At 39.4% G+C, this 144,179-nt stretch overlaps 1 protein-coding gene across 1 annotated transcript; it reads left to right on the top strand.

The window, feature by feature from the left end:
• Positions 1-34,011: 34,011 nt before the first annotated feature.
• Positions 34,012-90,460, top strand: AKAIN1 (A-kinase anchor inhibitor 1). The gene is made up of 2 exons (XM_033178243.1): positions 34,012-34,233; positions 88,383-90,460. Exons 1-2 carry the CDS (start codon positions 34,218-34,220, stop codon positions 88,574-88,576), a joined length of 210 nt encoding a protein of 69 aa, XP_033034134.1. The 5' UTR covers positions 34,012-34,217; the 3' UTR covers positions 88,577-90,460.
• Positions 90,461-144,179: the final 53,719 nt, after the last annotated feature.

The raw sequence follows: 144,179 nt of genomic DNA, 5'->3' as shown, positions 1-144,179 counted from the left end.
AGTTATGTCTTTTATTTCTAGAAGCTTATGTGTTTATTTTTAAAGTAAGTCTATCTGTCTTGTTAATCCTATGTCTCTTGCTCGTTTATTTTTTTCATTTTATTAAACTTTTCACAGGTAGTTATTTTATATTCTGTATCTGATCATTCTGAATCCTTGAGAATCGAAATCTACTGTTTCTGATGGCTCTCATAATGGCATGTTTCCTTGTGTGTATCATGAGTTTATATATATGAACAATTGTCTACTAAGTCTTTCACTAATATGGTATACACAAGTTATAATAATCAGCCATCCTCAGTTGCCTGGTCCATGTCACAGTTATTAAGTGGTAGAGCTCAGAATTAAATTCAGGTCTATCTGACTTCAAAAACAATTTTTACTCTCTCAGCCTTAGCACCATCTTCTTGAAAACCTCTGCACCATGAGAGCCAAGTGGAGAAAAAAGTGAATGCACAGGCTGAAACACAGAAGAAGAAAGGTGAGGCAGAGGTCCAAGTAAACTGCTAGCTTGTGTACCCGTGGAGGCCACAGCAGCAGAAACATGGAATGCCAGAGGCTGGGGATGCTGGCACAAGTTGTTGGACTGCATGCTACTGTCTAGAGCTTGTCTCAATGGATCTAGAACTTTCATTGCCATCCGATTGCTGAGACCACCTCTGAGACCCACCTTGCTCATAATCAAAACTGTCCATCTTGGTCCTTTGCCCTGAACTATGACATTCTGTACTACTTCTGTATTCACTTGTGGCTGAGTGTAACAACCATACAATAAATCACCTCTTCTGCTGTGTTAGCTGAAGAATTAGGAAAAAAAAAAGAATACTTAACCAGGTGTCCCAAGGGCAAGTTTGCAACCTCCTTATAGGGCCAAGCTGATGTACTCTTGAAAGCACTACCTCCTGGCTGGAGGCCAACCAACACAAAACCAGTGCACTAAACAAAATCACAACCAAAGACCCTCATGGAGTCCACTTCACTCCCGTCTTACCTCCACCAGAGCAGGTGCTGGCATCCACAGCTGCAGGACCTGAAATTGGATCATATCACAGGCCTCTGCAGACATTCCCCAGTACCAGCCTGGAGCCTGGTAGCTCTAATGGGTGGCTAGACCCAGAAGAGAAAAAAAACAATCACTACAGTTCAGCTCTCAGGAAGTCCATTTCTAGGGGAAGCAGGAGAATACCACATCGAGGGAGCTCTTCATGGGACAAAAGAATCTGAATCAGCCCTGAATCCCAGATCTTCCCTCTAACATAGTCTACCCAAATGAGAAGGAACCAGAAAAATAATTATGGTAATATGACAAAACAAGGTTTTTTTGTTTGTTTGTTTGTTTTTTTACCACCCCCAAAACATCATACCAACTCAACAGCAGTGGATCCAAACCAAGACTAAACCTCTTAATTGCCAGAAAAATAATTCAGAAGGTCGATTATTAAGCTAATTAAGGAGGGACCAGAGGGTGAAGTCCAACTTAAGGTAATCAAAAACATGATACAGGATACGAAAGGAAAATTCTTCAGTGAAACAGTGAAACAAAATTCTTCAGTGAAACAGTGAAATATAAATAAAAAACAATCACAACTTCTGGAAATCAAGGACACACTTAGGGAAATGCAAAATGCAATGGAAAGTCTCAGCAATCAAATTGGAGAAGCAGAAGAAAACTTCAGAACTCGAAGACAAAGCTTTTGAATTAACCCAATCCAAGACAAAGAGGAAAGAATTTATAAAAAGGAACAAAGCTGCCAAGAAGTTTGAGACTATGTTAAACATCCAAACCTAAGAATAATTGGTGTTCCCAAGGAAGAAGAGAAATCTCAAAGTTTGGAAAACATATTTGAGGGAATAATTGAGGAAAACCTCTCCAGCTTTGTTGAAGATCTACACATCCAAATACAAAAAGCTCAAAGAACACCTGGAAAATTCATCACAAAAAGATCATTGCCTAGGCAAATAGTCATCAGGTTATCTAAAGTCAAGACAAAAGAAAGAATCTTAAGAGCTGTGAGGCAAAAACATCAAGTAACCTATAAAGGAAAACCTGTCAGATTAAGAGCAGATTCCTCAGCAGAAAACCTACAAGCTAGAGGGGATTGGGTACATATTTTTAGACTCCTTAAACAAATCAGCGAAGAATTTTCTCTCCAGTGAAACTAAGCTTCATAAATGAAGGAAAGATACAGTATTTTCCAGACAAAGAAATGCTGAGAGAATTTACCACTACTGAGCCAGCACTACAAGAACTGCTAAAAGGAGATCTAAATCTTGAAACAAATCTTTGGAATACACCAAAATATAAACTCCTTAAAGTAGAAATCTCAAGGATCTATATAAAAAAACATGATGAAAAAACCCCAAGGTATTTGGGCAACAAGTAGCATGATGAATAGAATAGTACTTCACCTCTCAATATTAACATTGAATGTAAATGGACTAAATGCTCCACTTAAAAGATACGGAATGACAGAACAGACAAGAATTAACCAATCAAGTTTCTGCTGTCTTCAGGAGACTTCCCTAACACATAAGGACTCAGGTAAACTTCAGATAAAGGGCTGGAAAAACATATCCCATGCAAATGAACACCAAAAGCAGTAAGCAGGAGTAGTTATTCTTCTATCAGACAAAACAAACTTTAAAGCTACAACAGTTGAAATAGACAAAGAGGGACATTATATAATGGTAAAAGGGGGCCGGGCGCGGTGGCTTACGCCTCTAATCCCAACACTTTGGGAGGCTGAGGCGGGCGGATCACAAGGTCAGGAGATCGAGACCATCCTGGCGAACATGGCGAAACCCTGTCTCTACTAAAAATACAAAAAAATTAGCCGGACATGGTGGTGGGCACCTGTAGTCCCAGCTTCTTGGGAGACTGTGGCAGGAGAATGGTGTGAACCTGGAAGGCAGCGCTTGCAGTGAGCGGAGATTGCACCACTGCACTCCAACCTGGGCGACAGAGTGAGACTCTGTCTCAAAAAAAAAAAAAAAAAAATGGTAAAAGGACTAGTCCAACAGAAAAATATCACAATTCTAAATATATATGCACCTAACACTGGAGCTCCCAAATTTATAAAACAATTAGTACTAGACCTAAAAATGAGATAGACAGCAACACAATAATAGTGGGTGACATTAATACTCCACTGACAGCACTAGACAGGTGTTCAAGACAGAAAGTCAACAAAGAAACAATGCACCTAAACTATACCCTACAACAAATGCACTTAACAGATATTTAGAGAACATTCTACCCAACAACTGCAGACTATAGTCTATTCATCAGCACATGGAACATTCTCCAAGGTAGACAATATGATAGGCCACAAAACAAGTCTCAGTAAATATAAGAAAATTGAAATTATATCAAGTACTCGCTTAGATCACAGTAGGATAAAATTGGAAATCAACTCCAAAAGGAACCCTCAAAACCATGCAAATACATGGAAATTAAGTAACCTGCTCCTGAATGATCATTAGGTCAACAATGAAATCAAGATGGAAATTTAAAAATTCTTTGCAGTGAATGGTAATGGTGACACAACCTATTAAAACCTCTGGGATACAGCAAAAGTGGTGTTAAGAGAAAAGCTCATAGCAGTAAATGCCGACATCAAAAAGACTAGAGAGCACAACTAGACAATCTAAGGTCATGCCTCACAAAACTGGAGAAACAAGAACAATCCATACCCAAACCCAGAAGCAGAAGAGAAATAACAAAGATGAGAGGAGAACTAAATGAAATTGAAACAAAAAAATTACAAAAGATAAATGAAATGAAAAGGTGGTTCTTTGAAAAGATAAATAGAATTGGTAGACCACTAGTGAGATTAACCAAGAAAATAAGAGAGAAGATCCAAATAAGCTCAATTAGAAATGAAACAGAAGATATTATTACTGATCCCACAAAAATACAAAAGATTATTCAAGGCTACTATGAACACCTTTATGCACACATAAACTAGAAAACCTAAAGGAGATGGACAAATTCCTGAAAATATACAACCCTCCTAGATTAAGTCAGGAAGATGTAGAGCCTCTGAACAGACCAATAACAAGCAGCAAGATTGAAATGGTATTAAAAAAATTGCCAACAACAAAAAAGTTCAGGATCAGATGGATTCACAACTGAATTCTATCAGACATTCAAAGAAGAATTGGTACCAATTCTTTTTTTTTTTTTTTTTTTTTGAGACGGAGTCTCGCAGTCGCCCAGGCTGGAGTGCAGTGGCCAGATCTCAGCTCACTGCAAGCTCCGCCTCCCGGGTTTACGCCATTCTCCTGCCTCAGCCTCCCGAGTAGCTGGGACTACAGGCGCCCGCCAACTCGCCCGGCTAGTTTTTTCTATTTTTTAGTAGAGACGGGGTTTCGCCGTGTTAGCCAGGATGGTCTCGATCTCCTGACCTCGCGATCCACCCGTCTCGGCCTCCCAAAGTGCTGGGATTACAGGCTTGAGCCACCGCGCCCGGCCCTATTGACAATATTCCAAAAGATAGAGAAAAAGGAAATCCCCCCTAAATCATTCTATGAAACCAATATCATCCTCATACCAAAAACCATTCTATGAAGCCAGTATCACCCTAATACCAAAAGAAAGAAAACTACAGACCAATATCTCTGATGAACATAGGTGCAAAAATCCTCAACAAAATACTAGTGAACCAAATTCAACAGCATATCAAAAGATAATCCACCATGATCAAGTGGGATTCATACCAGAGATGCAGGTATGCTTAATATGTAAGTCAATAAATGTGATACATCACATAAACAGAATTAAAAACAAAAATCACATGGTCATCTCAATAGACACAGAAAAAGCACTTGACAAAATCCAGCATTGCTTTATGATTAAAACCCTCAGCAAAATTGGCATAGAGAGGATATATCTTAAAGTAATAAAAGCCACCTATGACAAACCCACAGCCAACATTATACTGAATGGGGAAAAGTTGAAAGCATTCTTCCTGAGAACTGGAACAAGTCAAGGATGCCCACTTTCACCACTTCTATTCAACATAGTATTGGAAGTCCTAGCCAGAGCAACCAGACAGGAGAAAGAAATTAGGAGCAAATTGCTAAAAAGGAAGTCAAACTGTCACTGTTTGCTGATTATATGATCGTATACCTAGAAAACCCTAAAGACCCATCCAAAAAGCTCATAGAGCTGGTGAATGAATTCAGCAAAGTTTCAGGATAAAAATTGAATGTACACAAATCAGTAGCTCTGCTATACACCAACAGTGATGAAGCTGAGAATCAAATCAAGAACTCAATCCCTTTCACAATAGCTGCAAAACAAAACAAAACAAAACTTAGGAATATGCCTAACCAAGGATGTGAAAGCCCTCTACAAGGAAAACTACAAAACAATGCTGAAAGAAATCATAGACAACACAACCAAATGGAAACACCTCCCATGCTCATGGATGGGTATAATCAATATTGTGAAAATGACCATACTCCCAAAAGCAATCTACAAATTCAATGTTACTCCTATGAAAATACCACCATAATTCTTCACAGAACTAGAAAAAACAATCCTAATGTTCGTACAGATCCAAATAAAATAAAATAAAATAAAAAAGCGCGCATAGCCAAAGGGAGACTAAACAAAAAGAACAAATCTGGAGGCATCACATTACTCAACTTCAAACAATACTATAAGACCATAGTCACCAAAACAGCATAGTACTGGTATAAAAATAGACAAATAGAGCAATGGAACAGAATAGCGAACCCAGAAATAAAGCCAAATACTTACAGCCAACTGATCTCTGACAAAGCAAGCAAAAACATAAAGTGGGGAAAGGACACCCTATTCAACAAATGGTGCTGGGATGATTGGCTAACCACATGTAGAAGAATGAAACTGGATCCTTATCTCTCACCTTATACAAAACTCAACTCAAGATGATCAAAGACCTGAAACCATAAAAATTCTAGAAGATAACATTGGAGAAACCCTTCTACACATTTGGCTTAGGCAAAGACTTCATGACCAAGTACCCAAAAGCAAATGCGACAAAACCAAAGAAAATAGATGGGACTTAGTTAAACTAAAAAGCTTCTGCACAGCAAAAGCATTAATCAGCAGAGTTAACAGACAACCCACAGAGTGGAAGAAAATCTTCACATTCTATATCTCCAAGAGAGGACTAATATCCAGAATCTACAAGGAACTCAAACAAATCAGCAAGAAAAAACAAACAATCCCATCAAAAGTGGGCTAAGGGCATGAATAGACAATTTTCAAAAGAAGATATACAAATGGCCAAGAAGCATATGGAAAAATACTCAACATCACTAATTATCAGGGAAATGCAAATCAATGTGGTACCACCTTACTCCTGCAAGAATGGCCATAAAAAAAAAAAAAAAGATGTTGGCATGGATGCAGTGAAAAGGGATCACTTCTACACTGTTGGTAGGAATGTAAACTAGTACAACCACTATGGAAAACAGTGTGGCAATTCCTTAAAGAACTAAAGGTAGATCTACCGTTTGATCCAGTAATCCTATTACTTGGTATCTTCCCGGAGGAAAAAAAAGTCATTATACAAAAAAGATACTTGCACAGGCATGTTATAGCAGCACAATTCACAACTGCAAAAATATGGAACCAGCTCAAATGCCCAGTGCTATCAAATCAATGAGTGGGTAAAGAAAATGTGGTATACATATACCATGGAATACTACTCAGCCATAAAAAAAGAATGAAATAATGGCGTTCACAGCAACCTGGGTGGAATTGGAGACCATTATTTTAAATGAAGTAACTCAGAAATGGAAAACCAAACATCCTATGTTCTCATCCATATGTGGGAGCTAAGCTGTGAGGACACAAAAGCATAAGAATGATACATTAGACTTTAGGGACTTGGGGGTAAAGGGTCAGGGGTGGTCGGGGATAAAAGACGACAAATTGGGTACAGGGTACCCTGCTCGGGTGATGGGTACACCAAAATTCTCAGAAATTACTGCTAAATAACTAAACACCACCTGTTCCCCAGAAACCTATTGAAAAAAACAAAAACAATTGTTTTAATCTTTATTTCCCAGTGTTTTCCATGTTTTAGTTATACGAATAGCACCTTTGTAGTTTTTGACATATCAGTATTGCATTAACAATGGATGAAATAAGTGAGTGTATGCAAAATAAGTATATTGATTAAATGAGTATATACAATAATATATAGCAAATGTGTTTGATAAATGCAAACTATTGTTATCTTTATTATTTTTCTTTAAATAAACCTTATATACCTACTGTATTGTTATCCTAAATAATGCTATCTGTGACATTACAGTTTTGATGTCTAACATATTTGTTTTAATACAATTTAAGGCACATACCTAACAATGACTAATGTTTATATCCTCATATGCTTCAAAAAATCTTTTGTCTCATTAGTGTTAACTGTACCACACTGATAAACACAACAGGCACTCAATAAACTCTTTTTGATTAAATGTGTCTTTAATTCTGTTGCTAAACTAAAGCATAGTTAGCAGCTAAGCTCATTTGAGGTCCATTTAGCTCCTATTTGACTTTGAACAATTTAGTCTCTTCTCGTCATCTTGCCAGGATTTTGTTTGTTTTGTTTTGAGACAGAGCCTCAAAAGCTGGAGCAGAGAGAAGATATGCAGGTCCTCATTGATTTCAGGCTGGTGGGATGCCCTGCTTTTCTACACCAGGTTGGGAGGGGGTTGGACCCGACAAACATTAAAAAAATAATAAAAGCAATCTATTACATGTTAGATTTTATAATAGCTACAGATGAGAAAAAGGGATCTTTTGCTTTTTAATTATTATGTTTAAGCATTAGCACTCCAATAGAGATCTTAATTTTTGACAAAACAAAGTGAAGATTAGTGTGCATTTTCTATGTCAGCTATAGCCCATGTATAACTCAAACCACGTGTCATCATTCAGAAAACCAGAAGACCTGCCCTTGACTAAGAAATGGCCATAATCAAGTGCTATCATCCTCTAATTAGAGGATATGGATGCTTTTCTTTTCTTTTCTTTCCTTTTAGACAGGGTCGTGCTCTGTCACCCAGGATGGAGTGTAGTGGTGCCATCTCAGCTCACTGCAACCTCTGCCTCCCTGGCTCAAGTGATTCTCCTGCCTCAGCCTCCCGATTAGCTGGGACTACAGGTACCCACCACCTCTCCAGGCTAAGTTTTTTTGTATATTTAGTAGAGACAGGGTTTTGCCATGTTGGCCAGGCTAGTCTCAAACTCCTGACCTCAAGTGATTCACCTGCCTTGGCCTCCCAAAGTCCTGAGATTACCGTGCCTGGCCCATACCTCAGTTTTTGAAGGTAATGATGGATATTATTAAGGAAATAATGTACGTAAAAGTTTTAATATAATTTCTGATATATAAGAAGGGCTCAAGAATATTAAATAGCATTATTACCTTAGTTTAAAATCTTCCAGGGGGGAAATTCTAACATTTTAGAAATGTAGCATTTAAATAATCCTCCTGGAAGCTAACAATCTATATAGGAGTATCATTTTAAGGATCTTTTGTATGTAATTTTAAGTATTTCAGGTGAAATTTACATAAAATAAGATTAACCATCTTAAAGCGAACAGTTAGTAGCATTTAGTACATTAGCAATATAGCGCATTTTCATCATCCCGAAAGGAAACCCTGTATTGACACTGTTTGCACCCAATTATTTTCCCTGCCCCGGTAACCACTAATTTATGTTATGTCTGTATGGATTTTCCTATTTTGGATATTTCTTAAAAATGGAATTATATCACAGGAAAGCTTTAGTATCTGCCTTCTTTCATTTAGCATGTTTTTAAGGTTCAAATATTGTAGTATGTATCAGTACATCTTTCCTTTTTATAGCTGATATTCCATTGTAAATATATATCAAAATTTGTTAATCCATTCTTCTATTGGTGGAAATTTAGGCTGTTTCCACCTTTTGGTTATTGTCAATAGTGTTGGTAGGAACATGTGTGTACTTATACTTGCTTGAGTACCTGTTTTCAGGTCTAGTAGTAAAATTGCTATGTTGTATGGTAAATCTATGTTTAACTTTTTGAAGAACCACCAAACTGTTTTTTGCAGTGGCTGAACCATTTTACACTTCCACCAGCAATGTACAAGGTTATCAATTTCTCCACATCCTCCCCAACACTTGTTATTTTCCATTAAAAAAAAAACTAGCCCTCCTGTTGGGTGTTGAGTAGTACATCATTGTGGTTTTGATTTGCATTTCCCTAATGACTAATGATGTTAAGCATCTTCTCATGTATGTGGTTGTTGGCAATTTATGTATCTTCTTTGGAAACATATCTACTTAGATCCTTTGACCATTTTAAAAATTGGGTTTTTTTTGTTGTTGTTGAGTTGTAAGTGTTCTTCATATATTCTGATTTCTAGATCTTTGTTAGATAAATGGTTTGCAAATATTTGCTGGCATTCTGCAGGTTGTGTTTTCACTTTCTTGATAATGCCTTTTGCACAGAAGTTTTTATTTTGGTGATGACCAATTTGTCTATTTTCTTTTGCTGGTCATGCTTTTGGTGTCATATCTAAGAATCAATTGCCAAATCCAGCATCATGAAAATTTGCTCCTGTTTTCTTCTAAGTTTTAGAAGAAACTTCTAAAAGAAGTTTAAAGAAGAAACTTTAGTTGTTCACCACCAAATATGATGATAGCTGTTTTAGCTCTTGTACGTAGGTTGTTGATTCATTTGAGTTGATTTTTGAATATGGAATGAAGAAAGAGTTCAACGTCATTCTTTCGCATGTGGATATGCAGTTGCCTTAGCATCACTGGTGAAGAGATTATCCTTTCTCCCATTGGATAGTCTTAGCACACTTGTCAAAAACCAATTGGCCATAGGTTATTTCTGGACTCTCAATTCTTTTCTATTTGTCTGTATGTCTGTTAGGCCAGTATCACACTGTTTTGATTACTGTAATTTTGTAGTAACTTTTCAGGTGAGAAAGTGTGAGTCCTCTGATTTTTTTTTTTTTTTAAACATTGTTTTGGGCTGGGCATGGTGGCTCATGCCTGTAATCCTAGCACTTTGGGAGGCCGAGGTAGGTAGATCACCTGAGGTTAGGAGTTTGAGACTAGCCTGGCCATAATGGTGAAACCCTGTCTCTATTAAAATACAAAAATTAGCTGGGCATGGTGGCACATGCCTGTAATCCCAGCTACTCAGGAGGCTGAGGCAGGAGAATCACTTGCACCCAAGAGGTGGAGGTTGCAGTGAGCTTGAGATTGCACCACTGCACTCCAGCCTGGGTGACAGAGTGAGACTCTGTCTCTAAATAAATAAATAAATAAATTAATTAATAACATTGTTTTGGCTATTTGGGTTCCTTCATAATTCCACATGAATTTGGGGATTGGGTTTTCCATTTATGCATAAAAGACCGTTGGAATTTTGATAGGGATTCAATTAAATATGTAGATCAATTTGGGACATCATTTGAACAATATTAAGGTTTCCAATTCAGAACATGGTATGGCTTTCCATTTATTTAGATAGTCTTTATTTTTACAGCAATGTTTTATAGTTTTCAGTGTACCATATCCTTGATTATATTTATTCCTAGGTTTTTTATTGTTTTGGTCGCCATGGTAAATGTAATTTCCCCCTTATTTTGTTTGGATTGGCTTTTCAAATTGTGCACTGCTGGTGTATAAGATACAACTGATTTTTGCATGTTGATCTTGTACTCTGCAACTTTGCTAAATCGATTAACTGTAGTGGCTTTTTTGGGGGAAGGGGGATTTTTGAACCATCTGCAAATACAGATAGTTTTACATCTTTCTTTTCAGTTTGTTTTCTTTTATTTATTTTTCTTGCCTCATTGTTCTGGCTGGAACTTCTAGTACAATGTTGAGTAGAAATGGTAAAAGCAGCATCTTTATCTTGTTCTTGATACTTGGATGGAAACTTTAGTTGTTCACCACCAAATATGATGATAGCTATGGATTTTTTCATATATACCTTTTGTCAGCTTGAGGAAGTTTCTATTCCTTGTTTATTGTGTGGTTGTTTAAAAATCACAAAAGTGGTTGATCTTGTCAAATGCTTTTCCTGCATCAATTAAGATGATCATGTGATACTGTTCCTTCATTCCATTAAGATGGTATATTACATTCATTTTCATATGTTGAACCACCCTTGCATTCTTGGGATAAATGCCACTTTGACATGATGTATAATCTTTTTAATATGCTGCTGGATTCAGTTAGGATTTTGTTGAGAATTTTTATATCTGTATTTAGAAAGGACATTGATCTGTAGTTTTCTTCTTTTGGTGTCTTTGTCAGATTTTAATATTAGGGTGATACTGGCCTCATAGAATGAGTTAGGGAGTGTTCCCTCCTGTTCTATTTTTTAGAAGAATTTGAGAATAATTCGTATTAATTCTTTAAATATTTAGTAGAATTCACCAGTGCAGCCATCTGGTCCTGGACTTTTTGAGAAGTTGTATTTTGCTTATTTTGTTTCTTAAATCACCAATTCCGTTTCTTTACCTGCTATAGGTCTGCCCAGATTTTATATTCCTTCTTGAGTCAGTTGTGATAATTTGTATGTTTCTAGTAATTTATTCATTTCATCCAGGTTATCTAATTTGTTGATGAATAATTATTCATAATATTCTTTTCTAATCCTTTCTATTTTTGTAAGGTTGGTAGTAATAGCTCCATTTTCATTTCTGACTTTAGTTATTTGCATCTTCTTTCTTTCTTTCTCAGTGTAGCTAATGTTTGTCAATCTTGTTGATTTTTTCTGGGAACAAACATTTGGTTTCATTTATTCTCTGTTGTTTTATATTATGTCTTTAATTTATCTCTACTGTAATCTTTATATTTATCTCTGCTATCTTTGGGTTTAATTTGGTCTCCTTTTAAAAAATATTTAAGTATGTATTATGAATGAAATTGTGCTCCCCCATTCATATGTTGAAGTGCTAATACCTATAGTGACTGCATTTGAGGATAAGTTCATTAGGGAGACAGTCAAGGTTAAATGAGGTAATAAGGGTGGGGCCCTCATATGATACAGTTGGCATCCTTATAAGAAGGAGAGACATCAGAGCACTCTCTTGCTCTGTGTGCACACATGCACAAAGGAAAGGCCATGTGAGAGCACAGTGAGAAGACAGCTGTCTGCAAGCCAGGAAGAAAAGCCTTATCAGAAACCGACTCTGATGGCACCTTGATGTTGAACCTCTGGCCTCCAGAACTGTGAGAAAATTAATTTCTGTTATTTAAGATACCCAGTCTGTGGTATTTTGTTATGATAGCATTAGCAGATGAATACAAGGTGTGAAGTTAAGTTACTGATTTGAGATCTTTCTTCTTTTGTAACATAGCATTTACTGCTATAAATTTTCCTCTGAGCATTGCTTTTGCTATATCCTATAGGTTTTGTAACATACATCTCTTTTAATAAATTTGACTTGCTTTACTACAACCTTGTTATTGCCCAAGGCAATAGTGTACTAGCATTCAAATTTTTTTGGTCATAAGCCTTTAAAAACATCTCTTGAAAAGGTAGTAGAACAACACATATATGCACAAAAATTATGGTCCCAGTTCTCAATAGTTGTAAGATTTTTTTTTTTTTTTGCAGGGTAGGAACTACTTGAAAGATATCTTCCTATAGATATATATCCATGAAATATACTCTCGATTGAAGAAAATTTAGAAATGAATATGAAAGGAATGTGTTAGGGTTCTCCAGAGACACTGAACCAATAGGACACACACCCACACGGGGAGAAAGAGAGAGAAAGAGAGAGAGACAGAGAGAGAGAGAGAGAGAGAGAGAGAGAGAGGAAGGGTAAGGGATGAGATATTTTTGTGATCATAGGGACTGGGAAATCCAAAAGCTGTTGGGCAAGCTGGGAGGCTGGAGATTCCAGTAACAGTTGAAGTCACAGACCTGAGTTTGAAGGCTGAAAATTCAGGCAGAATTTCCATGTTTCAGTCTAGGACAAGAATTTTTTCTTTGGAGAGCTTGTCTTACTCATTGCTTTTAACTGATTGGATGAGACCCTCCCATATTATGGAGGGTAATTTGCTTTACTTAAAGTGATTATAAATGTTAATCACATTTAAAGGAAACCTTTGTAGCGACATATTGAATAGTGTTTGACCATACAACTGGTCATTAGTCTCACCAAGTTGACACATAAAATTAATCATGTAAAAATAAAATGAATAATATTTGAAGATATTAGAAAGAGAGAAGGCATAAACAAAGGTGGAAATTTATGAGAATCCATCTGAATGTTGGTTTTTAACTCATGATTATTTTAGAAAATAATTTAGATCAGGAAGATTTTAAAATAGTTACTTTCTTTAGGCATATAAATTCATAATATACCCCATCAGTGTGGAGTTAGTTATTCAAAATATATTTGAAACTTGCTAAAAGTGATTGTGACAAAAGATGGTACAACTGTCAAATAGTTGTTTTTGTTCAGAATGCATCTTTTATCACTTGCTCACTCTGTTTGGGGGATTATTTGTAGTGACTCGAATTGTGAGTCAGGACGTAACATGTTCCTTGATGTCACATTAAAAAGACTTGTGAGACTTACAAACTACAGAGACTTAATGAATGGATAACCTCTGGGATTGAAGGAGCATTTTAAAGTGAGTATCTCTTCCTTGCAGATATCTTTGGGAGACAGTTCTCCTGCTCATGGAATTTGCTTTATTTTGATATGGGCCCAACACTAATGTATTAGCCCTTTTTGATAGTTTGTCAGTATGTCTCAAGCCCCTACTATGTTCACCAACCTTGTGGATTTCCTAGGGGCATTAAATGAATAATGCACATGAAAACTATTTTGGAAGGAATAAAAAAGTAGGTTGATGATACAGGTAAGACCATGTCTTTACCAAAGAAATCATAAAATGTCAGAGAATTTATCAGGAACCACTGGTAGGTTTTAAAATTTCATACAATATCTAGATGAATTTTGGCATTTTAGGTGGTAAGGATGATTGTATTGAATTTTAGAGCTTTCATTGTGGGAAGCATTAATGAGTTTATTGAATTCAAAGTTTTAAGAAGCAGAGGGAGGCAGTAATATGGCCTATGTGACTGTCAGTTTAACAAAGGTGAGTGGTCATTAGACAGAATTCTGAGACCAATACTATGGTTTATTATATAGAATACTAACCATGAAAGTTTTTGAGAAAGACTTCTTTTACCATCTGACCTGTCTTTTTTTTTCCCCTGCCTTTCTTTAAGTGTTGCTATTCCCCATCCCAGGGCTTTATCTCTTCTTCCTCTACACCCTCTCCCTATATTATTTTAATCAGGACCAGGGCTTCAGTCATTTATATTTCAATAACTTCCAAATCTTTGCTTGTACTGTGTACTACTATTTGTAACTATATGGGTGTGTTCAAAGAATCTTAAACTAAATATGGCCTAAGTTGAACTCTTTATCTTTACCTCCACATCAGCTTCTCCTCTGAATGTCAATCTTAGCTAATCTTACCACATTGTACTAGTTAAGTTAACCCTAGCTTCTGGGTAAATCCCCAAGACTTAGTGGCTTAACATAGTAGATGTTTGTTTCTTACAAATGTGAAGTCCAGTCAGTGAGACGGGGATATGGGCTCTGCTTTCAGGGATCCAGGGTAACAGAAGCTCTTCTTTCATCACTGTGTGCACTGACAGCTAGCTGACAGGGGGAGAGAATGGAAGATAGAGTGGGGGAGATTTTTACTGATGAAGACTGGAAGTGGCGCTCATCATTTTTGCTCACATTCCCTTGACTGTAATTCAGTCACATTGCCACACCTAACTGTAAGGGATGCTGGGATATGTAATCTTATCTGTGTGCACAGAAGTCAGAAGGAATGGGTTTGTTGGGAACACAGCAATATCTTCCATAACTCGTCTTATCTTTCACATTAAAAACATTCTCATCGAACACATGGACACATAGAGGCGAACAACACACACTGGGGCCTATTGGAGAGTGGAGGGTGGGAGGAGGGAGAGGATCAGGAAAAATGACTAATGGGTACTAGGTTTAATAGCTGGGTGATGAAATAATCTGTACAACAAACCCCCATGACACAAGTTTACCGATGTAACCAACCTGCACGAGGATCCCTAAACTGAAAATGAAAGTTTGTATTAAAAAAACTTCTCATCTTTGAGTTTTCCTTTTTTTAAGCCATTAAATTTAATAAGTTAACCTATTTCTCACTTTATAACCTTATTGCTGCTATTCTGTTCTGGACTTTGATCATTTCTTCCTCAGACTCTGGAATATTTTCAAAATGACACTCTTGATTGTTTTGCCAACACTGTCTTTCATAATACCTAACTAATGTTATCACTCTAATGCTTAAACATGCTTCAGTAGCCTCAGAATAAAACTCTGTGGTAAGGCATCAAAGGTACTCAAATTGTGGTCCCAGAGTCCTACATGATGAGCCTCTACTTGTTGCTTGTATCCTGTCTTTCTCAATGGTCCCTATTCCCTGGAAGAAAAATTAATTGCTTATTTCTTACTGTCATTTCATGCCTTCAGAATAAATGTGTAGCACATTTTCACCAGGTTAGAAACTCCACAAAGGGCAATTCACTGCTATATTTCTAGGGCCTAGAAATCTAGGCACTTAATAAGCCCTCAGTAAGTGTCCAGCAAGCACTGAATGAACAGATTATAGTTTTTTTTGTGTGAACATATCTGTTTGCCATATTAGATTATATAAAAATTAAAGATGAAGATTATGCCTATTAATTTCTGAATCCCCTATATCTGGAATGTGGCACATACTGAATAAATTATTACCAAATTGAGTAAAATAGGTCTTAGAATACAAGAGATACAGTTACTGAGAGTGGTTGGCTTAAGATGTAGCAAGATGCTTCTGAAGAAAGAAAACATTGGAAAAACACATGTAAATGACACCATCACTTACTTATGAAAAAATACTTATCATTTCTAATTATATGCCAAGATTGTCCTAGGCACTAGAAATGTAGTGAAAAATAAAAAAAAAAGATATAGTTGGTGCTACATGGGAGCTCATGATCCAGATACTGCATACTAAAAGAAAATTAAAATTAAGATAGCATATGACGAGGAATCACACTTCTCTGTAGTGTCAGATAAATGGTCCTGAGAAAAAGACACTTAAGTTGAGATTTGAAGGATGTGAAGGCACTAGCCAGGTGGAAGGGTGAAGATGGGTGATTTTCACAAAGGCAACAGGCAAAACCTCTGTTGATCAGAAGGATGGCCACTTGAAAAACTTTGCCCTTTTGGTTCCCTCTGCTCATGTGTCCATTTTGATTTCTTCTCCACCATTTTCAGGTCTTTTTTCAAATTTTGCCTTCTCAGTGAAGGCTTATCTCAATATTACTTTAAAATCTCAGACTTCCTTCCAATACACTCTATTCCCTTCCTCCACTTTTTCTCCATACCATTCATCATGGTGAAAAATATATTTTTATGTATTTATGTTTTTGTTGATCTCTCCCCAACTTGACTGTAAACTCTATGTGGGCAGGAGCCTTTTATGTTTTGTTTACTTTGTATCATCAGCCCTTAGAACAGTACTTGACCCATAATAAATATTCAGTATTTGCTAAATGAATGAATTAATGAATCCATGTGTGCATAGTGAGTAGGCAATTAGATTTGTAAGTTTGTTGCTCACAGAAGAGTTCGTCAGTGGAAACATAAATTAGAAACTTGCTGGCGTGTAGATAGGTTGACAATGTATCCGTGTTGGCCCTGAACAATCTGGGCATAGTTGCCAATGATACCCCTCTTTTACTCTTAAAAATGCTCTCTGGCTTGGAAGATTCCTTTAAAAATACATGGTAGTTGAAACCGCAGGAGTGGATGGAATTGCCTAGAGAAAATATAGAGAGTGAAAACAGGAAAGGATCTAGGAAGAGCCCTTAGGTTCTCTAACTTAAACACTCATAAAGGAGAAGGACTGTGAAGAAGCTATCAGAGGAGAAGGAGGAAAACCAGAAGAATGTTGAAAAAAAAAATAAAAGTAACAGAAAAAACCACAGAGAAAAGAGCAGTTCAAAAAAAGGGGACGGGCCAGGTGCAGTGGCTCAAACCTAGAATCTCCGCACTTTGGGAGGTCAAGGTGAGAGGATCATTTGAGCCCAGGAGTTCAAGATCAGCTCAAGCAACATGATGAGAGCTCATCTCTACAGAAAATCAAAAAATTAGCTGGGTGTGGTGGCTTGTGTCTGTGGTCCCAGCTACTTGGGAGGCTGAGGATTGCCTGAGCCCAGGAGATTGAGGCTGCAGTGAGCCATGGTGGCACCATGACACTCTGGCCTGGGGAACAGAGCAAGACACCATCTCAAAAAACAAAACAAACAAACAAACAAAAACAGGTGGCCAATGGAATCAGTCAATTGAGAGATCAAGTAAGATAAGGATTGAAATAGCTGTTAGATGTCTTAGAAGTCAGTGATAGCTCTTTTGGTGGAATAATTAGGGTAGAAGTCAGATTGATAAAATAAAAGGAAGAGAAATGAGGAACTGAAGGCAGCAAGTTATAGAAAATTCAAGTGAATGGGGAGAGAATATGAGAGCTGTGCCTACAAAAGGGAAAGGGAAGTTCTGGATCTCCCATTTAGCAGATTGAGTATGTGCTTAAGGCATTAGCAAAGCAGGAACACCAAAACAACAACAACAACAAAATTTGGAAATAATTTAGTATTTAACAATTTTAAAATGAGGAACTAAAGGAATCTTCCTCAAAAACCTCATACTTTTATAGAGGTTTTTCTCAGTTATTTTAATGTTTGAATTACACATGGAAAAGATCATCTCAATGCTTAGGTTCTCTGAAGACTCTAATCTGGTCCTGAATATGGTTATAGGTAGGATGAGTGTGGCATTGAGAACAGTGGTTTTCTGTTTTTGTTTGGAAGATATTTGAGCTTGTTAAACATTGATGGAAAGAATCCAGATGTGGGAGGTCAGCTGAATACACACGGGAGGGAAGAGATAATTGACAGTAGCATGTTATCTGAGAAGGTGGGAAAGGATTGATCTGAGGACAAGTGGAGGACCAATCTGAGGATTGGTTTCTGGTAAGAGGAAGGATGCCTCTTCTGTTGTAACCGAAAGAATGAAGGAGAAGCTGGTACATCTACAGCTGAGTGTAGGGTTGGATATGGGAGGAAAAGTGCTTTTTTTTTTTTTTTTTTTTTTTGAGACAGGGTGTTGTTCTGTCACCCAGGCTAGAGTGCAGTGGCGTGATCGTGGCTCATTGCAACCTGGACTTCCCAGGCTTGAGTGGTCCTTCCACCTCAGTCTCCTTATATGCTGGGACAACATGTGTGAGCCACCATGGCTGGCTAATTTTTAAAATTTTTTTGTACATCTCACTCTGTTGTCCAGGCTGGGAAGGGACATTTCTTTCTGAAGTCTTCAGTTTCTTTGAGAAGAAGGCAAGACCATCCGAGAGTGAGGAAGGCTTCTAGAACTCAAAGCAGTTAGAAGAACATGAAAGTCACTGACTAAAGAAACAATGGTGAGGGTTCTTTTGAGGTTAGCTATTATCAATCATCAGTAGACATTTCTTCAGTTACCCAGGTAATTACAGGAAGTAATAGGCTTTTTCTTTGATCAAGTAAAAATCACTGAGCAAAAGGTATTTAAGAGTGGCATTACTCAAGTGACTAAATATTCAATTCTCTCTCTTTTTTCTTTTTTCTTTTTTTCTTTTTTGCTATGTAATGGGTCAACAGATGCATGTGAAGAAAACAGAGGGGATAATTTGGAGACAAACACTCTGGAAGACAGCTTAATGCTTTGTTTTGTTTCTTTTTCAGGAATGGATGAGACTGAATACCTTCTTCTCATAAAGTCCTTCTTGGACTGCATGGGAATCAAGAGATCTCAGTCATAGTTCTGGTTCTGCCACTTGTTAGGTTTCTTTCTCTGGGTCTTAGTTTCCTCTTCCCAAAGCTGTGGACAGATGATCTTATTCTTCTTCCACTTTTAACGTCTCTGAGTCGATGGCATTTTGTCTCTTTTTTGGCTTCTGAGTGACAGGCAGGAATGTAAATCATGGACTTCTTTTTAAAGTTAAAAGTATTATTGCAGACCACAGGTATCTGAATTCATGCTCTAATATACTGGGTTTTGAGGCAGCCTAATTGTTGTCCTTCTTGCTGGCCAGAATTTTGAGCCAGTCAGGAGATAAGGCAAAGGAGTCAGGCAGACAGGTTAAAACACTGTCTTTATTACTGGTAAATCTGATATTGACGAGTGTTTCTTAGCGCTGCAGACAAATGGGCTTTATAATACTGAATTCCAGAATGAGGCAGACTTACCCAGCAGAGTCACAGGCAGCACAGAAAATCAGAGGATTTGTTGCACTGTCTCTGGTAACTTTCACATAGGGAAGCAGAGCAGAACACAGGCTTTCCGTAGGCAGCCAGCTCCCTAAAGGCAAGGAGAGAAGAAGGAGTGGGGCAATCCATGATCAGGTTTTCCTCAAAACTTATCAGTGAATTAAGTTACTCCTTCTCAGGGCAGAAATAAGAAAGAAGCAGAGAGACAGAGAAATAAAAAAGAGACAGTAGTATTAAGCTACTTCATTGACTGCTTCTCCTGTCTCCTTTATTGGTTTCTCCTCATCTTCCTAATTTTCAAACACTGGAATATTTCAGATTCAGTCCTTAAAACTCTTATTTGTCTCATTCTCTTCCCATTTGCTCTCCTGCAGTCTCATGGCCTTGTCTGTGATGATCCCCAAACTTATATCTGCAGACTGAAATACTCCTTTGAACTCCAGAACTTCATATTCTTTTAGGTCTTTGCTCAAATGTCCTTTTCTCAGCTTTCCCTAACTATCTTATATAAAATATCTGGAACCCTCTACCCAGCACAGTGTATCTCTTTACTCTATTTTCCCCCAGAGTACTCTTCACCCCCTGCCATAATATACGCCTACTACTTATTTATCCTCCATAGACAATGTCTGTATAATGAAAGTTTCATGAAGACAGGGTATAGAATGTGCCTGGCATATGGTAGTCATTCAATTAATATTGGTTGGTTGACTAAATTAGTAAATGAAAGCTATGGTGCTTCTCCAACCATGAAGGAAACATTAAGATTAGGGAAGATGCATCCTCCGTCCCAACATCATACCAACAGGAGCCTAGGCTGCAAGGCAGTGACTGGAGTCCAGTTTGAATTGGGCATTGGGGTAGGGAAGAGACTTGTCCCAGGGGGAAAACAGCTGAGCACCAAGTGTTCAGAGGTGAGACTGAAGTTGAAAATCAGGTAATGGAAGGGGACTTCCACTCAGGCTGGATCCAGTTACAAGGAAATAAAACACAGAGGTGCCTCTAGACACCATGCTCAAAGACCACCAGCTAAGACATTTTGGAGAGTTTTCCTTTTTCCTCCTTTTTTGCTTAAAGAGAAAAAAAAAGAAAAAGAAAGAGTGGGACTATCCATGCTCAGGTCCTCGCCTAAATGTACGACTCAACAAGTAAGTCGTCCCTTCTCACTGTGATGGCTCTGCCTTTGGGCATAGAAAATTATTTCACCACTTTATTGTGCTTATTATGCTGACATCATTATTCCCTTAAAGTCACTCTCGTCCACCACAGGGTGAACTTGAGCGCAGAGCCTGCCTTATTTGCATTATTAATTCCAGGGTTTAGCACAGAGATATTCACAAATATTTAAATGAATGAATTTTGGGGATTGTATGCTGGAGGGGAAAAGGAAATTAAAGGGCAGGAATAGCTCAATCTTGGGCTCAAAGCCTCTATGTGGAAATTCCCAAGAACACAGTAGACCTTTGATTTCCCTAACAGCTTGGCTTGCAGTTTAAGACTTAGTTAAATTGAAGCATGGGGCTGTTTACACAGACAGAGGGCCTGCAGAAGAGATGAGGTGCGAAGTCCTATTTTAAAGACAGAATCTCATTGGTCTTTGAAAAGAATTATTATTAATATTGTTCCTTATTATTTTACCTCAATACAGATTGATTATCCCTTGTTCAAAATGCTTGGAACCATAACTGTTTCAAATTTTGGATTTTTTTCAGATTTTGGGATATTTTCATGTACGTAATACGATATCTTTTCATGTACATAATGAGATATCATTGGGGATATAAGACCGAATGTAAACACAAAATTCATTTATATTTTATATATATCTTATATATATACACCATTAAGGTAATTTTATGCAATGTTTTAAATAATTTCATGCATGAATCAAAGTTTGTGTTAATTCTACTTATGTGGAATTTTCTACTTGTGATGTCATGTGATATGGTTTGCCTGTGTCCACACCAAATCTCAACTTGAATGGTGTCTCCCAGAATTCCCACATGTTGTGGGTGGGAGCCAGGGGGAGGTACTTGAATCATGGGGGCCGGTCTTTCCTGTGCTATTTTCTTGATAGTGAATAAGTCTCATGAGATCTTATGGGTTTATCAGGGGTTTCTGCTTTTGCGTATTCCTCATTTTATCTTACTGCCACCATGTAAGAAGACCCTTTCACCCCCTACCCCACCATGATTCTGAGGCCTCCCCAGCCATATGGATCTGTAAGTCCCATTTAACATCTTTTTCTTCTCAGTCTCAAGTATGTCTTTATCAGCAGCATGAAAGTGGACTAACACCTCATGTCAGTGGTCCGAAAGTTTCCTATTTTGGAGCATTTTAGATTTTGAATTTTTGGATTAGGGATCATCAATCAGTAGTACTTTCTTGTCCTCACTGTGAACCGAGACCCCTTAAGCAACACATAGGGGAAAAGCAGATGAAACTAAGTGGCTGATGACTAAGGTAGGGCCAAGAAGTGGCAGGTCGTATTGAGAGATGAGGATACAATGTTCAGGACAGGAGTAACCCCTAAGTTGGGGATGAAGACTTTCAAAAGCAGGTGGTAAAAGGGTAATAGCATGGATAATCCATTCTCTTCACGCTATTCAAGGTAGACACTGTAGTGTTGCTAATAGGAAACTCGAACCTGAATTAACTGTTTTTCACATACTTCTGAATCCTATGTGTGTAATTATCAGTCAGCTCACAGAAAACTTGTCCTCAGTAATGAATATGCCAACCAAACTTCTGAAGTTAAAGGCAAGTTACAGGTGAAATCATACACTACCTTAGCTTTAAGCATACACTTCAATCTCTTTGTGCACTTCTGTCTTCGTTTGTACTACGTTAGAGCATTGCATTAAGCAGCGAACAGTTTCATGCTGAACAGCAAAGGTGCCAGATGCTTTGTGTCAGGGAAATGTGCATAGTCAGGATTTCCTGTACAAATCTGAGAAACAAAGACACTCCAAATGTAAAAGCGTCAGAAGGTTTAGGAACTGACCAGTCTCGAACCATCCCCTATCTCTGCACATTACATGTGTGAATTGCCGACCAATCTGACATTTTTGGTTATTTTAGAGATAAAGAAGCAAGCATTAGAGGGTTGCACATGCTGGCTACCCAAGAGTCCCAGAGGCAGCTCTTGAGGCCCAACCTTGTCTTCAAAGGGCCAGAATCCTATGACTGGTCTGCCAGCTCCTTGCACTATACACATTGTTCCCTGCATCAAGGGACCAGCCAGAGCTTTGAGCTTTTCTGGAGAGAAAACTCTCCCTAGGACGCAGGACAAAAAGGGAAGAGCTTGTACAATTTTCTCTTTGACCACTGTATCCCTGGACATACACTTCTGTTTCAAAAGCCTGGGTACTCGAAGTGTTTAATTTAACCAGGTATGTCTAAATTAGGTAAGAAATGAGATCCCAGTGATTGTTGAGAAAGCTAAGATTTTATCTGCCTACTGGGCTTAGCCTGAGCCCATTCCAAGTGGAGAGAAGAATTCATTCTACCTCTGCTGCTAGAGATGGCACTGATAGGAAGCGTTCTGTCGAGGTTATCTATAGGGTTTTTTTTCCAGTGTAATCCATCCATGTCAAAAACTAAGAAACAGAGAAATGGTTGATGTATTAAGAAAAAATAACAACTCAATCTAGAAACCTGCTCAGTGAAACTGTTTTTCAAAAACTGGTGGAATAAAGACACTTTAGATAAATACAATCTAAGGATTTATTATGAAATATCATACTGAAGGAATTGTAAAAGTGAGATAGCTATTTGTATATAGGTTAATAAGCAAATATTTATTCTATAAAAACTAGAATAATAACATCTAATTTTGGGGGAGAATGGCTAGAACTAAAATATTGGATACTAATATGTAAATGTTGAGAAGCGTGTGATCAGAGTTAAAGCATTTTGAGGACATGTTGTTGAGAAGAATAAAGACGCTAATTTTGATTACCTTTAGATACAGTTAAGAATAATTTTTAGAGGCATGATAGTAGTGTGATTATATTTAAATATTTAAATCCTTAATTTTTAGAGATATGTACTGAAATAGTTTCAAGTGAAGTGGTGTAATATCAGAGGTGCACTTCAAAATATCTGGGGGGTGGCAAGATTGGGTGTGGGTATGGGTATGGATGAAACAAGATTTGCCATAAAGTAGTAAATATCACCATTGTATGAGTAGTAAATGGGGAGGGAGTTCATTATAATATATTTTTTACTTTTGCTTATATTTGAAAATTTCCATAATAAAATTGTTTCAAATATACAATTTCTAAAAATACATTGAAATATCACACATGCATGCACACATTATATATATAGATAACAAAACATGTGTTTCACAGAGACAATGCTATGTATTCACCAAGTCCTGTTTCATTTATATAAACTATCTTAAAAATAACCATATTTAAATGGATTCATTAGAACAGTCATGTATTCAATAAACATTTATTTTTAAAACATTTATAATTTTTATATGTGCTATAAAAAGTCCTGGGCATTGGATTGAAAAGATAAGACATAACAAACCTTTCCTTGAGGAACTCATAGTTTAATCAGGAAGGCAGCAGTTCATTATAGTCCAGTGCAATATTCACATAGACATGAACACAGGGATTCTTGCAAAACAGGGGAGGGACAGTTAACCCTGCATGGACCATGGAAAGCTTCCAGAAGGAGGCCTAGATCTTGCCTGGAGGAATAAGTAGGAATTAGCCAAGTGAAGAGGAAATGTGAGTAGGGAATTCCAGGCAGGAGGAAGATCATGGTTGAAGATACCAGACCAGGAACATCAGGTGCTGTGGAAACAGTCAGTGTTAGAGGAATATGACATGCAAACAGGGAGTGGTGAGATATAAAGTTAGACACGAGGCAGGGGCCGGATCACATCTGTAGGGCATGTTTATGAGTCTGGATCTCTCATAGACAAGGATAGATATGACACTATAAATTTAGCAGGTGGTTTGGGCTTCCAAAAAAGGAGACTGTGGCTACATCCCAAACTTGGTCAGTTGCAGGAGAGGTGGGACCTTAAGGGGAAAATGACCAGAGCCCCAGATGAATTTGGAGAAATCCCAAGACCTTCATCTCCTTTCCAAGGATATATACAGCTCAGAAAGGCCTCTAGCTTTTTGAAAAATGTCAAGTTGATGCTAGAGAGATGAAATATCAATAACAGAGTAAGATGTCTGGGCAGATGAACTGGAGGCCACCTTCTGGGTCCTTCTTAACTCCAGAGCACAGCAAGAAGAGAATGCTCATAAACCTGGCAGGGCCTGGACTTGTAGCCAGTAGGGGTCTTGAGATCAGAATAGGAAGGGCTCTGAGGGATCCAGGACCAGGGTGAGATATGGACATCTAGATGACAGAACAGGAACCAAGTTCCACAAGCAAAGAACAGGCAAAGTCACAGCCATATCGCAGTGAATGCCAGAGGAGAAAAGTGTCTCCAGATTGGCTGCTTCACCCCCTTGAGTTTAAATATAACCTCTGGGGAAAGGCATAAAGTGAAAAAAAAAAAAAAAAAGAAAAAAAAATAACTCTTGCCCTGAAGTACAGAAAGAGTTTTCCAGCAAAATAAAACAGCAACAAAACATTTCCTTCCTTTATGGTAGAAAAACTGGCAAGGCTTTTGTGACTTTTATTCCTTCACCTCTGCTTCTTTTTGACACTTTATATTTTGAGCTCTTGAGGTTAGGAATTAAAAAAACCTACCCACTCCTCCTATGGTCACACCACCCCCACCCTGACTATTATGAAAAGCTTGCTGTCCAAGACTTTAGTCTCTGCTCCCGACTTCAAGCTCCTATTTTAAAATTCAGAAGCCAAAAATTTGAGTGTTTATTTTCTAAATCGAGCTCAGTCTCTTCCTGAAACAATGCATTTCAGCCTAGAAGTCTACTTGTCTACTATTGCTATGAAAACCGGTATAAAAAGGAACTACTGGCGATGAAAACCATCAATTTCAATTTCCAAACTTTATTGTGCTACATAAACATTGTTAGCTTATTCAAAACCCCTTTAACTCTTTTTATCCTTACATTTATCTGGCAGAAACTTAATATTTATAGCTATCCTCCCCCACCTCCATTCATAGAAAAGGATGCTGTGTGTTTCACCATTCTCGCCTCCACCTCTGTGCCCACCCATTATTCGAGGTGACTCGACAGCTCCAACACTTCACTCTCATGAATCTTTTACTTCCAAGGCCACTCTCAAGACCTTATCGTCATCCAGAAGTGCTATGAATCGGAAACTTTAAACTCAGAAATCCTGCATGAAGTCCTGCCAGCCTTACTTCTTTGTTTTCATCAAGCTTAACTTTTGACATCACAACCTGTAGTCCAGAATGACCTTTTATTTTCTTCATTTTTTAGAGTGTTCTTCTTGGCTGAATTTCCTTCTCTCCCCAGTTTGGATCTCTGTTACACTTTTCTTGCATTGTTATAAAGAAATACCTGAGCACTTTGGGAGGCCGAGACGGGTGGATCACGAGGTCAGGAGATCGAGACCATCCTGGCTAACACGGTGAAACCCCATCTCTACTAAAAAATACAAAAAACTAGCCGGGCGGGGTGGCGGGCGCCTGTAGTCCCAGCTACTCCGGAGGCTGAGGCAGGAGAATGGGGGTAAACCCGGGAGGCGGAGCTTGCAGTGAGCTGAGATTTGGCCACAGCACTCCAGCCTGGGCGACAGAGCGAGACTCCATCTCAAAAAAAAAAAAAAAAAAAAAAAAAAAAAAAAAAAAAAAAAGAAATACCTGAGACTGGGAAATTATAAAGAAAAGAGGTTTAATTGGCTCACAGTTCTGCAGACTGTACAAGTATGGTGCCAGCATCTGCTAAGCTTCTGGGGAGGCCTCAGAGAGATTTTACTCATGGCAGAAGGTGACACAGAAGCACCTCACATGGCAAAAGCAGGAGCAGGAGAGTTGGGGAGGTGCCGAACACGTTTAAATAACCAGATTTCCTGAAAACTCACTCACCACCGTGAGGACAATATCATGCCCTGAGGGATCCATCCGCCCCGTTGAACCAAATGCCTCCCTGCAGGCCCCACCTCCAACACTGGGGATGACAACTCAACATGAGATTTGGAGGGGACACAGATCCAAACTATATCAGGATCCCACAGGTTTAGTGGCATTCTCATCCGTACCCTGATTTCATGTGACCATGCCACCTGACACCCCCACAGATAAATATTTGCCAGCCTCAGCTGGGTCTCAGTGTTCTTCCCTCCCTGCTCTTCTCTCCTACACTTTTTCTCCTGCTTTTTCCACTGGACTCTAACCTACTTGAAAGTACATCTGTGTCTTATTCCCCCAAATCTTCAGTATCTAATATTCTTTGTAGTATATAGTAGGGATCAATAAATGCTTGCTGAATAAATTAATGAAGAAAATGGTAATCATTAAGTTGCAATATATTATATCTATTTACTCATTTTTCAGTCATTCATATTGGCCAAATACAATAATTCAAAATGTTGAACAGAAAATGTGAAATTATTTTAGATCAAAAAAAATTTTTTTTAATTAGGAAAAATCGAGTTAGCATACCTTTAGAATTAAGGTTAGCTCTCAAAATATTACATGTTTTGGATATTTTCACCCATATTTTTATTTCCAAAATATTATACTGTTATAAACTTATTTTTAGATCAAATTCTATAGCAGTGTATTATATAAAGTAAAATGCTTCCATTATAAGTGTACAGTTCTATGAATTTTGATATATTTTACTCCCATATAAGCACTAGTACAGTGAAGATATAGTACATTGCCATTATTCCAAAATGCTCCTTTATGTCTCTTTCTAATCAGTTCCAATATACCTTTCCAAATTTCCGAGCCCCAGATAATCAATGATTTGCTTTCTGTCAACAATAAGTTAGTTTTTCCTTTTGTAGAATGTCACATAAATTGAATTGTAGAACATGTGCTGTACTCTGTTGTGTCTGGCTTCTTTTGCTCAGCATGCTTTCAATATTTATCTGTGTTGTTGCAGGTATATGCCACAATGTGAGTATCCATACATAGGTTTATGGACTTCCAAGTTGTTTTCACTTTTTGGCTCTGATGAATAGAGCTCCTGTTACCCATTCATATGTAAGTCTTTGTGTGGACATAGGTTTTCATTTCTCTTGGGTAACCACCTAGGAGTGGAACAAATGAGTCTTATGGGAAGTGTATATATAATGTTACAAGAAACTATAAAACTGTTTTCCAAAGTGCATATAAACATTTCACATTCCTACCAGCAATGTAATAGACTTCTAGTTGCTCCATATCTCATCAACGCAACATTGTTGGTCTTTTTAACTCTTGCCATTCTACTGGGTAGATAATTGATACTTTACTGTGGCTTTAATTTATATTTCTCTGATGGTTTATGATGTTGAGAAGTCTTCATGTGCTTATAGGCCATTCGTATTGTATTCCTCTTGTGAAGTGTTTGTTCAAATATTTTGGCACGTTTTAATTTGGGTTGTCATCTTATTGAGTTGCAAGAGTTATAAATATGTATGTCAGATATATGTATTGTGAACATTTTCTCCTAGTCTGTAGCTTGCCTTTTCACTTTCTTAGCAGCATTTTTCAAATAGCAGAAAATTTTAATTTTGAGGAGGTTCAGTTTATCTATTATTTTCTTTTATGACCCATGCTATTTGTGTCTTATCTAGGAAATCTTTGCCTACCCCAAGGTTGCAAAGACTTTCAATGTTATCAGTTGATTTTTAATAGAAGCTTAAAAGTAACCAGTCACTATTGCAATGATCTTAGCTATCATATTCTAAAGAACAATTCTTCTCCGACACTGAAATCCTTGTGTAGAGTACCATGACTCTCATCAATCCTGAATGGAGCCCTTGAATAAAGATGAAGAGTTTTCAACAATTGCTTTAAAATTAGTGTTTCCAAAGGCAGTGATTAAATATACTCTCAAACATACAGTCTAAGTGAGCAAGATATAAGAAGAGCATTCAGTTTCTCAATTTGGACTGTATTTAGGCTCTCTTCTTTGTGATATTTTTTTAAAAATCTGTTTTTCCTTTCTTCTATTTTTTAAAAATCTCTTCTGAGTGTCTCAGTATGCATCTTTTCTGTCTTTTGTATATTTCTCCCTTATGTATGCTCTTCCTTATTTTTCTGTTTCCTGCCTCTTTTCATTCTCCTTTCCTTATTCCTTTTCCATCTTTTAATTTCTCTCTTCACTTCTTTTCTTTCCACTTTTCCCTTTCAATTTTTCCCATTGTTTCTTCTTAAGTTGACTTAGTGTGGAAGCTATAAATAAACAGATAGATTTATACATTCAGAATTTATTGGATAAAGTTTTATAATGTGTATTCACAATTTTGAATGTGAGTTGAAAGCTAAGTTAGTTGAATGCTTTATGCTTCTCCTTATAAACTAACCAAACAGGTTTTATTTTGAATGTTGTTTTCAACTAATCTTCCATCTCCTGTCATCTAATAGAATAAATAATATCATTTGGTGATTTGGGAAAATCTTTTCTACAGAAATGAACATGGATACATAGTTCTTTGGTAGTGGAAAAGGTCTTCGAAGGCATTTTTTTTTCCAAGAAAATATTCATTTTGCATAAACATAATGCAAAATATTAACTATTCTAATGAAATTTTTTTAATAAGAAAGTTTTGCTGATGTTTTATTTTCAGAAAATATAGCTGTTTTATATTCTCTTTTAAAGCATCCAGCAGGACTCATAAACTGCTTCATAAAATGCAAACCTACAGAGACATTGTCCTATACTCTTCAAGCCTGCAATATGCTTTCATATTTTCTATTTTTTAATGTAGTAAGTTATTATTTTTATTCCCCATACCTCTATATTCTACCTTCTATCTCTATTTTTATTTTCTGTTCATGCCGTTTCCCTCTCTCTATATATTTTTACCTTACTTTCTTTAAGTCTTTATAGATTGAATAGCACAAAGATTAGTTTTTCAATGTCTTCTTCTTGATTCAGTTTTTCTATTTCCATCTCTCTGTATACCACATTCTCTCATTCTTTTTTTTTTTTTTTTTTTTTTTTTTGAGACGGAGTCTCGCTCTGTCGCCCAGGCTGGAGTGCAGTGGCCGGATCTCAGCTCACTGCAAGCTCCGCCTCCCGGGTTCACGCCGTTCTCCTGCCTCAGCCTCCCGAGTAGCTGGGACTACAGGCGCCGCCACCTCGCCCGGCTAGTTTTTTGTATTTTTTAGTAGAGACGGGGTTTCACCGTGTTAGCCAGGATGGTCTCGATCTCCTGACCTCGTGATCCGCCCGTCTCGGCCTCCCAAAGTGCTGGGATTACAGGCTTGAGCCACCGCGCCCGGCCCCATTCTTTTTTTATATTTCTGTTTTACTTCACTTCTGTGTCCTCCTTAGGCCCAATTCAAAAACTTTCAGGAGCTTTTAGAAAAAGAAAATAGTTATTTTCGATCATTTTATTTCTGTAATCATTGAAACCTATAAGCCAAGACGTTTTGGAAACAATTATAGTTTAATGCTTTGTAATGAAAATGCCTCTTTTAAACCGATTTCAACTTCCTGAGGGATGCTAACATTATTTTTAAATTTAGTAGACTGAATGATCTATTTAAAATAAGCATTAAGTGGAAAGAATCAGGGAATGGTTGGAATCAAGGTATGCTAAAAATAACTAGGGCAATTGGAATGTTTCGGGATGTGTTTTCAACATTTTTTATTTGCTTAAGCTCTAAAGCGAGAGTATAATAAACGAATGTTAGAGTGAATGGATACAGACTTGGGGAAATCTGAGAGTTATAGCTCTAATCTGCCGATGGTGATTTCTTTAGGGTCTCCAATTTAATGTTTATATATTATATGAATTTTTTTTCTATTTTATAAATGTATCCATGCTCACTTTTTAATTAAAAATTTTCCCAAATTTCCAAGTAAAATCATTGGTTCTACAGGAAACTTTTTCCTCCTGTGCCTTCTCATTCATGCAGTACCCTGTTAAGCATCTAGTGGATGCCCCAACTTTTTGTTTACTATCTTGCTTCCTATCACTATTCCCATAATTGACCAGATATGACAGTGCTAAAAGTCAGAATGGGGTACATGGTGATGATAGCTGACTCTCTGACAAATGGCTGTCTTCAAATGCAATCGACTGTTTGAGTACAGAGTGAGTCATTCTGAGTGGAGGTGTTTAACCAGAGAACAAAATATTATTGAGAACCTCATTGCGGGGTAAAACTGGATAAATCATCCATCAAAGAGAATCTGGTTCTTATACTAGCAGAATAAAAGGAGGCTTTCATTTTTCTATCAGGCATTCTATTGTTAAATTGATCATTTATATTAAGATGTAAAGACATAAGAAAAAAATCTAAGGCCTGGGGCAGTGGCTCACACTTGTAATCCCAGCACTTTGGGAGGCTAAGGCAGGTGGATGGCTTGAGCTCAGAAGTTCAAGACCATCCTGGGCAACATGGCAAAAGCCCGTCTCTAAAAAATGCAAAAATTAGCTGGGCATGGTGGTGTGCACTTGTAATCTCAGCTACTTGGGAGGCTGAGGTGGGAGGATCTCTTGAGCCTAGGAGGTGGAGGTTGCAGTGAGCCAAGATGGCACCACTGCACTCCAGCCTGGGCAACAGAATAAGAGCTTGTCTCAAAAAAAAAAGTCTACTAGTATTATTGGGGTGTTTCAATAAAGCTAACAGAATAATGAGCCAAATAGTAGTAAACATCGGAGATAGTATTGTTGACTGTAAAATTTACTGGTGAAATAAATGTCAGTGTAAAATAGAAAAATCATCGAAGTACCTTGGTTTTATTGGAAATAAAACAAAGGTTCTGACTAAAATATATGCACACAAAAACTGGATTGGGAATATATCGTCCTCTGGCTAGTGGTGTTGGGTAGAAAAAAATGAAGGGATGATGGGAAGAAGGGCAGAAAAGAGCTGAGGATGGGACTGAGAAGAGTTGTTTTTTTTTTTTTCTCTGTTCTTGACCTCTTGAGCTGGAATCTTACTACCTCCTATTGCTGCTGAAGGCTAATCACATAGCCCGAGGAGCCCCAGGACCATTTTCAGGCATTCTTTCTTTCTACTGCCATCTTGGCTACTGTTTATCTTGGTAGTCTGTGGGAATCCATCTGAGTTCCTTCTTTGTTTAAAACTCAAAAAGATAAGCTCTGAGGTTGGAAAAATACAAGTAATTTCCTTCTTTTTAAAAGGCTGATGCGTCTGATACCTTGCTATCCAGGTTTACTCCATAGACCAGCAGCATGGACATTACCACGGAACTTGTTGGAAATTTAGAAACTCAGGACCTAACTGTTTGTATTAGTTTGTTTTCACTCTGCTGACAAAGACATACCTGAAACTGGGAACAAAATAAAGTTTAATTGGACTTACAGTTCCATATGGCTGAGGAGGCCTCAGAATCATGGCTGGAGGCGAAAGGTTCTTCTTGCATGGCAGCAGCAAGGGAAAATGAGAGAGAAGCAAACGCGGAAACCTCTGATACTGATAAACCATCGTATCGCATGAGACTTATTTACTATCATGAGATTAGCACAGGAAGGACCAGCCCCCATGATTCAATTACTTCATCCTGGATTCCTCCCACAACACGTGGGAATTCTGGGAGATACAATTCAAGTTGAGATTTCGTGAGGACACAGCCAAACCATATCACTGCTGAATCATAATCTTTTATTTTAAAAAGATCTCCATAGGATTCTTATGCACATTAATGTTTGAGAAACACTGATCTAACACATTTTGTTTGCTTTCCCATGGGGTGTACTCTACTCCCAGGGTGCCAGTGATTTCCTGGAATGAGTTTAATTGAGACTGTGCTCTCTCTTAATTAATCCATTAATCCATCTTACAGCTAATCCTTACAACAAACCTTCAAGATACCTTAATCCTTATATTGCAGATGAGTTAGGACTGGCGAAGTAACTGATTTAACGTCATGCATCTAGTAAATGGTGAAGATGTGGTACCTGGGTCTCAGTCTGACTGATTCTCAAGTCTTTTGTTGTTGTTCCTATACTATATTGCTTTTCCTTGAACTTAATCATGGGTAACTGTTTATGTATTGGGAGATGAAAGCCCATTTAAACAAAAGGGCTAAAAGAGAGCACTTCTGAGTGTGTTAAAAGAAAAACAACTTTCATCCAAAAATTATTTAAATACTGTTTTACACTTACCATGGGATGAAGAAGACAGAGTGAAGTATCACTGGAGAAACTTGGCAAAATGGAGAACTCCATCCTGTCGTGCACACACTTCATCCTGCCCATCAGCTGACTTGCATCTTGTTGCTGCTGGGGTAGGACCCATATGTCCAAGCCTGTGTTGAGCCAGGTGCTAAGAGCAATACTGATTGTATTATGATGAGGCTGCCCATATGCCTCCTTGCAAACTGTAGTTCAAAAGCTGTAAAACTATTGGCATTTTTAATCTATCAGATGGCTTTGAACAAAACCAGTGCCAATAAGGTTATTTGGATGCTTTACATTTGTCAAAAGACTCTAGAACTTATAGCCATCAACCGATTATTAAGAAATACTTAATTTTCAGAATAGTTACATTTTCCAGGGATAGTTGCAAGTGAAGAAACCCCATAAAACACTGGGGATGATCTTGATTACCTTTGTTCTTGGAAAACCTTATTTAACTGGAAAAATGGGGGAGAGGCTGGAGGATTCTGGGTGGCTTTAGCTTTGGGTTTGTAACCCACATGGACCTGTTTCAAGCTGGGTGACATCTAGTGTGGGCTGTTCACACTGCACAAACATTATTGGGGAATAGGTACCTAAAATGAGCACTGATTAGGAGCATGAAGTGAGCATAAGGCAGTCCCAGTACCTTTAAGGTAGAACTGGGTGTATGAGGAGGGGGATGCAGACACAGTTTTCAGCTGGGTGAAGATAGGAGAAGAACTGATGTTTCTTGATTGATCTCAGGGCTGCTCTCACACTTGCAGGGGGCTCTGTTGGCTCATCCTTGTAGAGGGTGTATGAGTTCTCTTTCCAGTGCCCTGGCAGGCCTTGCTTTTTCTAAAGCGATGACCTTGAGGACCTTCAAGCTTAGGAATTTTCAGAGCCTGATTTGCCACCTGGGAGCGGAACCTGACAGTGGCGCCCTCCTCCAGCGCTCCATAGTCACTCTGTCCTTCCCTCCTGCTCTCTTCCTGACGTTAGCAGAGGGCTGGGACTCGCGAGAGGGGACTCACGGACCTCTAGGACCTGTTAACTTGACAGACCCGCCCCTCTGTTCAAGCCCAACTCGGAGAACGGAGCGTCATCCTCGAGAGTAAAGAAAGCTCTTAGAGGTGTTGCTTTTTTTTCTTTTTCTTTTTCTTTTTTTGACAAACCTGTCTTAAATGTCAGTCCAATATCCACGGGGGCGAGCCACAGCAGGTAATTAAAAGCAATTAGCTGTCCCCCTGCCGGGAAGTTTACCTTTCTCTCTCTTCCTCTTCCGTCCTTCCTCGTCGCGTGAAAGCGGTGGAAGTGCTTTGCTCTCCAAGCACAGTGTGCGCCGCCGAGCTGGCACAGGAATGAGGGATGGACTGAGCGGGGATTCACTCTCCTCCTCCCGCCGCCGCGGTGGCCGCGGGCGCAGGGGTGCATTGTGGAGGGAGAACGCGCCGCGGCGATTGGAGCTTCGGCCCCAGGAGCTAACGACGGGAGCTGTCCGGGGTGCTGACCGTCCCGCCCGCCGTCCGCCCAGGGCGCTCTCCTGCACCGGACCCCGCCAAGTCCGGCCTTCTTCCCGTCCTCCGTCTGCCTGTCTTTCTCTCTTAACCTAGGGGCGTAGCGGCTGGAGGAAATCATGGTGTTCGCTCCAGGTACACCGCACCTTGCTTTTTCACCAGGTATCTAGTAGGGAAGCGGGGTAGAGGACGGAGAGGAGAGGGAGAAAAGGCCTCTTTACCTTACGGCCCATCTGCGCGTTTTGGAGTTAACTGTCTGTGCTCAGGGGCCAGGGGAGTGCCTCGGCGGGTCGCCTTCGTCCCTCTCGCCAGTCCCGCCCCATCTGTCCTCTAACAAATCTCCAGCCCTTCCTCGCCCTCGTCCCGCCGCTCCTCTTCCCACCTAGCTCCTCCACACCCACCCGAGCTCAGGCGCCTTAAGAACTGGGACTTTCGCCAGCAGCACCGGCACCTACACGGGCGAGAGAGTGGAGAGGTGGGACGGAGAGTAATGGGCTTCCGGCTACTTGCGTGGGAATCTCCTTCACTGCTACTTCCCCCTTCGCAGAATTGGCAAAGTGACCCAGGTCCTCCTGGCCTCCGGAGGAGAAGGAGGCGAAGTGGGTGAAGCCAAGGGGAGTAGGACGAAGGGCAGAGGAGCGATACTCCTTTAGAAATTAGACCTGAAACTCCGACCGGAGGCTGCAGCACAGAGGCAGCTACTGCGGCGCTGCTGGAGGTTGCAGGGTCTTTTTGGAGCAGGCGGTGAAGGACCTTGGTCCCTTTGCTGCTCTCCGTGGCTAATAGTTGGCGAAGAGTCAGATTTGTCTGCGGTTGACCGGCTTGCCGGCGTGGGCGTGCGTGTGCATTTGAGTCCGCCCCACTGGAGCAAGTGAGGCCAGGCTAAGCGAGGAAGCGGGGAAAAGCGTGGTCATTGTGAACGTCCGACGCTATCTCTAGGGGTAGATCCAAAGTATTTCTCTCTCACACATTTTAGGGTCTGATTTCTTTAAAGACGGCCGTGGAAAACAGGGAGTGGGGAAGCCTGGAGGGGCCTAAAACTCTCTAGCTTTGTACCGGGGGTCTTTAACTTGAAAGACTGGTATGCATTTGCTGTGGTCATGGGCTTCCGATGGCTGGGGAGAAAAGGCATAATGCATTTTTTTAAGGGAAGAATTGAGTCTTTTCTTCAGAAAATTCAATTAGCAAAACTTGAGAAGAGGAAGTCAGTCCCCTCCCCTTCCCCCTCAGAGTGCTAGCTGGGAAGGGAGGGATGAGGTTCTGGCTTTACCACAGGCAGTGGTTCTTAGAGGAACGCCTTAAAGGAATGCCCAGGAGCTCTTCCCATGCCCATCCTAAATAACTCAAGGGAGGAAATTGTTCCATATAGTGAAGGACATTCAATCAACACTGGAACAAGGAAGCTGGAAAACAGCTCTTTGCTGTATTTATACAGCACTTAACACTTTACAAAGCAGTTTCATGGTGCTATCTCATTTGATCTCCTAATTACCCTGAGAGGTAAGGAATACTACTCTACCTACTCTACCATCCCCAGGGAGGCTGGTTCCAGATAATCTTGCTAGTCTCAAACGGAGTTTTCTGACCTCACAATCTGTCTTTTTCTCCCACAATCTTTCTTCCCGACAAAATATCTCACTGGCTCCACGGGTAGATGATTTTTGGTCCAAGGTCAGCTGTAGCCAGAGACTCAGCATATCCTTTCCAAGGAGGGGAAGGACATGGTGTTGTCCAAGAGTTAGGGTTGTTGGATGATGTTAACTAGGCATTTTTCTAAAAGCAAGATCGTGAGTGATGGCTAGTGTAATGAACAGTGGGGAATTTCTGGAGTGGACTGGCTTGGTTTAAAGAGCCCACCATTTGGACAGAACTTTATTTTGCCAGTTTGCTTTCAAGTTTTGTATTAATGTTTTGTTCTGTGTGGAAAGTAGAAGTTATTCGTAACTGTCAGAGATGGCATAAATTGAGCTGGATAGGATAGACACAAAAACCTCTGGGGAAACATTGTTTGTTTGTTTGTTTTGTATCACTTCTTCAATTTTGGGGTTCTCTTGAAAAATCATAAGCATTTGGGACAATAAGAACAGGGTGCTAAAAATATCAACTTACCTTCTCATTTATGGATCATTTGTTTTCTAATTCATTTAGTGATGTGTATTATTCTGAAAGAAAAGCAGAACAATGAATTGCTTTTGAACTCCGCCAGATTTTCAGCACTGCAACCTCATTTCTTGCCTATTGCTTTTCTAAATCTCTATAATAATCTGGGAATCCAGATATTTTGTACTAAAGAAAATACACTCCCACCCCTTTTTTCCAAGCTAACCTAACACTCAGAAAGGGAAGAAACAGGGTCATATGCTAAGATCACTCCAAAATTATTAAAAGCGTGTTATGTAAGCCAAGATGAATGTAACAATAAATTAACAAGGAGCTATTCATAAAATTGGGTCAGTGGGTACTGTGCCCTTCAAAGCACATTGTAGCTTTTTTGGATTTTAGCACAGGAGGGCAAGAACCCTGAGGTATAGTTCTGAACTTGCCTCAGCTGACTTGTCTGCCTTTGAATGATTCTCCTGGCTCTTTACCTTGAAGGCAAAGGTGAAAAGTGACAGATATTTGTAGAACAAGTTCTAGTCCAGAAGTACAATGGAATGAGGGAGAACTAGAATGAGACTTTATTAACCCTATTTAGGATTCAGTTTTATATGCCATAAAATATTGTTATATTTTCTTGTTTCAGTTAGTCTATAGATTGTAAAGAGTACAGCTTAAGTTGAACAGGGTATTTGGGTTGTTTTTCAGTTTGCATGGGGCAGACAGTTCAATTCTATTTTATCCTCTTTCTCTTATTATTAATAGACTATAATTTAGGAGGGTTTTAATTTTGTGCATGCCAGTTTTCAAACCCCTTAAAGGTAAGGGACATGACTACTAATTTTTTAAGGATTTAATTACTTGAAGCCCATCACTTATTTATGCTTCCCTCTAAAGGAAATATACAAAATTATTAACAGTTAAATGAGGTATAAAGTATACATATACATTTCTCTGTAAGTACCATATATACCTAAATAGAAGTTGAGCTAGGCTACATGACTTAGGCTAAAGACCAAAATGAGGCCTCTTGCTTCCTTTTCCTAAATTGCTTTATTGCTCCTCTCCCATCCCCATAAACTGAAGGTAGAAAATTTCAAGAGCAATATGAGAAAGCTAAGAAGCATACTACCAAGGCCAAAGGAAAGGGGATGACAAAACCAATATGGAGAAATATATTTGTCCCATAATACTAAACTGATCCAGGTTATTTAGGCTGTGGCTATAGCAATATTTTACATTCGGGAGGAAAAACATTTATGGGAGAAGTTCTGTACTTCTAATACAGTGTTCTTCGTTTTGTGGGGAAATATCAAGGAATTATTACTAATTTGTAGACAAAGTCAAAGAGGAACAAGAAACAAAGACCACTGACCATTGGTATTAAATGCGACGAAGTACACAAGGGAATGTTAGGATATTTCTTGGCCTAATTCCAGGAAGAGAAAGAGGGTATGTTCACAAATTCAAATGCCTTTTCAGTGCCATGGTTTCACCCAAAGAATTCCAGACTCTGAAAAATCAGGTTTCTTATCCTAAATTCCTTCTTCCTTGAGGAACAGCTAATAAGAAACAGAGGGTGAGGCAGAAAGTGAGGGCAGAAGTTACCTTATCCCCGGGCCATTCCCCACTTTCTTTCATGATTAGTATATAATTCAGGGATTAGTCTACCTTTCTTGTGAATAAGCCTAATATATACTTGAATTGCTTTGATTGCCTTCAAGTCATGTGAATTGCCAACATAAAAATATTTATTTTATTGCATAAAAAGTAGGCAAGGTTTGATAACAAGGATTTCATGGAGGAGTAAAAATGGTATAATTGTAAGCAAAAAGACAGCCAGTCTCTTGCCATCTAAGCTCCATCTGAAAAATATTTGGCACCAATATTTCTAGAAAGAACTTCCAAAGACATGTAAGAAAATATTTATTGCAAGGTATTTATAACTTTTATTAATTTATATAAACCTCTTAACAAATTCCTGACACATTGATAAATAAATAAATTATATATCTGACTGTCTTAACTGTGAGGCTTACAATCTGCCAACACAATAAATTCTTTTCTGTTAGCATAGTCTTTCAACTTCTATTTATGTATTATTTTAAAAATTTACATACAGTAAAATTGGCTTTTTTGGCATAGAGTTATATGAGTTTCAATATATGTATAGATTCATGTAATGACCACATAACAGTTTCATTGCACCTAGTTTTTTCTTGTGCTACCCCTTTGTAGTCAAATCATTCCCCCTTCCCCCTCACCTGGCCTACCTCTGGTGACCACTGATCTCTTTTCTCTCCCCATGGATTTGCCTTCTCAGACTCTTGTATAAATGAAATCATACCAAGTTTTAGACCACTGGGACTGCTTCAACAAAATACCGTAGACAGAATGGCTTATAAATGGCAGAAATTTATTTCTCACAGTTTCAGAGGCTGGAAGTCCAAGTCCAAGATGCTGGCAGATTCGGTGTGTGGAGAAGGCCCACTTTCTCATAGACAGCGCCTTCTGTAACCCCAGTACTTTGGGAGGCAAGGCAGGAGAATTGTTTGAGGCCAGAGGTTGAGACCAGCCTAGAAAATTTAGAACATAGTGAGACCTTGTCTCTACCAAAAAAAAGAAAGAAAGAAAGAGAAGAAAAATTGGCTGTATGTGGTTGTACATGCCTGTAGTTCCAGCTACTAGGGAGAATGAAGTGGAGGAACCTTTTTGAGCTACGATTGAGCCACTGCACTCCAGACTGGAAGATAGAACAAGATCCTGTTTCTAAAAACAAACAAAAACAAAATCTAATTGACTATATTTATGAGCATCCATTTTAAAACCCTTTAGTCTGTTGAACTCATCCATATGTATATCCTTTCATTAAGACCACACTGTCTTTGTCACTATAGTTTTACACATTTGGAGCATGCCTAATCCAAAAATCTGAAATCCCAAATACTCCAAATCTGAAACTTTTTGAGCACTGACATAATGCCACAGATAGAAAACTCCACACATACTTAACATAGATTTTGTTTCATGTACAAAATTATTTAAAATATCATTTAAAGTTACTTTGTATGTGTATAAGATGTATATGAAATATATGTGTATAAGAAATATATGTGTATAGGCTATAGGCATAAGATAGATATGTATGAAATGTGAATGAATTTTGTATTTAGACATGAGTCCCATTCACAAGATAGCTCATTATGTATGTGGAAAGATTCCAAAATCTGAAAAAAATCCAAAATCTAAAACACTTCTTGCTCTGAGCATTTGGATAAGCAATACTCAACCTGCAGTAAGTCTTAAAACCAAATAGTGTCAATCCTCCAACTTTTCTTTTTTTTCAACATTGTTTTGGCTACTGTAGTTCCTTTACCTTTTCATCTAAATTTTAGAGTCAAGTTGCCTATATCTACATAAAATCCTGCCTAAATTTAGATGGAATTTCCTGAAATCTATGGATCAGTGTATGGAGAATGAAATTCTTGATTACGTTGAGCCCCAATTCATAAACAGATATGTCTCTTAATTTATTTAGCTCTTCTTTATTTCATCAGAATTTTGTAGCTTTCAGCATATAGATCTTGCATATTTTGCTATATTATACCTAAGTGTATCTTTTGGGGGGTGCTATTGTACATGTAATTTAAAAACAATTTGATTTCCGTACATTCATTGCTAGTATAAAGGTATGGTTCAGTTGCTCATGTTGACCTTTTCTGTGTTCTTGCTTTGCTGTCTTATTAGTTGTAAGAGATAAGTTGTAGATTCCTTAGGATTTTTAAATGTAGGCAGGTACTTTGAAAAAAGTTTTATTTCTTCTTTTCTAATTTTATGCCTTTTTGTACAGACTAGTGCTTCTACTACACTATTAAATAGGAGTAATAAGAAGACATTCTTGCCTTGTTTACAGTCTTAGGGGAAAGCAAATTGACTATATTTGTCTTTCACCATTAAGCATTATATTAGCTATAGTTTTGTTTGTTGTAGACACTTTTTATTAGGTTAGAGAAGTTTCCTTCTATTCCTAGTTTGCCGAGAGATTTTGTCATCAGTAGATGTTGAATATTTTCAAATGTTCCCTCATCACCAATTTACATATTGAAATCCTTACCTCCAATGTGATGGTAATTTCAATAGGGCCTTTGGAAGATAATTAGGGGTAAATGAGGTCATGGGGGTGGAACTCTCACAAATGGGACTAGTAACTCTATAGGAAGAGACATGAGAGATATTATCTCTTTCTCCACTGTGTGGGAATACAGGAAGAAGGCATTCATATGCAAATTAGGAAGCAAGCCACACACCAGGAACTGAATTGGCTGGCACCTTGATCTTGGACTTCCTAGTTTCTAGAACTATGTAAAATAAATATCTAAAGTTTAAGCTATCCAGTCTATGGCATTTTTGTTATAGTAGCACAGACTGGGCTACTATTCGAAAATGATGTGAATTTTTCAATTTTTTCTGCTCATATAAGACAGATTGTATAATTTCTTCTTTAAATGTTTCCTTCACCAGTAAAACCATCTGGTTATAGAGTTTTGTTCATAGGGAGGTCATTAACCACAAATTCAATTTCTTTAATAGATATAGGACTATTTTGTTTATCTTGAGTGAACTTCAGTAGCTTTTTAGTAAATTGGCCTGTTTCATTTAATTTGTTGAATTTTCATGAATACAGTTGTTTGTAATGTTTTCTTATTTTCTACTTAATGTACGTGGGTTCTATAGTAATAGCCCCTGCTATGATTTGAATGTCTCCTCCAAAACTCATGTTGAAATTTAGTTGCCATTATAACAATATTAAGAAGTGGACCTTTAAGAAGTGATTAGGTCATGAGGATTCTCCGCTCGAGTGGAGTAATTCGTTATTGCAGAAGTGAGCTGCTGACAAAGGGATGATTGCAGCCCCATTACTCCCTCTGTCTCACATGCTTACTTTTGCCTTCCACCATGGGGTAACCCTTGCCAAATGTAAGCACCATACTCATGGGACTTCCTGGCATCCAGAATTGTGAGCCTAATAAACTTCTTTTCTGTATAAATCACTAAGTCTGTTGGATTTTGTTATGGCAACACAAGATGAACTAAGACAGAAAATTGATACTGAGAAGTCGGACTGTTGCTATAATAAATACCTGAAAATTTGGAAGCAACCTTGGAACTGAGTAATGAGTAGGAGCTTGGAGAATTTGGAGGAGCAGACTAGAAAAGTCTGTATTGCTGTGAACAGAGCATTAAAGGTGATTCTTGTGGGGGCTCAGAAAAAAAAAGAGAGAGTTGTAGGAAAAGTCTGAAATTTCTGAGAAATTATTTAAGTGGTTGTGACCAGAATGTTGGTAGAAATATGGATGATGAAGGATAAGGCTTCAGATGAAAATGAAGAACAAGGGGTTGAAAATTGGAGTAAAGGCTATCCTTGTTACAAAGTAGCAAGGACATTGACTGAATTGTGTCCATGCCTGAGGGCTTTACAGAATGCAGAGTTTAAGAGTGATGAATTAGGATATCTGGCATGGTTACTTTTAATGGCATGCAGTTAGATGTAAGAGGAAAGGAATGACTTAAAGACAGAATTTATAATTAAAAGGGAAGCAGAGCAGAAAAATTTGAAAAATTAAGACCCTGGCTATATAAAGAGTGAAAAAGTGTGTTTGTTAGAGAATGCTGAGGGCAGAATGCTGTGGCCAAGTCATCATTTGCTAAGGAGATTACAATGGATAGAAGGAAGCCAGGTGCTGTTCATAAAGACAATGGGAGAAAGATTATGAAGGCATTTCAAAGATCTTCCAGGTTGCCCCTCTTATCCCTGGCTCAGAGCTTTAAGACAGCAGAATGGTTTTGGGGGATGGCGATGAGGTGCCCTCCAAAGGCTTGCTACCCAGAGTTGTCTTGGGTCTCTGCTCCCTGCATTTCAGCATAGCTCTCCTTGGCTGCTCCAGCCATGGCCCAAATGGGCTCAGGTGTAGCTCTACCTGCTGCTCTAAAAGGTACAAGTTGTAAGCCTTGGTGGCATCTACACGATGCTTATTCTGCGAGTGCTGGAATACAAAAGCTGTGAAGGCATGCCTTTTTCCACCTAGATTTCAAACAAAGTCATAATTGTAAGGTCAGCCGAGAGAGAAAGGACAAGAGAGAGAGAAGACCCAAGTTCAGGCAAGCCTTTATTAACCTGCTGGCTGCCCTCTTAATAGTCAGAGGAGCAGTTCTGAGCTTACAAAATGAGGGGTTGATATTGGGGAGGGGAGTTTGGGGGAGTTCTTGGGTATGGCCACATCCCAGGGTTGTTTGCTGGTTAATTTTGTCATGCATCAACTTGCCACGTTTATGGTAGAATTTACAGGAGGCTGTGGGTGAAGTTTGTTTATGCTTCCCATGACATCCCCCTGTGCAGTGCTGATGGCTTGTAATTAGGGTTTGCTTATTGCAGCAAGGCCTGATAGGTAGAGTCTGCTGGCTTCGCTGTGGCACCTAGATAAGAGCTTAGAAATGTAAAAGGGCTCAGTGGGGAGAGTAGGTGGCACAGAGAAGAGGTGCAGAGCATAATGGGGAGGGGTGGGCAGCACGGAGAGGTTTGGGGGAAGTGTCAGCAGTACCAAGAAGCTTTGTTGGGGTGGTTCGTCCCTAACAATAATCAGCCTTGGTGCCCAGGAAGAAACTTGCCTATGGGTGGAGCTACCACAGAATTCTTCAGTAGGGCAATGCCAAGTGGATCCATAGAAGTGAGGCCACCCCTGAGGCCACAGAACTGCAGAGTTACCAGCATAAAATGCCAGCCTGGGAAAGATGCAAGCAAAATACTTCGGCCCAAGAGAGCTGAAGCATGAACTGAGCCCACCAAAGCCACGAAGGAAAGGTTGTCCAAAGCCTTGAGGTCCAACTCTTGTCCCAGGGTACCTAGGATTCAGGACATTGAGTCAAAGAATATCATTCTTCAGCTTTAACATTCAATGTTGTGTTCTGTTGGGTTTTGGACTTACATGGGGGTCAGTTACCCCTTTTTTTCTGGCCTATTTCTCCCTTTTGGAATGGGAGTGCCTATCCTATGCATGTCCCACCATTGTATTTTAGGAGTAGGTAACTTATTTTGATTTCAGTTTCACAGCTAAAGGGAATTTGCCTCAGGGTAAATCACACCATGCATCTCAGCTATCTTTGATTTAGTTGAGACTCTGGACTTTGAACTTTTGAATTGATGCTGGAATAAGTTAAAACTTTCGGGACTATTGGGATAAAATGAATGTACTTTGCATTGTGAGAAGAACATGAGTTTTGAGGGGCTAGGGGTGGGATCCGGTAGTTTGGATGTCCCTCCAAAACTCATGTTTAAATTTAATTGCCATTGTAACAACTACATTAAGAGGCAGGACCTTTAACAGGTAATTAAGTTGTGAGGTTTCTGTCCTCATCAATAGGTTAATGCCATTATTGTAGGAGTGGGTTAGTTATTGCAGGAGTGGGCTCCTGACAAAAGAATAAGCTTGGCTCCATCTCTCTCTGTCTCATATGCTTGCTTCTGCCTTCCGCCTTCCCACCATAGGATGATCCTCACCAGATGCCAGTACCATGCTTTTGGAGTTCCCAGCATCCGGAACCATAAACCAAATAATCTTATGTTTTTTCTAAATTACCAAGTCTGTAGATATTATGTTATAGCAGCAGAAAATGGACAAAGACATTTCCCTTTCATTCTGGATATTAGTAATTTGTGTCTTTTATTTGGTTTTGCTTGTCTGCTTGGCTACAGTTTTATTAGTTTTTAAAATCATTTCAAAGATACATCCTCTGGTTTCATTGATTTCTTTGTTTTTCCTGTTTTCAATTTTGTTGATTCCTGCTCTTTATTATTTCCTTTTTAATTCTTGCTTTGACTTTGTTTTGCTCTTGTTTTTCTTGACTTAAGATAAAACTTATATTGTTTATATTAGATCATTCTGTTTTCTAAAATAAACATTTAATGCTATAAATTTCCAGCTAAGCATTGCTTTAGAGTATTCTAAAAATTTTGATGTTGTATTTTCATTTTCATTCATTTCAAAATATTTTCTAATTTCCTTTGAAACCTCCTTATTGTCCTGTGGATTATTTAGAAGTGTATTTGTTTAGCCTACAATAATTTGGAAATTCTCTGGGCATATTTTTGTTATTGATTTCTAGTTTCATTCTATTATGATCGAATAATAGACTTGCAATTGTTTCAGTTGTTTTAAATTTGGTAAGGTATGTTTATAAGCCAGAATGCGGTCTGTCTTGGTGAATGTTTTACATGCCCTTTAAAACAATGTATATTTTACTCTTTCAGGTGGAATGCTCTATAAATGCCATTTTCATACAGTTAATTGAAGGTGTTGTTTACTTCTTTTATATCCTTACTGATGTTCAGCCTACTTGGCCTATTAATTACTAGGAGAGGAGCACTAATGCCTATAGAAAAAATTGAGGATTTTTCCATTCCTCATTTTTGTTTACCACTTTTAGCTTTATATATTTTGAAGCTCTCTCATTAGATGCATGTCCACTTGAGATTGTTATGTCTTCTTGGTGAATTGGCCATTTTATTGTTACCGAGTGTCCCTCTTTATTCCTAGTAACCTTATTCTGAAGGTTGTTTAGACTGATAATAAATCCAGTGCTTTTTTTCAACTTTTATTTTACGTTCAGGAGTACATGTTCAGGTTTGTTACACAGGTCAACTGCATTTCATGAGGCTTTGGTGTACAGATTATTTTGTCATCCGGGTAATAATCATAGTACTTGATAAGCAGTTTTTTATACTCTCCTCCTCCCACTCTCTACCCTCAAGTAGGCCCTGATGCATGTTGTTCCCTTCTTTGTGTCCATGTGGACTCAATGTTTAGCTCCCACTTATAACTGAGAACATGCAGTATTTGGTTTTCTGTTTCCGTGTTAGTTTGCTTATGATAGTGGTCTCCAGCTCCATCCATGCATCTATGGAGTTCCAGCTCCTACAGCTCCAGCTGCATCCATATTGCTGCACAGGACATGATGACATTCTTTTTTATGGCTGTGTAGTATTCCATGGTGTATATATACCATATTTTGTTTATCTAGTCTACTGTTGATGGACATTTAGGTTGATTCCATGTCTTAGCTACTGTGAATAGTGCTGTAATAAACATACACCTGCATGATTTATGGTAGAATGATTTATATTTCTTTGGGTATATAGCCATCAATAAGATTGCTGGGTCGAACGGTAATTCTGTTTTAAGTTCTTTAAGAAATCACCAAACTACTTTCCACAATGACTGAACTAATTTACACTCCTACCAGGAGTGTATGAGCATTCCCTTTTCTCTGAAACTTCACCAACAACTGCTATTTTTGTCTTTTTAAGAATAGTCACTCTGATTGTTGTGACATGGTATCTCATTGCTGTTTTAATTTTCATTTCTCTAGTGATTAGTGATGTTGAGCATTTTTTAATATGTTTATTGGCTACATGATGTCTTCTTCTGAAAATTGTCTGTTCATGTCCTTTGCCCACTTTTTAATGGGGTTGTTTATATTTTGCTTGTGAATTTGTTTCAGTTCGTTGTAGATTCTGGATATTCGACCTTTATTGGATCCATAGTTCGTAAGTATTTTTCTCCCATTCTGTAGTTGTCTGTTTACTACGTTGATAGATTCTTTTGCTTGTGTAGAAGCTCTTTAGTTTAATTAGGTCCTACTTGTCAGTTTTTGTTTTTTTTTTGCAATTGCTTTTGGCATCTTTTTCATGAAATCTTTGCCAGGGCCTATGTCCTGAATGGTATTTTCTAGGTTATTTTCCAGGATTTTTATAGTTTTAAGTTTTACATGTAAGTCTTTCATCCATTTTGAGTTGATTTTTTATATAACACAAGGAAAGAGTCTAGTTTCAGTCTTCCACATATGACTAGCCAACTATCACAGCATCATTTATTGAATAGGAAGTACTTTCTCACTGCTTGTTCTTGTCAACTTTGTTGAAGATCAGGTGGTGGTGCTGGGTGTGCAGTGATATTTCCGGGCTCTCTCTTCTATTCCATTGGTCTATGTGTCTGTTTTGGTATCAGTATCATGCTGCTTTGATTACGGCAGCCTTGTATAGTTTGAAGTTGAGTAATGTGATGCCTCCTGCTTTGTTCTGTTTGCTGAGGATTACCTTGGCTATTCAGGACCATTTTTTGGTTCCATATGAGTTTTAAAATAGTTTTTTCTAATTCTGTGAAGAATGTCGTTGGTAGTTTGATAGGAGTAGCATTGAATCTATAAATTGCTTTGGGCAATATGGCCATTTTAACAATATTGGTTCTTCCTATTCTTGAGCATGGAATGTTTTTCCATTTGTTTGTATCACCTTTGATTTCTTTGAGCAGTGTTTATGATTCTTTATTGTAGAGATGTTTTACCTCCCTGGCTAGGTGTATTCCAAGGTATCTTATTCTTTTTTTGTGTCTATTGTGAATGAGATTGCATTCTCAATTTGGCTCTCAACTTCGAGGTTATTACTGTATAGAGATGCTGCTGGTTTTCATACATGGATTTTATATCCTGAACTTTGCTGAAGTTGTTTATCAGAACTAGAAGCGTTTGGGCAGAGACTATGGAATTTTATAGGGATAGAATCATATTGTCCGCAAACAGAGAGAGTATGACTTACTTTCCTCCTATTTGATGTCTTTTATTTCTTTCTCTTGCCTGACTATTCTGGCTAGGACTTCTAGTACTATGTTGACTAGGAGCAGCTTTCTTTTGTTTAGTGTTTGAATGATATTGTGGATCCTCATTATTTGTGAATATCATATTTGCAAATTCGCCTACCCCCTAAAATTTATTTGTAACCCCCAAATCAGTGCAGCACTTTTGCTGTTATTGTGGGACATGGGCAGAGTGGCAAAAAAATTGAGCCACCTAACAGATTCCCAGCTAAGGTTGAACACTCTCTCTTCGTTCCAGCTCTGATACTATGAACAAATGTTCTTATATGTTCTATTAGTGCCATGTGTTTCATATTTTTGTGCTTTTTGTTAGCGGTTTCACTGTTTAAAATGACTCTTGAATGTGGTGCTGAAGTGCTCTATAGTGTTTCCAAGCACAAGAAGGTTGTGATGTGTCTTATGGAGAAAATACGTGTGTTGGGTCAGCTTGATTCAGTCGTGAGTTATAGTACTATTGGTTGTGAAATCAATGTTAATGAATCAACAGCATATGTTAAGTAAGGTATCTTTAAACAGAAACACACATTAAACAAGGTTGTGTATTTACTGCTCAATTGCAAAAAATGTGATAGAGGCTCACAGGAAACTAACCCTGTATTTTTCCTAAGAACAATGGTTTCATATGATCTAATTAAGTGTTTGCAGTAACTTTATAGGAAATAACTACTGTGAATAACAGGAATCAACATTGTAGCATTTTCCTTTGTTTTTACTTTTAAACTACCTTTTGCATTATATTCGACACCGGGTTTTTTTTTTTTTTTAATCTTGCTTTTTAAATCAACTGCATAGAGTTTTAAAGGTGATTTAAGTTGGCTACTGACTGCCTACATGTCTTTCTTCTCTAATTACTATATTCTTTGATTTCCCATTACCATTTAAAATTGAATTATATTTCATCATTTGAAAATTTTTGTTGTTACAGTTTCAGAAATTTTAGAAAGCATAACTAACCAAATTAAAAGACAAAAATCACTCACAGTATCATTCAACTAATCATTATTGATATGTTGAATATAATTTCCTATCCTTTGTCTGTATGAATATATCTTTCTCTTTTTGTAACAAAAATCTTATCCTGACGTGCATATTATTTTTTGATGTGACTATTTACCCAGTGGACTCTTATCATTTTTTCATGTCACTTAGTTGTCTTTCATATATCATTTTTTAAAAAGACATAGAGCAAAAGGTGCCATTATTTATATTTTTCCTTTCAGATGATAAAAATGAAGCTCTAAATGCCTGACCTATTTTAGGTTGCAGAACCAGGATTTGAAAGTTGGGCCACTTTTTTTATTCTGTATACAACACAGTTATTAAATAGGAGGCAACAAACAATTTGCATAATAGAGTTAGGGACAAAAAAAATATGTGCACTAGATAAAACTGGTCTCTTTAGGAAGAGTCTTCTGTATGTCCAGCACCTTTTCTTCAATGTTAGAGGATATAAGATGCTCTTCTCTCCTGCAGAGAAATGGACTCTGTCCTTGCACAGTTTCTAGGTTCTTCACGTACTCCTGGATGCTGCTGTCAGGGATGGAGAGTGAAAGAATAGACAGCCAGGACTGCCAAAACTTGTCTGGAAGATTAAGAAGACCTAATAAATTCACACCATGCCTTGCAGTTTTCAAAGCATTTATATTAACTAAGTGCCACATGCATGAGCTTTCTTAAGGTGAAAATCAGTGAAATTTGGCTAATTATAGTCTCTCCTTCTCCATAAAACTGATCAGAATATTTCAGTTATTCCATAGCAATTCAAATATGAAGCAAAGTTGGTTGTTGCAGAAGCTTGGGTTTGGGGACAGATAGGTCAAGGTTCAAACAACTAATTTCTGTCACTTTCACATTTAGTGGCATTGGGTAAATTATCCAAGCTTGCTGATATGCCTATTTGAAAAATGAAGATGATAATATCTGTTTTACAGAGTGGTAGTGAAAATAAAGATGAAATACCTAGCCCACAGTAGGCTCAATGGAAGCTATTACTGATGTTATTGTTGTTTTAAAGAGGAATGACTAATAATGTACATTTTACATACATTTGCATGTGGACGATCTCAACATTGGACCATCAGCTGGGAGCTAAACAGTTGATTCTTTCTGTGGAAAGAGACTGATTTACTGGATCACAATGTTACCTGTGCAGGCATTAAAACTTTAAAGCAAAATGCTACAGAAGCTAGGCTGATGATAAAGCAGATGTCTGAGTGCATCCTGAGATGAATAAGTTATGAATCATGGAAAGTTGCTGTTTAAAGGCTAGCAGCTGCATGCTTGAAAGCAGATGGCCATCTTGCTGATCTGAATAATTTTGATCTCGTCTATATTTAAGAGCTGAATACGTTTAGGTATGAGGATGAACATGTAAGTACACTTGGTGGCTCTGAATGATGATTTTCTGGTGAGGGTATAGTGCATTTTTTTTTAAATACTTAACTACTTAGGTAGGGTCAATTTGTATTGTGAGGTATTAAGACCTACATTACTATCCTGTGGTCTTATGTCAGAGCCAGACACATATATTCTTGGATACTATTCTTTGACCATTATCTTTGGTCTTGAATGTTCTTAGGAAGAAACCACAAACCTTGTTGGTGAAACAACTGTGCAGTCACGAGCTAGGCATTAGGAGAGGGTTGGAGTTTTCTTCAAAAGCACTGACTTGCCACGTGACTTTGAGTAAGTTAGTATAACTGCTGTGCTCTTTTAAAATCTTGTTCCACATCGTCATCCTCAGCATCCTTGGAGGTTTAGCATCTTACGCTCACGAATGACCTTTGCTGGGCAAATGAGATGAATGTAAGAAAAGGCAAGGGGGCTAACATTTGTAGAAGACCTACTCTGTGCCACGTGTATCACATGCACTTTTCAGCAAGGAACATCTTTATACAAGTAAATGCCAAACTAGAACTGTCTTTCTTTAACCTGTGACTAAAATGCTGTTCCATATTCCAAATAGTCACAGCTGATGGATTTGCTGCAATGAGCAGACCAAAGTAAAATCACTTCTCTCAATTCCTTTAAAAAACTTTATTTCTTTTATTTTCTTTTTAAGATGAGGTCTTACTTTGTCACCCAGGCTGGAGTGCAGTGGTGCAATCACAGCTTACTGTAGCCTCAACCTCCTAGTCTCAATCAGTCCTCTTACTTCAGTCTCCTGAGTAGGAGGGACTACAGCTACGTGCCACCATGGCTAGCTAAATTTTACTTTTTTTTTTTTTTTTTTTAAGAAATGGGGTTTCACTCAGTGACCAGACTGGTCTTGACATCCTGGGCTCAAGGGATCCTCCCACCTCACCTTCCCAAATTGTTGCTATTATAGGCATGAGACACCGTACCTGGCTGTGTTTTTTTTTTTTTTCTTTTTTTCAAACTTAGAGGAGTGTTGCTGTGGCAATCAAGAAATACAATGAAATTATGACTGTAATATCTCTATTATGGACAAGTATGATGAGTTTGTTTGGCATTTAGACAGGAGGGCTCTATGGAAACCACATCTTGTGTTGCCTGAAAGTTGTTGTTAATTTTTATCTCCATGCAATTTATTTCTAACATTCTTGTGCACTTATTCCTGCCTTCCCATTTTATTTTTGCATTTTGGGGGGAATAAAAAATGAAATTATGTGTTTATTGCCATACCATAGATGAGATTTTAATCACTCTCCAACCAGGGAATTTTGAATAAAGTTCCCTACAGCCTTAATTGCAATCTGACTCATGCTTCAGAGTAGATTATTTCACCACCTACCCGATCAGGTCATGCTATACAAGTTAATAATTAATAGTTATTTTACTCTAAAAATAACTTACATCAAGAAGGACAACATGTAAATCTTCTCTTATCTTGCCATTCTTTGTTGTGCCTATAGGACAGTGCTAGTTGAGTGGAGCTATTGGCCATCAGTAGAAAGAACCGGTATGACCACCCCTCCATGTACCTGCCTTAGACAGGGGCAGGTCTCTCCCCATGAATCTCTCAGTCACATGCACCTGGCCTGGGAAAAGAGAAAACAGCAGCCTTGGTGGGAATGGAGCTAAAGGTATCAGTTAAGGCCATAAATAGGTGGGCAGTATGGAGGATAAACACTTCTTATAATTTGATTCATTTATTTCACAAGCATTCGCTGCCTATCTTCTGTGAACTGTGTACTCTGCTAGGTAGTGGGCAGGACTTTAATATAAGTAAGGACACTAAAGTGTCAGAGTGCTGTGACTGAAGGGCAGAGAGCACAGCCGGTTGGAGAGGGAGATGGGTCAATTCTTTTGGGAAGAAAGTGATTGTCTTGCTCTGGGTCTGAGTCCTCCTAGGAAACCTGCACTGGGGGTGGCTAAAGCTGTGCTCCAGTAAAGAAACCCTCTTCAACCGATAGTCCCTTAGCACCACTGGGCCAAGCATGGGGCTCCATTTTTGAGTGCTGGAGTGTGGGATGGGGACAGAGAAGCTACTGAGGGTGAAAGAGAGTCCTTTTGTCATGTACCTTATAAAGAAATGGTCTTTAGTGCCTTTAAACAAGAAAGATGTCCTCGAGAGGAAGGAGCCTATTAAAGAAATGAAAAGAGACTTTCTAAGGGGAGCAGATGTATTTGATCTGGGTCCTAACTTGAGCCCATGAAGTTTATCTTCTACTTGACGTTATCTTCTTTTAATGACCACTGCCACCACCAGAACAGGATGAAGGTGTGCCAGGCTCCTGATTTCTCAAAGAACTAAAACTAGAACTACCATTAGTTCTAGCAATCCCACTACTGGGTATCTACCTAAAGGAAAATAAATCATTATAACAAAAAGATACCTGCATTCATATGTTTATTGCAGCACTATTCACAATAGCAAATATATGGAATCAACCTAAGTATCCATCAACAGATGATTGCATAAAGAAAATATGGTATACACATATATATATACACATATGTATACTCAACCATAAACATGAATGAAATCATGTCTTTTGCGGCAACATGAATGGAACTAGAGGCCATTATCAAGTTAAACAACTCAGAAACAGAAAGTCAAATACCACATGTTCTCACTTACAGATCAGAGCTAAATAATGTGTATGCATGGACACAAGGAGTGACGTAATAGATATTGGAGACTCACAAGGGTGGGAAGGCAGGAAGTGGGTGCAGGATAAGAAATTACTTAACGGGTACAATGTACTATTCAGGTGATGGCTACACTCGAAGCCCAAACGTCACCACTAATCAATATATTCATGTAACAAAATTGCACTCTTATCCCCTTAGTCTATTAAAAAGATGGTGCTTTGAGCATGGTTAGACATGTTTTTTCCTTAGTGTCTCTAAGTATAGCTGAGGTTGACTTTTATTAAACACGAAGGGAAAACCCAAAGAAAATTGGCATACCAATACCTTTAAAGGGTTAGGATTTTTATCTGATCGCAAATATATTTTACTTCTTAGTTCCTGTTCCAGCTCACCCCATTGCCATCTGTGCTTTGGCTCAGGGATTATCAGTGCTGGGTGCACCTGGGAAGCTCTGGGACGCACCCAGGCTGGTCAAATAAAAATCTCTAGGAGAGTGTTCTAAGCATAAGGATTTTTAAAAGCTCTCCAGGCAGTTGATTGTGTGGTTGGGTTGAGAAGTTCGGATCTAACTTCTTAAGGACAGGCACAACAGGCAGGTGACTTACCTGATTATTCTCCATCTCCTTGTGCATCTCCTCTTGGCACATACAAGTGCTCTGTACATGTGGTATAAATGAATGAGCAAACGATCATCTTTCTTTTTATCTCATAGTTTTCCCATTAAGTATAAACCAAGAGAAGATTCTAACTCTGCTGCTCACACAGGGGTCTTTCCCCTCAAGCCTAGCCCTGGTTTGAAGAACACACCTTTCTGGTCATTGGCAGCTCTGCAGGATTGTCACTCTTTAGATACTGAGAGTGATCTTGTCCCACTTCCTTTTTTTTTTTTTTTTTTTTGAGGTGGGGTCTTGCTATGTTGCCCAAGCTGATATTGAACTCCTGGGCTCAAGGAATCCTCCTGCTTCAGCCTCCAGAATATTACAGGCTCCAGCCACCATCCATGCCCGGGTTGACCCACTTCTTCATGGTGAAATCTCAATAATTCACTTACCATAGCATGCATATCAATAAGCAGGAGGGTCTGTCTGTCCTTAGGCAGATAAGTCCTACCATGGTTAGGCTAGGGGATGATGTACAGTTCTCCAAAACACAGGACAGAAAGCAGGAGCATGCAACCACCCAGAGCAACACCAACCTGGATGTGCACTGAGGACTTTAGGAACAGTCTTTCTTGCCTGGCTGTTTGCTTGCAGACGTGACTCTTAGATGGATAAAGAGTCACAGTTCAGGAAGGAATAAGACAGGGCCCATAACATTTGTGCTCAGGAATTCCTCAGGCAGTGTTGACACTATGTCTTCTCCAAGGAAGTTCTAAGCAGCTTTTGCTGTTCCTTCAGACAATCATCCAGGTCAAATGGAGAAATAGGGGCAGTGTTCTTAGTGCCACATTTCAGAAAGGCATGCTACTGCAAATTTCAAACAGAGGAAATTATTGAGGTAAGTATATTATCAAATTAGGTTCAAGGCTTCTATTTTTGTTATATGACAACTTAGAAGCAATTTATAAATGGAAAATAAAAACAGCATTTTTATTATTTATAGAGTATTTATATAGTGCATGAGTCTGAAAATAAATATTTAATGTTATTTAATGTGTTAAGTATCTTACTTTGTTTAGAGGGTTCTGGGACTGAATTGCCTAAATGTCAAACTTCTATAAAAGGTAATTATAGATATAGGTATACATGTGTGTATATATATGGAAAAGAGAAAACACATAGGTAAAATGTCTTCATCTCTTAAAAAATAAGGTCAGTATACAGGAATCATGGCATAGGAAAACATTGCTTGACTTAAAATCAGAAACTTGGTTTTAATACAAGGTTTTTCTACTTACCTGCTATTTGATTTAAGGACAGTTACTTAGTCTTTCTGAATCTCAGTTTACTTAATTATAGAATAGTAATAATAATTTCTTCCTTATCATATAGGGTTATAATAATGATTTAAAGAGAAACATTATAAAATCTGCTTAGTAGACTATACATCACACATAAATTTGAGTTAAAATTTGCATTTAAGATTTTTAACTTTAATTGAAGGCTCACCTTGCATAAATCTATAAGAGAATTCATGATATCCTTAGGTGTTTTAACGAGCATTCTTACCGAGCCCACTGCTACCACTGAGCTGGCCGAGGTTGTGATTCCACTGGTTACTGGCCTTTGGGAACTGCTGTATTTCATTGCATCCCGAGACCTACACACCCTGAAGCCACAGTGGGTGTCTGAGTTCAACTATATGTACCCTTGGAAGTACATGAAGACTTTCCAAGCCGTATATAGGTGCAGGTAGAATTTTAAGGGAATTAGTTTTTCTTAGAATTAGAATTTCTTAGAATTAGAATTAGTTATTATCGTGTTTTTTCTTAAAGTTGCTTGAGAAACACATACAGTTTTTACTATCTGGCCATTATTTTTCATAACTGCTCTTTTCTCTTTTTATGAAAGAAAGAGATGTGTCTCATCTTTTTCTAATCTTACATTGTCTTGACAGAAAGACACCAAACACTGGGAGGCACCAAACATTCAGGAAATGATCTTAAATTTTGGCATCTTATCATAGAACTTGAATCCTACGGTGTCCACAGGATTTTAAACACTTGGCTTCCATAACACTTTTTCATTTGAAGTTCTGTCGGTCTTTATTTACAAGTCTTTTCTTTTCTTTTCTTTTCTTTTTTTGAGACAGGGTCCCACTCTGTCACTCAGACTGGAGTGTAGTGTCCCGATCTCAGCTCACTGCAATCTCCACCTCCCAGGCTCAAGCGATTCTCCTGCCTCAGCCTCCTGATTAGCTAGAATTACAGGCATGTACCACTACCGCCCGGCTAGTTTTTGCACTTTTAGTAGAGATGGGGTTTCACCATGTTGGCCAGGTTGGTCTTGAACTCCTGACCTCAAATGATCCACCTGCCTCGGCCTCCCAAAGTTCTGGGATTATATGCATGAGCCACCGTGCCCAACCTATTTACCAGTCTTTATTTGTCAGTTTGGTAAAGACTGTTTAGGGCAGTGGTTCTCAACCAGAGGTGATTTTGTTCCTCTCTTGCTTCCCCAGGGGACATTTGGCAATGTCTGGAGACATTTTCCCTTGTCATGACTAAGGAGTACTACTGGCAGGGCCAACTACATAATTTGCAGGGTCCATTGCAAAATGGAAATGTGGGGCCATTGTTCAAAAAGCAGGACAAAATGTCATTAAATGCACTAAAATGTAAAGTTTTTCTTACTTCTGTTAATCTCTCTGCATCCTCTTATCACGGTGTTTTGAATTTGCTGTTTCGTGTTTAACTAATTTTTTAAAAAACTCTATAATTTAAAGCTATGAGCTTGAATTTTATCATTCATTTTAATACTGTGCAATGCTAGTTTCAAATATAAATTAAACTCATATGCTGAATCAATAAAATTATACAAGTTGACTTTTATAGCTTGTACATGATTATGTATTTCTTACCAGAACAGTGGAAATGCTGCATAAACGTACTGAACTGTTTTTATTTTACTTCCTAATATGCACATGTTCTACCAACATGCTCTACCTTTGGCTTATTAATGAGTTAGGAAGGGCTGAAAGGAAAAGGAACTAAGCGCTTCTCTGTCTTTCCCTTGCCTTCTATGTCACTGTTTTCAGTGTAAATTGTTGGCCAATATAGGGAAGTGACAAGAGCAAGAAAGAACACGATAGGGTCCCTTGGTTGTTTATGTTTCCTAGGATGCCATGATCTCTTTATGTGTTCTAAGCAAGATATAGTTCTAATAGAAAGCATGGCCTTCCACTTACCCACAACTCAGTTGTCGATGCCCTGTGCTTACCTTCTACTAACTTTGAGGCTTTAAGTCTCACTGAACTCACGTGCGTCATGAGCCACCGTAATTCTGTGCTTGTGGGGCATTGCTAAGGCATTATGGGTATACAAACGGGGAGGCAAGGAATGACAAATTGTACACATCTCTCTACAGGTGGGGTTCCATTGTTCCATTGAATTTCACTTACAAAATGCAGGGCTTATGAAGATAAGATCATTAAGAATTTTAAGACAGCAATGGCAGAGCATTAAACCAAGCACAGAGTGTGAGGTCCTGTGTGGCTACACTGGCTGCCTACCCATGAAGCTGGCCCTGGGTATTGGTATCTAGTCAAAGGAGGCTAGGGATGCTGCTAAACCTCTTACAGCACACAGGACAGTCCCTCAAATCAATGACCACCCTGGAAAGGTTAGTATTCTGTCTCTGCAGGGCATCTGAGGACTGCACATGAGGCCAGTTTCCTCTTCTTCAGTAGAGTTGTTCCTGTGGTGGAGTCTGCTCTGTTCTACAAATGTGACGGTCACTCCATCTGAGACAGTTGCTTTCTGTCTTTTTTTTTTTTTTTGACAGAATCTCCCTCTGTTGCTCAGGCTGGAGTGGAGTAGCGTAGTCTCAGCTTACTGCAAACTTCACCTCCAGGATTTAAGTGATTCTCGCGCCTCAGCCTCCCAGGTAGCTGGGACGATAGGGGCATACCGCCACGCTAGGCTAATTTTTGTATTTTTAGTAGACATAGAGTTTTGCCATGTTGGCCAGGTTGGTCTCGAACTCCTGGCCTCAAGTTATCCACCTACGGCAGCCTCCCAAAGTTCTGGGATTACAGGGCTTTCTGCTCTTTGAGAGGCTGTTTACTTTGCAAAGTCAGGCCCATTCGGTGCTTTACATAAGTGGGCAATTTTGCTTATCACTCTTTGCCATCAATTTGTTGATAAGACCAGACAAGGTGGCCTAGCTTTCTAAGGTGGCCCTTGACTGCTCCTAGCTGAGGTAAGTGGTCCTCACAGTCCCTTAGGCACTATTCCCTTGAAAGGGAATTCTGTGAGCACTGCCTCTTCCACAGCACAGGACTTAGGGAGATGCAGCCCTCAAGAGCTTGGACCTCCCTAGGCAATGGTCGTCAGGATTGTTATCACCAGCCTGGATCATATCCAACATCAAGTCCACAGCATGATTGCAACTTCCCTGCAAGTTTGAAAGTCTTATAAAAGAATGTTCATGGAAGAAAAGCTAGCATAGGAGAAAAGCTGGCATAGGAAACCCAGGGCAGGGAGCAAAGAGCAGGTATGGAATGAATCCAAGGGGAGAGCTCTGGGGCAAGGGCTCAGAGCATCTTACTTAGATTTTTGTTGTCACAAGCCAGAAAGAGTGCTGGAGCGGGTGAGCAAAGATCCCAGCCAGCCCGGAGTTAATTTTCGACCCGCTTTTGGGGCTTCAAATTCCATTTCTCGGTCTCTAATCGCGCACAGCAGATGGCCGAGGGAGGATCATGCCAAAGATGGCTCAGAGACAAGCACTTCCATAGCACTTAATGCTACAGGTGCTATCAATGCAATAGAGTGTTTACAGATCACCAGCCCCACTGCACTTCTGCACTCCTAGAGGTCAAGATGATTCCTTGAACATCATCTCCAAATTCTCAGCACTGAAACAGCTTGGTTCATATTAATTATTCATTAGGTAACCATTATGTGCCGCACCTAGGCTAGTGCTAAACAGAGCGGACCCCTGCCCTTTGAGGCGCTGAATGTATTTAGGCACAGAACCAAGAAAAGCAACACCCCACCAGTTGTCTTGACTGTATTTTTTCCTCCAAAGGAAAGCACATTATTTTATTCCAACTAGAATATAACAAAACTCAACCCCTGATTTCTGTTTTGGCTCCCGATAGAGCTGCCAGCTGTCTTTGTTGGGCTTTCAAGTCACTGATGGCTGTTCTTCTTTTTGGACATGGGGAAAGTGTCAGTTTCTTGAATCAATGATTTGGAAAAAAATTACAGGAATTTGGACGGTTATAAGATGTAACACACACACAAAAACACCAATAGTGGCCCATGATTTGGTGTTTTTAAAGTTTTGTTTAATTCTACAAAAAGCTTTCAGCAATTGTGTTCAGTTAGTCCTGAGGAAATCTGCATATATTATGTAGCTGTGCGATGGTCAGTAAAAGCAAGTTATCTCCTGAGAAAGGATCTGAGCATTTTCATGGCCATTAGTAATTAGTACCATTTATTAAGTCCTTTATTTTGCACATTACAATATCAGCTTGTGGGATTGCAATGATTCAATAATTTTTAACCAACTGTGAAACGAAATATTTCCCATGTATTGTAACTGAAACAATGTTTAAATAGGACTTTTAACCAAATCATTTATCTTGCTTCAAAGTATCTAATTATGCTGCAGACTTTAAGACAAAAGCTATGTGATTTGGATTCCACACCTATTTTCTTCCATAATAATTCTTTTCTTCACTGGCAGAATGGTAATATTAAGTCTTAAGATGTTCCTTAGAGGGGGTTTTATAAATATGGTATAAATTAATTGAGTTAGGCTCCTTAGAAATTGCTTCCCCCAGCAGTAAAATTTCAAATTTTTTTATATTTTTAATAAATATAAATAGAAGAGACCAAGAAACAAGTCATTTTCTGATACAGAACTTTATTCCTCCCTAAAATATGTTGTTAGCAATCATTTAGCCTTTGGTAACGTAATTTCTTAGAGACAAACACACATAGCTACGTAAAAATTATGTAAAAATATATTTTAAGTCATTTGATAAGATGCACATTGCAATGTCACAAGAAATCAATATGACTAATTATCAAAGATGAATCATTCTTTAAAAATTTTTTTAAAATTTTTAATTTTTGTGAGTACATAGCAGATGCATTTATTTATGGGGTACATGAGATATTTTGATACCAGCACACAATGGGTAATAATCACATCATGGGAAATAGGGTATCCATCCCTTAAGTATTTATCCTTTGTATTAAAAAAATTCTAAGTATACTCTTATTTTAAAATGTACAGATAAATTATTACTGACTAAAGTCATCCTGTTTTAATTTTGTACCCATTAACCATCCCCACTTTCTCCCCACTCCCCACTTTCTTCCCAGCCTCTGGTAATGATCATTCTACTCTCTGTCTCCAAGAGTTCAACTGTTTTAATTTTTAGCTCTCCCAAATAAGTGAAAATATGTGAAGCTTGTCTTTCTGCATCTGGCTTATTTCACTTAACACAATGTCCTCCAGTTCCATCCATGTTGTTGTAAATGACAGGATCTCATTCTTTTTTGTGACTGAATAGTACTCCATTGTGTATGTGCACCACATTTTCTTTATCCATTCTTCTGTTGATGGACACTTAGATTGCTTCCAAATCTTGGCTTTTGTGAATCATGCTGTAATAAACATGCGAGTGCAGATATCTCTTTGATATACTGGTTTTCTTTCTTTTGGGTATATAACCAGCAGTGGGATGGCTAAATCGTGTGATACCTCTGTTTTTAGTTTTTTGAGGAACCTCCAAACTATTCTCCATAGTGGTTGTACTAACTTACATTCCCTCCAAATATGAGAGAAAAGGTTCCCTTTCTCCACATCCGTCTAGCATTTGTTACTGCCTGTCTTTTGGATATAAACCATTTTAGCTTGGGTGAGATGATATTTCATTGTAGTTTTGATTTGCATTTCTCTGATGATCAATGATATTGAGTACCTTTTCTTATGCCTGTTTGCAATTTGTATGTCTTCTTTTGAGAATTGTCTATTCAGATCTGTTGTCCATTTTTTATTGGATTATTAGATTTTTTTCCAGTACTGTTAGTTGAGCTCCTTATATATTAGGTATTAATCCATTGTCAGATGGGAAGTTTGCAAACATTTTCTTCCATTCTGTGGGTTGTCTCTTCACTTTGTTGATTGTTTCCTTTGCTGTGCAGAAAAAACTTGATGTAATTCCATTTGTCCATTTTTGTTTTGGTTGTCTGTGATTGTTGGGTATTACTCAAGAAATCCTTGCCCAGAATGTCTAGTCACTCTTTTGATCATTACTTATTAAATGGAAGTATAGCATATCGTTTAAGAGTTCAGCCTGTGGACTTTCTTTGTCTCAGTTTCCTCATGTGTAAAATGAAGAGAAAATACTACCAGCCTTGTTCTGTTACTGTATAGCAACCCACCACAAAACGTTGTGGCTTAACAACATGACCTCATTCTTTTGGGGTCATGAATCTTCAATTTGGAGGGCAGGGCTGGACAGGGATAGCTTGGTTCTGCTTCACTTGGTATCAGCTGGGATGACATGAATGCTGTGGTCTGGAGTCATCTGGAGGCTCGTTCACTCCTGTGACTGGTGGTTGATGCTGTTCATTAACCAGGATCTTAGCTGGGTTCTCTTGATGGGCATACTTGCATGTGACATCCCCGTGTGGCCTAGGTCTCCTTGCATCTGTTGTCTGACTTCTAAGGTAAGCCTCCCAAGGGAGAAAAAGCCAGGTATTTCTTCTTTTGATGGATCCTTGTCATTTTTCTTCTACCATATTCTATTGATTGAGGTAGTCACAAGTGCCCACACAGTTCAAGGCGAGGTGAAAGACACTTTGTTTCTTGATGAAGAATGGCAAGATTCTGAAGAAGATGGAGAAGCAGACATATTTCTTTGGTCGTTTTGAAAAACAATCTGCATACTATTGTTTTCATGAGAATTAAATGAGTCAACACACACATAAAATATAAGCATCCTATTGTTATCAAGGCGGATGTACAATGTGCTAGGGGACTGTACAATGTCTTTGCTTAGCAGAGACTCAAAATTCTAGGGTTGCTTCTTTATTTAAACATAAGGAAATTGGAATCCAGTGTTTAACTTGCTCGGTTATCTAATGAAAGAACTGGGGCCATGATATCAAAGTTATGAATGCTTATTACAGGTCACATTATGGAATATGGAAGCATAGAGTTAGCAATCACATAAATAGACCCCTAAATAGTTAATTAAGACATGGAATGAATGCCCTGTCTATGGAGATCCTTGGAACCTGATTCAAAGATAGATGTGAGTATAAAAGGATGAGTCTTTCCTCTTACTTGGAGTATATTTGTATTCTGTTGCAAAGTTGGTTTTTTGCCTTTATTTTGTGATTGATAGGATCAAATGAATTTCTGCCAAAATTTCCAGTGCCACATATTTTGCCACATCACAGATGATAGGCAGTATTTTTGTTAAAAATCAGAATATTTTTGAATATGCCAAATGTGTGAATTAGTAATACAGAAGGCATGCCCGTCTTACTGACAAGTATTATTGTACCCAGGGTAAAGTTTCAAATGGTTATGTTTATTAAAACTTTAGGCCATCACAGGCCTGGAAGACTGCAGGTGAAGAGTAACTGCAACATGCCAGGCATTAGCTATAATGTTAGGTGTTTTATATAAATAGGTTTTAATAAGATTAGCATCAATTTGTTCCTAGACAATTATGTATGTAGATTATTATGAAGTTTTATGTTTTTGCTCAGAAATATGTTAATTGGGACAAAATGCTTTACTTGCTTTTAGTTTGTCTAGATTTTCTAAAATCTACGTAAACCAGAAAACAGTAGTATTTTTTAAAATCCAGATAAACTAAGAGAGACTTCAGAGGAGACTGAGGCTGCCACATTAGTTGCTGGCCTCGTCAAACATGATCTGTGGTAATGGTTCTGGACTACATGGTCCAGACTATGGACAACTGGTAGATTTCAACTCCTCTTCCAATTGTGCTTAGATTTTTGGAGCTGAGCTGTGTAGAACTCACTGGAGAAGAGGGTCTTAGCTGATGAATGATGCCTGTTATGGTCTCAGGCAGAGAGGGTGGATACATGTGCATGTGGTGTATTTGCTGTCCTTGCTGTGAATTTCACCTAACCTTCCTGTGATTGTGAATTTTGTGTCAACTTGGCTAGGCTCTAGTATCCAGCTGATTGGCCAGACACCTGTCTAGATGTTGCGGTAGGATATTTTTAAAGATATAATTAACATTAAAATTATTAGTAAAGTAAAAGAGTAAGTAAAATTATTTACTCATATGCTTGAGTAAAGCATATGACTCTCCATAATGTGGGTGGTCTTATCCAACCAGTTGTAGGGTTTAAGAGCAAAGACCGAGGTTTCCCAATAAAGAAGATTCTTTTAAGACTGCAACATAGACTGTCTGCCTGATTTCCCAACATGCTTCCCCGAGGAATTCAGACTCAAGACTGCAACATTAACTCTTCCCTGGGTATCCAGATTGCCAGCCGGCCCTGCATGTTTTAGACTTGCCATCCTTCACAAACACATGAACCACTTCCATAAAACAAATATTTATCTCTCTATGCATTGATTCTGCTTTCCTGGTGAATCCTGACTAACACACCTCCTTTAGGTCCCTTATGTAGCTCCCCCATCCCTTTTTGTTGTTGTTTTTGTTTGTTTGCTTGTTAGTTTTAAGGAAATGCCTCGTATGAGGAGACAAGCACCTGTTTATTATGCATGTCATCCAAATGCCCCGTTTATTATTATATTATGAACACTGTTGGGTAATGGTTTATGGGAGTCTGCCCTATAAAACATCACCTCTGTTATAAACTTAAATGTTTTAAGCTCTTGAAGGGATGATATTACCTGGTATATCTGCAAAGTTAACATTTGTGAGTCAAGATTTGGTGGCAGGATCCTTAAAGAAGGGTTCACACTGAGACAAAGTTACAAAAAATTTGTAGTAGGTTTGAAGGTAAAGCAACACTTTAAAACAGTATAAGGTATGGAAATATAAAGACATTGTGGTGCTGAGGAGGAAGGGGCATGAGTTTTGGATCTGAACTGTAATATGCAACTTAACTGGGTATGTGGCCTTTGGAAAGGTGTTTAGCTTTTCTGGGCTCCAGCTTTCCCCTTCTACAAAACAGTGGAAATAACATCCAACTTCTTTACAGGTAGTAGACAGTGTAGGTGCTCAAGCAATGGTAATGACTTTGGCTGTCCTTGTTATTAAGAAAGGTTACATTCAAGCCACGGCAAAATAATGAAGTAGTTACGTTTTTCTTTATTGCTTCCCTCTGCTGTGCTATAACTAGGTTTCCTTCAAGTTAACCTCCTCTCTTTACTTTACCCAATGCTGCTTGGAGACTATTCATTCACATCAAGATTTTGTGATAAATAAAGTGTTCAGATGGGTTTGGGTGCAGGGAAAGGAAATGGTGGTTTCTTCCATAGCCAGCCCATGCACGTGTCTCATTCTACCACCTGCATGTAGGGGAAACAGCATGATTTCATAAGGCAATTTAGAGAAATAGATGAGATAATTCATGAAAGAGTGTTAATCTGTGTCAGGAGCATAGGAAGTGTTCAATAAAGGTTACTTAGAAAGATTAGCTCTTACAGCAGCAGCAAGGGCAGCACTAATTTTACTGCAAAGATTGGCATAGAGCACTGGAGGTGGGGTGAAAGTATGAAAAAGGGCTAGAGGAAAAAGTAAACATGGTGTCTATACTGGCACCAACTAGACTAGACTAGTGAAAAATAAAATATTTAAGATAGGGCCAGGATAATATCATAAAACTCAAAGCACTGTTACATAGCTATTATTACCACTGTTTGGTAATGGCTCATGAGAATCTGCCCTATTAAACATCACCTCTGTTATAAACTCAATTGTGTTAAGCTCTTGAGGGGATGATGTTACCCGGTATTTCTGCAAAGTTACCTGCATTGATGTGGCATACACTAATGCTTGCTTAAACAACAGTAACTCCTCCTTCATTCATGTAGAAGAGTCCTGATTTTGTTATCATAGCTACCTTTTGCCCATGTGACTCAGGCAGATGCTCACGAGTCTAGGTTATAATGATGGTTACATTTCCATTGCCAGTGATTGGTTCAAGGGTGGCCATACGACAGAAGAGATACGAAAGGAAGCCTACCAGCTGGGATGTGTATGTATAGGGGTCATTTCACATTTCACCATTCCCTGCTCCCTATCTACAGTTAGAGATTTAACAATTTTTTAAAAATCTGACTCTTTTATATTTCTCTGCTCACTTGAACTGCCATATTTACCATATATCAAGTATCAGGCTTTTAAACCTGTTCCATTTATCCATCTGTGTCTGTTTTGGTGCTATCATCACACTGCTTTAATTATCATGTCATTTTTAACACATTTTAGTATGAGGAGTGAAAAATCAGGAGTAATGTCCTTCATGTATCATTTACTACTCTAAGAGAAGGGAGACCATTCTTTAATAATGTGTATTAGCCTAGCGGATTGCTAGTCACTGTCACCTAAGTCAACTATATGCAATATTTTGCAGATGGCGAAAAATGTTACGGAAGATGTGATTTTGGGAGCAGAAACATGTTTGAAAAAGTGTCTACAACTGATTTAAAAGGAAACAGATGCTCACATGTTTTTGTGAACTCTCGTTTGGAGTTACTCAAGATACTTACTGTGATTAACATTCTTGCAACCTTAAATCATGCTCTGCCGACTTCTAAGGAAACAGTTTCAAATGCCTTATTGAGTAATGGTGGAATAACAAGAACTAAATCAGGTTCTGACCTTCTTTTCCTGCATGTTGAGCAGACTGTCATTTCTGAAATGGATTTTTATCAAACTTTGTTTGTTTTCTTCTGCATATTTATCATGAGATGTTCTTTAAAGATGGTTCTTATTTCATGAAGTATATAGAAGTATGGTGGCTCTGAGAATTGGATTTTCTGCTTTTGGACACAAAATGGGGCCTTGTTCTTTGAAAGAGCACTGGATGGTGGTCCATGTGCCTAAAAAGGGAGAGAGAGCACAGCAAAGACATTTTCTATGCCCCCAAGGCAAAATGAGAGGGGAAAAGTTGGTAACTCACTAGTGCCTGAAGAGTCAAATTTATTAATTCAGAAAATAAAAATCCAAACGTTTTGTTGTGACGAAACAGAAAAAAATGCATTGCTCTAAGACTTGAACCTCTTAATTCCTGCCAATAATTAGTAATATAATAATGAATTAAAAGAAGACTTATACATAGATGATAATATGATATTTTAGGTAATTCTGTATGTAATTTGGAGGACTTTCACACTAATAGATACTTATATTATTTCTGGATACATTGTAATTAATTTGGCAGACATCAGGTAGATACACCTAAGGTAAATGATGAGTTAATGGGTGCAGCACACCAACATGGCACATGTATACATGTGTAACAAACCTGCACGTTGTGCACATGTACCCTAGAACTTAAAGTATAATTAAAAAAAGAAGAAAGTCATGAAAATAATAGCTTTTCACAATCATACATAGCACATTTTAGAACTTTGAATATTAGAGGAATTTTTGCTTCCCAGAAAAGCTTGAACCCAGATATGACAAGTGAATTACTGAAGTCACTTAGTAGGTTAGTGTTGAGGCTGGCTGCAAGTCTATAACTTTATTCTCAGCCCAGTGTGGGTTCCACCATACTAGGAACTGTAAAATGCTTTTCACTGCGATCAGTGGGCAAAGGCCATTTAGAGAACTGTGTGAAGGATCCTGAGCCAAGTTCACTTTTAACAAGAAACAGGATGGATTAATAGTGCTTGCCTTAGAAAGAGGAGTGGTGATACACGAGGCCCACACCTGCTATCCTGATATCATGCCTTCCTTTTATTTTGAGACACCAGTTTGTACCTATTCTTAGCTTGTCTGTTAAGGATTCTTTTAGGCCATATTTGACATTTGAGTCAAGCTCTCTATTATCTGATTTTAGGACCAGACATGAAGGTTGAACAAGTGGTCATATTAGAATCCTGAGCATTTGGTTTGAAAACTCCCATCTGTACTCTGAAAACCGAGTGTGGTACAAGAGTGTCATTTTCTTACTGAGTTTGTGGGTTTGAGTTCATATTATAATTACAAGGAGGACACGAGTGTGGCGAGGAGATGCTGCTGTTGCTGTTCTTTCTTATACCTTACTCGTTGCCTCCTATCCCCTTTGGAGTTTTGACAGGCAGACCTTGCCACTCTCCAATTACAAGTTAAGCATGGGATAGAGTCAGTAGCTGAGGGACCATTTTATTTGCTTTTATTAGCTATTAATTAAAGTCTTGAGTGATATCTCCCTTTGATAAGTAGAAGATACAGGTTGAAACATTCCAATAGAAGAATGTTTGTCTGGGTTCATCTGTCTCTTTTAATGTGGGCCCTTGTACCAACCCATATTTCCTCAATTAGTTTTTATGTTCTATTACCTACTTGCCTGGCAGATTGGCATAAACATAAGAGAGACACCAATTGTACACAGCAGGGAATAAAATAGAATGGAAAATTATTTAATTAATGGCCTAGGAAGGTAGCAGTAAATTCAAATCATAGAGGAAAACGTTATTTATACATTCAGTTACCTTTCGACATAATTGAATACACATTAGTGGCTTGTACTCCCAACTCTTTAATATTGATTTTGGAAGACCAGTGATGTGACAATTTTCCTTACCCATCATCACCAGAAATGCATTGTCTGTACCAATTTATTTTTACATTATGTGGGGGTGATATAAATGTTATGAGCTGCCTTTGCATAGAGAATGACACTAGTGTAGTATGCATTACCTGTAAGGCAAGTACTGTAAATATTTTCAAATGTCACGATAAAATTTTGTTAAGCTACTCAATCAACTTCAACCACCCCTTCTCCCATGACCATAGGGGGATACACTGAGGACAGCTTGTGTGACAGAGATGTTATCTGTCTTCCTGGGAGGGACTCAGATTTCTGGCTCATTCTAGATTGTAGAAATCACCTTGACATTCTTAGCCCTATAAAAAACAGATGAGTTCATTGGTTAGAGATAATAAAGTAGAAATTACAACACATTTTTTACTTGCTTTTCTAGAGGTAAATTTAGTTTTCAGTGAATGAAACATTCTATTGGTAAAATAAATACAAAATTGTGATATATCTTCAATCCACCTGTGGTGCTAAGTTGTGTTAACCTTACCACAAGTCACAAGAAATTAATTGCTTACTCTTCTACTTTGCTGAATTCTGGCCTGTTAAGGCAAAAGAACTTTGTCATAAGTGAAGGGACTAATCTGTTTGTTTTTCCTCCTTTTCCATCTTTGTATCAAATTTATCTATTCCCCTGGGGTAACATAATTTTATACAAAATCATTTCTACATGCATTTTAAATTCAAATATCATGTGGGTTTTTTCACCGTACTTTTTTCATCTTGCTCTAAATTTTTTGCACATGGTTAGAGAATATTTTCCACATACAGGTGTAATATCTACCTATGACATATATTCAAAAGAGTAATGGTCATTTCTATTCATCTGGTAGTTAGAATTACACCCTTCCCCCAGTTTTCTACAAAGACATAATAGTTGTATTATTCAATTTTTAAAATAAACTGCCCAGTACATGATGTGATTCACATAAGTATACCAGATGGATTCAAAAGATACTGAGTCATATTGTTCAGCCTTCTGAACACATATATTGATAATATTATTTGCCAGCATTTCCTTTTTGTCATTTGCAAATGTTCTACATTGATTCACCTGTTAATGCTTCATAAGGGTTGGAAGTGTATCTTCTGATTTTCTTACTTCTTGGAAGTCATTTCAATTCAGTCCTATTAACTCCAATTAAGTATTGAAATATATTGCTTGAAGGCTGCCAAGAAGACAACATGACTTTAACATACACAGAATTTAAAGCATATATGGGAGGAAATGTTTCCATAGATAAGAGTTTGTAATTTGACAGTGTTTCTGACCAGTAATTTTTTGGCTTCATGATAAAGTAGAATTTGAACATTTTCTACTTGGTTTATTTCTATCTCTCAACAAGCCAAAAATTATCAGAATAGCAGTTCCATTTCCCTTTAACAAAAAGTTATTTCTTATATTGCACACGAACCTGGGTGCTTTGTTACATTTAATATAATTAAAGAGGAAAACCCTGGAAATGATACTAATCTTCATAATCCTGGTTTGAGCCTGGAGAGGGGATAGATACGTAATACCCAGAATTTTCAAACCAATGTTTAAAACCTTTTTGAAGACTAGTGCTTGACTCTCGTTTCTCCAAATGCAGTGCAGATTTGGCAGTTAGCTGGTTAAGTACATGGAAAAGGCAGAACTTGCACTTCGGGACTTGAATCATCTGCTAGGTTGTGTCCGTTAATTAAATAGGCTGTAAAACAGTCACTTAGCTACCAAATTTCCTCACAGTCTGAGGGTATAGGCTGAAGTTAGCATTGAAGAACAGGGTGGCTGCCTGAAACCTACACCCGAATTACCTGAAGTCATGGCTAAATATGTACATTCCTGAGCTGGATCCCAAACCTACTGAATTGGAATCTCTGTGGGTGGAGGCTGAGAATATTCATTGTAACTATCAGTCCTCGGTGGTTCTTATGGAAACTAGATTTTGAGAGTCACAAACCAACAAGAAGCTCCATGACCTGCCTAAGGCTGTCACTTAGACCTGACCTTTCCTGTAACTGGTCACCCTCTTTATCACTTTTCTCTTTGTTCTCTGCTTTCCAATGCCTACCCCAGGGCTGGGTGAGCCCTTTCCTCTTCACACTTCTGGCATTGCTTATTTATTTATTTATTTATTATTTATTATAAAGCGAAATATGCAAAATGAGCATTTGTAACTCAGGGTAGATTTGAAATCAGCCCAGCAGCTCCACACACACCCCCCCACACACACGCACACACACACATCACATTGAACTCTTCATAAAGTTTGAATATGTACTACATATTTTAATCCTTATATTCATCCTAGGCATTTCTATTGTGATTGAAAGATGAGTTAAACTAGGCTGGGGAATTGAGACTTGCTCATAGTTCCCAGATATTCTGTGCCTTTGGTGAACATTTTGAGGACAAGGAAATGTGGATTTTCTCCATATCCCTAATGCCTAACACTTTGCCTGGTCTGTAGTAGACGCTGAATAGAAGTTGAAATGACTCCAGGTATTATTTACCACCTCTGGCAGATCCAACCCTCCAGGACATGGGCCAAGAAAGCAGTCAGAGCAGCAGGATGCCTAGCTTGCTCAGAATCCTTACCTAGGGGACCAGAAGATCCACCTTTCCCAACTCTGGCTTCCTGATTTCTGGAGTTTTCTTTCTAAAAGAAGATTCTAGTAAATAGGCCAGGTGAGAAAATGTGGCCATGCAACTGTATCATTTGTTATTTTCACTGATTTTGACCTAAGTCCTTATAATCTCTTTAACAGTATACAGATTCAAGTTAGCCCTTTTATACATAAATCCTTCTCTTACCAGTATCCATTACAGTATCAGTTGTTTTTGGTCTGTGGTACGTTCCCCTCCCAGATTTCCCAAAAACCTTGAAGAGCTCTACCTTTTATTACTGTTTCCTTCATTTTCAAGTGGCTATTAGCAAATAAATCCAGCAATCTATGAAAAGAGTAATACATCACACCTGAGTGAATTGATCCAAAGAATTAAAGATTGGTTAGCATTAGAAAATTGGCCAGTGTGCTTTGCAATATTAATACATTCAGTGAGATTAAATAATACATTTATCTTAGTGGATGTGAGAAAATATTTGACAAAATTTGATAGGCATTTCTAATTAAAAAATAATTCTTAGGCAGCAAGAAATAAAAGGAAAATTCTTACACTGATGGAACCTACCAGAAGCTCCAGAAAATATCACACTTAATATTGGGATAGCAAAATCTTTTCCTTTGAGATTAAGAACAATATAGGAATTACCATGTTTTTTCAGTCTTTTACTAGAGGCTCCAACCAGCATAGAAAGGTGAATAAGTAAGTAAATACATAAATAGAGGGTAGAGAAATTAAAAGGAAGACAGCAAGGTGTCATCATTGGGAGATGCCATCATTGTATAAGGAAGTTTCAACAGATTATTAGAATTAAGAGAAATTGGCCGGGCGCGGTGGCTCATGTCTGTAATCCCAGCAGTTTTGGAGGTGGAGGCGGGCAGATCACGAGGTCAGGAGATAAAGACCATCCTGGCTAACACGGTGAAACCCCGTCTCTACTAAAAATACGAAAAATTAGCCGGGCGTGGTGGCGGGCGCCTGTAGTCCCAGCTACTTGGGAGACTGAGGCAGGAGAATGGCGTGAACCCAGGAGGAGGAGCTTGCGGTGAGCCGAGATGGCGCCGCTGCACTTCAGCCTCGGCGACAGAGCCAGACTCAGTCTCAAAAAAAAAAAAAAAAAAATTGTGTGTGTGTATATATATATATATGTATATATAAAAGAATTAAGAGAAGTTGATGAGTTTTCTGAATTTAAAATCAATAATTAACATAAAATATTTCATTTCTATACATTAACAACAAACACTTAGAAAATATAATTTAAAGAAAAATATAATTTACTATGATATGAAGTACCTTGGAATAAATTTAACAAAAGATGTACAATACCTTTGTAAACATGATTTTTTTAAATTAAAGGAGACCTAAATATATAGAGAGGTAGACACTATGGACATGGAGCAGAAATACAAACTATGGAAAGATCTAATTTTCCCAAGTGAAGCCAGTGAAACTCCATGCAACTATGGAGTCCCAGCCAAAATCCCAACAGACTTTTAAAGTTTTTGAACCTAATATTTTGATTGCCAAATTTACATAGGAATTCAAAGGACCAAGATTAGCTAAGATATTATTCAATAAAAATAATAAGATGGAGAGACTTGTTGTTCCAGATATTAAGGCTTATGAAGTAGTAGTATTTAAGACAGAGAAATGGGTGCAAGTCAAGTAGTTCAATGGAAAAGAATAAATAATTTAAAAACAGCCCCCAACATATATGGATACTTGGTTGATAATGAAGGAGCCATGGCAGGTCAGTAGGGAAAGGCCAAACATCTGAAAACATTATTCTGTGGCAATTCACTATCCATACGAAAACACAGGAAATCAGGTCCTTACTTCACACCATGCACAAAAATCAATTCCAACTAGATTAAAGTCCCAAATGTACAATCAAAATTGCAAAGTTTTCAAAAGACGATAGAAGAGAACAACTTCAAGGGCTCAGGATAGAGAGTTCAAGACCACAACAAATTGTTAACCAGAAACGAATTAAAAAAAAAAGATTTGATTACATTAAAATAAACTTTTGTTCATTAAGGGAAACACAGAGGTTCTTTTTGTAAGCCACAAGGAGAGCCATAGAAGTTTCTGCTGCACATAATTGGCAAGAAATATATATAAAAAAGTAAGAAAAAGGAAAACAACTCAGTAGAAAAATGGGTAAATAACTTAAATGTGTACTTCCTAAAAAGAGGAATCGTCATCATAAATCAATCTCTGAATAGATGTTCAACCTCATTAGTTATCTGGGAAATGCAAATAAAATCCATGAAATATGGTTGCGTACTTACCAGGCTGAAACTTTTAAAATGATGACACACACTAGGTATTGGTTAGAATTTTGAACGAAGAGAGGGTTCCTTGCTGATGAGAATGCAAATTTGCAGACCTCCTTTGGATAACAGGTTGGCAATACTTAGCGACTTTGAGCATGCTTGTTATTCTCTACAATGCAGAAGACTACTCCTACTTCTAGATTCCGGAAGTTCCTGCTCACGTGTAGGCAAGGACAAGAATGTTAGAATTATTAATAATAACTAAATTACTGGAGTCAAACCAAATTCTATTACTGGTAGAATGGAAACATTTTGGTCTATTCATTAAATGGGACACCACATAGAAGTAAAAATGATCAAACCACAGATACAGACACCAATATAAATTTGTGACAGAATATTAAAGAAAAACACGGAAATGATTGTGAGAAAATTCTGGAGATGATTTATCTTTTGCAGGATTAAGTGGACAAGATTGGAGAGCAGCACTAAGGTGGCGTCTAGGATCTGGCCAATGCCTAGTTCTTAGATTGAGTGGTGGCTAAACAGACAAACCAACCAACAAATTATGTTAGAAGAGTTTGTGGCTGAAGAACTTAATGTTTCATGAAAAAATAAGATGAATTGAAAAAACGCAGATGTTTTCACTAAATAAGGCAAAAATGACAGCACAATGACAGTGTTGTCATTGTAAGTTCTTGTATCTTAAACTAGTCAGTTATTATGTCTTCTATAATTAATTTCTATTTACCATAGCTTGCTTGCTAGAAACTTTTAAGCCACTATCTACAATTTCAATTAGATAAAATGTAATTTAATTTTATTTGAGGGTAGCTAATTTGCATCCTCAAAGGTACTGTTTCACTTTTCCTCCCTTCCTCTAACTCTTCTTCCCTCCCTTTCTTCTTGTCTCCATTGCTGGTTCTCAGACCAAAAGCTCAATACATTTGACTTGGAGTTTTTGAATGTGGCAGCCAAGACTCCCTGAGACACAGGGTGAAACACGTGACATTAATTTCCTGTCACACAGTTCTAACAAAAACTTCTGAAGTCTGGGTTTAATTTTCTTCAGCTTATTTTTTTCTTCTGAAATATCACTGAAAAAAAAAAAAAGACGTAAAACATCTGATCTTGTTCTTCACTTCCTTTTCTATTTCCAGCACCTGTTCTCTCTTTCTAATTAACTTCAACACAGTAAAAAGAGCCAAGATTTTCATTCTCATGGTTATAGAAAAAAAGGTATAATAAAAGAAAAGCCGCATACACTAGGATAAGGGAAACTGATGGCTGGAGGAAGATTTTTGGATGTCTTTATCCTATTTGTAGGTGAAGCAATGGTGACTCATATTCTCATTTATCTGCTTCAAAAATTAATCAGAAGTTTTCACCTGTATTTTGAAGTTTAGGTGTGAGAAAACCAAGGCTTGTTCAGGTGAACTCAAAAAGACGCTGAAATGGGATTCAAACCCAGTGCCTCTAAGACAAGGGCTTTCTCAGCACAGGCTCATGACTCCAGCGCCTTAGAGTGTTGGCAGGACTTGGTTCATTACATACCAATGTGTGCAGGGTTCAGGAAGTTTATAAGCTTGAGGAGAATGTTGTCATGGCAAGTGGTTGACCAACAGGAACAAAATCATCTGGGAACATCACTGGACCCAACTGAAAAGAGCTTATTTTGACACTTCCTTGTTCTGTAGTGTTTGAAACCAAATGGAGGGAGCGGAGAACGGACCCCCTTAGACGTTTATAGGCATGCAAAGGGAAGAGGAGGGAGAAAACAAGAAGCTGAGAGATGGCAGGATGAACTGGGTAGAAGCTTTCGAAACTGCTCATTGGCCTAGCCGTATGTGGCCTGGAAATTGGAGCAGCCTTTCTAATATTCACGCTCTAGTGTGTTTTCTGCAGCGTCTCTCATGCAGAGGGGCTGAGCTGGCACCAAAGGAGTGTCTCCTCAGCTGCTTCCTCCTGTGCCTTAACTCTCACTGCAGCGAATCAGCAAAACATAGCAAACCAGGCCAAGAGCAGAAAACTAATGGAAGCAGAGAAAGGGGGGAAGAAAGAACAGACTGGAAAACTGACTTTCACAGCCACTCATTGAACCATACTTACTGATTGTGCACTGGGCACACGGGGACAATGTTGAGTGAGAACAAAGGGGGTCCTCCCCTTGAGAGCAGATGCTCTAGGGGACGCAGGCTGCAACAACCTTGTGAGGGCGTGCCATTATTGTGCCCATTTTAGAGGTGAGGAAGCTGACTTGTTGAAGGTCCCACAGTAAGTTGTAACAGCTGGGCGTCGTGTCGCACACCTGTAATCCCAGTGCTTTGGGAAGTGGAAGGAGGAGGATCACTTGAGGCCAGGAGTTTGACAGCAGCCTTGGCAACATAGTGAGACCCCACCTTTTCAAAATGATTAAAAATTTAAAAAATTAGCTGGTGGTAGTAGCTTGCACCTGTAGTCTCAGCTACTCAGGAGTCTGAGGTGGCAGTTCAAGGCTGCAGTGAGCCGTTATCATGCCACTGCACTCCAGCCTGCGTGACAGAGTGAGGCACCATCTTTGAAACAAATTTAATAATTAAAAGAAAAGTTTCTAAGTCAAAACGTTTTTAAGCAAATAAAGTAAGTGGTAATGAGACATGCATACATGCATGACTAGATTTTATCTTTGATGAACTGAGTACAGAGTCATAGGAAAGTCCATGTCCGCTAAGTGAGAGGAGGGGTGAGGGCATGAGGCTGCACAAGAGACAGGGACTGGTCAAACAGGGCCCTGAGGCCCATGGTGAGAGGTTGAGCTTTCTTTCCAAATGCAATGGAAGGCCAAGGAAGAGTTTGTGCAGGTGCATGACAGATTGGATTTGCACTTTTTAAAAGTTACTCCAGCTGCTGTTTGAGACAGTGGAGCAAATGGAAGCACACACAGAAGTGAGGGGATGCATTTATCTATTTTCCATTTTGTGCAGAGAAGGAAATAATCTTTGGGCTCTGTGTCTGGACACCAGCTCCTTGCTTTCCTTCCTTATCCTGAAGACGGAAGCTGCAGCAGGAAGGTGTCATGGAAGGGACTCTGGCCCAGGGTGTGGAGCACACAGATCTAATCCTGTGTGTGTGACTCCAAAGAATATCCTGAGCCTCCGGTTTTCCACTTAAAAAATAGAATTGATACTTCATTTTGGTAAATCATTTCACATCTTAAAATATTTCATGATACTTAAAAATTGTAAAAAATCTTAGTTATCACATTGTTCCTGAAGGTGAAAACTCAGCCTGCCTTATGGAAACCTAGTGATGTTGGACATTTAATTAATGTTTATGAGTGACTATTTAGGAGAGGTCAGACATTGAGGAGACCTGGAGGAAGGCTTCTAGTTTCACACCATGCCCTGTCCCCTACCCCCATTACAGCCTTGAAAATTCATCATTAGGAATTAGTTTATAACATCTGCCTGCTTTTTATTGTTCCTTCTAATGCCTCCAGCCTGGTGTGAGAGCAAGAAAGCCACTGAGGCCATGGAGCTGCTTTAAAGCACAGCTATGCTTTATTTGCCTCTCAAAGTTTCTGCAGTCGGAATACACTGTCTCACAGAACTCCTGCAATTTTTCAAATGTACTGAATATGGAGGCTGTTGTAATTAATAGTATTAATCATCTAAAAGTATTACTGAATTCATAGCCTCTTCTTGTCATTGTGTCATGAAGGGATATGGGAAATATTTTGACATTACAAGGAAATCATCTTCAAAAGGTTGGGAGCTGTTCTTTCAAGGAGAGTAGAAAGGATTTTACTTTACGGCAGAGGATAATCTTCCTTTGGTTAGCCCCCTGAGATTCCTGCTATATACTCACTTCCTCCAGGGACTAAACATTACTTTTGAGGGATTATTTAGTTACATTCTAGACTTGCACTTTCTGATGACTTGTCACATCTGGGAATTTGATTCTTTCTTTGGCAGAGAAATGGTGACTGTGACGATTGCGTTGTTTATTTCAGGGAGGACACTGGCGTAGGGTGGGGGTGTTTTTTTGTTTTTGAAGATTCCTTTAAAATCACTCATAGTGCTCATATTGCTTCCCTCCCTCCTTCCTTCCCAGGAAGGGAGAGCATGTCCTCACCATGCCTGGGAACTGAGAATCTTTTTTTAAATATTTAAGAGATCTGGTAATATGGTCCAGTAATTCTTATCTGAATGGGGACAAGAAACCTCTGGACTCCATTTCCAGCTGCTTCAGAACTCTCCGGAGGACGAATCTATAAATGGCCCAGTAAGAGTTTTGGTTGTCCGAAAGTGCTGTGGATGTACTAGTTACTCTAAGTATGTTTGATAAAATAAAACCAGCCCTTGTCTCATGAGTCAAGGATCTTCCCTATCTTCTTACCTCCAATGTCCTGGTCCCCCAGGAGGCCACCACTAGGACAAGGCAGAGGCTATGGAAGGTCCTGCAGTGGGGAAGAAAGTATGCGAGCCTCTGGCTTCCAAAATTTGCCTCCTGTTCTATTAGGACCTCGGTGCTGTGGCTTCCTTTAGCACATGAGATCACAGTGTCTACTTTTGCTGCCCCTATACATAGCAGGCTCCTACATCTGGAAGTCCTGAGTTCGGGCCAGCTTGGTGGTTTGGTGGTTCTGGATTGCTTTTCCTGAACTTTCTGTTTGTCAGCTGAAGAATGACGTGGTTCATACATTTGGAAAGGAAAGCTTGTTTCTCATAGAGGGCTGCAGCCTGCAGGGCGGCCATTCTGACCGGCTGGGCAGTGCAGCCGCGGATCACAGGCCAAAAACAGACACTTCCGGGGAGGGCCACAGGGAACAAGAATTCTGGCTGAGCAGACCAGATATCCATATTGAATAAGCTACAGGAGGAGTCATGAATAGTTATGAAAAGAGAAACCTACTCATGCGCAATTGAGGTTCATACTTCCCCCTGGGTCCCGAGTTCAAAATACTACCGAGTTAGCATGAGCCCAGGATGGAGTTTTCAGCCCCCTAACATCAAAAGATGAAGCAGAGGATGCAAAACCTTCACTGCACAGCCTGCATAGACTCATGGGAGCCACTCCATGGTTGATGGTCTCTTATCCCAAAGGAAGGCTACTGGCCCCTGCAGTGACTCGCTCCTGTAATCTCAATACTTTGGGAGGCTGAGGTGGGCGGATTGCTTGAGCCCAGGAGTTCGAGACTAGCCTGAGCAATGATGGGATGGAAGGTGGGAGAGACCTTGTTATAGCTCCTCCTTCACCAACCCCGTTAGGCTTTCTTCCCTAAGGGTTAAACAGAAACCAGCCCTGTGGTGTGATAAGACACCATCTCTACAAAAAATACAAAAAATTAGCTGGGCGTGGTGTCGGGTGGCTGTAGTCCTAGCTAGTTGGGAGGCTGAGGCAGGAGAATCGCTTGAGCCCAGGAGGTTGAGGCTGCAGTGAGCAGAGCTAGTGCCACTGAACTCCAGCCTGGATGACAGGAGGAATGCTGGTTGGTGGTTTTATTGAAAAGTAAAAGGGAGAGGCAGCATCAGGTGATTGACTGACATCAGCATGGTGTCTCTTGATAAGGATAGTTTCTGTTTAACCCTTACGGAAGAAAGCCGAAAGGGGTTGGCGAGGGAGGAGAGAGAACAAGGTGTGTCCAACTCCCCATCCCGTCAGGGCTCAGAACTGTTTCCCAGGTTACTCTGGGGTCCCCTTGGCCAAGAAGGGGTCTGTCAATATCCCTGATGAACATCAATACAAAAATCCTCAATAAAATACTGGCAAACCAAATCCAGCAGCACATCAAAAAGCTTATCCACCATGATCAAGTGGGCTTCATCCCTGGGATGCAAGGCTGGTTCAACATATGCAAATCAATAAACATAATCCAGCATATAAACAGAACCAGAGACAAAAACCACATGATTATCTCAATAGATGCAGAAAAGGCCTTTGACAAAATTCAACAGCCCTTCATGCTAAAAAATCTCAATAAACTAGGTATTGATGGAACTTATCTCAAAATAATAAGAGCTATTTATGACAAACCCACAGCCAATATCATACTGAATGGGCAAAAACTGGAAGCATTCCCTTTGAAAACTGGCACAAGACAGGGATGTCCTCTCTCACCACTCCCATTTAACATAGTGTTGGAAGTTCTGGCTAGGGCAATCAGGCAAGAGAAAGAAGTAAAGGGTATTCAATTAGGAAAAGAAGAAGTCAAATTGTCCCTGTTTGCAGATGACATGATTGTATATTTAGAAAACCCCATTGTCTCAGCCCAAAATCTCCTGAAGCTGATAAGCAACTTCAGCAAGTCTCAGGATACAAAATTAATGCGCAAAAATCACAAGCATTCTTATACACCAGTAACAGACAAACAGAGAGCCAAATCATGAATGAACTTCCATTTACAATTGCTTCAAAGAGAATAAAATACCTAGGAATCCAACTTACAAGGGATGTAAAGGACCTCTTCAAGGAGAACTACAAACCACTGCTCAGTGAAATAAAAGAGGACACAAACAAATGGAAGAACATACCATGCTCATGGATAGGAAGAATCAATATTGTGAAAATGGCCATACTGCCCAAGGTAATTTATAGATTCAATGCCATCCCCATCAAGCTACCAATGATTGTGAAGACACAGAATTGGAAAAAACTGCTTTAAAGTTCATATGGAACCAAAAAAGAGCCCGCATTGCCAAGACAATCCTAAGTCAGAAGAGCAAAGCTGGAGGCATCACGCTACCTGACTTCAAACTATACTACAAGGTTACATAACCAAAATAGCATGGTACTGGTACCAAAACAGAAATATAGACCAATGGAACAGAACAGAGTCCTCAGAAATAATACCACACATCTACAGCCATCTGATCTTTGACAAACCTGACAAAAACAAGAAATGGGGAAAGGATTCCCTATTTAATAAATGGTGCTGGGAAAATTGGCTAGCCATAAGTAGAAAGCTGAAAATGGATCCTTTCCTTACTCCTTATGCAAAAATTAATTCAAGATGGATTAGAGACTTAAATGTTAGACCTAATACCATAAAAACCCTAGAAGAAAACCTAGGTAATACTATTCAGGACATAGGCATGGACAAAGACTTCATGTCTAAAGCACCAAAAGCAACAGCAACAAAAGCTAAAATTGACAAATGGAATCTAATTAAACTAAAGAGCTTCTGCACAGCAAAAGAAACTACCATCAGAGTGAACAGGCAACCTACAGAATGGGAGAAAATTTTTGCAATGTACTCATCTGACAAAGGGCTAATATCCAGAACCTACAAAGAACTCAAACAAATTTACAAGAAAAAAAAACAAACAACCCCATCAAAAAGTGGGCAAAGGATATGAACAGACATTTCTCAAAAGAAGACATTTATGCAGCCAACAGACACATGAAAAAATGCTCATCATCACTGGCCATCAGAGAAATGCAAATCAAAACCACAATGAGATACCATCTCACACTAGTTAGAATGGCAATCATTAAAAAGTCAGGAAACAACAGGTGCTGGAGAGGGTGTGGAGAAATAGGAACACTTTTACACTGTTGGTGGGATTGTAAACTAGTTCAACCATTATGGAAAACAGTATGGTGATTCCTCAAGGATCTAGAACTACAAGTACCATATGACCCAATCATCCCATTACTGGGTATATACCCAAAGGATTATAAATCATGCTGCTATAAAGACACATGCACACATATGTTCATTGCAGCACTATTCACAATAGCAAAGACTTGGAATCAACCCAAATGTCCATCAGTGACAGACTGGATTAAGAAAATGTGGCATATATACACCATGGAATACTATGCAGCCATAAAAAAGGATGAGTTTGTGTCCTTTGTAGGGACATGGATGCAGCTGGAAACCATCATTCTCAGCAAACTATCACAAGAACAGAAAACCAAACACTGCATGTTCTCACTCATAGGTGGGAACTGAACAATGAGATCACTTGGACTCGGGAAGGGGAACATCACACACCGGGGCCTATTATGGGGAGGGGGAGGGGAGAGGGATTGCATTGGGAGTTATACCTGATGTAAATGACGAGTTGATGGGTGCTGACGGGTTAATGGGTGCAGCACACCAACATGGCACATGTATACATATATAACAAACCTGCACGTTGTGCACATGTACCCTAGAATTTAAAGTATAATAATAATAATAAAAAAAGAAGAGGTCTGTTCATTTGGGTGGAGGGCTTAGGATTTCATTCTTATTTCTCATTTCATAAATTTTCTAGAGTTCCTAGTGACTCCAAGAAAGGAGAAACCCTTGGGAGGAGTTTGACTTCTGAGTCTCTTGGGGGTGAAGGGAGGAAAACTCACATTTCTGCTGAATTTTGCAGACGTTTATGTGCTGGTCAGAACAGCCTTTTAAGTCTCTCTGAACTCATAACACAATCTTGGTTGTTATCTAAGTGCTCAGACAAAGGAAATATTTAAAGGATTTCCAAGACGGTATTTTCATAAGTGTTCTCTGTGCCTCTACCTCCAGTGGAGAGTCTTTTTCCAAGTGTGTATTTCCCTGGTCAAAACCACTTATTTTAACGTAGCCCAATTTGTCCAAGTTTTTCTTTATGGTTGTTACTTTTTGTGTCCTGTTTAAAAAATCTTTGTCCACTCCCAGGTCGCAAAGATATTCTTCTAAAAGCTTGATTACTTTACTTTTTATAAATTTATTTTTTTAATTTTTCATAGAGCTGGGGGTCTCACCATGTTACTTAGGCTGGTCTCAAACTCCCAGACTCAAGCGATCTTCCCGTCCCAGCTTCCCAAAGTGCTAGGCTTGCAGGTGTGAAGCAGTTTTAAGTTCATAGCAAAACTAAGCCAAAGGTACAGAGATTTCTTTTACGCCCCCTTCCCCCACACACGCACAGCCTCCCCCTTTCTGCATCCCCCACAGAGTGGTTCATTTGTTACAGTTAAACCTACACTGACATATCATAATTACCCAAACTCCACAGTTCATGTTAGGGTTTACTCTTGGTGTCGTACATTCTATGGGTTTGGACAACTGTGCGATGACCTGTCCGTTGTTACAGTGTCTATCATACAGAGTTGTTTCACTGTCCTAAAAATCCTTTGTGCTCCAAATTATTTTACTTTTCAGATCTAGATATGAAATCCATTTGGAAACTTTTTGTGTATAGTATGAAGTAGTCACTTTCATTATTTTTCTGTATGAATAACTACTTGGCCCAGCCCTAAAGACTGAAAATACTGTCCTTTTCCTACCACACAGCAGTGTCGTGTTTTCCATAAATCAGATGTTCCATGTACCTGTGCGGTTGTTTCTGGACTCTTTAATGTACTGGTCGTTTTTTGTATCCCTGTACTATTATTACACTTTCTTAATTGGCATAGCTTTGTAACTGGTATTAATAGCTGGTAAATTAGGTCCTTCTTATTCCTTGTTTTGTTATTTTTCTTTCCTTCAAAATTGACTTTGCTTTTTCTTGGCCAAAATAACTCAATGAGCATCTTGATTCCTAGAGTAAAATTGTCTTTTCCTTTTCAAGTTTTATTGGCACCATTTTTATGGCTTTCCTGATGAATTACAATCCAGTAATATTGTATCATTTAAATTATGTTCTAAAATAATTCAGCAGCTCTGCATGTAAAAGCTTTCCATGACCCTGTCAGCCAGCCACTTGTCTGCCCTGCCCTTTAAGGCTAGGGAAAGAATTTGCTTCCTTTTCCCCTTGGCCTTTCCAAAGTCCATCTGTGTTTCAAGGCCTTCTCCAAATCTTGCATATTTTTGCCTTAATTATGTAACTCTCCTCAGACTTCTGAAGCTATGCTGGGTGGCACAGATATGAGGATACATGGCTGCTTTACTCTCAACAAAAGGGCCTGATACCTCCCCAGGACCCCAGGCCCAGGCTGGCCTCCTTTCTTCAACATCATCGTCTGCCTCCCTCCCTGGTGGGCAGCAGCCGCTCGGGCTGCCTTCAGTTCCTCTCCAGCCTTGCTCTTGTTATAAACATCAGGGACTTGCCACTCAGGGGTGGATCTTTTTGCCTGGAGTGTTCTTCCCTTCCTGCTCCCAGCACCTTCCTTTTATCAGTTAATGTTCATTAATCCTTAAGTCCCCCCTCTGGACATCTTTCCCTGACCCCTAAACTAGATTAGTTCCCTTTGTGGTATTGCAATCATAACAGGTTCATTGTCTGATGCACACAGCAAGTCAATACGTGGAGACACTGGGTTGCAACAGAGAAACAGGTTTAATCATACAGTAGCTGATGAGGAGATGGGAGGAAACCTCAAATCCATCTACCCAAGGAGATTGGGGCTACGGATCTTAAGGGTTTGGAGTGGGCTGAAGTGTGTGGAGATAGTTGATTGGTCGAAGAGTGCAGGGTGAAGTCCTGGGACAGGAGGATGAAGATGTTGCATTCTCATACTGATCCTGTTCTTCTGTGGGGTTTGGCATCCGCTGTTTTATTAGAATTTGGGTTCTGAAAAACTTCTTAAGTGATCCTTAAACAAAAACCTCATGATTGTAATGTCAGCTCTCCTGTCTATAGGAACAATGAGATGCACTGGCAGTATCTAGTGTTGAGTGACTTTCAGCAACAAGTAAGCGGGCCAGAGCGCAGCCTGACTGATGCTTAATTATAACTATATTTCTTCTGTCCGGAGTGTGGCATTCAATTCCTATCAACCTTGTGGGGATGGTTTCAGTATGCTCCCCATGCTCCCTTCATAGCACACGTCATAGCTCCCAATTATAAACCCATTTGATTAGCTGGTGAACATCTGACTCTTCTAGATTGTAAGCTCACATAGGGCAGGGGCTATGACTGTTCTGCTCAATATTTTAGTCTCCAATACCTAGTCTACTGTTTGTCATGTAGTAAGGGCTTTGCCATTCTTTTATGAATGAATGTATGTATGAATGAAACATTTTGGCCTAGTGGCCTATGTTATTCTCCATAGTACCATGCAGGTAGGTCCTCCATAAATATCTTTCTGATTCATGTCATCTTGTTGTCTAGGACATTTTAATAAAGAACTCCATATTATTTATGGAGTTATATAACAGTATATAACTCCATATTATTTATGGAGTTATATAACAGTATATAACTCCATATTATTTATGGAGTTATATAAGAGTATATATAAGAGTATATAACTCCATAAATATATAAGTTATATGAGAGTAGCTGGCTACAATCTGAAATAATGTGACTGGCCATTGTGGGTAGAGTCAGGGGTAATTCTTAATTCCCTGTATCTGATTTCATAAGGGTGGTGGTGGTAAGAGGCAGTATCACTCAAATATGACTTAGGAATGTCCTCTGGCTGCTGATAGCTGTCTTGCTTTCTGCATCTCAAATCTACCTAAAATGCTTCTGATTTGGTTACGGTGCATAGGGGAATAGCATGCTTAGTTGGGCTAGCAGCAAGTTGGAAACTCAGGGGCTGTGGCTTTTCATTGCTGGGAACTCATGTAACTTTAGCTTGTTTGGTAGCAAAGCAGGGCTCCTGGGTTTGCTTTATTTGCAGTTAGTGTAGATGAGTGAGATTTAACATCTGGTCCTTCATGGAAAATTCCTGTAGTTCCAGAGATGGAAGAAAAAAAGCTATCATTCTATTATTAAAGGGCCCAGAATTAGCTCTTGTTCTCTGTGTTCCATATGCTTGTCATTGATAAATGACCACACTGTCTTTGCAATCTCAAGCAATCAGAAGGGGAGATAAAATATCTGCTCCCTGGTTACCAGCAGCAGCCCTGTGTATTAGAGTGTGTGCAGGGAGTGGTGCTGGAGTCCTGTCTTGCTCTGGTAGGGACTTCTGTAATTTGCATATTTAGTGAGTCAGTGGGGAGAGATGAGAGATAGAGATGCCATTTGTGATACAACCTCTGGTGCCCTATCTGTGCAATCTAGAAAAAAATCACTAACCAGATTCTGTCTCAAAATGGAACACTGACCTTTTCCAAAGCCCGCCTCACTGGAATATAACAGGGCTAATGTAATAGAAGTAAATGACACTTAGCTTCCAGGGGGAAAATTGATGTAAGGTTTTATCAGGAGGGTCATCCAATGGTTGTTAGAAGCACAATTTTAATGGCTATACATGAGAAATTAAGATCAATTATTAACCATATTGCAACTGAGTTCCTTAGACACCTTCCACTGGGGAGGCATGAATAGGATATGGGGCAGAAAGTTCTGAGGGGCGTGGTGGGGAGCTGTAGAGCTCACAGTGGTCTGTGGAAGGCTGAACCCCCCCATGGGGGAGCACTCGATGCTCACAGATAAGCAGGACCATGTGGATGCCTGGGGTTGGGGACAGGCGAGTAACAGTAAGAGGAGGAAAGACACTGAAGACAAATTCAGTTACACCACATTCTTGATCTTGGTTTATTTATATTGGGCATTTAAGAGTTTATAGCCAATTAAATCAATTCCTCAATTATTTTGTGAAACACAAAAATGTTGTTGTAAATGCTAATTAGGCTAGAGGATGTTTGCATCATTTAAAACTAGGCAACAGTCTGCCTACGACGCTAAGTGATTCATTACACTGAAGTGAATTCAGTGCATATAAGTCATTGGTGAGACTCGAAGGATTTGGGTGGCTGGCCCTGCCTTCTGTTGATTGTAATGTATTTCCTCACATGGTACTTGTATTATTATAAGAGTCTCCATCAGGAGTTTCCCAAATACCTTGCCCTTACAAGTGAATGCCATAGGAATGCCAGGACGTATGAGTGTGATGCTGCACAAAGACTATAACCTGTGAACACCTGCTCTCCAGGATGCTTTGCCAAGGCAATGGGGTTAAGTGGTTCCTTCCTTCTAAGTAGCTCTGTTCCCACCTCTTGATCCGAATTTTTGGGCACAGCAGATTGGGCCAGAATAAACCTTGTTATTCAACCTATGGCTGGCTTAAGAAGTGGCCTGGAGCCTGGTATGGTGGAGTGTGCCTGTAGTCCCAGGTCTGGGAGTCTGAGGCTGAAGGATTGCTTGAGCCCAGAAGTTTGAGACCAGGCTGGTCAACATAGTGAGACCCCATCAGAAAAGAAAACAAAACAAAACAAAAAACACTGCCTGATATAAAAGTGCTGCTTTATAAGGATAATGGTGATATGGAGAGTCTGTTAGGCTCTCTCTCTCACAGGAATTTCAACTGAAGATATGGCAAAGGTCAGTCAGTTGCAAGAACATTAGCCAGGACTTTAGCTGGAATGCCCTCAGAGGGAAGGAGATATGTACAGTCATGAAGCACTGCACGTCGTGAAAATGCAGAAATAAGAGTGAGAGAATGCATAAAGTCAGAGAGACTCCAGAAGAAGCAGAGAGGTGCTTGGCTGGTCGCAGCAGATGGAGAGGTTAGGCTCACTCATGGCAGAGGATAACCTATGTGGTGCAGTAACTGGAGCTATACTGGATTTTTCCAGTTTCCGAGTTGTAATGTGAAGCTCAGCTGAACAGTTCCTGGACACTTGGCTGTGACATTTGTATCTCTATTTTCATGGTCCGCTCCCCTCTACCATAGCTTAAGGCAATGGAAGAGAATATTATTCCTTGCATACCAAAGAGTCTAACCCACAAGTAGTATGTGTGCTTTCTGCACCTTTTTATTTTGCATGTATTGTCTGTTAAGTGCTCTGGGTGGCTCTTCTCCCCACCTTAATCCTTCTCTTTCTCTGCTCCAGCCTTCGCCACTCTCTTTGTCCCACAACCTCCCCTGCAGGTAGATATGTATGACCCGAAATGAAGTGGTAATGAGGGCAGTGAGAGTTAACACACATCTAGTTTGACTAAGATACTCTTTCTAGGAGCAAGTCTAAATCTTTTGAAATTGTTTTTGTTTGTCCTCACACTTGTGCACTGTATAGTGGTAGTAGACAGAGCAACCTGGGTTTCACATTTGTCCTGCTGCCAGTATATACTGTGTTCTCTCTTTTCAATGTAGCCTTGGCTTTGCTTGGAATTAATTTTTTTAAATCCTTAATGGCTTCTTTGTTTTAGCGTTAGAACCTTCTTGAGTTTTATTTGTATTTTATTTTACTTTTTTTTTTTTGGAGAGAGAATCTTACTGTGTCACCAGGCTGGAGTGCAGTGTCATGATCTCAGCTCACTGCAACCTCTGCCTCCCAGGTTCAAGCAACTGGGACTACAGGTGCTCACCACCATGCCAGACTAATTTTTTTGTATTTTAGTAGAGACAGGGTTTTGTCATGTTGGCCAGGCTGGTCTCAAACTTCTGAGCTCAAATGATTCACCCACGTCGGCCTCCCAAAGTGCTGGGATTACAGCTGTGAGTCACTGCGCCTGGCCCCTCCTTGAATGTCAGAAAGAGATATGACTGCCTGGCCTATGAATATATTCCCTAGCCTCCCACATAGCTAGGTGTGGCCATGTAATTAAGTGTCCCTGGATAGAATGTCAGTAGGGTGATGTTTGCAACCTTTATGACAATTCTTTAAAAGCAAATTGCTAGCCCTCCATTTTCGTTTTTGCTTTCTTTTGGTCCCACATGGGATATTGGTTAACCAGCTTCACTCAGGTAAATGAGGGCAATATTGTTAGAAAGGTTAAAGCAGTAAGATGTAAGGAAGTTAGAGTCCTCAGATAACCCATGCAGCAGAGCCACTTACACACTGGAGTACTTCTGAGGTGTTACACGAGAGAGCAATGAATAGCTCTTGTGTGAGTTGTCCTCTTTTTGAGTTTCTCGGTTACAACAGCCTAGTCTATTCCCTGATTAACACAATGGTGGACACTTACAAGTGCTTACTATGTGTTAGGGACCACACTGAGTGCTGAATACGCTTTGTGTTGGTTAACTCTCCAACAACCACCCTAAATTAATGCCACTTGCCCATTTTACAGATGTGCAAACAGGCTTACAGAGGTGAAGTGTCTTGGCCAAGACTGCATGAATGCAAGTGGCAAAAAGGACCTGAAATCTCTGAAGTGATTCAAAACACGTATTCTTGATAGCTATACCCTCATGACTCTTCATACAGAAAAATTTCTATTCTTCTTGGCCACTTCACAGCTTCAGTCTATTGCAATTCATGTGTCCAGGCTCCTCTGCTCAGTTTGGTATACATTGATGGTTTTATCCTGTTTTTAAAAATATTGTTCTTTGCTCTGAATAGATTTATCTCGCTTTGTTCACTACATTGTAAATCCCTCAATGGATGGATAAAAATGCCCCATAAATGATGATTATATGACTTAATGAATAAGAACTGTCTGGTCTTCCAGAATTACTCAATATTATCTTTTGTGATGTTTCCTCATAGGTGTATAAATTCTGTTGTTAATTAATCAACCCCAGTGAACGTCATCCCTCCAATTTTAAATACATCTTCTTGGTAGTGAGCATATTTGTGTAGAGGAAATATCCAAAAAGATGATTTTAAAAAAGAAATTATGTCCATTCTGTTTACCACTATAAATACAAATAGGTGGGATTTAGAGTTTTCCAGATTGCACTTCAACCAAATGGTAGATTTATGATCAGTCTACCATGTATGAATCAGTATTACGTCTGCTGCGCAATAGAAACAAACACAGAATAGCAGTTGCCTTAAACAAGGTATATTATTTTTTTCTAACCTAAATAGAGGCCTGGAGGTGGGGATCTGAGAACTGATACGGTGGCTTCTTGGTCATTATATCCCAAGATCCTTCTTTTTCTTCTGAAATCCCTGAAAACAGTTTCTATTCTAATGGTTCTAATGGCTCTGCCCCTTGTAATAACTATCAGGCTAGAGTTGCAGGCAATAGGATGGGTAGAGGATAAAAGGCCTTTATCTGACTTTACTCTTCTACATCCCTTTTCCAGGATTTTTATTAAATGAACTTCCACTTCCACCAAGAATTTAGCTATACCTAGTTACATAACTACTTGAATAAAATTAAAATTGTGTTTTTATCTAAGAAAGAAAGTAGAGAATCAGTGCTGGGTAGACTGCCTAGCCTTCTAATTAGGAAGTTCCCACCATTCCAGATTAGGGGTTGACAAACTGGTCCACAGGCCAAATCTGGCCTGTGGCCTGTTTTTTTGTAAATGAAGTTTTATTGAATGAAAGCCCTGTGCACTCATCGATAGCTGATTTCATGCTACAACAGCAGAGTTGAGTAGTTGTTCCAGAAATTGTATGACCTATGAACTTAAACTATCACCTAACTGGTTCTTTAAAGGAAAAGTTTGCCCATCCCTGCTCCAGATCCCAGGGGGCGGGAGCAGGGGGCAGGTTCTGATGAAAAAGTTTGCCAATGCCTGCTCTACATCACAGCGGGCAGCTTCTGATAGTTTCACTGGTTGTGATCCTATTATAGGAGCAAAGTTGACCTTGATATGGATTCAGTCATCATCTATTCTCCAGCCCCAGTGAGGTTATATACGCTATGCGTGTGTTTGGGTGCAAGTAACATGAAACCTGAATAATATTCGATTAAACAGAAAGGAATTATTTTCATCACATACATGAATGCCCAGAAGGACATGGCCCAGGGCTGGTACAGATGCTCAGTGCTGCCTTCAAAATTAGGCTGCTTCTTTCTCCCCAGCCATGCCCAGAATGTTGACTTTCATCTTCATGCTTACTGGAAGATTAATGCAACACCTGAAGGCTTCTGTCTGCATTTCCCGAAGGAAGTGGGGAAGGTGCAAAAGGGCAAGGGTCTGTTCTTTTCTAGAAACTTTCCCAGAGGCCCTCATTGGCCAAAACTGTCTCTCTAGCAGCTGAGGATCCTAGGATTCAAACAACCATGGAAGAAAAATATTGGAAAAAAAAACCCAGTAAAAGAAATAACAGTACAGCAGTGAAAACTAATACAATTTTTAAAATATAGTATAACAACTATTTACATTACATTTATATTATATTAGGTATTATAAGTAACTACAGATGACTTAAAGTGTATGGGAGGATGTGTGTAGATTATATGCAAACACTAGGTCATTTTATATCAAGGACTTTGGTATCCACAGCGTGTCCTGAGACCAATCCCCCAATTGTATGTGCTCTGGTGGGCTTCTCATAGTTAACTGGTCCACTCCAGTGTGTTCTTATAGTCTCACTCTTCCCTCCTCTCTTTCTCCCCTACCCTTTCCTCTCACATTCCTGAAATTAATTTCTCTCCTTCTTCCCTCCTTTTCATGTTTTTGGCTAGGTGAGAAACCTGGAAATGAGCCTGAAGAGGTGAAGCTGCAGAATGCCAGCAAACAGATTGTGCAGAATGCAATCCTGCAAGCTGTGCAGCAAGTCTCCCAGGAGAGTCAGCGCAGGGAAGAGAGAATCAGTGACAACCAGGGCCACATCCAACTGGGCGTTGGGGAGTTAACCAAGAAGCACGAAAAGAAGTAACATGGTGGATTTTGCTCTTGACATGTGCTTGGTTTCTAGCCTTCCTCTTAGTATAGGACGCGTCACCAAAATGTTGCCAATAAAGCAAACCGAAGTGTCCCCAGCACCTAGCTGTAGAATGAATTCGCACTAGCCCCTGGCTGAGAAACACTGTTGTGAAAAAGTGCATTAGACCATTCTGTTCATATTTATGCAGTGCCTCTGAGACACAGTGGGGCCAAATATGACACTATAATTGCAAAGTCATTTTGCAGGCCAATTTACTTTGAAAGTTCTTTGATTTGAAAAGAAGAAGTCTATGTCTCGTTTATTTACTTCTGCCTTTTATGCATTCCTTCTGTGAATTTAACAAGCAGTCTTTTTGCTGAAATACTGAGTACAGTCCTGAGTTCTTTATCATATATTAAAAAGACATGCTAGAAAGGTGAGGGAATGGAGTTTTAGTTACCTTCAAATGTGAAATTGAGGCTTTTATAAGGTGGGTTCAGGTCTAAGATCAAATTATGCAAAGGGAAAGTCTAAGGCTGAGTCCCTCAGGATCATACCAAGGCATTTATTAATATTTATGTTATTTTAAGAAAGGGAGGAGTTTAAGCTTCTCAAGAACTCAGTCTTTTAGTCCCAATTCTCTGAATATTTCATAATTGGTGTTTATGCTCTGCATAGAAATATTTTGGGAATATTATGGATTTCTTGTCTCATCTCACGATTAAATAAAATAAGACAAGTGAGTCTACACATGTGAGTTGCCAATGACTCAATTCCTTAGCAGCCTCATGGAGAATGGCTAGAATTGTCGATTTCTTCAACAGCTGCCTGTCATTAAGAGACTTACACGTGGGGCTGACTATGGGGTGTAACATCCTTGAAAGGGATTCTGGGGTCCTTACAAATGCTGTTTTGCCACCAGGCTATGCATTTGCGTTAGGACCTTACTACCTTTTCCCAACCACACGTTAAAATTATTTTTTTGAGATTATGAAAATCACACAGTTCAGGAATACATGAGAATACGATAGGGACAGTAAAGTGACAGTGTTTTGAATGCAGTGACAGAGATATGTGTGTACATGTGTAACAAAAGTGTCTGTGCAGCAACAGGCTTGATCCCTGCTCCACTTCTGTGAGAATAATCCACGTATTTCTGGAGTATCTAGAGTCCCATTTCCTGGGCTTCACAAAAGTTATTGAATTGGTGCTATTGGGGACAGAGGAATAATTTGACCTTGGTTAAAAACCTTCTGGTTTCAGAGTATCAATATCTACGTTTGATTTTTTTTAAAGCAAAGTATTATGGTATAAAGTGTGACTGATATTAAGATATACTTCTGAAATTCCAATATGCTACGGTTTCTAGAATAAATCTTTGGATAAAAAATAATGAATGAAAAAATGTCAGTTTTGTTATGCTAGTGCCCACAGTGCACAGGTGGAATAAATTCACGGGAAACATGGCTGGAGAAGGAAGCAGAAGGGCTTACAATTTAAAGCTTGTTTACTCACAGGTGTTTCTTTTAGCAGAATTCATGCTAAGTGAAGAGTGAGTTTCAGTTGACCAAAATTCATATAACTGATGTGATATAATTGCATAGCATACATAATGGGAATGAAGGTATCCAGGGAAATTATTCAGGAGTGCCACAAATAAAATAAATAAATAAATCTAATGCTTGTAGTTTGTAAGTGATCGGTACTGTGTCTACTCAGATATTTGGATATGACCAGCCTTTGTTTTTGCTTTCAAGTGACAGAAACATATAAACATACTATTTTTCCTCTCTGATATGTGTGTACTAAAAAATTGGGAATTTTTGGAACATCTTATTGACCTCTGTATTAAATGTTATTTATAAATAAAACATACACAGCTTTGAAATATTTTAAGCAAAGTTTTCTAGACTCTGCTGTTTGGCTCATTTTGTACGTGGATCTTACCATTATTTGGCACCACGAGGCTTCCAAGGCTATTTTCAAACCCCTAGATATCACGACCAGGGGAGGTGCTTCTTTAATGGGCCCTTCACTATGACTGTGTGAGGACAGCCATGGGGTGCTGGGTCCTGAGGCTTGAAGAGAAAAGGATGTATGCTAAGAAGTGGGCTTTTGATCTCAAGAATTCAAGGTAAGTGGGTCTGGAAGGTAGGGTGTCTGCCATAATCTTGGAGATGGAAAATCAACAGCAAGGAACAGAGATATGACTAAGTTGTAGGGAGGACAAAAGGAAGTTCGGCAACCCCTGTGCTCAATAGGTAGGTGCCATACTGGCAAAATTCTAAGAAAGCTCAGTCATAAAAATAAATGAGTGAAAGACCTATAAACTCTTACAGACCTTTCAGTCTGAAGAAAAAGTTACTAGATTTGACAAGGGGCCTATAGAACTTCATTTGACATAGGATTAAGGTGGATTTCCACTTGATTATTATCGTAAACCAGATCACGGCTTTTAGTTTCAGAAATGAGTAGGAACATTTACTTAGTGTCCTTTATCTTTCTGATTTACTACATACACAGGCTTCCCATCTCTGTGTGTTCAGCTGTTCGTCTTTTCCGTTGCCTGCCCCTAGGGTGGAACTAAAGAAAGAAATCCTTTCATCTTACTTTGCTCTGCTGTAATCATCTGTTCAGTGCAAACAGTATTGTAAATTGATGCAAAATGACTAACAGGTTCCCTTCACTTCTGATTTATTTTTTAGCTGTTTAGGTTTCCTTTATGGTGGAATTTCAGGTTACGAAGAAATGAATCTGTCATTTAAAAATAATCATTGAATTTATGCCATTCAGAGATGAGTAACTGGCTGTTTTCAAGGCTGTTTTGAGATTTCTATGATAAAACAATACAAAAGAGAAGAACCTTTAATTTATCCACTGTAATACCTTACTCTAGTAAAATACAGTAAAAAAATATATATATATAAAAAATCTGAAACTAGTTTAGCCCCTATAATACCAAAACAGATGTAGAGACAGGAAAGTGGAAATTACAGTAATAATATCTTTCTTGAGTGTGTGAAAGGTTTTGAAAGATATTAGTACACATTACCTCATTTATTTCATTGCCACAACCTCAAAATAAGGTGTAACCTGAGAAAAATCTTAATTTGGTTTGGCTGTGTCTCCACCCAAAATTTCACCTTGAATTGTAATCCCCACTATCCCCACGTGTCAAGGGTGGGACAAGGTGGAGGTAATCGTATCGTGGGGGCGGTTTCTCCATGCCGTTCTCATCAAAGTGAATGAGTCTCGTGAGATCTGATGGTTTTATAAGCGTCTGGCATTTCCCCTGGTTGCACTCACTCCGTCTTGCTGCTCTGTGGCAAAGGTGACTGCTTCTCCTTTGCCTTCGGTCGTGATTGTGAGTTTCCTGAGCCCTCCCCAGCAATGTGGAACTGTGAGTCAATTAAGCCTCTTTCCTTTATAAATTACCCAGGCTCTGACAGTTTTTTACAGCAGTGCAAGAATGGACTAATACAGGTCTTATTCTCCTTTAGCAGATAAAGCCACACTGAGGCTCGGGGAAGATAAATGTAACCTAGATGGAGAAAGTGAGCACTACTGCGCACAAAAATACATGAAATGAGTAATCTCAAACTCTGTGAGCATCAGAAAACAAAATTTAAGAGTATAAATTCTAGGGATTTTAAGAATATGAATTCTAGATATATCAATGTTAATATGTAAGAATGCAACTGCTTTAGATAAAACATTTCTGCATAAGAAATTTAACAAAAATAGTAAAGTGTCAGTGAAAATATTCAATAGAAAAACTCAATGCCATTCAATTAAAACGTGGTAGCTAAGGAAAGAAACAAGAGACTTCAGAGGGAACAAAATAGAAGACCACAGTATGGTATGAGAAGACTACTAATCTTTCCTCCATTACTCAGAAACCGTATTAGTAAGTGCACAAAATCCTTATCCAGGTGTGAGAAAAACAAAGTGAGTGACTTTGTCCCTTGTCTTCTGGTTACAGTGTAGTGGAAATGGCTGTTGGGAAGAAATAGGTGAGATAGGAGACAGGACTCCTCTCAGATGAAAGTGGTAACTTTGGCTAGGTGCGGTGGCTCATGCCTGTAATGCCAGCACTTTGGGAGGTGGAGGCGGGTGGATGACCTGAGGCTGGGAATTCAAGACCAGCCTGACCAACATGGAGAAACCCCGTCTCTACTAAAAATACAAAATCAGCGGGGCATGGTGGCACATGCCTGTAACCTCAGCTACTCAGGAGGCTGAGGCAGGAGAATCCCTTGAACCTGTGAGGTGGAGGTTGCAGTGAGCTGAGATCACACCATGGCCCTCCAGTCTGGGCAACAAGAGCAAAACTCCATCTCAAAAACAAAAAAGTGGAAAACTTTCCCTTACCGAAATTAAGAAAAAGGAAGAAAATGGAAGGAAGGAAGGGAGGAAAGAAGATAAATCCCCACAGCATATTCTAGGAAAATAGATATAAAATGCTCAACAACAATACTACCAGAATAAAAGAAAAGTTTTTAAGTTCTGGGCTGTGAGCAAGTCATTTACGATGGTAAATTTTCATGCTGGCATCAGATTACTTCATAGCAACATTGAATACTCTAATACAAGGGAGAAATTGCTATAAAGGAGCACTGAAGAAAGGAAAGTATGAGGGAAGGATATTATTCCCAACCAAGATGTCAATTAAGAATAAAGGCAAAAATTAAAACAAAACAAAACTTAAGCATTACTAGTACTCAAGATTTCTTTGTGAAAAATCTGCTTGACTGTGAATTTCAGCCAACTAAAAAATGAATAAAAATAAAGACTTTAGGAATGGAGAGGCTGCAACAAAAGGACTAGTGAAGAGCAGTATCTTCACCTAAATATAAAGTGAAAAATACATAATTGTGAAAATGGTGGCTGAAAAGAAGTGTGTAAATTGTTATATCTTGATAGCATGAAATATGACCAAAAAAATCAGGAGGTAGGCAGGGAAAATGACATCAACCTAATGACTTTATCTGTCAGAGAGGAAAGATAATTTATATGATATCAAGTTGAATGCTTTAGTTAATGAACTCCAAGGATGCCAATCCCTTATTAGATTTTATAATTCCTCTTTTTAACCTTTGAGGAATATTTTAGAAACTAGTATGACACAGAGTTATTTAAAGTTTAGCATTTTCTTAAGTTTCCACTTAGTATTTTTTTCTTTCATTAAATTAAAAAGAAATTAGGTATTCTACTGGTATCCTTTTTTTATTTTTATTTTTTTGAGACAGCGTTGCCCAGGCTGGAGTGCAGTGGCTTGATCTTGGCTCACTGCAACCTCCCCGTCCCAGGTTCAAGCAATGCTCCTGCCTCAGCCTCCTAAATAGCTGGGATTACAGGCACCCACCACCATACCCGGCTGACTTTTGTGTATTTGTAGAGACAGGGTTTACCAAGTTGGCCAGGCTGGTCCCGACCTCCTGACCTCAAGCGATACCCCCACCTTGGCCTCCCGAAGTGCTGGGATTACAGGCATGAGCCACCACGGCTGGCCTTTTATCCGTATATTTTTACTGTGTCCTTTTCCCCTGGAATAATCCCTTGACACCATATGTGCCCCACTGTTAGCTTTTATTCTTCCACTGAAGCTGACCAGGAGGACTCCTGCTGCATGTGAAGACCTAGAGTGACCTTCTTACTTAGAAAAGTAATTCCTTTGATCATTCAACTTAGGTCACAGGTTGTACATAGTCTAAGGAATAAGAGGACAAAAGAATAGCTTTATTCCTATGGTGTTTTTCCATTTTTGAAGCAAGTTACTATTCTTTTCTTAGGTGATTTCTACTTAATCCATTAACCAGTGCTTTCACCACATGCCTGACACTTGTGCCTAAGAATTGATGCTCTTGCATGAATGCTCCACTAGTTGAGTTATATGTGCAGCCAATGTTGTTGCCGCCCATCTGTATGCCCTCAGCATGCGTCATTTCCCTATTCACAGATGGCTTCTGGCTACAAATAGCTGTCACTTTTTGCCTGTGGGCCTTTTCTAGGTATACCTATGTGCTCAGCCTACACAAGGGGCTGGCCAGAAGTACCAGGTAGCTAAGGGTCCAGGACAGCCTTCCAACAATAATGGATAGGAGATGGCATGTAAATACTTCGGCCTTCTCACCGCCCAGGTGGGCCAACGCTGAGGTGTGTCCCATGGTCTCCCATTGGTTGAAACCTGATGAAGTCCCCGGTGTGCAGCCCCTTCTCTCTCATTTCTCCACTTTCCTATTGGTGCTTCCTATGAGCTACTTTCACGCAAATTCTTGTCTCAGGATCTATTTCTAAAGGGACCAAAGTTAAGACAATGGTGTTACAGTGCTTCCTATCAAAGAAAACTGAGGTTACTAATTATTTGTATCTTGTTGCAGAAAAATTGGACCAGGCTTTCTGAAGAGACAATCTGCCTCAACCAGGTAAGTCTTTCAAAACAAATGCCAAAGTAATTGACTGTGAGTTGGTTAAGAAATCAGATGTGTTGTGTATTTTAATTTTATTATGGCTATCTTAGCTGGCTTGCGATTTAATCTCAGTTCTGTTTTCTAAACTGGCTAATTTATAACCATTGAATCCACAGAAATATCACATGAACAGGTACTAGAGGCTGCTGTACTAAGGAAAAGTGGTACAGAGACTATAGCCAGGCCGCACAACTTATAAACCTAAAGAACTGAGATTTCAAACATAGGAGACAAATATCAAGTCCAGTAATTTTATCAGTACCTTCCCTCCTGAAACTAGATATTTTTGGCAAGTTTTGGCAAAGAGTCATCCCTTTAAATTTACTGCTTTGCTTATGCTTTACAATTAAGGATTCACCTTTGAAATCAGCAGAAATAAATATATGTAGATCTAGAATTTGTTTCTAGTTTTGTAAAATTCAAAGTTTAATAAGAGCTATTTATGACAAACCCACAGCCAATATCATACTGAATGGGCAAAAACTGGAAGCATTCCCTTTGAAAACTGACACAAGACAGGGATGCCCTCTCTCACCACTCCTATTCAATGTAGTGTTGGAAATTCTGGCTAGGGCAATCAGGCAAGAGAAAGAAATCAAGGGTATTCAGTTAGGAAAAGAAGAAGTCAAATTGTCCCTGTTTGCAGATGACATGATTGTATATTTAGAAAACCCCATCGTCTCAGCCCAAAATCTCCTGAAGCTGATAAGCAAGTTCAGCAAAGTCTCAGGATACAAAATTAATGTAAAAAATCACAAGCATTCATATACATTATTTGACAAACAGAGAGCCAAATCATGAATGAACTTCCATTCACAATTGCTTCAAAGAGAATAAAATACGTAGGAATCCAACTTACAAGGGATGTGAAGGACCTCTTCAAGGAGAACAACAAACCACTGCTCAGTGAAATAAAAGAGGGTATTTCTGTGGGGTCGGTGGTGATATTCCCTTTATCATTTTTTATTGCGTCTCTTTGATTCTTCTCTCTTTTCTTCATTAGTCTTGCTAGCAGTCTATCAATTTTGTTGATCTTTTCAAAAAACCAACTCCTGGATTCATTGATATTTTGGAGGGTTTTTTTGTGTCTCTATCTCCTTCAGTCCTGCTCTGATCTTAGCTATTTCTTGCCTTCTGCTAGCTTTTGAATATGCTTGCTCTTGATTTTCTAGTTCTTTTAATTGTGATGCTAGAGTGTCAATTTTAGATCTTTTCTGCTTTGTCTTGTGGACATTAGGTGCTATAAATTTCCCTCTACACACTGCTTTAAATGTGTTCCAGAGATTCTGGTATGTTGTATCTTTGTTCTGATTGGTTTCAAAGAACATCTTTATTTCTGCCTTCATTTCGTTATGTACCCAGTAGTCATTCAGAAGCAGGTTGTTCAGTTTCCATGTAGTTGACCGGTTTTGATTGTTTCATAGTCCTGAGTTCTAGTTTGATTGCCCTGTGGTCTGAGAGACAGTTTGTTATAAATTCTGTTCTTTTACATTTGCTGAGGAGTGCTTTACTTCCAACTATGTGGTCAATTTTGGAATAAGTGCGATGTGGTGCTGAGAAGAATGTATATTCTGTTGACTTGGGGTGGAGAGTTCTGTAGATGTCTATTAGATCTGCTTGGTGCAGAGTTGAGTTCAATTCCTGGATATCCTTGTTAACTTTCTGTCTCGTTGATCTGTCTAATGTTGACAGTGGGATGTTAAAGTCTCCCGTTATTATTGTATGGGAGTCTAAGTCTCTTTGTAAGTCTCTAAGGACTTACTTTATGAATCTGGGTGCTCCTGTATTGGGTGCATATATATTTATGATAGTTTGCTCTTCCTGATGAAATGATCCCTTTACCATTGGCCTTGTTTGTCTCTTTTGATCTTTGATGGTTCAAAGTCTGTTTTATCAGAGACTAGGATTGTAATCCCTGCTTTTTTTTTTGCTTTCCATTTGCTTGGTAGATCTTCCTCCATCCCTTTATTTTGAGCCTATGTGTGTCTCTGCATGTGAGATAGGTCTCCTGAATACGGCAAACTGATGGGTCTTGACTCTTTATCCAATTTGCCAGTCTGTGTCTTTTAATTGAACCATTTAGTCCATTTACATTTAAGGTTAATATTGTTATGTGTGAACTTGATCCTGTCATTGTGATATTAGTTGGTTATTTTGCTTGTTAGTTCATGCAGTTTCTTCCTAGCATTGATGGTCTTTACATTTTGGCATGTTTTTTCCATGGCTGGTACCTGTTGTTCCTTTCCATGTTTAGTGCTTCCTTCAGGATCTCTTGTAGGGGAGGCCTGGTGGTGACAAAATCTCTAAGCATTTGCTTGTCTGTAAAGGATTTTATTTTTCTTTCACTTATGAAACTTAGTTTGGCTGGATATGAAATTCTGAGTTGAAAATTCTTTTCTTTAAGATTGTTGAATATTGGCCCCCACTCTCTTCTGGCTTGTAGAGTTTCTGCCGAGAGATCTGCTGTTAGTCTGATGGGCTTCCCTTTGTGGGTAAACTGACCTTTCCCTCTGGCTGCTCTTAATATTTTTTCCCTCATTTCAACTTTGGTGAATCTGACAATTATGTGTCTTGGAGTTGCTCTTCTTGAGGAGTATCTTTGTGGCATTCTCTGTATTTCCTGAATTTGAATGTTGGCCTGCCTTTCTAGGTTGAGGAAGTTCTCCTGGATGACATCCTGCAGAGTATTTTCCAACTTGGTTCCATTTTCCCTGTCACTTTCAGGCACACCAATCAGAGGTAGATTTGGTCTTTTCACATAATCCCATATTTCCTGGAGGCTTTGTTCATTTCTTTTTACTCTTTTTTCTGTACACTTCTCTTCTCACTTCATTTCATTCATTTGATCTTCAATCACAGATACTCTTTCTTCCAGTTGATCGAGTCGGTTACTGAAGCTTGTGCATTTGTCACATAGTTCTTGTGTCATGGTTTTCATCTCGATCAGTCCTTTTATGGTCTTCTCTGCATTGATTATTCTCTTTATCCATTCATCCACTCTTTTTTCAAGGTTTTTAGTTTCTTTGCACTGGTTATGTAGTTCCTCCTTTAGCTCTGAGAAGTTTGATTGACTGAAGCCTTCTTCTCTCAGCTCGTCAAAGTCATTCTCCATCCAGCTTTGTTCCATTGCTGGCGCTGAGCTGCGTTCCTTTGGAGGGGGAGATAAGCTCTGATTTTTTGAATTTCCAGCTTTTCTGCACTGCTTCTTCCCCATCTTTGTGGTTTTATCTACCTTTGGTCTTTGGTAATGGTGATGTACTGATGGGGTTTTGGTGTGGATGTCCTTTCTGTTTGTTAGTTTTCCTTCTAATAGTCAGGACCCTCAGCTGCAGGTCTGTTGGAGTTTGCTTGAGGTCCACTCCAGACCCTGTTTGCCTGGGTATCAGCAGCAGAGGCTGCAGAAGATAGAATATTGCTGAACAGCGAGTGTTGCTGTCCGATTCTTGCTCTGGGAGCTTCGTCTCAGAGGTGTACCCAGCCGTGTGAGGTGTGAGGTGTTGGTCTGCACCTAGTGGGGGATGTCTCCCAGTTAGGCTACTCAGGGGTCAGGGACCCACTTGAGCAGGCAGTCTGTCTGTTCTCAGATCTCAACCTCCATACTGGGAGAACCACTGCTCTCTTCAAAGCTGTCAGACAGGGACACTTAGATCTGCAGAGGTTTCTGCTGCTTTTTGTTTAGCTATGCCCTGTCCCCAGAGGTGGAGTCCACAGAGGCAGGCAGGTCTCCTTGAGCTGTGGTGGGCTTCACCCAGTTTGAGCTTCCAGGAGGCTTTGTTTACCTTCTTAAGTCTCAGCAATGATGGGCACCCCTCCCCCAGCCTTGCTGCTGCCTTGTAGTTAGATCTCAGACTGCTGTGCTAGCAATGAGGGAGGCTCTCTGGGCATGGGACCCTCCAGTCGAGGTGTGGGATATAATCTCCTGATGTGCTGTTTGCTAAGACCCTTGGTAAAGTGCAGTATTAGGGTGGGAGTTACCCGATTTTCCAGGTGTTGTGTATTTCAGTTTACCTTGACTAGGAAAAGGAATTCCCTTCCCCCTTGTGCTTCCCAGGTGAGGCAATACCCCGCCCTGCTTCAGTTCTCACTGGTCGGGCTGCACCTGCTGACCAGCACCGGCTGTCTGACACACCCCAGTGAGATGAACCCTCAGTTGAAAATGCAGAAATCACCCATCTTCTGTGTCACTCACGCTGGGAGGTGGAGGCTGGAGCTGTTCCTATTCAGCCATCTTGGGTGCTCCCAGTGAAAGGGGAAATCTTATACACTGTTGGAGGAAATGTAAATTGGTACAACTACTGTTAATTGGAGTATGGAGGTTCCTCAGAAAACTAAAAACAGAACTACCATATGATCCAGCAATCTAGCTGCTTGATATATATCCAAAAGAATGGAAATCAGCCTATTTGAAGCAATATCTACACTCTCATGTTTATTGCAGCACTATTCACAATAGCCAAGACATGCAATCAACGTAAGTGTCCACCAGTGGATAAATGAATAAAGAAAATGTGGTGTATGTATGCAGTGAAATGTTATTCAGTGATAAAAATAATAAAATTTTGCTATTTAGAGCAAGATTGATGGAACTGGAAGGTATTACGTTAAATGAAATTAGTCAGGCACAGAAAAACACATATTACATGTTTTTACTCATGTGGGAGCTTTTGTAGCTCCCACATAAGAGTAAAAAAAGGTGAAAAGTTGAAAAAAAAGTTGATCTTATAGAGGTAGAGAGTAGAATGATGGTTACCAGTGACTGGGAAGGTTAGGAGTGCAGGGGTGAAGAAAAGTTGGTTAATGGGTATAAAAACATAGTTAGTTAGAAGTAATTTCTAGTGTTCAATAGCATAGTAGAGTGAGTATAGTTAACAATAATTTTATGTATATTTCAAAGTAGCTAGAAGAGAAGAGTTGGAATATTCCCAAGACAAAGTAATTTCAATGTTTGAGGTAATGGATACCACAATTATTCTGATTTGATAATTATTTTATCCATGTATCAAAATGTCACATGAAATCCAGAAATAATATGTACAATCATTATGTATTAATAAAAACGTGTATTTATTGGATGAGTAAATATATTAACTAATATAATCTTTCATTTATTTATTCACATTAAATTAATCCCCAAAACCCATGGTTAGATGCACTAACCAGTTTAATTCTTATTTCTTTATAAAGCATGTACCACAGTGTGCGTATTTTGCAGTTTTGAAAATTGAGATGTACAGAAGTTAAGTAACTTGCCCAAAGTCATCCCTCTAACAAACAGTGATATCAGAATATAAGGAAAGTGTTCTGCAGCTTGCAGTCTGTGACCACAGCTTTATTGTGGTGCTGTGGGGGTGGGGGATTCTAGGCAGGGGAGTAGGAGGCACCAGGAGGGTGGCTAGAAAGCCAAGTCCTAATTATTCCCTTCACAGGACTTCTGACCTTTCCCTGCCTTAGAGTCCTCACTTGTCCATGTGGACAACATTCTCCCTGTCTATATGCTGGGTTATGGTGAGGATTGGATTTAAAAGTCAAATACAAATCTCTAAAGATCTATACAAAACACAAGTGAAATTAGTATTTGGAGGAAGGTGATTATAAATTGGCCAAGAAGAAACTATTTTTGAAATGCTGGGTAAATGCAGATGCAGAAGGTTTGGATGGAGAGGTTACCTTCTCTCAGAGTAAGTGGAACTGAGGAACTCAAGGACTTCAGGGAGCTTCAGATTTCTCTAGAAATCTTAGAGTCAGGGGAACTAGAAGTAAGATGTGAGAGGAAGAGCAATTAAAAAAAACAACAGATGTATTGGCATTTGCAAAATCTATATATGTACATAGAGATCATAAATGTTAATTGGCCTTAGGAGAACTTGATCAATGTTATGTTGTATTTTTCTAATAAGCTTTAAAGCATATATTAGTAATTTAAATACTTATTGGAGGATATTTGTAGTTACAGAACAATATTTTCTGTTTGCTATTCCTTTTGCCCTGTCTCTGGAATATATCTCAGTGTTCCTTTCAAATATAAGATAAAGTTAAAAGGTTTTTTTAATCATCTAATTAAGAATGAAAGATTACTAACTGAATTATAAAGGTGCTGATCTCTCTCCATTCCCCACCTCATCCTCCTGCTTCTTTTATAAGTGAATTAACATGCAATTTAAATTGACTGAATTATAGCCTATCAGGAGATATACTTTAATAGCTCCTGGAACAAAAACCAGTAGGGAAATAAGCTTAACTGAAGTTAAAGTTGCCTTAAAATGTAGCTTGAAATTGGATTTTGAATTACTTAATATATAAATTTCAGAGTTCTGAAGCATGACGTATTTTGGTTCTTATTGTTTTTATGTTCTTTGTGTGAAAATGTGACACAACATTTCTAAACTATATAATTTGATTGTAACAATAATAACTGTCTTGATTTTAATAGTTTATAACTAACCATCTATAGGTATAAAATGCCAGAACTGAGGGGGCTTTCAGCATAGTATTTCTGAGAGTTCTTCAGAAGCCTAGTCTTGTAAGATGCACTGAAAATCAAAATTATTCTTCAGGCATTCAAGTTGAAAAAGACTGCACACAGCGGCCCACTCTCAGAAACTTGCAATGGGCATGAACTTATTAAAGACTCCGATAAGTTTTCGATAACAAAAACCTATCAGTTTTTGTTCAACTGTTTTTCCAACATACTTCACCATAGATCCCTTCTGGACAAACAGCTATTAGTGACTTTGTAGTATTCAGTCGTAGGTCAAGTGACTTGCCCACAGATACACAAACGCAAAAATCCTGATTCTACAGCTAGCTGATGTCCTTACCCCAAATAAAAAATACATATCATTATTGTGGCCTATTTTCAGAGAACACATGCTTACTACTAGTGATTGCTTTAAAAATGTTCATAATCGTCTCTTTAATAACCTGTTCTAAATGTTGGTTATTAATATCAAGTTCATCAATCTGTAGTTACTACTTTTTGAAACTGAAGACATTTGCAATCTTTAATTCTTTGATTTAAAAATAATTTATCTTGGTTTCCCAAATATTATTGATAATGGTTTTATAAACATGTATTCAAGGTTCGTATGATACAATTGTTCTGGTTTGGATATTTGAAATTCTTGAAAGCAACAAGTTATTCTCTTACAATTACCTTATATATCTTAAGTTTACTTTTCCCTTTAACCATTATTTTGACTTTTCAATTCTTCTCCTTCTTAAAAGTAAAATAAATGGAATATTACTTTAATTTTTGCTTATGGCCAGCTCTATACAACAACATTAGTGGTATGTAATTTAATCCAATATATAATACTTATATATTGGCTTTTGGAGCTTTAGATTTAATATATTAAATCTAGGAAATTTTTAGGAAATTTTGCTCATCATATGCCCATAATTTAAATGTAATCCTGGAGTATTTCTAGATTTCTCTGAAAATTAACTCATGTATTTGGATTAATTTCTGATTAATTAAAATATTACTGCCTGTACACACTGACAAAGAGGAAAACTGATATAATACTGAATGTCACCACCTGGGTCAAAAACAGGAACTATCTTTTCTATAAGTAGTAGTTGGTCCATATCCATGATACTCATGAAATTCTTAAGAAAAAACTTCCCTAAAGGCATACCAGGGTATAGTCTACAGGCTTGACAATATAAAATAAGAGAGTTTGAAGGAACCAGCCTCAAATGACATTTACTAGAGTGAATTTATGAAGGGAGGGAAATACAATGTAAAATTCTGTGACCTGGAGGGGGCAAGTATGTATAATAGGTTCAGAATGTTCCCCCTGTGTAGGGACTGCCATGGGAACAGTTAATATGCTTTTTATTGATTGATGGTCAGCCAATGGGCAAACTTTTCCTACAGAAAAGTTAAGAGCTTGACATCATGGAGGGCTCCATTCCATGTGAAGTGATGAGGCAAGGAAGTGAGGGAGACTGTTAAACCCACAAAACAAGCTGGTGGAGAAGTGGGGAAGACAATGGGCGTAGGATGTAGACTCAGCTTTCAACTAGCAATTGCTTGAGATCCATGGACTCTGAGGTATGATGCAAGGCACAACACCAACTCCAGACAACATAACTACACAGTGATAAATAACATTTCCTGAGCTTCTGCTCTGTCCAGGTATTTTCAAGTAGAATTTAGTTTGATCCTCAGTACAGCTGCAATCAATATTATAATTACTGTCTTGTATAAATGTGAAAACTAAGGCTTAAAGAGTTAAGAAATATGTTGAAGTTCCTAGAAAGTGTCAGGGCCAGACTTTCCATCTAAGTCTGTTGAGTTATCAGTTCAGGACCTTGGCCAGGTCCTGGCTATACTGTCTACCAATAGAAATGTCCAGGCAAGCAGTTGACCCTGATGTCCAGGATATGTGAACAGAAAATTAGTACATCAGGATAAACCTTTGGCAGAACACTTACTCAGCCCCACGTTCTGACCTTTAAGGTTTGGTGTGAAGCACCATGATTATAATGAATTAAATATAACCCTTGTTTTAGGGAGGTCTCGGTCTAGTATGTTTAAGACAAATCCTTCCAAAGCGTTTTGATAGCTGCAGAGAGGACATGAAGCACTGGAATTTGAGTGCTTTCTGCCAGGTGTGTACTTCTCAGATCCCCACAGCCTTCACTGCCTCCTACTCTTATTTGATTCACCCATTTTCAATGTGTTCTGAACCCCTAAGACATTTGAGTTGATAACTTTACTTCAGAATTCGTTGCACAGGGGAGGGAGGGGGGCAGTGTTCAAGTAGATGTACTTTTAGTGAGGCAATGAGTACATAAACAAACAAACAAAAACCAAAAACGTAACATCCTTTATAAATTTGATATTTAGAAATTTCTTTCTACCTAATTACGTATAATTTTCCTCCTTGTTTTAGCGAAACCCAGTCATGCTTTCTTTTATTTATTTAAGTTATGTCCACGTGATACTACAGTGTCTTATTTATATATTTGCTTTTGGCTAAAAAGTTCGTAATTATGTCTTTATTGAAAAAGTGTTTCATACTTACAAAAAGAGAAAAGGAAAAAAATTACCCTTAATCCTATTGCTACAGGGAAACGCTGTTCCTGTTAACTTCTCGGGTTTCACATACAAGTGTACACATTTCTAAATTTTTTCACAAAATGAGACATTCTATATATGCTATTTGTAACTTATTTTTTTCCACTTAGCAGTATTTCATAAATTTTTTTATATCATTAAACATATTAATTTTTGACTTACATAGACTTTGTTGAAAGGATATGTCATAATTTATTTAATTAATTTTCCATTGAAGGACACTTATTGACCTTTATATTAATTTTTTAATTTACTTTTAAGTTGAAATTTATAAGTAAATACCCAATGTTCGTTTTCTGATTGTTAAGAAAGAGTTAAGTTTCTCCATGATTCTTAATGTTATCAGTGCTCGTGACTTGAACAGAGCCACTTACAACTTCCTGTTAATGTTTCTGAGATGAGTGACACCAAAGAAGGTCCATTTTAACTAACCCTTGGCAGAAGGATGCAAAGTAAATGAAGAAATGATTCATGTGACTCTAAACCTGAGACCTGACTTGCTTCTCTTGCTTGGCACTAGGTGGCACTTTAGCTGTTGAAAATAAATGTCAGTTAATCTTTAGAAATGGAAGTTATTTGGGCTTGATTTCTGCCTAACTTTTCCAGTGATGATTACTTAGGTTCTTTCTGTTTTTTAGAATGTTTCTCCTGTATGATTACCCTTTTTGCAGTACCATTTGGCAGGGTTCATCAGACAGGAACAGTTCTGCCTTATTTTGTCCACTTTTAGACCTTCAAAATATTAGTTTTCCTCTCCCTCTTACTGGTTAGTCTGAAGTAAAATGCAAAACCAAAACCAAAAATAAACAAATGGAAACTAACCAACTAACTAACCAAACAAACAACCTGGATTAAAAGTGCAATAGGATCTTAACTTTGAGGAGTCTTACTTCAGTTATAGCTCCCAGCATAAATAAATAAAATTTTTAGTTTTTCATGAAATAATGGAACATAAACTTTGAAAAACCATACTTATAACTTGCTCAAGTGACGATATGTGAGAACGTGTTGAATCCTGGCTGAATTTTTTTCTACCATCATGTTAAGTGCCATACTCCCAGAATATGTTTGCATATATGAAGAAGAAAGCTTATATTAAGAACACAATAAAAAGGCACATGCTACATTAAATTCATTTGATGGCCATAACCAATTAATTTCTTGAATTATTAGATGATTAGAATTATGATGTTGAGTCTTCTTTTCAAAAGGGCAGATCATTAGGAGTTCACCCATGCATTAGTAGGTTAATTTTGACTTTGATAGACACAACAGTTCCCCAAACAGCCTGCTTGCTTCTCTTGTTAACACAACTAGATTAATTCCATTTTTTAAGGGAAGTGAGTGTCTTTGTACTTAAAGTTTTATTATTTTTTCAAATTCAGCTTATTTCCCAAGGATAAAGCCCCATAAATGAAATTACCAGTTCAAAAGGCATGCGCATTTTAAAAGATATTAGTACGTATCACCAAACTGATTTTGAAACAGATCAACAGGCTGTTAATATAGAAGGGCCACAAATTTGTTCTCCCATGATAAATTCTTACTTTAATTGTGTTTTAATTCCTCACAACATCACAATTTTAGAGATGTTTGAAGATTTTTCTCTTTTAATACTGATTTATGAGATAGACTCCTTTCTTTTAAAGAAAATGAAACCTCTTTACTCTGTGCAACTTGTAACTTTTAATGTGACTGTTTGAAATAAATTACAAGGCTTTGCTAGCCCCAATTGCTACTTTTCTTGCTAGTTGTTAAACCCACTGGTTTTAAAGGTGTATGATATTTCGCAAACATCCATGAAGACTTTTTTATTTTTTTTTTCTTGCTCTGTTGCCCAGGCTGGAGTGCAGTGGCCGGATCTCGGCTCACTGCAAGCTCCGCCTCCCGGGTTCCCGCCATTCTCCTGCCTCAGCCTCCTGAGTAGCTGGGACTACAGGCGCCGCCACCACGCCCGGCTGGGTTTTTTTGTATTTTTAGTAGAGACGGGGTTTCACCGTGTTAGCCAGGATGGTCTCAATCTCCTGACCTTGTGATCCGCCTGCCTCGGCCTCCCAAAGTGCTGGGATTACAGGCGTGAGCCACCGCGCCCAGCCCATGAAGACATTTTTGCAAGTATTTTCCTAATGTTGTCTCCTATGAGTTAAAGAGCAGACTTGGAATAATATTGAGATCAACTTTTTAAATGGATTTAGTCTGTTTTTATTTATTATTTAATTTAAGAAGTTGAGAGTCAGACATTATTCTTGGTTTTCTAATAATTTTTCTGGATGAGCTCTGAAGTTGGCATCTATGATACCTAATTAAAAATCTGGTTTATTCTTTTGATGCTTTTGAAGCATTTCTAAAAGATATCCTAAGAGGATGCTACATATGGAAAATAAGAAAAGATGCAGCAGGCTAGTTAGAGTATGTATTTATTTTTATTTATTGAGAAGGAGTTTCACTCTCGTCACACAAGGTAGAGTGCAATGGTGTAATCTTGGCTCACTGCAACCTCCACAATTCTCCTGTCTCAGCCTCCTGAGTAGCTGGGATTACAGACACCCACCACCACGTCTGTCTAATTTTCGTATTTTCAGTAGAGACAGAATTTCACCATATTGGCCAGGCTGGCCTTGAAGTCCTGACCTCAGGTGATCAGCCTGCCTCAGCCTCCCAGTGTGCTGGGATTACAGTCATGAGCCACTGTGCCCAGTCTTAGAATACTTTAATAGTACTACTCCAACCAGAACTTAGATCTGCCTATATAATTATTTTAAGAATATCTATTCTTATTCAATTACTGAAACAATATATATTTATAATAAAATGTTGAGAAATAAAAGGTACAAAAAGATGTATTAGTCAGGAATCTTTTGCTATTAGGTCATGAAAATCCATCCCAACTAATATGAATCAAGGAATAATTTGTTTGCTTACCTAAATAGAAAGTCAAGAGATCAGTGAAGTTCTAGGCAAATCTGGATCTAGTGGTTGTAGGGTTAGAGAGGGAAACCCTTCTCCTCTGTCCTCTGAAGGTTTGATGAAAATGAACGGACAAAATCAGATTAGTAGGAGAGAATGGCATAAAAAATTCAGGGGAATTGCAGAAGAATGATTACCTAGTAACCCAGTGAAGTTTGGATGTTTATACACCCTTCTTCAAAGGAGAAGAAAAGATGGGGTTGTGAGAGTAAACAATTAAGGGGAAAAGACTGAGCCCGAAGAACGATGGCCTGGGACAAAATTCCTCTAAGCTCTGGGGAAGGTGGTAGGAAGGTGAGGGGAGGAACTTCACTGTGAACAAAGGTTGTCTTGTTAGGCAGATAAAGCCTCTTAGTTAATCTCTCAGAGCAGCCCTCAGAAGAATAAAAGAAAACTGTGTCTGGGTGTGGTGATGACTTCCAGTTTCTTCTCTTCTCTGGTGTTTCACCTTTTGTGGTTAATTGATGAGATTCTTAGGGAGGCGGTCTTAAGAAAATTATATTTCTGTTGGAAATTTTTCTTAGACAATTCATCAGGTGCTTTGAGGGGAAAAAAGAGGATTAGAGAGATAGTGGAAGAGACAGGGGAAGGTCAGAGAAATAACTTGGTTCTGATGTTGATTTCAACTTTCTGATGATGACTTTTCAACTTTCTTTAATTCAAAGCTCTCAGCATGCCAAACTGTCATTTTTAAGAGTATCATTTTCTTTGCTCCAACATGGCAATGCTATATCTAATGATAAACTTATCTCTAGAGAGAATATTGATGGAGAAAATCTCTCTCTCCACCTCCATTTTATTTCTGCTTTCTTGTGTCTTGGTTTTGTGTCAAAAGGCTGTCTCCATGAAGTGGCAAAACAACAATAAGGAGTCACACTGGAAGCCCCAAGTTAAGAATGGCTTGTCAGCTGATATGATCCCTGCAGGGGAGTGAAAAAACCTCTTTCCCTCTATCTTTCTAGGTTCGCTAGCTGGGGTCCTCATTTATAGACAGATAAAGGTATTAGTACAAGAAACACAAACAGAATTCTATTAACATATACATAATGCATACAGATGTAAGTGCTCAGTGATAAGTAATTCAAAGCAGTGGCTTTGGTCTTTATAGCATCTAAGCAAAAGAACAATACATTTTGAGAGAAGTGACAAGACAAAGGAAAAAGACTTTGAGTTTCTAGGACAGCAAGTTGTGGAAATATGGAGGAACAAACGAAAGATAAGGGTTAGTTAGTAAGGTTTGTTATACAGATGCCTCTGGTGCCATCTCCAGGCTGGTAAATGTTTAGAGTTGTCTCTGGTGATTAACTGTGGTTCTTTCTGTTGGGGGCAGGGGACATCTTTCCAAATTTATTTCCTGCTTTTAGGCAAATAGGGGAGAGTAGAGAGCTTTTATTGTATCTGTTTCTTCTCAATTGGCTTCAGCTCAAAATAATCAATATACCAAAATGGCATATTTTGGAGTGGTGTATTCTGCTACCCTTAATCCTTAGACCTCTTTTTTTTTTTTTTTTTTTTTGCTGTTTCCAGGGAATATGCTAATAGGCCAAGCTCCAGTTCTGAATGAATTACTGTGGCCAGAAGTTTACCAGAGCCTTCTGGCTGGGCCTAGGTCACATGCCCTTCTCATCACTCAGTGTTGAGAGGAGTCCAATTATCCAAAGGTCAGAGTAGGTTACCCATAAAGAAAAGGTTCTGTGTTACACAGAAAAGTAGAAAAAGGATTGTGTTCTGAGTAGAGAGAACCATAGGTGCTTCATTTATCTACAGAAGAAAATAAAATCTCCTAGAATGATACTGCTCGGAGATAATCACCAGTCACATTTTTAGGTGTATCCTTCCAATCCTAAAATAAATACTTTAAAAAAAAATTAAGCTCATCCTGTATTGCACGTGATGGTTTCCTACGTTTTCTTTTCATTTAACAATTTATTATCAACTTTGTTAGCATCATCTACTTGTACCTTTCAAATGCTGTTGATACCACCTAATTCATCCAAGACTACATTTTACATCTTAAAGTGAAGATGTCATTTTATCCCCAGTCGAAATTTTAATACTCAGTGTAGCTATCTGTTTTGGGCTTCAAAACTTATTTTTCCCATACCTGCTTAAATCAGAGTTCTCCAACATTGTCTCCTGTTTTCCCTGCATCACATTATAATCATCATTATGCCTGGCTTGTGTGTTCATTGGTGGGGTCTTTCTCAGAGCTCTCTGGTTTCTTGACCAGTCCCAAACACCTCTCTCCTCCTCCCAGATGAGGTCCAGGGCAACACTGAGGTGAGGCTAGAGAGGTTCTTGTCTTGTCCACCAAATCTAAAAGAGATGCCAAAAAACCTCAGTAGTCAAAAGATATAATATTTTAATGAAATAGTTTAAAAATCCAAATTAATGGCCTGGCGTGGTGACTCACACCTGTAATCCCAGCACTTTGGGAGACCGAGGTGGGTGGATCACGAGGTCAGGAGATCGAGACCATCCTGGCCAACATGGTGAAACCGTGTCTCTACCGCTAATACAAAAATTAGCTGGGCGTGGTGGCATACGCCTGTAGTCCCAGCTACTTGGGAGGCTGAGGCAGAAGAATCGCTTGAACCAGGGAGGCGGAGGTTGCAGTGAGTTGAGACAGTGCCACTGCACTCCAGCCTGGTGACAGAGTGAGACTCTGCCTCAAAAAATGCAAATTAATGCAAAAATTGATGATGAATTTTCAAGACTCTCTCCTTTGACCAAAACTTAAGTCGGGCTCCTCTGAGTCATTTTTGGCTATGTCCAACCTTGGGCTTCCATCTGTATCCTTGTAGAATCCAGTTTGAGCAAGAGTCTTCCTAAGCCAGTTTTGTGAAAAGCCCCCACCGTTGGTAATGACCACCTTAGATGGCTTATCCCACTAGCCTGCCTTCAGTAATAATCCTGTCAAGCCAGTTTAGCCAGAAACCCTCTGATTCTTGATGTTTCCTCTTAGTAATTTTTTTTATCTCCCCAACCTGCTCCTTTGTTATAAATCCCCACTTATCTTTCTTGGAGTTGAACTAAGCCTGGTCTCTGTCCCCAGTGCAAGACCTCATTGCAGTGGTTCCTATACCTATCACCATGACCCCCTTGGATATCTGCCTTACATTCTTTAATAAGTGATCATTAAATATTTTTTTCTTTAACATAAATAGCAAAATTTTATTTTATTTAGGGACGGGGTCTCACTGTGTTCAGGATCAGTATTACTGATTTTCCTTTTGCATCCAATATGGCTCAGCATGAAGCTGATCTTGATCATCATTGCTGCCAAGGCACCACTCTATCCTTCCTCCCCATACCTATGCATTGCAGTGTGGAGGTTTCTCTCCTTTGCTGACTAAACTGAGGGAAAGGGGTCTCCTATGATACCCATGATTAATTTTTGTGCACATAATCCATGCGTATGATATAATAATTAGAAAATACAAAATGTAAAAGAAAATCACATATGATTCTGAGACAGGAATAATACAGGGTGGTCCCAAGAGAATACAAATTCCAGGCAGTAGTTTAATATGACTAGAGGCTATGGGTTAATAAACCAGTGTATGGGCCAAGCTGGCTAAGACTGACTGGACCCAACATGGCACTGAATTTGATCTAGGTTTTACCTAGGGCTTCATTATATGTTCATTAACACACTAAATCACACAGTCACCAGAGCTGTGGCAGTTCTGTGACCACCTGTATTTGGTGTAGAAATAGTTGACACCACAGTTCTGAGAAATCTCCACCTTTTTTCAGGGATTTTATGAATATTCCACCCCTTGGTTAAAGAAACCCATAAAGGTAGAAACCCCAAGCTCCAGTGAGTGACTCTCTTCAGTACACCTGTACTCCCCTTCCTTGAGTGTGTGCCTTTCCCTTTGCAATAAATCTCTGTACTTTCACTATTTTCTGACTCATCCTTGAATTCTCTCTCACAATGATGTTGTGGTTCCACCAGCATTTCAGGACCTGGAGTTGTGGTCCCACGGGCATTTGGGGACCTCCCCCAACCCACCAGTATCAATTCTACTCTCAGAAATCACCATGTCTAATAAGTCAGAAGGAGTGCAGGAAATTTTATTTCTGAAGGAGCACAGGAAATTTCACCCTAAAATATGGCTCCTTGGTATAATGGGCATTTTGAATTAAAGACTTTAGAGATCAACAGGCCCTGGAAGAGACTCTCCCCATCTACGTAAAGAGAGGAAGGACCTATCAAGGAGAACAATTGTTCTATTCCCTTCCCTGTTATCTCATTATTCATTGCAGAAAAGAAGACAAAGAATGTAATCACACATGAACAGATCCTTTCACAAGATTATGTTTGTCTCCAAGCATCATTCAACTTGCAAATAGAACTGTTTACAAGCTAATCTCTGTTCTTCCATCCAACCATTTTCCATTTATTGATCTTCAACAGAATTCCTCTCTTCCCCCTCCCATAATCTGTTGTGCCAGGGTCCAAGCCCCTGTTCTTTCTGTAACCTCAGGGGGGAATAAAAACTTCTGATCTCCACTGGGATATTAGGAGTAACTCCGTGATTCCCCTCCTGTGCAGGGTAGGAATACATTTGTAAACCCTTTTCTCTTATTAATCTTCCTTTTTGTGAGTTCAGTGAACCTTCCAAGGGTGAAGGAAAAGCTCCTTTGCCCACGCAGTTCACATGTTGGAATACTCTTTCAGACTTTTCCCTATTTACATAGAATATGTATATATGAATACATATACATAAACACACACAGGATTATACTATACATATGCCATATGTACCAATACATGCTTTTCTCCCTTATAAATGTGTAGCAAACATCTTTTCATGTTAATAAATATGTATTAACACCTACATCTTCATTTTTAATTCTCTCTGATCCTTATAACCCTGCCTTTATGACCACCTTCTGCCAACGTGGTTGTTTTCTGTGATATGGATGTGTTACTCCGTTCTCACATTTCTATAAAGAACTACATGAGACTGGGTAACTTATAAAGAAAAGAAGTTTAATTGGCTCGTGGTTCCACAGACTCGACAGGAAGCATGGCTGGGGAGGCCTCAGGAAACTTACAATCATGGCAGAAAGTGAAGAAGAAGGAAGTACATCTTACATGGCTGGAGCAGGAGGAAGAGAGCTAAGGGGGAGATGCTGCACAATTTTAATCAGCCATATCTCATGAGAACTCATTCACTATCACAAGAACAGCAAGGAGGAAATCTGCCCCCATGATCCAGTCACCTCCCACCAGACCCCTCCTCCAACACTAGGGGTTACAATCAGACGTGAGATTTGGGCAGGGACACAAATCCAAACTATATTAATGGGTTATCCTAATCTCAATCGTAGCAAAGATTGGTTGTTTCTGGGTGGAGTGGAAAGGGTCTGGGGTGAGGTAGTAACATTTTTGCAAAGGCAGAGAGTGCCTTGACTTTAAAGGCCTAGGACCTGCCTTGGTCATAGGTCATAAAGGGGGAAATAGGGAGGAAATGATTCTTTAGACTTGAGCCATCGCCTCTATCCTGCCCATCCTCACTCATTTTATAGGTCCTTGAATGAAGTCGCTATTTTCATTCTTGGACATTTTGTAGATTCCTCCTCTCAGCCAATTTGGGGTTAGGTGGAACCATAGGATGTGCTTTGGCCGTGGAAATATGGTTGGATGTTGTGGCTGTCACTTCTGGGATACGGCAGTGTAAATCCCCGCACAATCCTCCAATCTCTTCCTGAATAGGGAAAAAAATTATGTTGAAAGAACAAGTCACAAAAGTGATGTAGTCTGGAGGACAGCTTCAGATTTTACATGTGTGAGAAATACACCTTTAATGGGTTAAGTTCCTAAGATTTGGAGAGTTATTTTCATCACAGCAGTCTATTCTAGCCTGAACGAATTCACTTCCCTTGATGGTATCACCTTGAATTATACCTGATCTTGATCCTGACAAAGATAAGCAAAGCTGAATACTAGTTAAAGTGGTAAGGACAGATTTTAATCAGTGATAACTATTTCAATAGGGAAAAGAGTCCAGTGTGAACCAAATTCAACTTTGATTTGTACAGAGGTGACTGGGCATTTTAGGAGAAGGGAAGGAACTAGGGAGAGAGGAAAGTAGGGGCTCAGTTAGGAAAGTGAAAAATTCCCAAAAGTGGGAAAGCAGAGTTGGTCCATGTGAAACCATATGGCTTTTTTGACTGGCACTTATCCAAGCTAGGCTCCCACCTTCCCACAGAGACTGGGACATAGGGGCCTTATCTTCAGGTGATGGCTAGAAAAAACAGCAGACTCATTTGGCAGTGTTGAATTTTCTCAGGTCGGCACTTTAAGGCTAGTGAAGAGCACCTTTGGGATGTGGGGTTGAGATGTTTGAAACTGTGTTAGTGTTTGTTTAAGTCTTTATAGACCAAGGTTGAGATGTAGTTGAGAAGAGGGCTCAGAGGAGCCTGGGCAGAGTCTGGTGAAGGGGAGAATATTCATCAGAATCAATGGGAAATCATCCTGGAAGCCGATTTCTTGGAAGTTTACTAGTTCAGGAGCTTAGAGAGGCTTCAAGTAGATCTATAGGCTCTTCCTGGTATAAGCTGGCCTGAAAACCTTCTTGAGAAGATTTTACAATTCTGAAGCTAATGAGAAAGAGAAAGGAGGAGTCTAGAAATACTGCTTTCTTGGGCAAGTTCTATAGGTGGTGAAGAAAGGAGCTTGCTGAAGAACAGACATCTGAACACGAGAACGCAGTATTTTACATGTGCACCTGGAACACGTGAATAGGGACGCTGGTGCGAGTGGTTGCCTTTGACCCTTAGGTCTCAGGCACACTTATTGGAAACAGAGATGGGGTCACCAACAAATGTGTGCTCTTCTTTCTACTTCCCAACCATTAATCTTCCTTACCTCTAAAAGACCAAGACTCTGATTTTAGGGAAGAAAAACTAAAAGTTCTAGATTTTGAAAATCCTTAAGCCTAAATTGCAGACTGTAACTGGGTTTAGACAAAAGATATTGAAGTATCATTAATGGAGGAAAAAAATTTCAATCAATCAAGGTTTATTAAGCCAGCTTTAGGGCTTGAATGGTCAAAACGCATTCCACAGATGCATCTATGGCCATTTTTCTGAAGAAGTTTTAGGGAGGTTTAGTATTGATACATTTCCTTTAAGAGGGGGAAGACATGTAGAAAGAGGGGCAGGTAGGTTGCAAGGCAAATTGTTACGTTCCTGTGAGACTTTGGTTCCTGACCAGTACGTCTACATTTTACATAAGGTGTGTGTTTGAAGAGAAAAAGAGAGTAAAGGAAGAGTCAATTATGCAGACTTCTCTGGCAGATGGAGGAATGACTGATCGCCTCTTGTCTTTATTCTGCACCTGAGAAGATGAGCTTGTAATTAACATTATCAGTGTGGAACCCAACAGACTTTAATTTTAGGGGCTGGACTTACATTTGCAGACCTGTAGTTACAACTGCTGTGAATAAGTCACGGGATAGCCCTTCCTACATGCCTGATGCTTTTAACGTTTCCTGGGAATCTGGCTAATGCATAACGCTCCTAACAGCTGTGCATTTGGAGGAAGATAATGTCTGACTCAGCTTCCAGGCTTAACCTTCCCTTTTGCATGAGGAGTCTGGGGGTCCTGAGATTTTTTATTTTCCTTTATTGACATGAACAAGTGAAGGAAAATATTACATTGTGCCAATCAACATTATAGATATTTGAGATATTTGAGAGTAGACACTTTTGTCACGGTCAGGCTGTAGGTTTCTTCAGGACAGGGATCTCTATGTCTTGTTCAGCAATGTCTTTAACTAGAACTTGACAATGCCTGGCAAGTGGTAGGTGGAGTTTAAAAAATTGAAATAATTTAAATAATTCTTGCTGGATACCTACTGTTGGAGGATACGAAATGTCAACCATTTCTCAAAGATTAATGACCCATAAACATTCATGCTGTTTCAGCAAGGAAACAACTTCCTGCCCTGTGAGGTCTTGGGCATTCGTATGTAGAGAATACGAGGAGCAGGTATGCCACAGAAACAGAAGGCCAAGTGTCATTTTCTCCCCCTCCCAGCTCCTGGAGCTTAACCTCTGAGTGGGTTGAATAGTCTGGGTACTTCTGCTCTGGACTAAGTAATGGATCTTCTGCTGGTGAATTTTTTTTTTTTTTTTGGTAGTGGTGTTTGTGAGCAGGAGAAGATTTAAGAGTTAAGGTGAGAAAGGTTATTGGTTGAGGTACAGGAGATGAAGGGAGGGAAGACTGAAGGAAAAGATCAGGGAAACGAAAGGAAAAGAGAAATCTTGTGCATTGTAGATGTAGATATTAGCTTATTTGTATGTCAGTAGAAATGTGGTCAAATTGTATGTTCAACCATTCCTATAATTTTCATCTGGTCATTATTTCAATGACCCAATTTGGGTGGGGATAGGAGAAGACTTAAAATAATAGTGACTACAAAATTCGCTCTGTATTGAAATTCTTATTGTCATGACAGGAGCAATTGTTTGCAAAAAATGGTCCCTCTCCAGCCCAGACTTAAAAGCATAAGTGTGGTCTGCTTGGTGAAATTTGTTCTTAATTAGTCACAAAAGTCAGGCTGAGTCACCATTTAGAAAAAAAAGGCTCTTCTTTTGGAGCCCTGTGTGGTTGTTTGTGTTTAAGCCCGTGAAGATTTTAAAATTGTTTAAGGCAAGGAACTAATTCTCAAGAGTTGAATTTCTGCTTGCAGTAAAAAGATAATTTTTACTTGGGTACTCTTGTATTAATATTATTACTTTGCAAGACCAAAAACCTCATTATAGGCTGATCTGTGAGCTACTAGGCTGGGTATAACTGCTGTGGATATTAATGTTTTTGAATAGTGAGTAAGCACATGGGAATTATATATAAAACAATTCTTATGCTTACAATCTACTGTAGCAGCTACTTACTTCCAAGTGACTTTGGTTTATGAACACTATGTTACTGGTTTGTAAAACACCACAGGCAAGCTCATGTGAGACTCCATAGCACTTCAGGGATTACTGAGAGTCCCCAGATGGTGTCCATATCCTTACCAACAAGACGGATGAATCACCCCAGGAGGCTCCTGGTAGCAACCTGCTATGTGCACCAGGCACCACTGCTTCTGTTGGGCGTTGTAGCTGCCATTGGGTCTATTTCAGTAGCTCTTTAGTAGCATCCAGCCAAATTCTGAATCTAGATTGATAGGAATTAAAATATAGGATCTGTTTTTGTGGATACCAGGTTTTAAATGAACTACCCAGTGCTGAATTGTAGACCTTGGACTTCCTCATTTCTTCCTCATTTTAGGCAGCAACATTTCTCCGTTTCATTACAAAATATACTCTTACAGTTTGACCACAGGAGGAATGGATGAGGCCTTACGTTCTGTAAAGAAAACTCCCTGTTGATGCTCCTAATTCTGCCCTGCCGAGGTTAATTCTGTGAAAGGCTATTTTTCTTACTTTTAGTTTTATGAAATTATACCATTTTAAAGCCCTTCTAGTCATTTTCTTTTTATTGAATTAATCTCTGTATCATTCAAGGTTGTCCAGAGGAAAAACAGGCCAACCTGACAGAAAGAGATTTGTTTTAAGCAATTGGCTAATGTGATTGTCCAAAGTCTGTAGAGCAGGCTAGAAAGTCAGGCAGGATTTATTTATTTTATTTTATTTAGTTAGTTTTAGACAGATACTTACTATGTTGCTCAGGCTGATCTCGAGTTTCTGGCCTCAAATGATCCTCCCACCTTGGCCTCCCAAGTGCTGAGACTTCAGCCATGAGCCACCGCACCCGGCCATCAGGCAGAATTTCATGTTACAGTCTTGAGGTAGGATTCCTTCTTCTCCAGGAAACCTTGGTCTCTGCTCTTAAGGCCTTTAGCTGATTAGATGAGGCCCAACCACATTATAAAGGATAAACTCCTTTACTTAAATTCAATTGATTACAGATGTTAATCATATCTACAAGAATACCTTCACAGCAACATCTAGACTGCTATTTGACCAAACAACTGAGCACCATGCCCTAGCCAAGTTGACACATGAAATTGGTCAACACAGTGTCCTGCTGGTATCTCTGTCCTCAGCAGGTTGCCTACCATAAAGTTCTCTCAAGTGCAAGTTTATTTACTTCAGTCAGATATTATCCTTATTGTTTTGCCAAGCTATACCCAGGCTGTCATAAAGTTAGCAGTCTCAAGTGCACATTTTAATTCAGTCCTTTCATATAACTTGTGGTCTTTCATGGAAAGAAGAAATGCTAGAACACATTAGTGAAGAAGTAATTTTTTCTTCAGAAGTATAAATAAAAAGGATGGATTTAAATTTGGAGACAACCGATGGATATCTCAACTGGTTCATCTTACACAATGCTGACTAAAAAATTAAAGTCGGGCAAAGTGTCCTCTTGATGGGTGCCAAAACTTGTTTAGCCCAGATCAGCTGGGAGACAAGGGCAGAGCTTTCAGTGGAAATTTTAAACAAATGGATCAAGATCCTGAAGCATTTCTTTGAAGAGTTGTATATAGGTGATGGAACACAGCTTTACTAGTACAATCCTGAAGACAAAGCACAATCAAAATAATGGCTACCAAGAGGTGAAAGTGGTCTTAGTCAAAACGAAAGTGGACCAGTCAAGAGCAAAGGTCATGGCAACATTACTTGGGGATGCTGAAGGCATTTTGCTTGTTGACTTTCCGGAGGACCAAAGAGTGATAACATCTGCTTATTATGAGAGTGTTTTGAGAAAGTCAGCCAAAGCTTTAGCTGAAAAACCCCCAGGAAAGTTTCATCAGAGAGTCTTTCTCCACCACCACAACGTTCCTACTCATTCCTCCCATCAAACAAGGGAACTTTTGTGAGAGTTTCAATGAAAAAATCATTAGGCATACACTTTACAGTCCTAATTTGGTCCTTATGAATTCTTTTTGTTTTCTAATCTCAAAAAAAATTAAAGGACACCCATTTTTCTTAGGTTAATAATGTAAAAAAACAAAAGACTGCATTGACAAGGTTAAATTCCCAGGGCCCTCAGTTCTTTCATGGATGGACTACATGGCTGGTGTCATTGCTGACAAAAATGTCTTGGCATTGATGAAACTTACATTGAAAAAGTTTATGTATTGTATTTGTATCTTTTAATTTTATTTTTCTCTGAATTTTTGAAGTCCTTTTGTTTATCCCACACCTCCGTTCCTGAGTATATTCCTGAAAATGAGATTATGGATTTACAGGATATGAGGAAAGAAAGATTCACCCAACAAGATGTCATTAGTGGTGGCACCCAAACTGTGGACAGGTGCTATGACAGATGGTCCCAGGCAGCAGGGATGGAACTTCTAGGGTCCACAATGAAACACTGAGGGACTGCACCTCTTGCCAACATCTCATTTTCAAAATCATCTTCTCTCCTTGAAGAAGCACACAACCCTTTTAAGAAAATAAAATATAATGAACAAAGAGAGGTAAAATACTTTTACCTAAGCCATTCTTATACCTCCAGGTTTTCATTTAGATTATGAACCAAGGAGATACAGATCTCAGTAAAATATTTTTTAATAAAACTAACTATACCCCTAGGATAGGATTTAAAATAAATTCTTCTTTGATAGCACACCAAAGTTCATTCAGTTTGGAATCTGGAATCTGGGAAGTTTCACATTCATTCTACATTTTACTTTTTCTTGCCCCCTTAACTTTTTGTTCATTCTCTTGTCCTGTTTCCTATACATGTTTCTTGTTTCATTCTAGATGCAAGTCCCTTTGAGGATATGGTTGAACTGTGTTTGTTTTATTCAAAACAGTTTCTAGGTTATTGTTCTTTTTCATTTTCTTTATTTTTTTTGAGATGGAGTCTCGCTCTGTTGCCCAGGCTGGAGTGCAATGGCACAACCTCGGCTCACTGAAACCTCTGCCTCCTGGGTTCAAGCAATTCTCTTACCTTAGCTTCCCGAGTATCTGAGATTACAGGTGTGTGCCACCATGCCTGGCTAATTTTTGTATTTTTAGTAGAGATGGGGTTTCACCATGCTGACCAAGCAGGTCTCAAACTCCTGACCTCAGGTGATCCACCTGACTTGGCCTCCCAAAGTGGTGGGATTACAGGCATGAGCCACTGTGCCTGGCCTGTTGTTTTCTTAATAAATACTAAATACAAATTTTGAAATAGACCTTCAAGTAAAAGGAAAATATCTGTAAGTGATGAGTGGAACTTGTTAACTGCCTATTCAACAACCATCCCTCTCATTTTCCTTTCTGACAACCCTACAGTTATTTTAAGAGTAGGACAGTAATAGGCTCAGGAAAGATAGGTTCATCTCTGGGGATACGTTATGATTGGTTTAAACCAGTATTGGTGATCTCTTTCTTATTTACCAGTGACTGGCTTAAGAGTGGCATGTGGCCCAGTCCTAAGCCAATGAAACATGATGGAAATACAGCTGGGATTTCTGGAAAGCTCTTTCTTTTTTTCAAAAAGTGAAGCAAGCCAGATATGGTGGTACATGCCTAGAATCCTAGCTACTCAGGAAGTTGAGGTGGGAGAATTGCTTAAGCCCTGGAGTTCAAGACACCTGCCTGTGAAATATAGCAAGACCCTTTCTCAAAAGAAAAAAACAAAAACAAAAAACTCAATCAACTGAGGAGAAATCATTTTTCCTCCTTGCCTTTAGACCTCCTCCTGTGAGGATGTGATGCTTGGAGTGACAGGATTTATTTTGTGACCATGAGGAGAAAGTAAAGAAATTTCAGAGAAGCATACTCAGAACCCTGACATCATAAGCTGCTGAGCTAACCAATGGTGGAAACTCCCACTACTGAATTTCTTTGTATGTAAGATAAATGCCAACATTGTTTAGGTCACTTTCAGTCTGGATTCCATAACTTGCATCCAAAAGAATTCAAACTGATATAGAAAAGTATTCAAGTACATTTTGTAATAGAAACCTAAATATCTTCTAGAAAGATGCTCCTGTGGAGAGCATTCCAAATGCCCCATGGGGAGTTCCAAGAGATTTCTGCCTAGAAACATTGTATCATTACCACTTGTTTACTTGGTCATATTGCCTCACTCTATTGTAACCTTCAGGAGAAAGCTTCCTATCTTGATGAGATGGGAAGAACTCACAAGTTACAATAAACAAAAATCTGAATGGCACCAGGTACTTTTAGAGGCTGGGTGCTGCTGTGGCTCTTTGTTTGTCTGTAATCTCAGCACTTTGACAGGCTGAGGTGGGTGGATCACTTGAGCTCAGGAGTTCAAAACCAGCCTGGGCAACATGGTGAAACCCCATCTCCACCAAAAATACAAAATTAACCAGGCATGGTATCATGTGCCTGTGATCCCAGCTACTTGGGAAGCTGAGGTGGGAGGACTGCTGGAGTTCGGGAGGTTGAGACTGCAGTGAGCATGATCGTGCCACTGCAAGCCAACCTGGGTGACAGAGCAAGACCCTGTCTCAATAAATACATAAATAAATATGAAAAAAAAAAAAAACAGATACTTTCAGAATCCCCTTGTGTCCAGAATTTATTCCTTCCAGTGGGTTCTTGGTCTTGCTGACTTGAAGAATGAAGCCGTGGACTTTCGCGGTGAGTGTTACGATTCTTCAAGATGGTGTATCTGGAGTTTATTCCTTCAGATATTCAGATGTGTCTGGAGTTTCTTCCTTCTGGTGGGTTCGTGGTTTCACTGACTTTAGGAGTGAAGACTCAGACCTTCGCAGTGAGTGTTATGGCTCTTAAAGCTGTAGTGTCCAGAGTTTTTTGTTCCTCCCAGTGGGTTTGTGGTCTTGCTGACTTCAGGAATGAAACCGCAGACCCTCACAGTGAGTGTTATAGCTCATAAAGGTAGTGCGGATCCAAAGAGTGAGCAGCAGCAAGATTTACTGTGAAGAGCAAAAGAAGAATGCTTCCACAGGGTGGAAGGGGACCTGAGCACATTGCCACTGCTGGCTGGAGTGGCCAGCTTCTATTCCTTATTTGGTCCCTCCCGCATCCTGCTGATTGATCCATTTTACAGAGAGCTGATTGGTCCATTTTACAGAGTGCTGATTGGTGTGTTTACAGTCCTTTAGCTAGACAGAGAGTGCTGATTGGTGCGTTTTTCCAGAGTGCTGATTGGTGCATTTACAATCCTTTAGCTAGACACAGAGTGCTGATTGGTGCGTTTTTACAGAGTGCTGATTGGTGCATTTACAATTCTTTATCTAGACAGAAAGGTTCTCCAAGTCCCCGCACAACCCAGAAGCCCAACTGGCTTCACCTCTCAATCACCCCTCTAAAGAGGACACCCCAACTGTTGTTGGGAATTGGGTGATGAGCACTCTAGCTACTTCCTGCTGCATAGGGGTGAAGAAGGGGCCCTGCAGTGGTGGTGTCCTCCAGAGGGTAACTCTTTAGGCCAGTAAAAGGGCCATCAGGTCAGTCCAGGGGTCCTTGGTAGAAGTTGTTAGTTGAGCTAATTTAGGGTTCCATTTGTAAGACCATCTGTAGCTTGATGGCCTCAATTCTAGAGGAAACAAATTTGGCAAGGAGGTTAAAAATACAGGGCCCAAAGGCGAGTAATAGCAAGATGGCTGTCACAGGACCTAGAAAGGGGAAAAGTCATGTTGTCCAAGTCCAGAGATTGGTATAAGAGTTTGAAAGGTGTTGTCTGATTTCAGAAGCCTTTGCCTCTAAATGCCGGGCAGCATCTCATACTATCTCTGACTGGTTAGTGTAAAAACAACACTGTTCCCCTAAGAAGGTGCAGAGTCCTCCTTTATTACCAGTGAGGAGGTCTAGGCCTCAGTGGTTTTGGAGAGTCACTGCTGCCAAAGAGTCTATTTGGGATTGTAGAGTAAGGATAGATTTTGTTATTTCTTGCAAACTGTCAGAGAAATCCTTTGATAATGTGTGGTAGTAGGATAATACATGTTACACTGTTAACTTTTAGCAATCTTTACTTTTGTTGAAAACCTTGTGAGTTTGGGATTTCAATTATTTGCTGCTGTTAACAAGACCTTGTTCAGTCCATATTAATTTAGAAGTGGTATAGGTGGCTTTGTCCTGATTCTGTAAGTACTTTAATGTTTGGCTGAGTGCAAAGAGTTCACACATTTGAGCAGGCCAATTATTAGGCAATTTTCCTAACTCTGCTTCTACAAGAGTTTCCTTATCATTTACTGAATACCCACTGTGACTTTTTCCCTTAATCGCCTTGGAGGAAACATCTATCCTCCTGTCTTGAAGGGAATTCCTCCTTGGTCTGGTTGGACCTTTGTATGGTAATTAATTAAGATTTAGATCCCCTGTTAGGAAACCAGCTGGGTTAAGGATTTTTGTTAGGAAGGCTATGGGTTGTCAGTGGCCTCAGTGCTTTCGGGCTATGCCTTTGTTTACACTAACAACAAGGTGGTATTGGAGTGTTATTGGGTCACAGAGAAGACCTTCAATTATCAATTATAGGTTTTAAATTTACCCTGGCTTTTAAAGGAATAGGGTACACTGTTTTTTCTTTGCTTCTTCTATCGCTCTTTCTTTCTCTTTGACTTCTTTGTCTCTCTCTTTCTGACTCCCTCTTTGTCTCTTCCTCTCTCTCTCTTTGACTTTGTTTCTCTCTTTGACTCCTTCTTTCTCTCTTTCTGTCTTTCTCTTTCCTTTCTGCTGGTCTTTCCCAGCCACTTATGTTGCTGTTCTCCCCTCTCCTTCACCTTTTGATGGCTTCAGCAGTGTAAGACTACCACCTCCTTGGGTTTTTGCACTGCATGCAATAACTCCATGGTTTTCTTGTGATATTTAATGGGGGTTCTCCCAGAGGTTAGGAACTGCCTTTCTTTCCATATTGCAGCATGGGCATGTAGGATTAGATAAGCATACTTACTATCTGTAGCAAAGTCTTCCAATTACAAATGAGGAGGTCGGAGAAATACCTGCTTACAGGCTGTCCCAGGATTCCTAGGATGGTAACGGACCTTGAGGACAGCTGTCTGGGACAGGAGATTAACACTGAGAAAGCCGGGCCAGTGTCCAGGAGGAAGTCAATTTCCTGGCCCTCAGTGGTTAAACAAACCCGGGGCTCAGTGAGGGTGAAGACATGAGCTGGCCCTTGCCCCGGGCACCCTCAGTCCTGTTGTTGGATCATTTGGTTGGGGGCTTCTGGCCCAGAGAACGTTTGCCCTCTGGGGCAGTATGCCTTCCAGTGATTGCCTCGGCATAGTGGACATGGACAAGAGGGTGACTTGTTTCTCGTTGGATCATCTTTTTTAAAGTGTCCTCGTAAACCACACTGATAACAAGCCCTACTGGGTGATTGGCCACTCCATTTTCTGTTCTCTCTGAACCACCAAGGTTTGTTTGTCTGAGGGCCATGACTAAGGCTGCGGCCTTTCTCTGATCTCGCTTTTCCTTTTGGGCCTGTTCCTCTTGGTCCCTGTTATAAAACACTGAGGTTGCCAGGTTTAATAATGCCTCCAGATTTCATTCAGGGCCCAGGGCTCGCTTTTGGAGCTTTCTCCTGATATCTGTGGCTGATTAGGTAATAAACTTATCTTTTAGAATCAGTTGACCCTTGAGTGAGTCAGGTGACAGGGGAGGATATTTTCTTAAGGCCTCCCATAGCCGCTCGAGGAATGCAGAAGGATTTTCTTCCTTTCCCTGAGTTACGGTGGATATCATTGAATAATTCATGGGCTTTTTCCTAATTCTCCTTAGTCCTTCTAGAACATAGGTCGACAGATGTTTGTGACTCCAGTCCCCATCATTGGAGCTGAGGTTCCAGTGGGGATCCATACTGGGGACAGCTTGCTGATTGGTAGGGAATGTGTCCCTTTCTTCGACTCTCATTCTATCATTTACTTGACTAAGATACTAGGTATCTCCAAACTCTCAGGTTGCAGCTAAAGCCACATTCTTTTCATTAAAGGCCAGGTTTTGATCTAAAAATAGCATGACATCTCTCCAAGTGAGATAGAAGGTTTGCCTTAGATCCTGTAGGACATCCATGTACCTATCAGGATCATCTGGTAGAAATTAATGAACTGAATGCCTTGAACCACTACAAATGATTTTCAAGCTTTCTTTCATAGCTAGAAAAAAGTAAATCATAGATTACCAATCATGATAACTCTAATGCTAGGTTTTCCTGTATGTTTATTGATAAACCATAGAATCTTGTGCCTCAGTTTCTTGATCTATGGTCGTGGGGAGAAGTTTTTTCTATGGTTTCTTTCTCTGCATCAATAAGCTCACTTTCTTGCCAGTGATGCTATTGACACTGACAAGAAATTACGGTTATTATTTGCCCTGACCATGAGTAAAGACAGCTCAGATATTAATTGATTACCTTCAAAATTCCCGAGGTTTGAGGCCCAGCTTAAGTTTTGTGGCACGCCCATATTACTAATGTTTCCCCTTGTAATATTGTGCCATGTCAGTGGCATAACCATCTCCCAAGCTCCTCCTCAGAACTTTCCCCAGAGTGGAACTAGAATGCACATTGTGTTTGTTAGCCTTTACACATCTCTACTTCATTTATATTAGCCCTTCCTCCTTATAACGCTATCTTCATACAATCGGGCTTATTCCAGAGGGATGAGAGTACTGTGTCCTTGTAAATACCTCACCTCCATTGTTCAGAGTTCAACTGTACTCTTGACTTGCCTCAATTTTATCATCTCATGAATGCAGACTCTCCTGGGTTCTGCCCTCTGCCTCTCCCCATTGTGTTTCTTCATGAGCTCTCCTTGATCTATGTACTTTTTAAAAATAAATTGAGCAACTAGTTCATTATATTTCTACCAACTTCCCTTTCCTATTTTCACTGTAATAGATTCTGTTTCCAATAAAAATTACCCCTCTACAGGAGCAATGCTGTTTTCTCTGTATACCTAAGGGTATTAATAGAGATGAAAAGGGATAATATATGTAATACACTGTGTCCATAGCTTTATACTTTTTAATAGATAAAAACACTATTATATACAATATTAGTATAATATTTGTTGTAACCTAATCACTTTTTGTCCTGTATTTGTATTGGAGCCTGGACTCTTGGAGTCAGAATGTTACAGGAAAGGGGTCCCGATCCAGACCCCAAGAGAGGGTTCTTGGATCTCGCACAAGAAAGAATTTAGGGCGAGTCCCCAGTGCAAAGTGAAAGCAAGTTTATTAATAAAGAAATAAAAGAATGGCTACTCCATAGACAGCAGCCCTGAGGGCTGCTGGTTGCCCATTTTTATGGCTATTTCTTGATGATGCTTTGCCGTTACGGTTATTTCTTGTTAAACAAGGTGTGGATTATTTTTAGACAGTATAGGGTAACTTCCTGACATTGCCATGGCATTTGTTAACTGTTATGGTGCTGGTGGGAGTGTAGCAGTGAGGACCACCAGAAGTCACTCTTGCCATTTTGGTTTTGGTGGGTTTTGGCCAGCTCCTTTGCTGCAAACTGTTTTATTAGCAAGGTCTTTATGACCTGTGTTTTGTGTTGACTTCTTATCTCATCCCGTGACTTAAAATGTCTTAACCATCTGGCAACGCAGCCCAGTGGGTTTTAGCCTCATTTTACCCAACTCCTATTTAAAATGGAGTTGTTCTGGTTCACATGACTCTGACAAGAAGAGCCCTGGATTTCATTTCTTGCCATGCCATTTTCCAGCTGTGTAACTTTGGGCAAGTTGCTTAATCACTTAGAAGCTTTCTCAAAAATGAGAATATTTTGATTTTGCTGGGATAAAAAATGATAAACAATGGAATGCAAAGTGTTTGGTGACCTATTATTGAGTCTTACAAGTGTTTTGTGAGTTGTCTTTTTTTAAGCCAATATTTTACTTTTCTTTTGTGTCCGTAGATGTTTAAATAGATTTGGGAACAATTATCCACACAGCTGACACTCATCCATTTCCTCACTATAAAATCTTTCTATACCTTATACTTAAAGTATTGCACCTGCTCTCCTTCTCTATAGCTGGTCTCCCTTTTAATCCATTTCTCACACTTGGGAAAGCATTCTTTATTTTGCCACTTCCCTACTCAAAAACTTCAGTGCCTTGTCATGGCCTACGGAATGAAGTCTAAATTCCTTCACCTATTTCTCTGAGAAGCTGGACAACCTAGCTCCATGATACATCACCTACCTTCTTTCTCACCATCTTTCTCTATGAACCCTCTACTGCCACCACACAATTCTACTTCCTCTCCTCTTCCCCAGATCTAAATCTGTTTCTAAATCAAATCCTGACCCCACCGGTAAGTGTTTCTTGAAGACCCTAACCCATAATTATCTTCCCTTCTCTAAACACAAGTGGTTATTGTTGCTTGTTGCTGAGTTGGCTGGTGAACATTTTGATTTTCCTGCACTTGCCTCACTTGCTAGGCATTGAATCACTTCCATGTCTGTTTCTCCATGTGTCTATCATCTTCCCACTTATGAACCCATTTCTGTTCCTCAGCCTGCACCTACACTTTATCATCTAAGTAACACTCTTAACAATATTCCAAGTTCCTTGCATACTTTTCTTTCCATCTTCCTAGCAAAATTTAAACTCTGAATCTACTTTCTTTTTTACACCCAGCCCCAGACAGCTGAGCACTGTTGGAGAGAAATCTGCAATCATGGAGATTGGTTCAGCTACACATGTATGTCTCCAAATGCGGCAGGAAATTTAGCTCCATCTGATAAACCTTTTGTTACTTTTGATCATCTTCCTCTCCACTACATATCAACTCCATTTCCAAATTTATATCATTCTCATGTATCCTTCTCTGCTTCAAGTCCTGACTCTAGAAAGATGAGCTTGCTTCTGACTTCATAGAAAACACAGAGGCCATCAAGCATGACCTTCTTTTATTCTCTCAACCCACTCTGATACAAATACACAAATACACTCTCATCAATCTTTACCTGCTTTCCTCCAGCCTCTGATGATCAGGCATTTCCATCCTGGGTGAGGCTAACAGCTTCACCAGGATGCTAGAACTGATTCTAACCTATTCATTCCAGAACATTGCTTTATCAATTATTCCTGCTGTGTCCTTTCTCTTCTCCTCTGCTGATTTCTTCCTCATAGCCTATAAGAATGGTCAAGATTTTTCCCTATCTAAAACATTTAAATTTTCCTGATCCTGCATCCTCCTCTCCCTTTGCAATTAACATTTCAAAATTGCTTGTTTCCATGTCCTTCATTCTCACTCATTTCTACTTTTCTGCATTTGTTTTCAAGAAACAACACTTGACTAAAGCCACTCTCCCTATGGTATCTAAAGACTTTTTTAATTTCCAAATTGAAACTGCGCAATTTAAAGTCTAACCTTGTTAGATTTTGATGTTGCATTTTATATTTTTATCATTTTAATTTATATATTTCTTCTATATTACACTTTATATTTCTAAACTCTTTCAATAATACAAACTATCATTTATTAATTAAGGTATAAACGAATTGCACAATATATATTCATTACAATAATTCTGAAAAGTGGATATTCTTTGCCTCATTTTACATAGAAAACGAAGGCTTAGAAAGGTTAAATCACGGGTTAGGGTATGTGGAAGTGATGGAGCCAGGTTGGCACCATATTCTGTTCGCTTCCAAAGCCATCTTTCTCGTATGTTTACGGAAGGTATAGTTCAGGGGCCACTTCTTCCAAAGTGCCACCCATAGCCACTCCTTGGGTCGGATGCCCCACTTTATGCTCCCATTACGTCATAAGCCTCTGTCATTTCATGGAGCAAATGATGTCCTCACTTAGCTGTTTGTGTCTTCCTCTGCTTTCAGTGCTTTCCCCACTGGAGACAGACAAATGCCTTGGTTATTGTCAGGTTAAGTTCTGGCATATATACTTTTAAATGCTCCTTGATGATAGACAACATCTCTACACTTCGCATTCTCCCAGACATGACCTAGGGTCCTATCCATGCTCACATTTTTCATTCTCTTATTTGAATGGATAAAAGATTTATTATCAAATACCCACAGCCCTCATAATGACAAGTACCTCTCCGAGACTCTTTAATTACTGAAGACTGTTCTGCCCAGATCTCCCTTCCTTGAGGGAGTAGATTTTTTTTTTTTTTTTAAGATGGACTTTTGCTTTTGTCTCCCAGGCGGGAGTGCAATGGCGTGATCTCAGCTTACTGCAACCTCCGCTTCCTGGGTTTAAGTGATTCTCCTGTCTCAGCCTTCCGAATAGCTGGCATTACAGGCACCCATTACCACGTGGCTAATTTTTTTTTTTTTCTAGTTTTAGTAGAGACAGGGTTTCACCATGTTGGCCAGGCTGGTCTCAAACTCCTAACCTTGGGTGATCCACCTGCCTCGGCCTCCCAAAGTGCTGGGATTACAAGAGTGAGCCACCATGCCTGGCCTATTGAGTGGATTTTTATCTGGCTGATATAAAATAGATGTCAGATATAAAACCCAACAGATTGGATCTTATATCTGGCCAATGATGGTGTACAGGGAGGAAAAGTGTCTGGGTGGATTGCCACCAACAAAGATGTTTTTTTGGAGAAATGACACTGTTTTTGCTATGCTTTTCTTATTCTTCCTCCAAAGTATTCCCTTATCTGTGTCTCTTAGATATTAATTCTGAACTTCTGACATACCAAGGAGTCTTTCACCCCCTGAAATATTCTACTTTCCTTCCCCATCCCCATTATGCAGGAGGTAGAGTGGCAGCCACTGAGGATCCGGGGACCTACTGGGTGGCTTGGGCATCTGCCAAGTTCTGAATCCCTAACAGCCAATGAGCTCCCTTGTTTTGAACCCTAATCCTCTGCAGTGCTATAGAAACTGGTAGAAAGCAGCCCCTCACAGCAGGCAAAATCAAATGGACTACACAAATGGTTAGCTGACTTTTCTTCTGTAGACACAGATTTTAATGCTTGTGGACCTTTGCTGCTGGAACCTGCAGGCTGTGACCTAAACAGAGTGTGGCTAAATGGCCATATCCATGAATTTCTGGTCTTTAGGAGCCAGTAATTCTTACTTGAGTTGGGATTGAAAAATTTCAACATTGTCTTTTCACTGGCAGCACATTTTTCTTCTTACTCTCTCCAAACTTTTAGAAATGTGATACCGAATGTCCTATTTGTTTGGGACAAAGGCCAAAGTGAATTGTTTCTCCATCAGTTATGCTAAGCAGGGAGTAATACAGTAGTGTGTATTGGGATAAATTGGCAAAACAGCCATGGCTGGTGATGTGATTCCAGCTTCAGAGCACGATATGCTCCTTTGACCAAAGGATTGTCTCCTTTAGTAGCCCGACATGCAAACATGTCCCTGCTAGCTGGCAACTTGACTTCTTCTATGCCACACACACATACATCCTGTGGCATGGGTCATGCTGGTAGACGCACTGAGGCCCTGACCAGCAGAGGGCTTGCCCTTGAGCTCACAGATTCCTCATGCTCTTGAGCAACCCCTGCTTACCTGCTGTGTGAACTCACGTGGAACAGCTAGGACAGCTTGTCTTAGCCTGGCTGGGAGCACATTTACACACAGTGCAAGTGAAACAGAGTGCTTTCCTCACAAATCCACCCACTGCTCATCGGAGAGAGACACAGGGCAAGACTGGGAAACGCAGGCCAAGTTCCTCTAACTAGAACACACAGAGTCATCGCAGTGATGTTCAGGGAAATGGAGCAGAAGATGATTCAGGCACGGCCTCCAGCCAGAAAGCCAACCACGCAGCAGCACAGAGCAATCCAAACTGTTCGAGGGACAACGGCTTGGAAAGAAACAGCTTCGAAAAGAATATTAAGAAAAAAAAAGATTTTATTGTTTTAGAGTAGTTTTAGGGTCACAGAAAAACGGGCAGAAGGTAGAGATTTCTCATATGCCTCCCGCCCTTCCCCCAGCCTCCACCATGATCAACATCCCCCAGCAGAGTGGTGCACTTGTTATCACTGATGAACTTACATGAACGCATCATAATCACCCTAATTCTTTTTTAAAAATGGATGCTTTTAACAATTCTTTTACTTTTTTTTGGAGACAGAGCTTCACCTTTTGCCCAGGCTGGAGTGAAGTGGCATAAACACAGCTCACTGCAGCCTTCACCTCCTGGGCTCAAGGGATCTTCCCACCTCAGCTTACTCAGTAGCTGGGGCTACAAGCACATGCCACGACGCTTGGCTGTTTTGCTTTTTATTTTTATTTATTTGCTTATTATTTTTAATTTTCTTTTTGTAGAGATGCTCTCACGCTATTTTCCCCGGGCTGGTCTCGAACTCTTAGGCTCAAGCGATCCTACTGTCTTAGCCTCCCGAAGTACTGAAATTACAACATGAGCCACTGCCCCCAGCCTATTTTAACAATTCTTTAGTGGCTTGGATTTCTTTAGATTTGGGGAGAGAGTCCTAGAACTAGTTTTTTTTTTTTCTCTTATTTTAGTCCTCATGGATTTTTCTGCCCTTTTTATTCACAACTAGCCCTCATCAAAGAACCTGTGACAGGATCCCAGTGTGTTTCTCTGAACGCCTATGTAACTTAAAGGACCTGCTGCTTCATTCAGCAAGGCCGGAATGTTTACTGCTGTTTTATGTGCATTAGTCTTGGCTTTCCAGACATATCATTAGCTCTTCAGGACAGGAACCATTTCTCAGGGCTGAGTTCACATAGGTTCTCAATAACGTAGGTGCTGATATGCAGTAGCTGTTTGTTTATTTCAGAGTACAAATACCCAAGGCATCCAAACGCTTGGGATAGTTCTGAAAGAATTTTGCTACCATGTTCATCCATTTTGTAATCACGTTGCCCCAGTAACGAAAGGCCAGTCTCCTTTAGGGCATGACAATAGCGTAATAAGCCAGGCTGTGGAAATGGGGGATGTGTCCTAGTGGCCCAAGCTACATGATCCAGATAGTGTGGTGGGGTTTGAAATAGACATAAGAAAAATGACTCTGTCAGAAGCTGTTTGATGTTATGAAAATCTGATAAATGACATGGAACAAAGATCATTTACTCCAGAGCAAGAGGTATTTCAGAAGTATAGACAAGCACAATTTGTAAAGGAAGATGTAGCTAGAGCCAGCAGAGGATGTTGATGGATCTTTCCAAGGATATCTTCTGATGGTGAGTGGGTTTTGTTGTACTCCTATCCACAGGTCAGTAAAGATTTCCAGGAAAACAAATTTCCATACATACTTTACAGTTCTCTTTACCATTTTAAAAGGAAATGAATATGTAATGCAATTTTTTTTTTTTTTTTTGAGACAGAGTTTCTGTCTGTTGCCCTGGCTGGGGTGCAGTGGCATGATCTCAGCTCACTGCAACCTCTGTCTCCCAGGTTCAAGCGATTCTCCTGCCTCAGCCTCAAGTAGCTGCGATTACAGACGCACGCCACCACCTTTACCATGTTGGCCAGGCTGGTCTCGAACTCTGGACCTCAGTTGATCTGTTCACCTTGGCCTCCCAAAGTGTTGGGATTACAGGCGTGAGCCACTGTGCCCGGCCAGCAATTTTTGATTTTTATGCCAAATTATGTTAAAGGTATTCATTGTGTTTATGGTATCAAATATCTAGAATATTATATGATTTGTTTTCATTTTCAGATAAAACTAAGTTGTTTTAACTGATATGAATTGATTATAGAGAATATATCTCCCAATTGATTTGCACTAACCAAAAGACTCTAAATTTTACTTCATCCTTTCTATACTTTATATCTCTCTCTTTTTTTTTTTTTTGTAGCATTGTACTATGGGCTACATTTTTTAAAATTTTGTGTTGTTTTGAAATTAAGACTTCTAAACTTCAGAAGTATTTTTTACCTGAATGCAATCAGTACTCTGATGTTATGGCTAAATTATCTATAATAATTCTCTGGTTATCAGTAGATTTAAAAGTCACTTTGTCACCATCTCTAAAAATTTTTTACACTATCAATTTACTTAGGCAAACTTAAACTGAAACTCAGAACTTGTCCTTGACACATTGTTCTAAATTAACTCCAATTGCCACGTCCTGTCAATTCAAATTTCTAAATACTCATCTTTCCACCTCTCTTTTTTTCTGTGAAGCCAGGCTCAGACAGCACCCTGGAGGTTTCCTTCATAGACTTGCAGTAGCCTCTACCCTCCCTGAGAGTGGGCACTGGGTCTTATTTTCTCCCTACTTGTTTTTAATCCCCAGCAGAGTGCCAGGCAAGTAATGGATACTGAATAAAAATCTGATGAATGAATGAATGAAAACTTTACCTAGTTAGAATGATCCAGAGTTCTGAATTAGTAAACCCTAGTATATCAAATTGAATTAAACATTACCAACAATTTATACTAGGCAGTGCCTGTCAAGGTTGCAAGCAATTCTCTAGAAATTGTTTTATGTGCCTGAATCACCTACTTTATAGATGCACTCTTTGGTTAAGGTTGTCAAGGTTCATGTTTTCTGAAACAAGTGGTGTTGACTTGAAATGACTGTTATGTCAAGGCTGTGGGTATATAATAATTTCTCGCAGAGAAGGGGAGAGCAACAATTGGTATCCATTTTGAAGACTAGACAATGAGGTAATAACATAGCAACTGGGTAATCTTTAAACCAGGAAAAGAGCTAATAATAAATTAAGCATGGGTATGCTAGAATCATCAAAATACATCCTGCAGGTGCAGTCACGTTGAAGACACGATCAAGGGGGTCTGCGGAGGTCATGGAAATTTGAGATTTCATTTGTCTTCCGCCTTTGTCGATCCTGTGAAGAGTAGCTTGGGGAAAATTTTGAAATGCAAAGGTCAGGTGTTCTTCATTCCTCATGGCAAATAAACACATGAATTTTTCTAGTGTGAGTGTGCATATTCGGGATCCAAAAGGGGACCTCAGGGATGTTAGGAATATGTTGCCACTGTCATTTTTGTTTTTATGACCATTTCTTTTTAAAATAGCTTCTCTATACATTTTATCTTTTTTTTTTTTTTTTTTTTGAGACAAAGTCTCATTCTGTCACCCAGGCTGGAATGCAGTGGCGCAATCTCGGCTCACTACAATCTCTGCCTCCTGGGTTCAAGCTATTCTCCTGCCTCAGCCTCCCGAGTAGCTGGGATTATGCCAGGCTAATTTTTTGTATTTTTAGTAGAGACGGGGTTTCACCGTGTTAGCCAGGATGGTCTTGGTCTCCTGACCTCGTGGTCCGCCCGCCTTGGCCTCCCAAAGTGCTGGGATTACAGGCGTGAGTCTCTGCGCCTGGCCACATTTTATTCTTTTTTTTTTTTTTTGATGTATTATATTCCTTTTCCTCAGGGCCTCCAGAGTTTTCATGGCTTTTTATAGGTAGAGTAAAAATTTCTCTCTGTGTTTAATACACTCCTTGTGTTATTAGAGGTGTGTTCTTTGTCTTTGGTGCGTTGTCGATTAACATTTTACAGTGAGAGAAAATGCCTCTGAGGTTTTATTTCCCTTCTAATTACAGAAATCCTGCAGCTGAGAGCAGACATTCACAGTGGGACTTTTTATGCAGCATTAATCTTGCGTCCACTTTCTCCTGGGTCACTGTACATGGTAGCACCTGTTAACCTTAGCAGGAATTGGGTGGTCGCTGCAGAAACCCAGTGAATCTTGGGGCTTGGTGCTACTGGCTGCAGGTTAATGACAAACCCAAGTGACAGAGTCCCTGAAATCCTTGTTTCTGATGTGGTAAATGCCCAGATCTGGAGATTTTAGGTTCTAGACTTATTGAAAACAATAATAAATCTGGTGTTTGAACAAATGAATTGATCACTTCTCTGTGTTCAGAAAAGTTTCCTAGTGGGTAGAAAGTGTAGGCTCTTTGACCAGAGACATTTGATAATCTAGTCAGAGTAAAAGTTGTTTGCACCATTTTGTCTGTATCAAGCTGAGAACGCTCCCAATTTGAGATAATAAGCCAACCTTTTTTATTAGAAAAGTGGTATGTTTCTGAAATGACTAATCCTGAAGATCAAAACAGATGAAAATGCACATGTTTATCAATCCTTTGATTGACCTCAGCAGCAAAGCTGGACTGGGGCCTCTAGAGGCCATAAGCAGTCAAAGCATCTCTACACCCAACTCCAAGGCAGGCAATTTAGGATGATTATTAAATGATAAAATACGTGTGGGCCAGTCAAAGAGGTTCTGACTTTTCTTTCCCCAGAATGACCACTTTCAACATATATATTTTTAATTTGAATAATCAAATGATTTTAAAATAATTGGGAGAGGAGTGTAAGCATGTATGGCTTTGTCCCAAGATATGTAAGATCTGTGTTTTGGGTAATTCAGTGCTAAACTGAAAGCCTCTAAGAGAAAGACACTTATTTTTGTAATAAGCATGTGGGTGGAGTTACAGCATGGCAAAATCGGTCCTTGGGAACAATGTCAAAATGAAATGCAATGCTGTCACCTGGTGACCATGTTCTGAAATGACATAATATCATCCTTGAAGTCCGCTACCCTCCCTTTCCCACTCGCTCCTCCCCAACACTAGATGACATCATGGAATTTTAGAGCTAGAGAAATATGAGAACAAATTTAACTCAGCTTCTCCAGTTTACAGATGAGAAACGGAGACCTTGAGTGGTTAAAGTGAAACCGCCCTGGCCTATGCCTAGTTAATGGTGGCATTAGTGGTGAAAGAGGTTGTTGGAGCCAGTCAAGTCAGATTTAAATGGCAGCTCTACAATTTACTAGCTGTGAGATTATGGGAAAAGTATCGAATCTTGCTGAACATGTTTTCTCACGTGTGAAATGAGAATTCCATTAGAATAATAGGTTATTGGGAAGACTGGATGACATAATCTGGGAAATTTGTCTGATAAATTATTGGTTATTATTATCGTTGTTATGGTTGTTGTTGCTGCTATCATTAGTTTTGTTTATAGGCACCTCTTGGCTTCCAGAGCATTGTTTCTAGAAATCCAGTTGCTTTCAGGGCACACATGTGAGTGGTCACTGCGTAGAGGCAGAGAGCCAAACCAGTGGAAACTTAGCTGGAATGCAGAATCTGGCCCAGGTGGAGGGAGCTGAGATGACACTTAGGATTTGGGTTAAGACTGTTTTCTCTGGAGGGTCCTGATTAAGCCTCTGGCACATGAGGATGCGGAGAATACACATGACCTTAGGGTGTCTCTGGGTGCTGCTGTTCCCTGAGCCTCCCTCAAAGGTGCCCCCCAAATTAGGGGACCATTTCTGCCTGCATGGAGTGAGGAACCCACTAGGCCACAGGAGCCCAGGAACCACAGTTTCTCCTGATTTTCACTGCATTAGGCTGCGGTGGGCACTCCATGGCCTTCAGTTGTTACCCTCATGACTGTGTTACGTTTTCCTCAGAGTCCTCGGCCTTGTAGCAGGGCTGGCGGTGGGGATAGTGGGAGAGGAGGAGGAGGAGGAGGAGGAAGAGGAGAGAGAGTGTCAGATGAAAGGCAGGAGAAAGTGATCATTGGTCAAAAGTGCAGGTTCTTGAAATACATCCTGTATCACATACGGATTGGCTGTGTGGTGATCTGGGCAAGTTACTAACTTCTTTAAGATTTGGTTTCCTCCTTTGTGAAATAGGATAAAATTATAATATTGCTTACCTTCTTGGAATGTTGTGAGGAGAAAATGAGATGAGTCCATGTATAGTAAACAGAACAGTGCCTTACGCACAATACATACTGAAAAAACGTTGGCTCTCAATATATATATGTATGTATGTGTATGTATGTGATATAATTACATATAAAATAATCACATATAGATATAACTGAGTGCTGAATCTACATTTATATCAGTTTCTAGGCAGTGTTTAATACGGCTCTAATCAAGTAATTATTTGTGATACTCGCGAAGCTCCCTTTGCCCATGACATATTATCACCCGTGGGTGTTCTTGGATGGCTTTATACTCTGCCTGTATTTTCGGAACCAAAAACACTGACATAATGTGTGGTTTCTTTTAGGATAGGATATCTGAAAATGGAACAGCTCCTTAACCCCTGAGATATATGTTACAACTTCATTCTATATGTTTGCACTCAAGTTACCAAAGTGATAAATCAGAATAAAAAATAAACCAGAAACATCTCAGTAAAACCCTGCAAATCTAAGACTTTCAAAGTCAGAGTAGCAGATTAATGTTTCCAGAGCATCTCCTCTTTATGGCTTCCCATTCCCGGGCTGTTATGAACTTATTTTCCTCAAACAGCCTTTCATAGAAACAGAAATTCAGAATCTTGTGGACTTCTCAAACCATCAGAGAAAGATTTAGGCCGAAACTGGAGCAATAAAATATAGTGAAACTTGTTGTGTCCCTTGGGTTCTTGGTTGAATACAAGGTAAGCCAAATATGGCCAAATTAAGCAGATGAAAAATTTCTTCTTTACATCAACAAAAGGGATGGTGAGGCAGTTCTGAATGGGCAGGCACAAGGGTTCTGGATGGCAGGGGCCTGGAGTCTGGCCAAGTAATTGTTTACTGCCATCTCCAATGCTGTGCCCTCCCAGCCCTGCTTTCAGAGACTTTCAGAGATGCCTTGAATTCACACTTTTTATCACCCTCTCCAGAAGCAAGCCCTGGATGAACCTGTGATTTGACTAGCCTAGCTCACATGTCACCCAATGGTAGGGAAGGAGAAACTGGGCCTTCTTCAGCAGAGGCAGCCTCTTACCAAGACTCACACAAAGGGGGCTTGCCCTGAGAAATGGCCAGCAAATCCCGATAAAACCCCCCTCCCCTTGTTAAAATAGATTCTGAGAACTCATGGTGTTTGATCATTTTGCAAGTGGTGAGCGAAAATCCACCGCTGTACCAGAGGAGGGATCAATAGCATAGCAAGTGGAGTCTGTTGCTAAGTTATACACTTGTCACTAATGAACACCAAATTTTTTTTGTTTTATTTTTTAGAGACAGAATCTGGATCTGTTACTCAGCCTGGAGTGTCATGGTATAATCCTAGTTCACTGCAGCTTTGACCTCCTGAGGTCAAGTGATCCTCTTGCCTCAGCCTCCTGAGTAGCTGGGTCTGCCAGTTTGCCCTACTACACTGGGCTTGTTTTTATTTTTGTAGAGACGAGGTCTCGCTATGTTGCCCACACTTGAGCATTAATTTTTATATTCATGAAAATGAAGACTCTCAGCACCTTAGTTAGAATCAAAGTTATTCTAATTGCACTCAACTCACTGTATTTGCCTGAATATATAAAACTTCAATATTTAAAAGTATTTAAACACGAGATCTCTCTTTTGTTACTAATTTGTTGAATAATCATTGCGTGAAGGTGCTGTGCTGAGCACTTTACACGTATCATCTTATTTAGTCCTCATCACATCTTCAAGAGCTGGATTCTACCCTCATTCTCATCTTTAGAGGTGAAGAAATTGAAGCCTAGAGAACTATAGTTAGTAAGATTGAAGTTAGGGCTTGAACTCAGACTTGTCTGGTCCTAAATAAAGCCCATGTTATTAACTGAGCTATGGCATTTAATTCAGCCCAAACATTTTAATTATTTGTGACAACTTTTAAAAGCAGAGGTATAATTATCTATGGAAAACCTAGAGAGAGTGTTGATAAAAATATTAGAGAACACAAAAGCAGAACACTACTGCAAAGGAGCCGTGGGTGTTTGGAGTAGACAGAACTCATTTAAGTGCTTCCTTTGCTGGCATCTGGGGACAAGACAGTTTATCCCCCTGAATTGAATTTTTCTTACTTCAAAGTGGTGTTAAGCACTACCCACTCACCAGAATGCTGAAATGGAAAATACCAAGTGGTAAGTGTAGAACAACTGGAACCATCACACACAGCTGATGGTAGTGTAAGTTGGTATAGCTACTTTGCAAAACTGACAATATCCACTAAAGCCAGATACATGCATAACATATGGCCCAACAGTCATGCTTTCAGGCTGTCTCTGTTTTTTCTTTATTTGTCTATTTGTTTTGTTTTGCTTTGATGTCACTGTGGAATATTTTGTGTTTCGTTTGTGAAATTTTGCCAAGCTTCACCATTAGAATGTAATATATGCACTTTTCTGTCAATAAAAAGGTTCAACAAATAGGAATACAAAAATGAACTTATAGTGTCATTGCAAAAGTGAAACATACTAAAATTCCTGGGATAGAGCAGCCATTCAGTCAACACATTTCCCTTTGGTAAGCATTCTATGGGAGTAGTATGTGGGGAGACAGCCTGGAAGCTGGAGTCCACTGGAGTCATCCAGGTGAGAAATAAGATGATCCCAAGTGGCAGCAAGAGTGGAGTGGGAGGAACAGTGTCCCCAGAGCAGGAATGGCTGATAGAAGAGATCTAGGCTGGGGACTGATACAAGCCAGGGCCTGCGGGTGGGACCAGGCAGTCGAGGCCACCTTGGTCATGTCAAAGAGGCTGATCAGGGAGGTCAAAAGGCCATAACGTGGGCCCTGGGAGTGGGGGTGGTGAAGGAGATTGGAGCATCCAAAGCCAGATCAGGCAGGTAGAGGCTGGGAACAGAGGATGGAGGAGGAAACTGCTGGCTCATGATGAGCATGCTTGGTATGCAGCAGAAGCTGAAGTCTACACTGTTAAAAAACTACACCATTTTCTTGCCACTATCCTTCCTTTCCCTCCCATCTAAAATTTGGATAAAAAGCCTTCTTTCTACTACATGTAGTAGAAACATCACCTTTTTCATCCACATACAAAAGGCAAATGAAAACACAAGTTGGGGTGCAGAATTGGGGTTACTATTTATGCTCCATGTGAATGAAGGAGTCATTCAACTGCACAGAGGCTGAGTGTTCTCAGCCAGGAAATGCATGATTCAGATGTGACCAGCAGAGAACAGATGTCAGAATAAGCATGATAATGGACTCAAGAGTGCCTTGAAAGTCTACAGAACTGCATAAATATGGGATGGAATGATTCATGGTCAGTTGAAATCCAATGATGTAGAATTTAAAAAATGCTATTTCCCATTGTCTTCTCCTCCTTCAAAAAGACACCAGATTGCTCTTGATTCATTGTGCTGCTTTATTCTGTCTCAAGTTCTGAATCCATGCTTTGCAGAATTTAAGGAGACTCAACCATTCAGACTAGCTAAGGTGTCTGTTAGTTAACCGTTCACTGTTCTCTAAACTGAAATCTCTGTGAATTATTTTATTTGGATCGTGAGGTGCTAAGACAGAGTTACTGCCCCTGATGCTGAAGTTAGTAGTTCATTCGGCCTTGTTAGCATGAACAAATCCAACCAGGCATGGCATGACAACGACGACCTGCTTTAAGCCTCCCCTGCATTTTGTGAGCTTGTGCAAATGTAGCCCAGAGAGGACAGATATGGAAAATCTAATCTAATCACCCAAGCTTGACATGTAATGAGGTTCCTTTTTTGTCTCATTGTTTCAAAGACTGGCCAGGCAGGTGATCTAATGTGTTTGATCCCTTTTCTACTTGTCAAGGCACCATGGAACATTCCAGGACTTATTTGAGTTTTTAAAATAACCTGTATTCCTTTTGTGGTTACCTCTAACGCCTGAATTGCTCTTTAAGAATTGCCTAGGTAATTCAGTTTTGCAGAGGAATGCAGTGTGCATGCCAATTCAGATCCAACTACATTTATTGAGCACCAGCTACACATTAGCCATGGGCTAGGTGCATCATGTCCATTACCTGAGGATTGGATAGGGCAGATGCTATAGCTGGTAACAGCTATTTTGAGTCTGCTTGACACAGAAAGAGTGTCTTAGTTAGTGTTTCCCCAGAAGCAGCCCATGAGATAAGGATTTGATTGCGTGTTTTTTTATTTGGCAGGTGATTTCAGTAAATAGCAGTAGGGCAGTGGAGAATGTAGACAGGGAAGAGAAGGAAGCTGATAAAAGCTTCAATCAAACAAGTTCCAACTGTGAGCAAATGGAGTTTAATTCTGCTGGGACCTCTGGGAAACAGATTGTGTGCCTCAGAATGATCTCATCATCCATCAGACTATTCCATGGTGGCTGCTCCCAGGGATGAAGAGTCCCTCAATTTTGCCCTCAGGCAAAGATTGCAGTTCAAAGGCAGTTGAGCACACGTGGAAATGTAAGCACTTGGGTGATATGCTTAGGGCTGCAACAGTGCATGCCACACAGAAAGAGGAAGACCAGAGCCACATCCTTTCGGGGTTCCTTACCCCTTTCAATCTGGAAATCTAAATTTGATGGAAGCAGATGGTGGGGGGAAATTCAAGATCAATATTTCTATTTGGTGTCTTTACCTTAGTGTGTTATACAAGTCTAATATGTCACCTAGATGATATCCTTTTGTCAGTAGTGTCAGAGGACAAGAGATAATGTGCTGCAAACTGGAAGGTCAGGAGCCTGGACCACAGGTCCCTGAGGGAAAGGAGCAGAGGGAATTTCCAAGCAATATTTGTTTTTATTACACAAAGCTGTTGTCCCATACCCGATGCCATCTCCTGAAGACCCAGGAGGGACCCTGTGGAGAGGGAAGACATCCAGATGAGAGGTTGACACAAGGTTCTCACCCAAAACAAATCATGGGCCTTCAGGACCTACTCCCTTATGCTGAATGTTCTGCCGTGATCAGGATCTATGCAGACCTACTCCCAAAGGCCAAGGGAACCAAGAGGCCAAAGAAAGAACTTGGTACATCCAGTTTCTCAGACAGAAACATTTCATAGGGTCTTACTAACAGAAGCCATGCCTCACAGCCGTAAGACAAGATGGCAGATCCCTGTGCTATCATTCCTCAGTTCCAGAGTGTAGACACCAGAGGGAAGAAATGTGTAGGACAATTAAGTCGACCCCTCTGGGACAGTCAAGAATGCCATGTGACTCTGCCTAAAGACAAGATTTATGGTCAAGGTTGTTTTGACCTAAAGGCAGGATTTATGGTAACAGTAGATAAAGTGGATATCTTAGAAGCATTGCCAGAACATGAATCAATTAAAAGTCAACATGATGGGTTAGCATCCAAGATAGCCTCCACACTGAACCATAGATTTTATACCTCTGATAGTGAGGAAAGGTGACCAAGGAAAGTAAGTGAGGAAAGAACCCTATATCCAATGCTGAAAGCCAAGCTGAGGCAACACAGAGCCATTGGTTAGGGCTCGGGAGCCAGGCTGGTTCTGATGCTGGCTCAGTCACTAAGTGGCTTTGAAGTGTTTAATTGCCTGTGACTTGGTTTTCTCATCACTAACTACCTCAGGACTGATGTGAGGACTGAAGGAGATGCCTGTAATGGGAGCCATTAGTGTGCAAGCTGCCTGTCACCAACAAGGGGCAGTCCCAGGGCCATCTTACTGTACCTCATTAAGGAAGACAAGAAAGAAGCAATTTAAGACAGAAATCTAGAGTTAGTACAAGTATCTAGCTCAGAATCAATAAGTCTTGATTTTGACCTATTTTTTGGAACAGTGAGAGAAGAAAAGGAGGCAGAGGAATAGAAAATGGAAGGAAAGTGGAGGAAGAGGAAAGGGGAAGAGAGATGCTTAAATACTCATAGACTGGAATGTGCCAAGAAAAGTCTATTCTGATTTTCTTTTAGGGAAGGGCAATTTTAACTGCACATTTATGAGGTGTTCTCAAGAAGTTTACATTTTTTAAGTGCTTTTTCCCCCAGCCTAGAAACATATTCATGGAAAATTTTTGCTTTCAATCAGTTCTCATCCTCCACTTCCCACTCCCACAGGTGACCACTTTTATGAGTCTTATTTATATCTCTAGAGTTTCTTCATGCAAATGCAAGCCAATATGAATCTCTATTTTAAATTTTATCCCTCAAGAGATGTTTAAAATGGGTAAAAATAATAGTAAAAGCAAGTGACATTTTATTATTATATACCAAGTACTCATTTTACATATATTAGATTGATTTTACAGGTAAGGAAATTAAACACAGAGAGTTAAATAATTTTCCCAAGGGCATAGCGCAAGTAAATTAGGCAGACAAATTTTGAGCCCTCCTGGTGTTCAGAGTCTGAGCTCTTAGCCATGATGCAACACCAGCACTTAGAAAGTAATTGATGTTCATAGAGAGAATATTCCTAGTATCTCTAAAGGGATAATCTTTCTATCTCTGCCCAGAAGCTCTTCCTTTACAGTCACAACTTTTAGTGCCCCGTAAATCATAGCATCTCAATAAAGAAGTAAATGCATTCCCTGGACTTAAGGATCAGCTGTAGACTGAGCAGTCCTTGTTCCCAGAATCCTCTGAGGGATTCATTTGGACCAGGGAGATGTGCCTATCTCTGTGTCAGACCAGAATTAGCTATGAGTTGTGACCGAAATGTAAAGTAAGAACTTTACAGTGTGGTCCTATTATCTACCACAGAATGTGTGTTAGTCTGTTCTTGAGTTGCTATAAAGGAATACCTGATACTGGGTGATTTATAAAGAAAATAAGTTTAATTGGCTCCTGGTTCTGCAGGCTGTACAGGATGCACGGTACCGGCATCTGCTTGGCTTCTGAGGAGGCCTGAGGAAGCTTTTACTTATGGCAAAAGGCGAAGAGGGCATAGGCATCTCACAATGAAAGCAAGAGCAAGAGAGAGCGAGCAAGGGGAAGTGCCACACACTTTATACATCCAGATGTCATGAGAACTTACTATCACAAGGACAGCCCCAGTTGGATGCTGCCAAACCATTCCTGAGAAATCCAGTCCCATGATCCAATCACCTCCCACCAGGCCCCAGCTCCAACACTGGGGATTACATTTCAACATGAGATTTGGGGGTGAGGACACATATCCAAACTATATAAAGATGAAAGCTAAATTCCTCAACTAAATCTAATCCTCTTTAACCACCAGCACATTGCGAAACATCATATTTTTATTCTCACAGCCTGCATAGCAATGTTCTTATGGCACCACCTGAATGTTCCTTCCTATTTAAGACTTCAGAAACACCCGGGAATTATGGCGTCTTGCAAGAGAGTTATTTTTCCCAATCTGGTTGAGCAGAATCTTAGACGTTATGATGTTGAAGCCAACAGCAATAGACACTGTCACCTGAGAATGCAGAATCAAGTCTGCCAGCCTCACTTGGAACAGATTAATTCCCAGAATACAGAGGTATTAGACTTGCTCTTGCCCTATTCAGACATACAGAGACCTGGCTTGCTGGCCTCTGTTAACTGTAGAATTTAGTAGCATCAGCTGGTTCTGGGGAGGTTTCTACTTAGAAGACTTCTCACGACTCTCTTGGTCCTCAGCTTTTCAATAGGTTAGTTGTGCAAGGATCTGGAGTCATATGGATTCACAGTTGCCATTTCATCCTTTCCCTTATCACCCCCAAACCCAATTTTGTCAGCCATGACACTACTGCCAACTAAAGAAAAATATCAAGCTTTTAAATAATGAAAGTTAGTTTTATTCAGAAGTCTTACTGAGGACGATAGCCTGGGAGCAGCCATTTAGAGAAGTTGTATCAGACGAGTCCAAAAAGTGTTTTAGCTTACTGTTTATATACAGTTTGTGAGGGTTTAGTATGTACAAAATCCTATCAATCTTTTTCAGAAGTTACACTGATGAGGAATCACAGCAAAGTTTGAGTGTGAGAGTACAATTTGTTATAGATTACAGAGGTATAATCACTAACCCTGCCAGACGTTATCATATGTGTAGGAAAAGGAAATAATTAGAGTCATTTATTTCCTAAGGAATTTAGTGATTCAGGCAAGAGACATGGTGGGGGCCATGGTCTCCATCCTGTTTTGTCCTCAAATCATCTTAGAGCTGCACATCGTAACAGGGTCAGGGGCTTTGTGAAACTATGCTGGCAAGCAGAAATGAGCAAACATGGCTTCTTACATATGCTTGCTACTTTGTCTCACAATAGCCTGCTCAGACCTCCTTTCAAGATAGAACCTTCTGTGAGGAATGTAGTGAGTTGATAACCTCCTGTTGATACACCCATAAGACCTGCCTCACTGAGGCCACACCTGGGCTCATACCATAGTCCAGGGCTGGGCCACATGGAACACTAAACTCTGGCCATTTCTGCCTGGTGTGGGACTCCTGCAGTGGGCACTCTTATTCCCGGCATTCCCAATGGCCTCAGTGAGACTTTCTTAGAGCTGCAGTGCAGACTGAAGAACTTCCTGCCCAGTCCTCCTTCCCACTCCCTCTCCCTTCACAGGTGTCCCACCCATGTCACAGGTAGAGGCTTTTCCCCCAGTCAGACTCATCCTTCATCCCATCATCCCATCCTTCGTCCCAC

This window comes from Trachypithecus francoisi, unplaced genomic scaffold (assembly GCF_009764315.1).
Source record: "Trachypithecus francoisi isolate TF-2019V2 unplaced genomic scaffold, Tfra_2.0 Lachesis_group19, whole genome shotgun sequence".
NCBI classification, from domain to species: domain Eukaryota; kingdom Metazoa; phylum Chordata; class Mammalia; order Primates; family Cercopithecidae; genus Trachypithecus; species Trachypithecus francoisi.
Note: the sequence above shows the minus strand (reverse complement) of the source record. Positions and strands in the feature narration are given on the sequence as shown.